General features: G+C 36.1%; 6 protein-coding genes across 17 annotated transcripts in view; 4 read left to right on the top strand and 2 right to left on the bottom strand.

The window, feature by feature from the left end:
• Positions 1 to 6189: 6189 nt before the first annotated feature.
• On the top strand, positions 6190 to 17440 carry LOC124403245 (guanylate-binding protein 1-like). Its single transcript, XM_046876900.1, is given in 13 exon segments — positions 6190 to 6334; positions 8076 to 8285; positions 8688 to 8815; positions 10048 to 10157; positions 10259 to 10464; positions 11446 to 11688; positions 11807 to 11955; positions 12055 to 12186; positions 12868 to 13000; positions 13003 to 13079; positions 13972 to 14074; positions 16505 to 16801; positions 16804 to 17440. Coding segments are annotated over 12 exon segments (1863 nt in total). The 5' UTR covers positions 6190 to 6334; positions 8076 to 8101; the 3' UTR covers positions 16905 to 17440.
• A 6253-nt stretch (positions 17441 to 23693) lies between these two features.
• Positions 23694 to 75976, top strand: per2 (period circadian clock 2). 6 transcript variants are annotated; one of them, XM_046876569.1, is made up of 24 exons: positions 23694 to 23840; positions 41416 to 41900; positions 47885 to 47983; positions 49642 to 49799; positions 51074 to 51195; positions 51724 to 51925; positions 54494 to 54545; positions 54866 to 55008; positions 56674 to 56752; positions 56997 to 57103; positions 58643 to 58796; positions 59141 to 59249; positions 59969 to 60106; positions 60878 to 60953; positions 61113 to 61278; positions 62246 to 62373; positions 64573 to 64773; positions 65627 to 65881; positions 68924 to 69390; positions 69514 to 69900; positions 70458 to 70644; positions 70943 to 71171; positions 73651 to 73801; positions 74659 to 75976. In XM_046876569.1, exons 2-24 carry the CDS (start codon positions 41494 to 41496, stop codon positions 74773 to 74775), a joined length of 4134 nt encoding a protein of 1377 aa, XP_046732525.1. In that variant the 5' UTR covers positions 23694 to 23840; positions 41416 to 41493; the 3' UTR covers positions 74776 to 75976. The 6 variants fall into 6 exon arrangements, with proteins under 6 accessions (XP_046732525.1, XP_046732528.1, XP_046732526.1 ...); XM_046876572.1 differs by lacking the exons at positions 23694 to 23840; positions 41416 to 41900; positions 47885 to 47983 and adding an exon at positions 48316 to 48504; XM_046876570.1 differs by lacking the exons at positions 23694 to 23840; positions 41416 to 41900; positions 47885 to 47983 and adding an exon at positions 48371 to 48688 and having other exon boundaries at positions 48778 to 49799.
• Positions 75977 to 79199: 3223 nt separating this feature from the next.
• On the bottom strand, positions 79200 to 80829 carry hes6 (hes family bHLH transcription factor 6). Its single transcript, XM_046876758.1, has 4 exons — positions 80468 to 80829; positions 80295 to 80381; positions 80102 to 80183; positions 79200 to 80012 (listed from the first exon to the last, which is right to left on the bottom strand). Exons 1-4 carry the CDS (start codon positions 80531 to 80533, stop codon positions 79573 to 79575), a joined length of 675 nt encoding a protein of 224 aa, XP_046732714.1. The 5' UTR covers positions 80534 to 80829; the 3' UTR covers positions 79200 to 79572.
• Positions 80830 to 86885: 6056 nt separating this feature from the next.
• On the top strand, positions 86886 to 92408 carry itm2cb (integral membrane protein 2Cb). Its single transcript, XM_046875800.1, has 6 exons — positions 86886 to 87062; positions 88708 to 88848; positions 89137 to 89325; positions 89582 to 89692; positions 90061 to 90211; positions 91152 to 92408. The coding sequence occupies exons 1-6, from the start codon at positions 86970 to 86972 to the stop codon at positions 91241 to 91243; spliced, it is 777 nt and encodes a 258-aa protein (XP_046731756.1). The 5' UTR covers positions 86886 to 86969; the 3' UTR covers positions 91244 to 92408.
• Positions 92409 to 103518: 11110 nt separating this feature from the next.
• LOC124402748 (G-protein coupled receptor 55) lies at positions 103519 to 108227 on the bottom strand. 5 transcript variants are annotated; one of them, XM_046875949.1, is made up of 3 exons: positions 106920 to 107258; positions 106425 to 106475; positions 103519 to 105492 (listed from the first exon to the last, which is right to left on the bottom strand). In XM_046875949.1, the coding sequence occupies exon 3, from the start codon at positions 105483 to 105485 to the stop codon at positions 104550 to 104552; it is 936 nt and encodes a 311-aa protein (XP_046731905.1). In that variant the 5' UTR covers positions 105486 to 105492; positions 106425 to 106475; positions 106920 to 107258; the 3' UTR covers positions 103519 to 104549. The 5 variants fall into 5 exon arrangements, with proteins under 5 accessions (XP_046731905.1, XP_046731902.1, XP_046731903.1 ...); XM_046875946.1 differs by lacking the exons at positions 106425 to 106475; positions 106920 to 107258 and adding an exon at positions 108202 to 108227; XM_046875947.1 differs by lacking the exons at positions 106425 to 106475; positions 106920 to 107258 and adding an exon at positions 107273 to 107513.
• A 1247-nt stretch (positions 108228 to 109474) lies between these two features.
• The window catches only part of gigyf2 (GRB10 interacting GYF protein 2), a 29578-nt gene continuing 24799 nt past the window's right edge, over positions 109475 to 114253 (top strand). For all 3 annotated transcript variants that reach the window (XM_046876540.1, XM_046876539.1, XM_046876538.1), the window contains exon 1: positions 109475 to 109628. The gene's annotated coding sequence lies outside the window, so the exon portion shown is untranslated. The remainder of the gene's footprint in view (positions 109629 to 114253) is intronic.

The following is a 114253-nucleotide window of genomic DNA, read 5'->3' as shown; positions in this document are numbered from 1 at the left end:
ACGTGCAGGTCTTTACTCAAAAAGATCCATGGTGTGAGTGAGTAGTTTCCTACACTATTAAAACGCACTTGGAAATGGGAAAAAAACTCTGGCAGGTACGGGTGTGGCAAAAGCCACTTTAAGCCACAAGACAATTTTCTGATAGTCAAGAAATCTTACCTATCCCCCCACACCCTGCTTAACTTCTACCGATGCACAAATGAAATCATCTTAACTAACTGCATCACAGTGTGGTATATCGGTTTTACTGTCTGAGATCAGAATGGGTGGTGAAATCTGCCCAGCACAACACTGGTGTTCAGCTAACCTCGATCAAAGACATATACCCCAAACGCTGCCCACAAAAAGTACAAAAAATGATCAAAGACACCTCTCACCCCAGCCATGGACTGTTTTCCCTTCTCACAGCTGGGAGATGGTATAGTAGCCTTCACTGTCACACCAGCAGACTCAGGAACAGATTCTTTCCCTCAGCTGTCAGACTGCTGAACTCTAAATAAACAATGATCTCTAAATCCTTCTCAGTAAACTTAACACTACTTAAAAATACTGCACTGTACATTATCATGTCTCCATACTGTACACTTACATTGTTTAAGATAGAGCTAAAGCACACTAGAAGTTTACTAAAAATATTTGATTTCTGTAGACAAAATGCCAAAAGTGTGTTTAGCTGTTATATTTACAACAGATGCCTGTGTTATTAGTCAAAAAATTTGAAAAGTTAGATTTGATTTTGTCAAACTAAATTTGTTCTATGCTTTAATTACATTTACACAGTCAACTTAACACTACTCAAAACCCACTCAAAAAATTAAAATTAATAAAAAAAGCTGAAAAACTAGAGTAAAATGGTTGGGAAAGTAATAACTCCCATGATTTAATACTCTGTAGAGCAACCCTTTGCTATGTTTACAGCCATTATTCTTATTAAACATGTCTATCTAGCTTTGCACACCTAAATTAGGAATTGCAGAATTGTTCAAGTGCTGTCAAATTACACGGTGACTGGCATTAGACTGCTGTCGTTGTAGATTTTTAATGAAACTTCAACATGAGACCCGCTGATGTCATGACATGTGGGTAACAGTGACCTAAAGAGAAACATCACAACACTATATTTTATTTTCACACACAACACAATGGCACAGTTTTACTCAACTTCCTTTTGTTTGCTTTTATAAACCTTCTGACAACTTTATGTACAGGCCAAAGAGACACAAGGTGTTTTAGGCTAGTGACAAATTTACCCATACTTCTAGATCTGTTGTTCCAGGTTCTTTACATGTTAATCCTTATCTTTTTGTTGTCCTGCTCAACAGTTTATAATGTAAGACAGATGCAGCAATAACTGGGGGAGTGGTCGTATTCAGTATCAATTCAGCTTCTTTTACCAGACATAGCCAATTATCATAATATACAATAAAATACTCTTTAACAACACAAAAGTAAATACAACACATTTTACATTTAATTTCTGGAATAATTTGTGTTAGAAAACAATATAGCTTTAGCGTGATTTGTTAAGTAATCCTAATATAGCAATGTATGGGTGCATGGTCAAGCTCTGGTTTGTAAATGAAAGGCCAGAGTAAGTGAATTGTAGGGATCAAACATCTGTGTAAAATTTCCATTAATGAGTGTTCTCTGAGCAGCAAAGAGTAAAAAAGACAAAAGAGACAAAAGTATTGAGAAATAGAAAGAGAGAAAGAGAAAGAGAGCAACTGCAGAGATGTGTGTGTGTGTGTGTGTGTGTGTGTGTGTGTGTGTGTGTGTGTGTGTGTGTGTGTGTGTACTGTACTAAAAAGTGAAATAGAAAGTAAAAGTAGCAAATAAGGCCAGGTTTTTTATGTCAACCTGTCTCCTGTTTCAACATCTCTGGGGCATTTTAAATTCCCTCTGATATTTAATTAAACTGGTCAGCTTTACCCTGGTTAATGTCATAAGATTGTTTACTTTATCTGTATCATTGTTGTGTTTAAATAAAATAATGGATTTGCTTCTCAAACTTTACAGGAATTTTCAACATGTTTCAACAAATTCTGCTTAACTTAAACACCTAAATATGATGCAGAAATTCATTGCAGTCGTTAAGAATAATGCTGCATTCGTACAACTATATGTTTGTAATGACCTTTTCTAATAATATAAGTTGAATCGATTTACATGCAGGACAAGTGTGGGCACTTCCAAGATGGCGCCAAGATGGCGCCGCGGATGGCAGCTTTGGCACGACTCTCTCTAGTACTCTCTTTCTTTTTGTTTATTGTCTGTGTGTTTAGTTACCCTACCCTAATAACTTACACTAAAGAAGAATTGCTTAACATCGGGGAGTTCACTCCAGACACTTTTTCAACAATTTTTACAAACCCGGAAAGTTATTTGGAGATCTTAGTTGGAGCTGCAGCCACTCTCTATGGCACATGGAGGAGACACCGGCGGGGGAAGCGCGCCGGCGCGCTAGTGAAGCTGCGACAGAGGGGATTTAGAACTGCGCTCCCGTCGATTCACCTGGCGAACCTCCGCTCACTGCCGAACAAAATGGACGAACTAACTCTTCTTAACGGAACAAACAAAGATTTTGCATGCTCCGCTGCTCTCTGTTTTACTGAAACTTGGCTCAGTCGCTCAATCCCGGACAGCGGATTACTTCTCTCGGGCTTTCACTTACACCGAGCGGATCGCGTAACGGAGCTATCGGGCAAAACGAAAGGCGGCGGAATCTGCTTCTACATTAACGAACGTTGGTGTACAGATGTCACAGTGCTGGATAAATACTGCAGCGAAAACTTGGAATCACTGGTAATAAACTGTAAACCGTTTTACTCACCGGAATTTTCCTCATTCATTCTGACCGAGTTTACATCCCACCTCAGGCCAACGTGAATGATGCACTGCAAAACCTGGCAAACCAAATATCCGGCTTGGAGCAAAAACATCCGGATTCTCTTTTTATTATCCTTGGAGACTTTAACAGAGCAAAACTAACAGTAGAACTTCCAAAATACAGGCAACATATTAACTGTCCGACAAGAGGAAAAACACACTGGATCATTGCTACACCGTTCTTAAGGACTCAGACGCTCTGTACCCGGGCAGCTTTAGGGAACTCTGATCACTGCTTGGTTCATCTTATTCCAACATACAGGCAGAAACTAAAATCTGTTAAGCCTGTAGTCAAAACAGTGAAGAGATGGACCAGTGAGGCAAAGCAGGAACTACAAGACTGCTTTGAGTGCACTGATTGGAGTGTCTTTGAGGCTGGAACTGACAGCCTGGATGAGCTGACTGACACTGTGACATCCTACATCAGTTTTGTGAAGACATGTGTGCCAACCAAAACCTTCTGCAAGTTCAGTAACAACAAGCCATGGTTCACAGCCAAACTGAAAAACTTCGACATGCCAAGGAAGATGCATACAGAGGGAGGACAAAGCTCTGTACAAGCAGGCCAGGAACCAACTGACAAAGGAGATCAGAATAGCCAAAAGAAGCTACTCTGAAAAGCTGAAAAGCAGGTTTTCAGCTAACGACCCTGCATCAGTGTGGAAAGGCCTGCAAAATATCACAAACTACAGGAGACCACCCCTCCCCACTGAAGCAAACAAAGACCTGGCTGACGACCTTAACACCTTCTACTGCAGGTTTGAGGACAATATCTTCACACCTCTCATCCAACCCAGCCCAATGTCTGCCCCCATCACACCTCTGGATTTCTCTTACAACTCCTTCCAGCACTCAAGTTGCGCTCACGATTTGTGAAAAGGATGTGTATCGGCTCTTTCAGAGACAGAAGACAAGGAAGGCTCCGGCCCAGACGGTGTCTCCCCTCCTGTCTCAAAGCATGTGCTGACCAACTGGCTCCCATTTTCACCTCTATCTTCAACAGATCACTGGAGTTGTGTGAGGTCCCTCCTGCTTTAAACTCTCCACAATCATCCCAGTCCCCAAGAAACCCTCCATTACTGGACTGAATGACTACAGGCCTGTCGCTCTGACATCTGTCGTCATGAAGACCTTTGAAAAGCTGGTATTGGCCCATCTAAAGAAGGTGACAGAACAGCTGCTGGATCCCCTACAGTTTGCATACCGAGCAAACAGATCGGTGGATGACGCAGTCAACATGGGGCTAAACTACATTCTGCAACACCTTGACTGCCCAGGAACATATGCCCGGATTTTGTTTGTTGACTTTAGTTCGGCTTTCAATACAATAATTCCGGGAATCCTCCACTCAAACTCCTAAACCTTACTATACCCCTGCCATCTGTCAATGGATCACCAGCTTCCTGACAGGCAGGAAACAACAGGTGAGACTGGGAGGTGTTACCTCCGGTATTCAGACAGTCAGCACTGGTGCTCCTCAGGGGTGTGTCCTTTCCCCACTGCTATTCTCCCTTTATACGAATGACTGCATATCAAGTGACCCAACTGTCAAACTCCTGAAATTTGCAGATGACACCACGCTCATTGGACTAATCCAAGATGGTGACGAGTCTGCATATAAGCAGGAGGTGAAGCAGCTGGTGCTATGGTGCAGTCAGAACAACCTTGAGCTAAACACACTCAAAACTGTGGAGATGATAGTGGACTTTAGGAAACATCCTTCAACACTACTCCCCCTCACAATATCCAACATTCCTGTGTCACCTGTGGAGAACTTCAAGTTTCTGGGCACTACCATTTCCCAAGACCTGAAATGGGAATCAAACATAAACTCAATTCTGAAAAAGGCCCAGCAGAGGATGTACTTTCTAAGGCAATTAAGGAAGTACAGTCTGCCACAGGAGCTGTTGATACAGTTCTACACTGCAGTCATTGAATCTGTCCTGTGCTCATCAATCACCATCTGGTTTGGAGCAGCAACAAAACAGGACAGAAACAGACTGCAGAAAACTGTTAAAACAGCTGAAAAATCATTGGTGCCCCCTGCCCACTCTCCAGGACTTGTACCATACAAGAACCAGAAACCGGGCAGGAAAAATCATTAATGACCCTTCACACCCTGGACACAACATCTTTCAGCTCCTCCCTTCTGGCAGGCGCTACAGAACTTTGTTCACTAAGACTGCCAGACACAGGAACAGTTTCTTTCCCCAAGCAATCACCCTCACTAACAACTGACCATAATTAAATTCCATGCTCATATCTATGAGTACTGCACAGAACTGTCACAGAACTGTCACTCATCACATTATCTGTATATGTTGCACACACTATTGCTTCTATATACTGTACAAAGTTTTATAGTAACCTCTCTCATCATACCTGGCACACAATACTGTCATTTGCACTACCATGCACTCCCACACTTTATGTACATTACTGGTCTGTATCCCTATTTATTACCCACACTGTCTATACTGTCTCATATTGTCTGTATTGTCTGTATTGTCTTGTATAGTCTGTTTTTGTCTTGTTGTGTCTGTTTTGTCATGTATAGGTTTTTATTTATGTCTGTACTTTTGAGAGTAACAAACAGCTGGAACCAAATTCCTTGTGTGTGTCAACACACTTGGCCAATAAACCTGATTCTGATTCTGATTCTGATTTATTTTAAAGGCACAATAATGAAGCCGATTTATGAATAAACAAAGATTTCTAATAAAATGTTTCATTTAAATAGTTCATGGCTGCAAACCACACTGGTGGCGAGACAGCCCCAATGATCAGCCCCAATCACGCGTGAGAGGATGTGCACAAGATCAGGAAACAGAAGCGTTTCAAAGAAATCATCGCTTGTTGTTCAAAACACGCCCAGGAGCACAACAGTCGCTGCGCCCCCTAGCGGTACAGCATCCTCCGTCCACACTCGCCTAATAAAAATGTTCGAATCAATTACATTTCTTGTTTTGTTGTGATTGCTAATGTTTGTTTTTTATATAACTTTTACCCAAGATTTTAGTCATTCTTTCTGAATTGTGAACATCACACGTGTATCAGTGTTACACATTAAATATAGAGCACAATGCATGTTTACTTTCACTTTCACTTAATTGTTGTTATTGTTATTTACACTGAACGTCTGCTGTGTGCTGCAGAGAATTAATGAGTAAATACATAGTGAAAATAAATTCATAAAGGCAAACATTAACGATCATAACACAAATCATAACACAAAAGAGAGTAGAGAATGCTGTCCCGTAGGGTGCCGCAGTGTTGTTTGGCACAGGCTTCACAGTGTTTGGCTGCACGCTATGATTTCTCGAAACCCCTCTTTCCTGATCCTGCACACACTCGTCACACTCCAGTCTGAGGTGGTCACATAAAAACTGCTGACTGCTTCTCGTTACCAGTTTCGTTTGCAGTTCGAGTGCAAGTTACGGGTTATAAGGTACGTTTTTTGTTTGGTGTTGCTTTCTAAATCAATAATTTGATTTTATTGCATTTATTGCAGCAGTGTTTTGTCTTGAAAATGCATCACGCATCCGATGTAATGGATATAATTACCAATTACAAACAATATAGTTGTGCAAAGGTAATCTTTATTAACTGAATATGTGCTTAATATTTTAATTAATTGATGTGTAATCTTTTCATTATGCCGGAAATGTACACATAATCTTGTAAAACACGTTGGAAACACATGCAAGGATTAGGAAACGAAACTGGGTTCAAGAGCAAATGTATTATTTGCATAAAGCAAAAACGATGCAGACAATGTGAATCTTAAACACCAGAACATGAACTTCGATCTCAAGAAAAAAAACTAAATAAACCAAAAGTGGAGGTACTTAAAAAATACAAGATTTGATCAATACAGGATTCAGGTGCAGTCAGGTCAAAAAAGACCTGCCATTATCTGGTTTGGTGCATTCGCTGAATTGTATGAATTAATATTACTATTATAATAATATTTATTTATTTATTTGCAAGACAATCTTTAGACACAGACAAACTAGGCTGTGTTCTAGGAAGTTACCAGTGAGGGCGCTAGTGATCCTCCTTACGCCTGAGCCCCTGCCTATAATAATAATAATAATAATAATAATAATAATAATAATAATAATAAATGTCATTAGTTAATTATATTTTCAAACTTAATCACATAACACTTTACAATGCTTGCTTGCAGCTGTCTGTTATGCTCACCTGGAGTAAGTGTTTCATCATGAAAAGGTCAGTGGCAGCAGGGAGTCAGTACTGTAAAAAAATAAATAATAAATAAATAAATAAATAAATAAATAAATATAAAAATAAATAAGAAAAAAATGAGGAAAAAGTTTTACTGTTAATTTACTTTTTAAAAAAGTTGAGTGGATTTGTTGCATTTAATGTACTTGCCTCCGTGCTTCAGTTTAATATGTTGACATGCAAATCAGGCAGGTGAATTATTCATTCTGTTCCATATAATACAAACCCCCAAAAGTTGGATGCTGTGTATGAAATTAACCATTTTAATGGGAAAATAAGGTCATTTTGAATTTGATGGCTACAACATGTCTCAAAAAGTTGGGACAGGTGATAAAAAGGCTGGTAAATAAAGGGTTATTTCAAAGAAACAGCTGGAGGAACATTTTGCAGCTAATTAGGTTAATTGTCAACTGGTCAGTAACATGGCTGGGTCTAAATAAACCGATTTGGAGTCTCTCAGAAGTAAAGCTGGGCAAAGATTCACCAATTTGTAGAACATTTCAGAATAATGTTCCTCGACATAAAATTGTAAATACCATGAATCTTCTTATTATATTTATATGTTTATATATATATATATATATATATATATATATATATATATATATATATATATATATATATATATATATATATATATATTTTTTTTTTTTTTTTATTATTATTTTTTTTATTAAAGTGTGTTTCCCACTTCCTATCGTTTTCCACAATAATGTTTGTATGGTGGGTTGGGTATTTAAAATCTTGCTTAGGGCACCAGAAAATTTATTAATATCACTGTAGAAGGTTGTGGTCAGCAGAACCAATTCAAAAATTACCACCATCATCATCTTTTCCTAAGCCAAGAAAGATATACTAGTTAATGCAAAAGGCATTACTGTTGTGAATTTCGTCTGTCCCATTGTAAATAGTCTGTCACATTGAATATGTTTTTTTTTTAGCATTCTAGATAGAGCCTGAAAGAATCATGTGCAGTCCAATGCAAGAACCTGTTTGTTTGGTGGAAAATTTGAATGGTTCACTGTGTGTTAATACGGAAGCTATTGAGTACCTGTCCAAGAATAACCAGCCGGTGGTGGTGGTGTCTGTGGTGGGACTCTATCGCACAGGAAAGTCTTACCTTTTGAATCGCCTCGCAGGAAAAAAAACAGGTAAGTTTGTTCTTTTTCTTTTAATCGAGAAGAACTCGTAACACTTTTGTTTTAACATGTTTGTTTTTGTTTTGTTTTTACTTTTGGAAATTGGGCAGATAATTGCACTATTAGACTAATAAAATTTGGATTTTTTTTCTTCATGAAAAAGCTTGTAAATGGCTTATAAACCTTTTATCTGTTCCAACCACTAGAGGTGTGTGAAACACCTCTACTTTATGAGAAACACTTCTGTCAGCAAAAACAAAAATTCTATAATAGAAAACAATTTTTGTATGTAATAACCATAATAGCAATGACAATTATTATTATTATTATTATTATTATTATTATTATTATTATTATTATTAATAATGGTAATTAAAATAAAAATAATAATTAAATACTACTGCTGAATTTCAGGTTTCGCTCTGGGTAGTACCATTGAGTCAAAGACTAAAGGTATTTGGATGTGGTGTGTGCAGCACCCCTATAATGCTAAACAAACTCTTGTGCTGTTGGACACTGAGGGACTGGGAGATGTTGACAAGGTGAGAACACCATCTCCATAGCAATACAGTACATGCAACATTGAATAATATAAATATGCAAGTTTTAAAAAATCGAACAAAGCAAGATATTAAAGACTGAAAAAGATCTCGACTTTAACATTTTCAACAGTTCAACCATTTTATAATTTATGTATGCATGTGTTCATACTCTTCCTATGTAGTTTAATTTCCAGGAAGTACATGCATCCAAAAATCATTTAATCATTTTAAGGTGCACAAGTATAAAACAAACACAATTAAACCAAACACAATATGAACAAAGAAACAAAAAGTGAACAAAATGTACACTCGTAAGCATAACCAAACATTAACCATAAAGAGACAAACAGGTGGTGCAGCAAACAGTATGTCTATAAACTAGGGACAATCAACAATGTTATTCTTGTGTAAAAAACAAACAATTGACTTGATGCAGTGGTAAATGGGACATGTAGTCTTATGGCATAACTGTTATTGAGCCCCCTAAAAAGTCCCTTCCAGAAGTTCTGGGCAGCCAGAGACATTATCCCCTGCTCCACGATGATTACTACATAGCTTAAAGAGGAATGCAGTGTAAGGCAGAACCAAAAGGAGCACCAAACGCTTTCTGCAATGCCAGAGAGGTGAACCTTTTTTTTTTTGTGAAGCCAGAGGAGTAGATATGTTTTCCATAAGGCAAAAGGAGGAAGCCTCACAGCAAGGAGGCTGAGCATTGTCCACTAGCTGAGAAAGATAGCAGAAATAATAAAGTGATATGCGAGATAATAAAGTATTGTGCTCAGCCAAGAAGGATGGCACAATGATGTCTGAGGTACACTTGGGAACCATAATGACTTCTAGTGATGTCTACAACAAGGCCTGGTCCAAAATGGGGGACAGTGGGTGGGATGTTATTCCAGCCACAGTGGAAGCCCCTCTTCTTATAAATACTGCCAAATCTGCTCTTCCTCCTCATGCATGGCCATAAAAAAGGGGGTTTTTTTGCAGCATCTATTTTTTTAAAGAGGCAATAAACAAAGAAAGATGAACATTTGACAAAAGGTATAATGTACACCAGAAAATTAACACACAATGTGAGGTACTGAAACAAACTTGCTGTGAAATGCAGTAGCTGATGAGAAGTATAACCTTATGGAATAAACATGAAAATATACTGTAAGCCCCAATTATGTATTTAAACATCTTTAGTATTATACAATCTGTTATAGAATTCTGAATTTTTGTTGTTTTAGGGAGACTCTAAAAACGATGCCTGGATCTTCTGTCTGGCTGTTCTTCTGAGCAGTACTCTGGTCTACAACAGCCGTGGAACCATCGACAACACAGCAGTGGAAAAACTACAGTATCCTTGATTGTACCACACCAATATGTATTGGCATAGTCTTTAACCCAGTACTAAAGAAAGATATTTCTCATTCAGTCATTTTCCTCAGCATACTGCAGCTATGTCACTGAGCTTGCAGAGCAGATTAAAATAAGATCACCTGCATCTGGAGAAGCTGAAGAGGAGGATGAAGAGTTTCAGTTTGTGCAGTTTTTTCCGAATTTTATTTGGGCGGTGCGTGATTTCTCACTGGAGCTATTTATTGAGAAAAAGGGTCAAGTGACTGAGGATGAGTATTTGGACTTTGCCCTGCAGCTGAAGAAAGGTATAAATAAATTTTTTTCAGGGATGAACTAGAAAGAATTTAGGCCCTGGGTCTCACATACACCCATATTACACCACAAATACACAACTTACTCCCTAGTGTAATATACTGTATACTCACTGAGTAGTTTATTGTGAACACCTGTACATGTGCCCAATCAGGCCAGGCAGCTGGGATTTCTGTCTAATATCTTTATAGGGCTTATACAGTGTATTCAGATAGTATTCAGGCCGCCTTCAGGTTTGTTATGCTTAAGACTGATAACACAATCATTTATATCCATTTTCTTTATTAATCTATACTCAGTAGCTGAAATATAAACTGAAATATAACATGTACATAAGTATTTAGACCATTTGCCACAACACTTAAAATTTAGCTCAGTTGCCTCTCATTTCTCTGGATCATTGCTGAGATGTTTCTACACCTTGACTAGAGTCCACCAGTGGTAAATTAGATTGATTAAACCTGATTTGGAAAGGTGCAGACGTTTCTATAGAAAGCCTCACAGCTGACATTGCATATCAGAGCAAAAACCAAGCATTGAGGTCAAAGCTGAAATCCATTTGTGAATCTGCTGATACAGATCGTCATTTACAATGCTGGAAATGTAGCATGCACAAGCCTTGTACCTTATTATCAGCTAATGAGTCGGCATGGTTGTAAATATTCTTCAGACATTTGTCACACTGGAGGTGTTCCCTATAGCTCCAGCTACTGGCCCATGTTGTAAATATGCTTCAAATACTTGTCACGCTGAAAGTGTTTCCCATAGCTTCAGCTACTGACACAGTGTGTTGTGGCTACTTAGGGAACCAGGGGTGCAGACATAGACCAGTCATTTTGTGTGTTCTTGCATCTGACAGCTTTTTATTTGGCTTCTTTACTTTGCTCTAAAATTATAAAAACATAATAATAGATGATAATGTGATTGTTTGTGACATGAGCTGCTGTAAATAATTATTTTTTTTTGTACTGCAGGTATTAGTTTGAAAAACAGCAACTACAATCTTCCAAGGCAGTGCATTCGAAACTATTTTCCAACACGGAAGTGCTTTGTGTTCCCATTTCCTGCATCACAGGAAAAAATGGTTTGCCTTGAAAGCCTGGATGAGAGTGAAATCTGGCCCAAATTTCTGAATGTTACACAACATTTCTGTGACTATGTCTTCACTTCCAGCAAAGTTAAAACTGTTAAAGGAGGGCACAGAGTCACAGGGAGGAGTAAGAACAATACTACCTTTTGTTTCAATTTAATTACCTACAGTATATAAATATTTCAACTAGTGTTACAATAAATAGATTTCTATATCTTACATATAACTGTGTGTGTTTTTGACAGGGTTTGGTCACCTTGTGCAGTCATATGTAAATACAATTTCTAGTGGGAAAGTCCCTTGTCTGGAGAATGCTGTGGTTGCAATGGCAATGATAGAAAACCAGGCAGCTTTAGAACAGGGGATTAAGCTGTACAAGTGTGAGATGGAACAGGTAAAACACACACACACACACACACACACACACACACACACACACACACACACATAATCTATGCCACAAAATATAATCCTAATTCAAATGTTAATGCAGGTCAAGAGTTTGTTTCCTATCAGTTTGAGTGAATTTTCTGCTAAACACCAAGAGATCAGCAACATGGCCACCACTGAGTTTATGAAGCACTCGTTTAAAGATGAAGAACAGGAATACTTTAAGAAACTGATGGTGAGTTTTGGATGTACACACATACGCACACTTTCCAGGATCAAACGTGAGTTTTAGTTTCTTCCCTTTCACCAAAACATGACACTATTTGCATAGGCTATACCTAATTCCCCTAGGTCTAAATAATTATTTTTGTATCTTTGTTTCGAATTAAAATCATAATTGCAATAAACTAAAGTTTTTTTAATGATATTTAAGTAAACGATTTGATGGGTTTTTCATTAAATCTCTGAGAATTAAAAGGTTTGATATTATACTGGAAAAAACTATAATTCGAACTGTCTGTTCTTCGTATTGTTATCATTTTAAAATACCTTCTTTTTTTACCAGTACACACGTAAATTTGGTTTCTGTAAATTTGGATTTAATGTGAACAATATTTTCAATAGTGATTTTCCAGCATGTTGTACTGTGTGTGTGTGTGTGTGTGTGTGTGTGTGTGTGTGTGTGTGTGTGTGTGTGTGTGTGTGTGTGTGTGTGTGTGAGATAGAGAGGGACAAATGCATATTTCCTAATATCCTTGTTAATTTACTTATTCAAAGATTAAAAGATTATTCAAAGAGCTGCCTTGAAGAATTTACTTTGTAAACAATCCTTCTCATCACAAAAAATTTACTTATATATTGTTTGGAGATTGATGAACTGTATAGCTGAATGTGTGTGCATCTACTGTATTTTCAGGAGGCAGTAGATAAGCACTATACTGATCTAATTGTTCAGAACATGGAGGCATCAGAACTGAAATGTGAGAAGATTCTATCTGATTTATATGAGCAGATGAATGTGCATATGCAAAATAAGGAGTATGCAAAGCCTGGGGATATAATATTTACTGCAAACACAGAGACATCATCATTAATCAATATCGACTGCATCCCAACAAAGGAATCCAGGTAATAAATAGAGACTCAAACATATACAAATCATCACAAAGTGCCATTGCTGTTCCTTGAACATTCCTGGTTAACATTTAAAACAAACAGTAATGAATAGGACCATAATGTTCAGTTGCTGGGTGTTTAGAAATTACAGAGCATTGATTTTCAAAATTAACTTAAATTAATTTTATAAGCCCACAAGCAGCTTTTTTTGCAAGTTAATGTAATGCATCTAACATGCATTCAAAACCAGTAGCCAATATGTGCTGCATGCCATACTATAAACAGGTTAAAAGTCAGCTGTATGATGTATTTATTTGCCCAATTAGAACCATAACCAGCTAGTTAGATAATTATCCCCATATGTATACTGTACACCTCTTCTCACCCCCTCTCACATAACTGCATTTTACACAATGCCTGACTGCACTAATTTCCTCATACACAATACAAATACACTATAAGAACATTAGGAACAACTGCAGCAAGCTTTCACTGTCTTTATCAACACAGTACTAACACCCACTGGGTTGTGTGAAATCCAGTCTTTTTCACAATCACATTTTTTTTAACGGTTTGTATAATTACAAGCACAATTTTGGATATATATTTTTACTGCATGATTTGTTTGTTTATACTTTGTTTAATAGCTTGACATTTAAAAGTGGTTTTATGTTACATGCACAGTCAGGAAAACTGAATTTTACCTTGTATTGTCAATATAGTCAAAATAGTCAAGTATATTCAAGTATAGTCAAGTTTACAGGTCTTCTCGAATACAAACCTGTGCCACTTGTCCTGTGTGTGTGTGTGTGTGTGTGTGTGTGTGTGTGTGTGTGTGTGTGTGTGTGTGTGTGTGTGTCTCTGTGTCTGTGTGTCTGTGTGTGTGTGTGTTTTCTGTGTAAAGGCTGAGGAAGTGCTGGAAAGGTTTCTGAATGGAAAAAGTGCAGAGGCTAAATTAATTTTGCAGACTGATGAACAGCTGACTGAAAATGAGAAAAAGATTCAAGGTAAGCTGGGTATAATCATATTATTATTAATGATGTATATTAAAATATAGTGTGAATATTATAGAAAGGACTTTAATATTTTGTCACTTGTTTTATGGAAAGGCCAATAAATATGGCATTATATGCCCTGCCTAACCTTCTAAGGGGGGTTTTCCACAAAAGGTGATAGCCTTACAATAAAATTTTAGCTCAAAAACATACAAACAATCATAAAACAAAACAAAAAAGTATTTCAAATTTTAAGTAAATAATTGATCCTGACAAGTTTACTTCATCTTTCGGCTGCTCCCACCAGGGGTCACCACAACGGATCATTTGTCACCATACTACTCTATCTTCATCTGCCTCTTTCACACCAACTACCTGCATGTCTTCCCTTAGCACATCCATAAACCTCCCCCTTGGCCTTCCTCTTTTTCTCCTTCGCGGTGGCTCTATCCTGTGCATTCTCCTACAGATAAACCCCATGTCCCTCCTCTTATTAATAAGGGACGCCTCCAAAACATCCCACATGTGCCTCTCTCTCTCTCTCTCTCTCTCTCTAATAAATTTCTAATCCTGTCAATCATCGTCACTCCCAATGAAAATCTCAGCACCTCCTGTCTTTTAGTCAATGCCACTGTCTCTAAACCATACAACATTGCAGGTCTCACCACAGTCCTATAATCTTTCTATTTTACACTTGCAGATACTCTTCTATTACAAATCACTCCTGCCACTCTTTTCCACCCACTCCACCCTGCCTGCACTCTTTTCTTCACTTTTCTAACACACTCACCATTACTTTCCACTGTTGATCCCAGGTAATTAAACTCCTCCACCTTCTCCCTGCAACCGCACCACTCCACTGCCCTCCCTCTCATTCACACACATGTACTCTGTCTTACTCCTACTGACTTTCATTCCCCTTCTCTCCAGTGCATACCTCCACCTCTCCAGGCTCTTCTCAACCTGCTCCCTACTCTCACCACAAATCACAATAGCATCCGCAAACATCAAAGTAGATGGAGACTCCTGTCTGACCTCTGCTGTCAACCTGTCCATCACCACTGCAAACAGTAAAGGGCTCAGAGCCAATCCTTGATGCAGTCCAACCTCCAACGTGAACCAGTCTGTCATTCCTACTGCACACTTTCCTGCTGTTACATTGTCCTCATACATGTCCTGCACCACTGTCACATACGTCTCTGCCACACCAGACTTCCTCATACAATACCACAACTCCTCTCTCAGCACCCTGTCATACGCTTTCTCTAAATCCATAAACACACAATGCAACTTTTTCTGACCTTATCTATACTTTTCCATCAACATTCTCAAAGCAAATATTGCTTCCTTGATGGTCTTCCTAGGCATGAAACCTCACTGTTGCTCACAGATGGTCACCTCTTCTCTCAGCCTGGCTTCCACTACTCTTTCCCATAATTTCATGGTGTGACTGATCAACTTAAGTCCCCTGTAGTTACTGCAGGTCTGCACATCTCCCTTATTCTTAAAGATTGGTACCAGCACACTTTTTCTTCATTCCTCAGGCATCCACTTACCTTCCAGAATCTTATTGAACAATCTTGTTAAAAACCTCACTGCCATCTCTCCTTCTACTGGTATGTCATCTGGTCCAATCGACGTTCCACTGTTCATCCTCTTAATAGCCAATCGGTATAAATCCTTTTCTCCTTCTTTAGTGTCCAACTTCACATACAGCTCCTCATATGCCTTTTCCTTGGCTTTCACCACATCCCTCTTTACCTGCTGCCACATCTCCTTGTACTCCTGCCAGCTTTTCTCATCTCTGCCAATCCCAATTCTGTTTTGCTAACCTCTTTCTCTTTATGCTTTCCTGTACTTCCTCATTCCACCACCACTTCTCTTTGTCCCACCAAGTATCTTTCTAGCTTTCACTATCTGTTATCACTTCTGCAGTAGTTGCCCAATCATCCAGCACCACTTCACCACCACTGAGCCCCTTTTAAGTCTACTACTCTGTTTAATATTTAATTGTACATATTATTATTCAATAATCCAATTTTCCTAATAATTTGAATGTGTTCAAAGTCTATTTAGGTTACATAAACTTAGAGAGAGATAAATAGGACAGTTGCCACAAAGGTTATGACCATCTAACTACAGTTGTTAGACTGGCTGCCTAAGACTGACAGGCTTTAACAAATACACCACACCAGGTCATTTTTTGCCAGTTTTGTCTCTGAGCACAATAGTAATGTAATTCCAGTTCATATAATACATTGCCCTTAAATCCATAGTTTTCCAAAATTTTATTCAAAATATTTAATCATAACATAGTGGTACATTGACACCTTAGGAGTACTAAATGAGAACACTTTATAAAGAAAATAACTTTGTTTTAATATTTTCCCTTTATTGCTCTGTCTTTCTTTTTCTTTTTGCCTTTTTCATGATGATGCACAGAGGAGCGAGAACAAGCAGTTCTGTTAGAGCAGAAATATATAGTAGAAAAGGAGAAAAAGTTGGAGATTGAAAACATGATGCAGGAGGAAAAAGTGCACAATGAGCAACGGCTACAGCAGCTGGAGAGGAAGTATGAGGAGGAGAAGATTCAGCAGCAGCAGGAGCTGGAGAGAGCACTCGAGAACAAACTAAAAGAACAGAAAGAACTTGTAGAGAAAGGGTTTGAAGAAAAAGCCCAGCTGATGGGGCTGGAAATTCAGCAACTTAAACAAGAAAAGGAAAAACAGTCTGGTGGGTTTTTAAGGATTATGTTATGCCTCTTGTAGACACTGCAAAAGATGTGTTTTCTACATTCCTCCAGTATAAATTAATGAAGAAAGGCCTGGGAATCCCATTCTGATTAATACAACAGTTAATTGAAAACTGTTAAAAACATTATCTGATAATGATCAGATTTGCCAAACTTCGTCAGGGAAAAACGCAATCTTATTATTTTAAAAAGAATATGAACTATTATACACAAATGATAGAAACTCTTTATATCAGTATAAACATTATGTTATAAACTTAGGACATAGTAACATTTGATTTCTTTCCCTGTTATCAGTAGGAATAAAGAAAGCATATGTTTTGTAAGAAACTTTTAAGTGTGTGTGTGTGGATGGTAATGCTTGAGTCTTGCCTGTAAGTATAGTTTATAGGGCTGTGCCAGTGACAAACTTTAGCTTCGCAATCATGAAAATGAAATGCAAAGAATTACAATATAACACTTTTTGTTAATCACTCTATTATAACTGCTGACATTGTTAAACAAATGAAGAAAAACTATTACAAAACAAACAAAGAAAAATTCTGACCATTTTTTTTTACTTTTAATGTAACTTGTCTTATTAGCAAACTACTGTGTAAAATAAAAGTGCTGTTATTGGAAAATAATTATCTTTGGGTTGGTAGGTGTCATTTATCTATTTTTTTTAACTCCAGTACTTCCTTTGTTGTTTTCTTGACTTATGGACTGGTAAAGTTTAAATGAAGTTGACATGCTGATCAAGTTACATTTTCAGCCTAAAGCTCAAAGATTAAAAAATATTTCAATTTCTTTCAGATGTCATAAATGATGTTTACATAGGTGCATTCAAGATGTGAAAATATTTTTACATGCACAAATACAATGTAGAATGTATACCACAACACAGAACAATAATTTATAGCAATAAACATCAACCACACGAAAAAAGTATCAAATGAAAGATTGACAATGATCACACTAAAGTCTTTCATATGATACTCATGGTTCACAGTAACTTATACCATCTCGGGTTTTTCAGTTACAAATTTAGGGATTGTAAAAATGGTCTTGTATGACAATCTTTTTTTCTTATCTTTTATTTAAATTGTTCATATATGAAGGGTTTGTTTGTTTTTGTTTTTGACTTGAAAAATGATATAAATTAAATAAATAAATAAAAATATTCAAAGACTTTCTGAGGAAGTAAAAAGGGAAAGCTGAAATTAAATGCGAACAAGAATCAAACAATGTTTGGTTGTTTTCAGATGTTTGGAAAAATATTTTGCATGTGTGCAGCCCTGCAATTCAACAGGACATGCCCAATTTCTGTTCATTTTTGTAGAGGATCTGCAACTAGACTACACAAGACATTTAGGCTTTTAGAAACAAGGACACTCCCTGTGACACACTAGTTTGTGTGGATTGAGGATTGTAAGCACTCAGGTTTGTAAAAAGAAATTATTATTATTTTTTTTTTGCCTTTTCTTGTGGGTTTTTAGCTTACGACCCCTAATGGGAGAATCCAGAAGAAGAAGAAGAAGAAGAAGAAGAGGAAGAAGAAGAAGAAGAAGACTGTCTTAATAGAAATAAATTAATATAAGCAAAAACATTTTTTAAAATGCACATGCACACACTCTACATTGTTTCTCATTGCAAGATGCATAGCATATAATAAGATTACTGTTAATCACATGCAGTTGTCTACTCTACTTTTCCCAATCCATCTGCAAGAAGGAACATTCCATTCTCAAGTAGTGCTCAGCCATGTCCTGCAACCCCACTCTGGTTAATGTGACTATTGTCTAATATATATTAATAAAACTAGTGATCTGATATTGTTTTTATTTTGTCTGTTTTATTTCATTTAATCAGATCTATAGATATCTTGTACCTGTAATTCTATTTTATAAGTAGGTCTGATTATCAAAGGTCCAAAGGTTCAGCACGAAAAAAATACATCTGAATATTTATAAATGGTAAGTTTTTTTTTCTCCTAAAATGTAATAGTTGTTTCCTGGAAGATGGCATCATGCACTGGGTAAAACTATTTAAAAGGGTTTAAACATAAACAAAAACAGTGCACTTTTAATGAAGCACCCAGTCAATTAAAACTGTCCTATACCCTACACTGGATCTGGCAGTTCACAACATAGTAAATTAAGTTATTATTTTTGGAGAAGGACAATGATGGTGATAGAGGTACTTGAACTAATACTAAATTAGCTCAAACTCATCAAGTTGATGTCATAAACTGCACCATACATTGAGTGCCATCGTGCTCATATTACCTCCAAACAAAGAGAGTGCATACACTCAGTGTTTTAATGCTTCATGTCCATTCATGCCCCCGAAATAGAACCTCTATTTAAAAGTAAAAGAGTATCTGTTTTCTGTTTCACCAAAATAACAAATAGTTTAGGTGCCAGTAATTTATTTTCAAAAGCAAACATTTTTGTAAAAAAAAAAAAAAATACAGTAACTGTTAACATGTGTTTGACATGAGTTTTTTTTAGAATGCTTCCACATTATGTTTACTTTGCTTCCTGATCCTTACAAAAAATATTTTAAAGTTATATGTTTGATGCTCTAAAATGGACTGGAATCCCACCCAGGGTATATTTTTTGCCTGTGCCCATTTTTTTAGGCCAGATCGACCTCAGACCTGACATAATTAAATGATTAGTGAATATGAATAATCAAACAATGAATGTATTGTTTTAGGATTTTTTAATATTTTGTAACAATGTTCCTATTACATGGTGTTTTGATGGTGGTTTATCCCAAATAGGTATTTTGTTGGACTGATACTTGGAGCTACAGTGCCCTCCACAATTATTGGCACCCCTGTTTAAGATGTGGTCGTGGACTTCTAAAAATTTTTTTTAAAACAACATAGAACCCAAATGCAAAAAAAGAGAAAAATCCAACCTTTCATTTAAGTACATAACTTTGGTGGTAAAAAAAATCATACATTTAGAAAAAAAAAAAAACTTGAAATCATGTGTCCCACAATTATTGGCACCCCTAACAATTCCTCTGAAAAATTTAATTGTTTTTTTTTTTAAAATATATTTTTCTGTAGTTGCTAAGGTTGGTCAGGGTATCTAGGGACTTTTAATTAGTAATTCATGATTTCCTGTTTCCCTGGGGTATAAATATGACGTGACACAGAGGCCTAATTCTCTTACCCATTTGTCAACATGGCAAAGACAAGAGAACACACCATTCAAGTAAGGCAGATGTGTGTCGACCTTCATAAGTCAGGCAATGGCTACAAGAAAATAGCCACTTGCCTTAACTTGCCGGTATCTACAGTCAGAGGAATCATTAAGAAGTTTAAAACAACTGGAACAGTGACAAACAAGGCTGGAAGAGGTCCCAAGTTTATCTTGCCACAACGCACAGTGAGGAGGATGGTAAGAGAAGTAAAAAAATTTCCCAAGCTCACCGTCACAGAATTGCATCAAAGAGTGGCATCTTGGGGTCACAGAGTCTCCAAAACAACCATCAGACGCTCTCTACATGCCAACAAGCTGTTTGGGAGGCATGCAAGGAAAAAGCCTTTTCTCACTAACACTCACAAACGTAAACGCCTGGAGTTTGCTAAGCGGTACTGGGACTTCAACTGGGATCGTGTGCTTTGGTCAGATGAGACTAAGATTGAGCTTTTTGGCAACAAACACTCTAAGTGGGTCTGGCGTAAAACAAAAGATGAGTATGCCGAAAAGCACCTCATGCCCACCGTGAAGTATGGTGGAGGATCTGTGATGCTGTGGGCCTGTTTCTCTTCCAAAGGCCCTGGGAACCTTGTTAGGGTGCATGGCATTATGAACGCTTTTAAGTACCAGGATATTTTAAATAAAAACCTGATGGCCTCTGCCAGAAAGCTGAAGATGGGTCGTCATTGGGTCTTTCAGCAGGATAATGATCCAAAACATGTGGCAAAATCTACACAAAAGTGGTTCAGCAGTGTCCTCCCATGGCCATCTCAGTCCCCAGACCTCAACCAAATCAAAAACCTGTGGGGCGAGCTAAAGAGAAGAGTGCATAAGAGAGGACCCAGGACACTGGATGATCTAGAAAGATTGTGCAAAGAAGAATGGTCAAAAGTCCCTCTCTCTGTGTTCTCCAATCTTGTGAAATGTTATAGGAGGAGTTAAGTGCTGTCTTGTTGGCAAAAGGAGGTTGTACAAAGTATTAACATCAGGGGTGCCAATAATTGTGGCACACATGATTTCAAGTTTTTTTTTTTTTTTCTAAATGTGTGATTTTTTTACCACCAAAGTAATGTACTTAAATAAAAGGTTGGATTTTTCTCTTTTTTTGCATTTGGGTTCTATGTTGTTTTAAAAAAAAGGAGAATTTTTAGAAGTCCACGACCACATCTTAAACAGGGGTGCCAATAATTGTGGAGGGCACTGTATTTATAGCTGTACCTGCTTTGGCATTATGATACAAAAAAATGCCAGTGTGTGGGTACAGTTCTGTGCAATACAAACAATTACTCTCCTGCCTACAGTTTTAAAATGAAGCAATACCTAAACCGATTAAATCAGTTCTATGTGTAACCTCAAACGTGGATCCTATGAGCCACATCTAAGTCAGTACTCATCACAGGTTCTTTATTTTTTCATCTATATGTTGTGTTTCGAGAATCAACTTCCATTGAATGGTATATATGATGGTAAATGGTGCTCAGTTGTATAAATGAATATAATTGTTGTGTCTGCCAAATGCCATAAATGTATCTGTATCCTCTTTTGCTAGCTTTATATGACAATTGTAGAACATAAACAGTCAAATTAATATGGGCCAAATATATTTTTTGGAGATCTAGAAATGTAGAGATCATGTGACTTCTGAGAGCAAACAATTACATTCACTAACAAACCCACACACGTGTAAGGATTTAAGATAAACTGTAATAACTTTATGTAATGTTTTTTAAGACTGTTGTAAAACACACCTCTGTGATATAACTATGCACAGTAGATGGCAGTGTTCTACAGAATAGAAATCATAAACAATAGTGAACGGTTTACAGTCACACCACTGAACTCAATAACCATAGCTTGTTAAATATTCATAGAGTCTCTCCTCATTTAAACATTTTCAAACAGCAAATGGCAAATTTATTTACAGACACAATTATCACTACAGCACAATTGGTGGCATTTATACATTTATACAGAAATTGATTTGCTGATGCCAATAGTCTTAATGAGTCATGTCTCGTTTAATTTAAATCATTGTAGTGTTTTGAAACAAATACAGGAGAAAAATATTAAGCATATATACAGTATTGGTTTTTTTTTTTTCATTTTTTAATATCGCTATTCATTCTGCGCCAAAGGAAGATACAATATTTTTCAGGAACCTTTTAAATATTCTAAATATTATATACAATGTATATTTGAACAGGATTAAACTAATTTGATTGTCACTTTTTGGTAACTTTTGTAATCATGTTAACTAAAATATGTGACAGACATCACAAAGAGCGTTAAAATATTTTGGAAAAACAAAGGTTATTTAACAGATATATGGTAAATGTAAAAACATGAAACCGTTCAGCAGTGCTCTCTTCTCTCAGTCCATCCCCTATGAGGAGAGGTAGAGCACAGTTTTGAGGAAGTTTATAGATACATCTGAGCTTCATATTTTAAGTCAAAAGTTATAGTCTTGAAAATTAGCCTTTGCCCTGATGACGTCACTAACACTATTGTAGTGATGGATTCTCACTACATGGACTTTTTGTGCCAAACACAGACAAGCAAAGTGATTTACACAGTGAAACATGCCAAAGGTAAACCACTTGAACCAGTCAAATTAGTGGACTTTAATTAACTGTTGTATTAATATTTATTAGTCTTATTTCCCTTTTTTACCCATTCCCTTTAACTACAGATCTAGCTATGATGCATCATATATAAATGTGTATCTTAAAAACTTTGTATCATACTAACAGCTAACAACATTATACTGACAAAAGTATGTGGAACATGTTCCAGCATGACAATGCCCCTGTGCACAAATTGAGGTCCATGTAGACATGATTTATCAAGTATTGTATATACACATTTGTGTGGCCTGCACAAAGTCATGACCTTCCCAACCCTAATGAAAAACTTTCAAATGCATTTTTAGATAGCAACTTCACAGTGGGCCTCCGTGTCCACCATTAGTGCCCTGTCTTTTGTTCTCTGGTAGCTGATTAATTCCAACAAATACATTTCAAAATGTACTTGAAAATGTCTTCCCACAAAATTGGAAGCTGAAAATGGCTATTTAAATAGTAATTAACAGAGATCACACATTAGGCAACTAAAATGCAAAACTAAAGTATTAAAATAAACCTAGTGGAATAAAATTATCATGCCGATCTTTATGTGAGGTATATTACTGGCACATATTTTGCAATAAATATTATATAAAAATCGAAATATTGACGTGATTACAATTAGTATAAGTCATTATCTAATTCAGGGGTTGTCCTTTCAACTGAAAACTATTTCGCAATGATCATATGACTGGTCACTATGAGGTTTCAGTGTAAGGAGACACATTGACTTTCCACACGTTAACGTACATTGTATAACCGTTTGTATAACACACGTTGTGTTGGTCTTCTCTCTCCCTCTTCCCACGCCGATGCTCCATTCACTCGCTGCTCCTCATTACTGATTTGCCCACACCCGCAGCACTCCGTCACTCTCCGTGGGTTTCCACGTGAGGCAAAGGCCTGCCTTATATAAAGAGACTGACGGCGCTTTTAGCCAATGGTCACCTTAGAAAAATTGTGCCCGCCTACTTTTATTGGAGACGCGATTGAATGAGCCAATCTGATTGGTCGAGGAGTGACATGGCTGGTGGAGTTTGAATTGAGGTCATCGCTGGCGCTGGAGATTCAGGGCAACAGTGTAAAGAAAGACTGAACGAAAGCAAGTGCAGTGTGTCAGGCGGAGGCAGAACCGTAAAGATGTTACAGTGAAGATGTTCGCATTGCAATTCTTCACAAAATAAGAAGAGAAAGAGCTTGGCTGACAGGTAGACTATGTTTTCTTTTCGCCTTTTGGGGTTGTTGAAAATTCATTGTTTGCAAAATGTGTGTCTGGAAAATTTCCTTTTAAGGGAAATTTTTTTAACATGTTTCTCTTTGCAATAAAAAAGCTTGTGCGTTTTTTAATTAGTGCCTACTTCACATCATACACTCAGATCGTACTAAGAAATGTGCGTAATCTCAGGAGCGCGTCTTTAACCCACATTGTTGAAACACGCGCGTTGCGTAACTGTGTCACTGAGCGGGTCAGTCCTGGTCACACTCTAATATTGTTATGAAATAAACATTAAAAGCTGCACAAGTGATCGCATCAAATGTATGACATGTTAACTATACATAACGGTAAAAATATACATAACAAACACTGCTCCATCCTTTAACGGGGCTTTTGTCGCATGCGGCAAATCCACTGAGCGTTATTAAGCGTTGTTAAGCGTTGTCTTTCAAAGTTAAGAAGAAAAAAATTTTAAAGATAAAAGCTTGGGTTTGTGTAAAGCAAACACACTTGAGTAAAGCATCTTTGTGCCAAAACGCGCTTTCCGTGACTTCACTGCTGAGCTCACTATCTGATGGGCTGGAAGATCAGAGATTGCAGCACCTGCGCATTCTCTCTACCCTCTTATCACAGAGATCTTAAAACATATGGAGTGTTCGTGTTTCAGTGCACGAAAACCTATTTCATATACTACTCTGTTGTGTTTCACATAACGCCCTGAAATGCTAATTATTTGGTTAGAAAACTTTATTTGCAGAGGCTTTGGAGTTGGTGTAATATAATATGGGTCTGATCTGTTAATTAGAATACACAAGTATTCGTTGAATTAATCATTGGATCTAATCCCCATCCAGGAAACACTCCCTGGTTGAGACACCAGTCCACCACTGGGTATCGCTTACATACAAATTTACCTAGAGGCAATATAGTGTAGTCAATCCACTTGCCAACATGTTTTTTATCACGAGGAGGAAACCCATGGGAAGAAGACGCAAAAGTCCACACAGACAGTATGGGATACGAATAAAATGATATCAATATATGACTTAAGCTTTGAACATTGAAACACATGAAAGACTGGGGTCTCTGCTCTCCACTCTGAGGAGGATTTTGAAGACCACAAGGGTTAGTTTAGGGTAATATTTATGCCAAATATTGTGACTGTTGGTGACTGAATGTGGACCTGTCCAGAGACACAACAAAAATTGGAAACTTTATGAAAATACAGAGCTATTTAGTGCAGTGGCTACCAATGGGAGAGAAAATAGAGCACACGCGAATACTCCCCAACAGATAGAACTTACTATGGCAAACAGTAGTAGGAACGCCTACTGGCAACTCATAGTACAGTGAATGGTGACTTATAGCAAAATAGTTGCGATCTCTGGGAGTTTTTCCTTGCTACAGTCGCCACCGGCTTGCTTATCAGGGACAAACTTAAACTTATAAAGAACATCTTATTCATTTATATCACCACATTATCTGTGTAAAGCTGCTTTCAGACAATGTTCATTGTTAAAAGCGCTATACAAATAAAAATGAATGGAATTGAATTGCAATAAAAATGAGTGAACACAGCATTAGAGTGAAGAGTTTACTGCAAAGCAATACAAAGTTATTCTTATACCTTAATCCTATGATGAAACCACTTGAAATAACCCACCCACATCCATAGGGCACAATGTATAGAAATTGTAAATCAAATTATTTGGCCTTCACAGTCACCACATTTATGGAATATTTTCTACTACCAACTTGAGCTTAAAAAAATTCCAATATTTATGTTATTTGAAGGTTTGAAACTGGATATACTCATTTGTTCCCTGTGACTGTCTCCAACTTTAATCAAATGTTCTCTTTCTGTGACCATATGTGTTTCTTGGATACTGACAAGCTGTGCCAGACCTAAAGTTTACTGGCAGTTAAGTGGATACCAGGCAGTCTGGCTTTTAAGACATTATTCCTGACTATTCCCTTGTGCAGTAATACTTGTGGCTGTATTAGGTAATGATGGTATTTGTTTTCAAATTTGGCAAACATGAAGTAGGTCTTTACTAATGCTATGATGGTATGTCATGATTCCTTGATGTCACTTTTTGAGGGTTTAGGGTTAGGGTTAGTGAGAACGGGTTAGGGTTAGTTGGGAGTGAGGAAGTGTTGCTAAACGCTATTTCACATACGGAACTTTGATATCAGACAGAGAGTAAAAAAAAAAAAATTTGGTGACCTAGATGAATATTACCTCGGGGCAGCCTGCTTAACTAACACATCAAGTTTCAATGCCCCAGGCTCCGGGCTATCCAGGCTATGGGAATCCCTGCACGTTAAAAAATGGTGCCAAAGTGGTCAAAGTCTGTGGGAATTCCCGCACATCAAAAAGTGATGCCAAGGGATCCTGACGAACGCATCCATATGTGACGAATTGGGAGTGGGAACGTGTTCACATAATTGGATATAGTGGCAATGTAATGTAGGAATGATAATCTCTCACACAAACCTACTTCGAATGTAATTAAATGTAACTTGTTGGCAGCTAAATGGCATCAAAATCCCATGATGACTTATAGACTTACTGCTTATAGAACATGACATTTGTCACTTGAGATCAGGGCAGAATAGTATTTGCTAACTAAAACAATGGCTGTGTGTATGCTTATAATGTGATGTTTGTGTTTGTGGGCTAATTGTTAAAACTGACCTACTACTTGATGAAGTGCTCCAAATACCTTAATCTGGCTTTAAACTGTGTATCTGTGTTTTTTACCTTATTCAGCATCAGTCCTTGCTTGCTCATATTATTCAGCAATTGTTTGTATAAAGCTAAATATTGTCAGATAACAGATTTATTACTGGCCAGTTAAGAAAAATAAAACCTGATTTGTTCATTTGCTTAAATTATTGTGCGGAAAGTGTAGCTGTAATTATAAAGCTTATAATTATAATTATAAGCTGTAATTTAAATGACCTACAGTGTTCTGTTTTGGTGGAAACAAGTAAAACCTTTCTTTAAAAGATGCTTATACAAGTTTAAGTTTTTAATTGTAAATTGGCAAGTTATGTTGATATTTTGCTCCTTTTTGCTAATGCTAATTTTATTTGTGGGCTGTTATTTTCTGAATGAGATATACTATATATTGTTTGGTTTACTTCACTCCTGCAGATTGCAGTGGATTTGCTTTTACTGGGGGCTAAAGGGATGGAAATGCACACTAGAGAATAGAGAGTAAAATTGGCAGGCAGTGCTGAAGTGGTTTCTGTGTTGCATACCACAGACGTGGAGGAAAGGCTGATGACGCACATGGAGAGGGAAATGCACTTTTTTTTCTGCTCTAAGAGAGGCGTTCTGGCCTGGCCATGAGTCACGCACACACATACAGTACATGCATAACTCTGTGTTGAAATTATTACTTAAACAATGCTTTAATGAAGATATATAATTTAAAATAATACACATAAGGTCTGTATACTGTCCTTACATGGCACTGTCCCGGTTCTTTGATGTTCTTCCTGCAATTATAATAGACCAGGGCTATATGACCAAAAGAAGACTGGGCAATACAACAGCATAGATTTGATACTGGGATGTGTCACAATATGTTTAAGATAACATGGTGTCTATTTAGCATGATTAATTTTTTTTTTTATTAATGCACTATTCAAATTGATTGCAAACAACTGATTGCTACTAAAATATAACAAAAAAATCATTAACAAGAACAACAACAACGACAAACATAATAATAATAATAATAATAATAATAATAATAATAATAAAAATATTGTAATAACATGAAATCTAGCCCAACAAACTGGCTTTTTAGTGTTGGATTGGTTAGAGATCAGTCAAGTAAAGAAATGAAAAGCCTATAAATTACTCTTTCCCCAGGTGATCTGGCGGTGATTCTGAAAAAAGGTTATTAGAGCTGTTTACAAAGTTATTTCCCTTTGTAAACTTCTATAATCTGTATAACCTTACAGATTTTTACACTATGGTTCTTTACTTCTGGGTATATGTGCAGAATGTATTTGAATTTAGGAAAGCCATTAGCTTTTAAAATTAAAGCAATTATGTGAAAATGTCATTGACCTTACCTTGTAAAAGAATATTGTATGTTTCAGATTGGTTTGGGAGCAACACTGAAAATAGCTGATGGTGTCAATTAAAGTTGAGGGCTTGCTTTAGTGTATCAACATGTATTTTGTCACATAAATTCATTAGTCTGGCCATTTAGAAAGAATTTGACAATTTAACATTGGTAATATGAGCTTTATAGAGCACCTCACAGGCTTTCTTTTTTCCTGGTCAGGGTTTCAGAGGTAATCTAGGATGCAGGGCTATGTGGATGATTCATTTATCAATTGTGAATAAGCAAGTTCCAAATACACTATATTGCCAAAAGTTTGCGGACACCTGGTCATAAGTATGGTATGTACTTTTTGACAGTTGCATCCCACATTTAGTCCCAATTTGCTCTTATAATTCGCTCCACTCTTCTGGGAGGATGTTCCACTAGATTTTGGCCTAGACATTTCATACCTAGGCCTTCAGTGGTATCCTATCTAAAACAAACCCATTATACTGCCTAATACTATCATTATGATGCCACAGCTATAGAAACCATTATTATTATAGATAAAAGCAGTATAACAGATCAGTATAACTCAATTCAACAAGTCTCCTTACACTGCAGAAACAGCTACACCACATGCATCATCTCGAGCAAAGGCATCAATATGAGTGTAAACCTCATAAAATGACCCTTGGTTTTTCAGGCATTTTTTCCATGCATTACAATTCGCCTGGGGATTTAAAAATGAGGCAAATTGTTTGTTTTCATGCATTCTTCGTAAAAGAAAATGTATTGATAGCTATTAAAAAAGCAAAAAAAAAGTTTTAAACCGTGTTGGCTGGCCTTTTTGCACGATGTCCAGTTTTTCCTGAAAAGTCTGTCTTAAAAATGGCCTTGTAATCTGTGTCTGTGTCCAAATCAAATTCCTGTCCTCTGTCAGCTATTTTTGAAAAAAAATGCAGCTATTAAACCAAATAAATATATAGTTGAGCTCAAGCAGTTTGGTACAGATGCAGTTTGGGAGCTCTTACTAGTGTCCTCTCAGACCATCCTATCAAAGGATGTAAAAATACTGACAATATTGTATGCCTGCTAGATGTCCCCAGTGTCACCAATTTGAAATCTGATTGGTTAAAACAACAGCGTTCAAGGAATATGTGAACCTGGCAACATGTGATGTGATGGTTAAAATATCATTGGTTATATAAAACTCTAGGTCCCTGTTTCAATTTTTAGCTTGAAGTTACTGATTCAAATTTTCTCCCATTGTCTGCATGGATTGCCTGATATTCCCGTGTGTGTGTGTTTGTGTGTGTGTGTGTGTGTGTGTGTGTGCGTGTGTGTTTGCGTGTGTGCGTGTGTGTGTGCGTGTGTGTGTGTGTGTGTGTGTGAGTGAGTGAGAGAAGAGAAAGAAAAAGAGAGAGAGTGAGAGACAGAGACAACGATTTCCTGTGCCTGGCCAGTGTCCAATCTAGGGTGGATCTAGGGAAATGCTTTTAAAATGAATGAAAAACGATAAGGTCTAAGTTAGTTCATCTGGACTTAAAAAAAAAATAAGTTAGAACATCAATGAAAAATAGTAACACCATAAGTAAAGCAGCTGCTGCATGAATGTTAGATTTCCTTTTTCCATTTTCTGCAAGCACCATTTATTTCATGGTCTATGGAAAAAGAACAAAAATGGAAATTCCAACCTGAAACGATGTAAGTGGGACAGAATGTCCTAGTCATAGTATGAGACTATTTTTCCAAATTTATTACAAAAATATGACTTGTTCATGTTCTACTGGTTACAACTTTACTGTCTTGTTCAGATCCCCTTATTCCTCTGCATTTAATCTTAAACTTTAAATTATATTAAGAAAGGTTAATAAATTAATTTAAGTTTATTTTAAAAAATAATAATTTTAAGTTTCTTTTTAAATGGCAAATCCAAAGTGAAGAATTTGTGTTGTGTTTGTTTTTTCTGTTCAATGAATAGCCTGTTGAGCCAAGTGACTGCCTACACATGCATTGACGTAAAACAAAATTGGTCAGCTGCTTCAGTCTCAGTGGAATCACAGCAACTGTGACCTCGTTTTCTAACCCAACCTATGTGAATGAACAGGATCATATAATCTGAAAGATTAAAATGTGGAAAAAGGCCAGTGGGGTTTAAACTGTTTAAATTAACTGCCCATTTTTTCAGCGTACCTACAGAAAATTCAGCTAGCCTTAAAGATGTCAAATATATTTTGATGCATTGGGGTCCAGTTGTTGGGTGTTAGTATGACTAATGTACAAATAGTTCTTGGGTTTCACCCTCAGCTGAGAGTGGGTGGAAAGTTTCAATTTTCTGTTCTTGGACATATGCAGGTCGCTTATTCTAGTACTATTCCATTTCACATCTTGCCAGATCTTGGTAATTAGCATTTTAGAAAAATCTGCACTGTATTGAGAACAAACTTCATAGCAGCCAAAGAAATGTACTTAGCTCAGTAAATTTGGAAAAAAAAATAATTTGGGGCTGGTTTCCAGTTTTTGGTTAACTGACCACTCTATATTTGTAGGGAAATACTAACTTGGTGAAGTGTGGTTGTTTTGTATTTGTCTACTAATGTATCAGATATGGGGATAAACCATGTCCTATAGGTCATGGTGGTGTTAATATTGATAAAACTGAACATATTTTCTTTGTTGATATCCTGAAACTTTCTAATGCTGTGATTTTTTATTTGCTGATTACATATTTCACTGCTTATCTTCCATGGCATGGATTTTGATCACCTTTTTCTTCCTGCTAAGAAAATTATCCATTAGACCATCATGCCATTATAAGACGTTCCAGAAACTCTTCTTACAAATCTTACGCTGCCATGATTTTCTTTTACATTTCCTTGACTTTTATTTTATTTTTTATATTACCAAATCTGCCACACAGTTAAAAATCTTTCTAACCTCCACTGGTGTTATTGGTTAACTTTCTGTTTATGCTTCTGCAGAAAAGTTAGGCTGCAGATTTGCAACTTCTTCCATTTTACAGATGATATGTACTGTATGTCTAGTCTTCTAATTAAAACATGTGTTCTTTCACCATGCCACTACTGCTACATGCTTCTTATTCAGTTCTGGCGCTGTTCCCACCAACTTGAAATTGGCAACAGTCCAATTCTAAAAAAGCCAGGGCTTGACCCAGAGGAGATCAGTAATTACAGGTCTATTTCCAACAATCCTTTTCTGGGCAAGCGGTTTAGCCTAAAGAACACTTTTTTAGCTGTCCAATTGGTTGTAGCTAATACAGTGGTACCTTGACCTACGAGTTTAATTTGTTCCGTGACCGAGCTTGTATCTTTATTTCCTCGCACATCAAATCAATTTGCCCCATTGAAAATACTTAAAATGCCCGTTCCAACCCTCAAAATGCCACCCAATTTTTAGGTTAATGTTATTAAATTAGTAAAATACATTTCTAAATAATAAATTTTGTATAAAAACATAATAGAAAGAGTTTGATATAGTATGGTTTTATACAGTGTACTGACCTTGGAGATGAGAAGACTTGAGCTAAAGAAGACACTGGCGGGGGGGTAGATGCGATAAGCGGAGGAGGAGGAAAAACTAGTTTTTTGCTATCACTACTGTACACTACGTATAACTTTTAATTTTTTACTTTTTCTTCTTTGCTTATCTTAATTTTCGTCACAATCTTCGCTTTCTTGCTTCCCTTTGCCATCTAGCAGCGGTGTCTTGAGCTCATACCTAAATTATTTGCTCGCGTAACAAAGCAAAAAATTTACAGAGTGACGACTTGTACTTCGGAAAACTCGTACATTAATTCACTCGTAGGTCAAGGTACCACTGTACTTGGTTGCTGAACTGCTTACTTTGACATAGTTTGACAAGACAGTTTTCACCAACTCATAAAAAAAGACTTACAGTATGAGTTCTGTATGCTTTTTGATCTAATATTTTCTCTCCGACAGATAATAATTTGTTTTTAGTTCACACTTGCTTTGACCCTCTGTTACATTGCTTTCCATGTATCAGTTCACTAAAAACATACTGTACCTTGTCAATATCCTCAGCATACAAGTTCTGCAAATATATTGTTATTCTAATGATGTGTAAAATTACCAACACACACTTTCTCTTGACATAGACTGCCTCTTCACATATTGGCTGACTGCCTAACACAACTTTCATCATTATCAAATCTGAGGCCATACTGATTGCAGCCAACCTTTTGAAAGTAAAGCACCTGTCACCGATTGCCACAAACTTTAAACCTACCTAAACGTACACCAGAAACCTTATGAAAACACCACTTATACACTACCTCTCATTAAAACATTACTTATGTATCCTTTGTTTCAAGTGCAGACTTCATTCATCCCTTTCCTAGACTGCAGCAGAAATCCTTGTATATGTGTTTGTTACATCTAGGCTTCATTATTACAACACTATTCAAACTCCAGTACTAAATCTAAATATGTTGTATAATGTGCCGTAATAGTCTGCTTGGTTTGCAGACCTTGGTAAAGCATCCTCCCCACCTGGTTTAAATGGTTTGTTGTTTGTTACATTATTGTGGGAGGTGGTAGCTCAGTGGTTAAGGCATTGGATTTGGCCCTTGAGCAAGGCCCTTAACCCTCCTCTGCTCAGTTGTAAGTTGCTCTGGATAAGGGCATCTGCCAAATGCCATGTCTGTAAACTGTACATATGCTATGTTTTTGTGCACCTCTGAGAGAGAACTTTAGAAAACTAGAATGTATCGTTTTAGGATTCTTATGTTCATTGTCTTAGATGTGTAACTACAGTTTAGCCGTAGCAATTTTTAAGTCCTATAACTCTAAAACATGGTTTTTGGCTTTTTCAGCAAAAGGAACAGTCATGACCAAATGTACAATACATTTCTCCTGTCAGTAAAGTCAAATCACTGAATGGGAAAATATGCAGAGTGTGTAAGATATGCATTACTTCTAGTAGGTAATTAGTAACTAATTAGTTATCACACAGGACTGGACTTTTGCCATGCTTCTGAAACTTGGCATGCATCTGTAAAATAAAAAGAACACAGCTTTATATTACGCAACAACCTGTTGGCAAGCAGAGAGCACACTTTGACAAGGTGACATGAATGTTCCCAAAATGATTGAACACTTGAAAATGGCACAGTTAAACATTCTTATCTAGAAATTTGATTTCCATGACCTTAGTTACCATGTGAGTACAGGTCTCTTCATAATACAATTTCATAATCCTGCTGCATTACACAGCAGAGAAAAAAGGCTCTTGCTATATGTCAGAACTTATTATAAACATACATCTTACTTTATTATCGTGTATATATAGCTTGCTTATTAATATTAAATAATTGCATAATTTGGAAATAATAGTCTACTTCTTACTTTATATTGTATAAAAATAATACTATGGATATTATCTAGAGCTGCACAATAAGTCAAATTTGAATCCCAATCATGACTTTTCATGCTGCATTACTCATAAGTGACTGTCATTATGGTGAGCTTTGCTGGTTTTTAATGGGTTTTAGTTCATTACAAGCTCCACATTCATGCAGACTTATATTGAAATGAATATATGCTTTTAAGGTACATTTAAAACTGTAAAGTGTATTAATTTTGCTGATCAGTTCTTTGCAAAGTGGTCATGATTATCAATTAAACAACTATGGAGCAGCACAATTATTATTATCACCATTATCAAGTGTGCATATGATGGTGGATGTGTGAATTTCAGTTAATGTAAAATCAAGTATTTGTAAACATGAAAGTCACTTTGCATTCAGACTCTTATTGGCGTGATAATTAATATGCTAGCCAGTGTGATGAGAGAACAAAACTCCCTGAGAAGATTTTACCAAACACATTGGTGCAAATAAGTGCACAAACACCTTATCACTAGAGGCACTATAAGGAAAGGTTAAAGACATACATATATATTTTTAATTAGTCCTTACAGACATTTGCAGTTATTGAATTTGTGTCACACCACAGAAAATGTTTTGAAGGATTCACTTGAGACCTGAAAAGTACAACCATATTTCGAACCATCAAAGTGTATCAAAAAATCATTGTTTCATTGGTGGGGATTTAACTGAGCAAAAACTAACTTGGAAACTAAGTCCACACTGCTGGCAGCACATCCTTTATACGAAACCTCTTGAATGAATGTAGTTTAGACGAAGAGCTGATTACAGCATGAGGCTAAAAATACTATGCGCCTTGGAAAATAGCATACGCTTAGACCCAAATCTTATGTGCAGCTGCTGGAAGAGCAGGGTTGCTAGTGGATGAGAGAGGCTGTAAAATAGTAGACAGAATGATAACTCAGGGGTTTTACTACTTACTACTGCAGTAGTAAAAGATCCACACTGAAAAATATTGAAGTCTGTGTATTTTACTAAGAGGTATATCCAAAAAGTCAGTGTTTACAAATACTTGTATATTCCTGGTTTGTTAGGGTTTGTTAGTCATTAATGCAAGCAAAATCAATTATAGTTAACAGGAAAACAGATGAGTCTTGTAGATGGAAATCTTCAGCTTTCTTTGCCAAGAAATTACAAATATTTGTTTAAAAAGGCAGAGGCCTAACGAATAAAGAAGCAAAGTTAACCTTTTTTTGCCTATTATTTTTATGCCTATTATGCTGTGTGGCCTGCGATCCTTTCACTGAATTTAACCTCCTTCACTGAATTTTTACTCAATGGAATAAGAAGAGCTCTTTATTTGTGGTATAAAACTACATAAACCCTTTATTTGTAAAATACTGAGTACAGCTAAGGGCCAAAACATACATAAAGATATTAAATTTTAATTTTTCTTGACACATTTTATGTCACCATACATGTAAGTTGAGACTATTGTATTGTTCACAAAGCATTTGCATGGAGACAGATTTGTTTCAGCTTTAATTCACTACATGAGAATATATTCTATTTGGTCAAAAGTTTGATGATGATGTTTAGAAACTTCGCCAATTGCCATAATTAGGAATTAACTCATCTGAACTGATTACAGCTGTATTTAAGGGCCAGTGTCTTTTTGTCCTTAATACCATGGGAAAAAATCTAAGCATCTCAGTTGAGTCTTTAGAAAGAACATTTTTGCATAGGTTTGGTTTCTCCTATTATGAAACAACTAAAGGTACAAACGTATTTGCATAAATTTAGTGCAAATATTAAACTTTTGACCCATTGAAAAAACAAACAAAAAAAAACAGTAGCTTTGCTTTAGCTTGAAATAACTTTTTCTAAACATGAAATGTGGAGTGAAAATTGACTTGAATATTTGTATGTAAACGTTTGTGTATGTAACCTTTTTTTTTTTTTTTTTGGCTGCCCATCTTGGCCAATACTCTTCAGAGAACATGTGGGGGAGTTAAAAATAGTGCTATTGATAGGCCAAGCACGTCACTACAAAATTGTGGCCTCTGCTACAGAAATACTAAACAATTGTGCTTCATTAGAAGTCTACATTCATCTGATTGTGACACTGTGAATCTAATATATTAAATAAAAAAAAAATCTGGAATATCGCAAACAGTAATGTAGAAAAAAAAAATACTAAAATGTTATCTGTAAGCCAATGCAGGAGGAGAGAAATAGAGGCAGTTTCAACTAGCAGGTAACATGTCATGTATCTCAGCTCTCTTATTACCAACAGTCAATTGTGTGTTTATTTGTGCTTTTAGTATCTGCTGTAAACAGAATGGAAGAGTGGCAAAGCTGGTGGTGCTACATATGTACAAACACATATCATCAACTTTGAACTTGATTGGGACAAAAGTGTGTACTAGTGATGAGCCATACCAATGTTCTACATAATAACCTCATATTAACTTTATAATCTGTTATACTAACATGTTTAAATAGTCTGAATAAATATTTGTATGTTCAACAGTCCAGTCCATTGCAGTTCTTAAGGTAGCCCAATTTCCCTCCCACTCTAACAACAATTCAGGACATTGCTAAATCATTAACTTTCAGTTAACGAACTGGACTTGACCTAAACATACCTTCTATTTCAGTGTGATTGACTGCTGATATCAAAGGATAGTGATTGATTAAAACAGGCACATCTAACAGTATTTGGAAATATACACGTTACTTGCCAGTCTGTTAGAAATTACCTATTCTTTATTCGCTTATTATATGCTACTATTATATATATATATATATATATATATATATATATATATATATATATATATATATATATATATATATATATATATATTCACTGAAATATTCAGAATACCGAATATACACCTGATTAAAAATCAGTTAAAGTAGCATTGTACAGATACTTATCCTGTCATTGTTATTTTTTAAGCTTTCCATAGCATATTTGTGCCGTATTTGTAGCTGTTGCTTGTTGCTTGTTGTGTAACACTACATATTTTACTTACACTAAACATTTTATGGCAATGATGGGGCACTTTATAACCGAAAAAATTATGAATTCTTGTAAGTATGGGAGCTTTTTACATTAATATTGTGAAAACTGTTTTCACATGATTATTTTCTAAATCTGAATATTTTGATTTGTAATCATTTGCACCTTTTTTCCTACCGGATAAGAAAACATGATCCTGTGCTACTTTGTCCAGATAGTCATTAATTTTGTATGATAGCTCAGTGGGCTGAAAACAAACATGGTTTCAAATAAATAATCAGATTAACATTGTTTAATTTTAAATACAGCTCTGCAGGATGGATGCACATTAATTACAGTTTTGGCTAGCAAAGATGCTATTTTAGTCAGCTAGCTTCTAATTGGTTGAACTATTTTTGCAACTAATGATAAACAGAAATTGAGGTTTTCAGGTCAATCAGTTGTGAGCATTCAACTGAACTGTGGTATTAAACAAAACTGTTCGTTAGGGTTCATGTAGCGATTGTGCATGTCAAGGGAAATATTTATTAGTAATTATGTATGTATAATAAAAAATTTAAGTAATCTTACATTTTCTGAGATTACTGATTCCAGGCAGCAAAACCTTATACTTCCTATACTATAATTTCCACACACTGAAAATTAATCCTTAAACATACAAACAGCAAGGGAAATTAAGGTGTCAAAGAAATCTTGTCAGTTAGAGGGATAACCAAACTAATGCAAGTGTTAAAAGCAGAATGGTCACTTGACCTGACACACAAACTATATAAAGAATTATATTGAATGAACATATATTTTATCATGTAAAAATAATAAATATTTCCCTTGACAAGCGCAATTGCTACATGAACCCTAACAAACAGTTTTGTTTAATACCACAGTTCAGTTGAACGCTCTCAACTGATTGACCTGAAGTTGTCTGTTATGCATTCCTTTAAAAAAAATTACTATTGCAAAAACCTATTCACATAGACCTGGATGTTGGATGCTTCACATTATCTTAGGCTAATAATACAGGGATTTAAAATTTCATTCTTAAAAAGGGTAAACATTTATTTATTGATTTCTGAAGAGAATTAAAGGAAAAAGAGTGAGACTGGCAAACAAATGACAGTTTAGAACTGCAGTAACATAAATAAGAACAGGAACTAACTTGTCTCTTTGAAAATGTTATGTCTCGCTATCACACAAACACACATACACCCCAGCATGCATTTTTATAAAGCATCATAGTCTGTTTTGTGTTGTTTTTATGCATAACACACTTTTGTGGTTGGTTAGGTAAACAAACAAATTACAAGTTGATAATTATTAATAATAAACATAATCAATTTAAATTGAGTATTAAAAACGTTAAAGCACTTTTGTACATAATTGTCATTGCATAATGGTGCAATGACAACTTGTTCAATAAAATATTTGTTGACCTCCAAATTAAGGTCAATTACCCATTTTTGTTTTGCATGGCAGCTTCTGAGTTAGGAATAATTTTGGGTTGCATTTGCACAATTTTTATGTCTTTACATCTGCTTCCTGTCCAAATTTGAGGCTACATTTTGTAAATATTTTTCTCGTTCTGGCTCATACATCGGAAACCAAGTAAAGGTATCACTGTTTAAAGGTTTAAAGATCGTTTGTCACTTGAACTTTTCAACTGTTCTTCAAAGTGAAAGTCACGTAGTGAGAACACAGTTCAGCTGCTTCATAATTTACTTAGCATATAAGTTGTAAACTATATCTAAATCACTCTAGCTTTTACAACCTCCGTATTTGAGAAAATTGTTGTAGACTTTGCTTCAGTCCTGTCTTTGTCCTCTAGGTTATTAGGTTACACTGGCTTTTTGGCACACAATATCATTTCTCTGCCATTCTCACAATCATTGGGTGCATTATCTGAAATGCAACAGCACGAACCTTACTATAAAAGATATGATGTTAAGCTGATTTATTGTTGCGATGTAAATGGTATATATAGCTATATATCTCTAAGGGTGAGCTACCAGTGTAATTGACTGGACAGCAGCCAGTCAGTTATCAAGGTCTGACAGTGGTTTTATGTTTTATATTGCATTATGGTGTTTATTTTATGGCTTGTTAAGTCAGTATAAAAACCCTTTATTACTATTACATAACTGTACATATAATAATATTATGTAACAGACCACGTTTCAGAAAAATATAATAACGAAGGCTATTCTCACCATTCTGTACATCTGCTCACATAGCATGCTTAACTTCATCATGTGGTAGCAGCACATGCATAAAATCATGTAGATACAGGTTCTGTTAAGATTCACATTAAACCTCAGAATAGGGAAAATGGTGTAATCTCTATGATCAATGTAGTATGGTTGTTGGTGCCAAATGGCTGGTTAGAATATTTCATAAACTGCTGAACTGGGATTTCTTCACACATCAGTCAACAGATGTTACACTTGCCTAATATTAATGGACAAACTCTGAACAAGACCAAAGTGGAGGGTTTGTGTTTGTTTGTGTGTGTGTGTTTGTGTATGTGTCAGAGGTGGGAAGTAACGGAGTACAAATACTTCGTTACTGTACTTAAGTAGATTTTTCTGGTATCAGTACTTTACTCCACTATTTATTTTTCAGACAACTTTTTACTTTTACTCATTACATTTTTACACAAATATCTGTACTTTTTACTTCTTACATTTTCAAAACAGACTCGTTACTTTAGTTTTAATCCATTGATTTGGTGAAATATAAAATTTTTCTCTTACTGCGCGTCTTTTTCAATCCGCTGGTGTATAAAGTCCTGACTCTCACTCTTTACGAAGATAAGAATCAGCAGGCAGAAGGCAGTAAGAAGTTTGGGGTTAATGTGGATGAGACAGAGGGAGTCAGTGATGAGAACATGACTGAGATCAGACACATTCATGATCATCATCATCTTTTCTCTGCTTGTGTTTTATATGTGGATCTTCAGCCTGGATACATTCATTAGGTAACATTTTTATTAGTTTTGTATTAATATATATATATTTGGCTGTCAAAATTCAAATTATTTTAAACGGCACTAAATGTTATTAACGCTATCAATTCAGCGCGCATTTCTGTTTTTACCATTTTACAATACATCATTTAAATCTGTAAAATGTCTATGATTATATATAAAGGCTTTTTGACTTGAAGAGGTGCAGTTTCTCCGGTATCACCTCATTAACTCTCCGTGGGGAAGCATAGCAAAGGCTCTTAATGATGTCCACACATCTCTGCACTGTTATTGCCTTTATATTTAATCACTGTACATATGCTTACATATATAAATATCACATGCAGTAAATATGATACATATTTATCTGCACTATTTGCACGATTGCTACTTTTTACACTTCTGGTAGATGCCAAACTGCATTTTGTTGCTGTGTACCTGTACTATGCAATGACAATAAAGTTCTATCTATCTATCTATCTATCTATCTATCTATCTATCTATCTATCTATCTATCTATCTATCTATCTATCTATCTATCTATCTATCTATAAATCAAATCAAATCAAATCAAATCAAATATTAAAATGATGTGAGGTCCAGTTAACAGCTAAAACAGGTAGAAGTAATAATTACTTTTTACTTAAGTACATGTCAGAGCCAAGACTTCTTTACTTTCACTTAAGTAAAAAGGTATAGTAAAAGGTATCAGTACTTCAACTTTTACCCGAGTATTTTAAAACATGAGTATCTATACTTCTACTTAAGTAATGGATGTGTGTACTTTTGCCACCTCTGGTGTGTGTGTGTGTGTGTGTGTGTGTGTGTGTGTGTGTGTGTGTGTGTGTGTGTGTGTGTGTGAAACCAAAGGAGCATGAAGGAGGATAGAATATAGAATATAGCAGACCCTGGGAAATAAAACACCAGATTTGTCTTGTCTAATAACCTAGAAACCTGTGAAAGCCTAGAGCAATGCTAAAGGGCAAAACATTCAGCTACAGAGGCTAGACCACATGGCTAGACACCTTTGAGGGTGCTAGTGGAACGACTAGACTCTTGACCATACCTAAGCCAAACTTAGCTTTGATGTTCTGGCTAGCTCTGTGAGCTTCTCTTTTAAGAAGGGCACCAGACAGACACATGCCCTTTAAAATCAAGCCTTGTTTGGATTTTTCTTTTTTTCTACTACTGTTATGTGCAGTTCAGATATATGAGAAAAGCAATTCATACACACTGTATCCATAAAAATGTTTTAACCAGTTTTAGTATCGGCTAACTGTCTTTTCCAGCATTCTTTATATGTGTACTGTATATTTAATTTTAATCAATAATGCATCAGTAATGATCATCAGTAACTCTAATAATGATTGTAGGTTGAAGTTTGCCTTCATATTTTGCTTTAGCTATGGATTCAGAAGATAAAATGAAGGAGAACAGTGCTCGTGTGACTTCAATAAGCAATCACAATCACAAGATGCTCTAGTGAATGTCTAAGAAATAGCCAAGTAGTTATCTTATCTTGCATTTGCAACTATTTAATAATGGCAATTAAATATTTTGCAGTATGTCAGATGTTTTATAGTTACATGCTAATAAAAAAAAATTATAATCTTTTCAAATTTCTTAATTAGCCAGGAGGTAAAGTCATTAGTAAAGTTTGCTTGAATTATAGAACTTTTGTAAGCCCACTGTTCACATCCTGCCCACCTTGTGGAGAAAAATGCCTTGAACGATCATTGTTCCTACAAACCAGGTTTTAAACCAGGTTTTATCTCTTGGTGATAACACTAATCTCATTTGTTTTCGTTGCCACAGTCTGCATAGGTATTTCATTGCATGTTTAATTTTTTTTGTTGTTTACCAGTGGGCAAAAAAATAATCCTACTTATTTATTATACAGGCACAAGCAGTGGGGTTGTGTCCTAATTTGAAAGAACATATGGTTGACATATTTTGATAAATTCAATAGATGCTCCGATTACTTTTTAAATACATTTAATTAATTAAAGGTTAGGATGTAGCAGTTTGCAAATTATCTCAGTGGGATCTTTGTAAAGGTTTTTGTATAGTGAAAAGTTCTCTGTGGTTCTAATTTTCTGTCACTAATTTTTCATTCATGCTTCTTTGTATTTTCTCTTATAGGATACCAAGGCTAAATTTAATTCTATTGTACCCCAACTCCAATGAGACAATGGGGTAATTGACTTAATCACAGCAAGAATGCAGAAGCCTATCTCCATATCTAAAAACTCAAAGTCAAAACCATACCCATTTTCCTCTCTGAAAGACCAAGACCAGGCCACTGGTTACAGTTCCATGGCAAACCTTCATCGAATTGGCAGTTTTGCAGAAGCAGGAAAACTTGGACTGGCCTCAGAGGGCAGTGACAGCAGCAGTCAGGACCATTCTGCTTCACCCCACAGTGACCGCAAGATGGCACATTCCTTGCATGAAGATGTAGAGATGAAGAGCAGTGGGTCCAGTGGAAGTGGAACTGAATCTCAAGGAAATGAGTCACATGGCAACGAGTCACATGGAAACTCATCAAATGGGAATGAATCAACTGGAAGTTCCAATAGCAACAGCAAGGATTCAGCCCTTTTGGAATCATCAGGGAGCAACAAGAGGTAACACCATCAAAAGTTTCTAGGTTTCCACTTTATCCAATGGTTATTAGATTCAATATAAAAATTTAGTAAAGTTTGTGGATTTACAAACATCACCACACATGTTTATGTAACATTTTATAACAAAATTAGTGGACTCTACATTAACTGGCACAGTTTGGTTCATATTGTTAATTAAAAAATGATGACTTTTCTGCCTACAAAAGTCTATGGAGATCACATAGTGGTGGATTTAGCTTAAATGATGAAACATTCATTAAAAGGTTGTTCACAAAGTGGTGGCTATTAAGTGTAGGACACCTCATTCATCATATTTCACATCATTACTCTCTTGTCTTTTAAAATTTTCCCACTTGAAAGTGAAAATCCACCAGTGAATGTATGGCTTATGTGCATTCATACAGACACATATGCAGGTTATTGTTTAGAAAGAGGCAGATGTAGAGGACACCGTAATATGGAGACAGATGATCCACTGTTGCGACCCCTATTGGGAGCAGCTGATAGAAAAAGAAGACTTAAAAAAACCCTGAAAGCCTTTGTGATAATATATAATATATAATAGAAAGAAGGAAAGCATGCATGTAAATTATAAGTGTCTCTCTATTTCAGCTAAAACATACTGTATAAGCTCACTGTTCTGAACTTCCTCAGCCGTTCTAAACTGCACTACACACTGTACACTATGCACATAACTCTCCAAAACGCTTTGAGTCACACAGGACCCGATTAAACAGTCTTTTTCGCAGTCTTTTTCGCAGACACAACTTGCACAGACTCAACAAAAAGGTTTTTTTTTCTTCTATCTATCATATATAATTGTGCAATGAAAAAGCTAGATTGCGCATTATTCCTCTTTGCTATTGGCAGTTCTTAATCTTTTCAAAATATTTATAGTTTTCCTAAAATAGGAATTTTTTACTGGATGCATTTGTTTAGGATGTACTGTAAATATTTTAGAACAGAGCAGGTTAGGGGCTATGCAAATGTGCCCATGCAGTGGGAGCTTAATTGGTTTTAGGATTTACTCTCAACCACCCAGGTTGACCATAACCCACTCACTTAACAATCTCAAACAGATCATTGTAGACATTGAGATTTCCGCTTGTGCTGCTGTGTATGTCAGCTTCAATGAGACCAGTTTAATCAAATGTATCTAGATGTTGTTGTTAAATTGGGTTCAGTTAGCTGAGCCATACAGCATGCTGCTATAAACATTGATTCTTTCACTGAAGATCAGGCCAAAGACACATACAGGGTCATGATGCCATTTATAGCTTTTGCCCACAAGCTATAGACATTTAACTGAATAAGAAACATATTTGCTTCACTGAGGAGATCTAGTTTGCTCCTACTGTTTTAGCAGCAGAACTCTGCATTTAAGTAAGACAGACAAGCTAATGGTTTTTAAATAAATCTGATATGTTGTACCTTGAGATACCATGGTACAAAGAAAATGCAGTAAAGATATTTCTGTTTCTCTAAACACCCTGGTAGCCAACCAACAAATGCATCCTGAATCGCAGTTCAGTCATTGTCATGTGCATTATTTAAGAATTTACACAGAAAAGGCCTGCAGGCCATCTGGCCAAATTATAAACTGTTCATGTCAACATGTTTTTCAAGAGTTGAGAACCAAATTTTATGCAGTAGCCACTGAAGGGTTGCTGAGAAACAGAATGGAAGAACGTGTGTTGGGCTCTCCACATAAAAATCATTTACAAAATTTCACAAAAAGTGTGGTTATTTAGCAAAAGATGCTGAAATTAAACTAATTAGCACACAAATTCTATGGTCATCAAGTTCAAAAGGCTTCATTGTCATTTAAACCATAAACAGTGCAGTATACAATGAAGCGAAACAAACATTCCACCAGGACCTAGGTGCTACATAAGACAACATAAATTAACAAAAAGAACACAGAACTACACACAAAATACAAAAACCATAAACACAGGGACACTGTAGGTTGCCAGGTTGAAAAGGCTGGTCAGTAAAGCTTGCCTTCGCTAAAGAATCTTTAAAGTTGGGCTGTCTGCTACGAAAAAGCTTCAGTAGCAGACTGTTAAACTCCGTTACAGTGCTTATGTTGGGCAATAAGGAGTTCAACCTACTGGCAAGCTGGGCCAGCAAGCTGGAAACAAAGGGGTATATATCCACACATATGTTAAACAAGGAAGTGGAGACAGCTGTGGATTAGACAACATATGAACACAAGGACCAATGATGAGTCAGGAGTGGAGACATTACATTACAATTAACACATGAGGATTTTACTAGGCATATGTAGACTTTTAATATCCACCTTAGCAAGTACATCTAGCAAGGAAGATAAAGATGGCAAACAATTTTTAATTGATAACTCAGTACTTGAGTGGGCATTTATTGCAGTTTGCGATGGAAAGTAAAGAGTTTCTAGTCATAAAACACAATTTGAAGATAACTTCAGAAAAAAATGACTTGATTTCATAGAGAGATAAAGCTCTTTTAGTGCATTGTTGTGAAGCACCAATAAATAATTTATCATCGAGTCTTAACATCTATGAAGCCTGCAAGATGCAACTTCATTCTCAGCTGACCAGTGACATTTATCTTTTGATCTTTTGTATATATTTATGGATAAAATACATAAACCATTTACGTACACTATTACAATTGACATAATAATGATGAAAAGAACCAGTATTATCTTTGTCCAAGCTGTATTGATAAAAACATTATAAAAACCAGGTCTATCTCTTTTCAATCTATCTAATTATATATTTTAAGCAATAAGCCACAAGAAGGCTTAAGTTAACAGTGACTGAGAAAAAGGAATTTGTTGGATGGTTATACATCTTTCAAAGAGGATCTACATGTCTATGGTAAAATCTGTTAATGGTTTTTGCATGAGTTCTAAATTTAACTTTGTAAAACCGCTGTGTAAAACCACCTCTGACTTTCTCTGGTGAGTTTATTTTTCTTGTCAGTATATTTAACTCATCTGCTTAGATATCCTATTTGTGAAAATGCTTTCTATTACAAGCTCCTTTAGTAGCTATTTATATAGTCACTGCTTAATCTTTGCAGAGCCTTAATGTTGACTGCACCTGGACAGGTGCTCTATTTACAACACTACTACAACACTAAGCACAGAGGACCAAGCGGTGGCCTGGATATATGCATATTTATACATTGCTTAATCCCTATTGATTTGTCTTTGAGGAGCCGAAATGTCACCCGTATCTTATGGTTACTTTTGAAACTTAATAAAAAAAAGGCAGTGGCCAACACACACAGCTTCAAAAATGCAGTCCTGTATTTAAGTTCTGTAAAAGAAATTGCATTTTTATAAAAAAAAAAAAAATTGTGCTATTAATAGAATACATTTGGTTGGAGATAAAACAAGAATAGCAGACATAGATCAGAATGTCAGCTTTCATTTTCTAATATTTACTTCTAGATGAGTTAAACAAAAATGTATCTTTTATTTGAACCCTTTCATTTTTAAAACAAATTTTTAGACTGAGTAAAAAGGTGAACATCAATCATAGACATTGCACAAGCTTTGGCTATAACCGATACAAAACAAGTGAAGTTGATGAAAAGCAATTATTTTGAAGACAGCTAGAAAGGAAAAAACAGATAGTGTCTGCATCAGCAACAACCTCCAGGGCAAGACTGATGGCAGTGGCAATGGCTTTATTAATTATGTAATTCAAGATTGTATCAACAGAATTCATTTAAGATTCTATAATGCATAAATCTGCCAATGTACAGATAAATGCATACAATCTAATTGGATGAAACTTCATGCAGCAAGAACATAACCCAAAACAACAAACCCATAAGTGTAAAAAAGAGTGAAAAATTTTAGACTAGCCAAGACCTTAAACACATTAGGCAGTGCATTTCACCTCCTTAAGAGGAGACTAGAGCAGTGGTTCTCAAAGTGTGGAGTGTGCCCCTCTAGTGGGGAATAAAAACATGACAGGTGGGGCACAATGTGCCGCAGGATTAATAATAAAAAATTTTGTGTTCTACATTAATCTTCACTTATATTTCCCCTGGTGGTCTAGTGGTTAGGATGCGGCGCTCTCACCGCTGCGGCCCGGGTTTGTTTCCCGGTCAGGGAACCAACCCCAGTCACTCTTAGTGCCGGTCCCAAATGGGAAGGGCATCCAGCGTAAAAACTTGTGCCAAATCAAGCATGCGGATGGTCCGCTGTGGCGACCCCTAATGGAAGAAGCCAAAAGAAAGTTTACGTTAATCTTCACTTATGATTAAAAATAATAGTCACATATAGTCAGAAAATTCACCCCTCTCTAATGTGGGGAATGAAAAAAAGTTTGAGAACCATTGGACTAGAGGGAGAAGCCAAACAACAACAACTGAAGGAAGCTGCCGTACAAGCCTCAAGCCACAAAAGCATCAGAAAAATTGCAGCAGTTTGGTGTGTTATTTACTTGCACGCTAAGAATATCTATTCGTAGTTTTTTTATTTTATTTTTTCCGAAAAGGTGCCATGTTAAAAGTTGTTTAACACAAAAGCAAATATGAGGAAAGAGAGCTGAAATTCCAGTCTCATATGCTACCATTAATCTCAAACTCAAAGGTAAAAATTAACCTTGCTGTTCCAATACAGTATATAAATGAATCATGCCAGATTGTATGAGCCCAGAGTTCTGTATATACAGTATGTATGCTTATAACATTTTTCTGACTTAAATAATAGAGAATGAATAAGCGACTCTTACATAATTTGTAATTAAGGAGTGAAAAGAACAGATTACTAGGTTCAGGCTTTGTGCTTTTAGGGGGCCTTAAAGACTTCATAAAACCACAGGGTAACCATTATTCTGAAGAAGGAGGATAAGGAGGAAAAACAGGGCATGCTGAGGGTGCTGATTGGATGCTTGAGAAAGGCACAAATGCAGCAGTTAGCATGACCTCTATTACACCAATGAAGTGGGTTGTTTACTTGTTACTACCTTATTATCGTGGCACTGAAAAATAGAACAAAAAATTTGTCTTCATAATTGTCATCAAGGATTATTGTAATGCACCACCAACCATTCTCATTTACTTATCTTACATGAGATGAACTGCAGAAAACCATCAGTGCTAGCACTCTCTATGCTCTATCATGTCAACAACAAAACCATTACCATGAAAGAACCCAGACAGAGTTAATTTAATGCCATTATGACATTTTGATAGCCTGTAGTTGTAGGACAGGTGCATCATTTAGGCAAAGTAAACTGAAAAAATACCTAGAGATGGGAGTCCTGAGAACATCTTGATTAACGTTTCAAAACATCTGGAATTTTTTAAAACTGCTGTCAGAATACAGTTGCATCTGTTTAAACCAAGTAGCAAAATGAGACTAAAATTAGTTTCTTACAGGGTACAGGGAACACAATAATTTTTATTATTCTTCTTTTATGTGAGGAGTTTGGTCCTTATAATTCAGCTGTGCCTTACAGGATTGACAGAGATCTATTTTACAGGTATTTATTTTTGCTATGCAAAATCAGCTTTTTGGGAGTGTCACTGTTCACATTAACTAAGTTGGTAAACTAGTAGCTGATAAAGCACACCTTATACAGAATCCTTGTGATGTTACTGGGATGCTGTATACCTTTTAGCACGTTCCTGGTAGCACTCTTCTGTTCAGAGCTGGGGGACTAAAATCTAATTTTTTTATATCTTTGCATCATGCAATCTGCCAACTTATGACCTCTTGTTCCCCTGTAACCTCAAAAGCACTGTCAGTGATTCTGGTGCTCTCCATGGTGCTGCATGTTTCTGCACATTTGGTGGATGAATATCAGAGCACCCCACATATTTTTTATAAAAAACAATTGCACAACTTTTGCATCTAATGACCTGTGTTTATAATAAGTAGGAATTTAATTGTCATATATTTTTTAAATAACATATTTAATAATGAATGCTTCTATTTGTGTTGTTTAACATTTTTATGTATTTTATTTTGCTTGCAGCTCCAACTCCCATAGTCCCTCACCTCCAAGCAGTTCCAATGCCTTCAGTTTGCTGAGTGCAAGTTCTGAACAGGACAATCCTTCTACTAGTGGATGCAGGTTTGTAAACACTTTCATTGTAATTTCAGTACATAACAGTACTTGCAGTCTACATATACAGCCATGGCCAAAAGTTTAAAAAATGACAAAAAATAATTTTTACAGTCTGTTGTTTATGATCGCAATTTCAATAAAACCAGAATATTATAAAGAGTGATCAGATTAATTGTTTTGTAAATAAATTGTAAATTTCCTCTTTACCATGGAAATAAACTTAATCCCAAAAACAAAACAAACAAAAAAAACATTTCCAATGCATTTTAGCCCTGACACAAAACCACTGACCATCTGGCCTCATTATCTGGTCTGTAATTCTCTCATTAACACAGGTGAGAGTGTTGACAAGGACAAGGCTGTAGATCACTTCATCATGCTGATTGAGTTAGAATAACAAACTGGATAAAGGAGGGACAGCTTTAAAAGGATGGTGGTGCTTGAAATCATTGTTCTTTCTCTGTTAACATGGGTTACATGCAAGGAAACATGTGCAGTCATCATTGCTTTGCACAAAGAATTCAAAGGTAAGGATATTGCTGCTAGTAAGATTGCACCTAATTCAAACATGTATTGGATCACATTGTATAGAAGGCTTCAGGGTGCCCAAGAAAGTCTAGCAAATGCCAGGACCGTCTCCTATAGATGAATCAGCTGCAGGATCGGGGCACCACCAGTGCAGAGCTTACTCAGGAATGGCAACAGGCAAATGTAAGTGCATCTGCATGCACAGTGAAGCGAAGACATTTGTAAGATGGCCTGGTGTCAAGAAGGGCAACAAAGAATCTACTTCTCTCCAGGAAAAACATCAGGGGCATACTGATATTCTGCAAAGGGTACAGGTATTGGACTACTGAGGACTGGAGTAAAGTTATTTTTTACTGATGAATCCCCTTTCCAATTGTTCCTGGCATCCAGAAAAAACCTTGTCCAGAGAAGAAAAGGTAAACACTACCATCAGTCCTCTGTCATGCCACTAGTAAAGCATTCTGAGACCATTTATGTATGGGGTTGCTTTTCAGCCAAGGGAGTGGGCTCGCTCACAACTTTGCCTAAGAACACAGCCACGAATAAAGAATGGTACAAAAACATCCTCCGAGAGCAACTTCTCCCAACCATCCAAGAACAGTTTGTTAACAAACAATTCATTTTCCAGCATGATGGAGCACCTTACCATAAGGGAAAAGTGATAACAAAAAAACTTGGGGAGCAAAATATCGAAATTTTGGGTCCATGGCCAGGAAACTTCCCAAATCTTAATCCCATTGAGAACTTGTGATCAATTCTCAAGAGGTTGGTGGACAAACAAAAACCCACAGAAATTCCAAGAATTAATTATGCAAAAATGGGCTGCACTCAATCAGGATGTGGCCCAGATTTTGATTGACAACATGCCAGGGTTAATCGCAGAGGTCTTGAAAAGGAAGGGTCAACAGTGCAAATATTGACTCTTTGCATAAACTTAATATAATTGACATTTATACAATTTTTATACTTATACTTCAGTATTCCATAGTAAGATCTGACAAAAATATTTAAAAACACTGAAGCAGCAGACTTTTTAGAAAATTAATATATGTGTCCTTCTCAAAACTTTTGTGCATGGCTGTTCATATATGTACACTACTGCAGAAGCTTAAAACTTGTGTTCTGTACATTTGCAGTAGTGAAGAGTCTGCCAAGGCAAAAACACAGAAGGAGCTAATTAAAACCCTGAAAGAGCTGAAGCTTCATTTGCCAGCAGATAAAAGGAACAAGGGCAGCAAGTCCACCACTCTGAACACGCTGAAGTATGCCCTTCGCTGTGTCAAACAAGTTGAAGGTGTGTGAAACTTTTAAATCTTAGGCCTTTGCTGGGCCTATATTACATCTATGATCTCAATGTTAGAAAATATTTTTAGGTTTTCTTTATATTCTCATTTGGATAGTGACTTTTAAATGTATGCTTATTTAGACATTGGATATACAACTGCTTAATATAGTTTCTGAAATTCCGCATATTCAGCAAGTCACCTACATTTATTTCAGAGGTTCACACAGCATATTGTGTAACTTTCACTATTCTAAAAAAAAAAGCTTTTCAAGGTCTCTTGCACAGTGGCAGATCAAATGCTGGAACAGGTATTGAAGGGAAAGTGTAAAGCTTCAGCATTCAATGACATAATGTGTGCTTATTTTAGTAGTTGTTTATTTGAGTAATCGGATAAGAAGTACATTTTCTGTATTAAAGATCAATACTAAATATACAAGAGTAAATAACACAGGTCTCTAAATATAAACAAGTAATGTTTTTTACCTTTTTAGAACAATTTACAGAAATTGCTGAAATTGCATAAAAGAATATCTGTGAAAACTAAATCTATTTAGTGTAATTAATTGCCATATTAGATTAAAATGCAAATACTTGAAAATCTAAAATTTTCAAGTAAATCTTCAATTTCAAATTACTCTAAAAAAGGCAAACGTACTGTGGCGTGTTTTCTTTAAGTTTTAGTTTGAACTGATCCCAAACTTTGGAATCTTTGGAGCCTCTCACTGTTTTCTCCTCGTTCCTCCATTGTTGATTCTGCAGCATCTTTTGTTTTTACCTGTTCAGAGCGGTCCAGAGTTTAGCGGGTGATGCGTCAGTAATAATTGTTCGTGGGAAAACACAATGCTGTGGGGAAACACAATGCTCTGTGTGTAGTTAAATGGATTAAATGATGTAAATAATTTACCGCAATTATTTTTTGTAATTTTTTTTATAATGTTTTCAACATTCTCCACCTAATTAAGCTGTCTGAATGGTTTGCTTACATCTGAGAAGCTCAGTTTTAGGATTACATACTCACTAAATGTGATGTTTAACTTGATATAGTTATGAGCATTGTGTGATGTTATATATTAATTGTATATTTAATTTAATGGTATAATGATAATATTATATATTAAATGGTATATTAGTCTGTAATGAGTTTGCATATAACATAACAGACACATTAATCAAATCTATAACTCGATTTTATAAGCAACTCATGTAATGTGTTATGATTTTATCAAGCAGCTATGTAAAAACACTGATCTAAAATCTCATTGTTGCTGTTACTTTTGTTTCAGCTAATGAGGAGTACTACCAGATGCTTATGAGCAATGACAGCCAGCCATCTGGCCTGGATGTGTCCTCATATACAATAGAAGAGATTGATAGCATCACGTCAGAATACACGCTGAAAAACACGGTATGTTTTACTTTTTTTTTTTTTTTTAAGCTTGTTTTCAGACTGTATTCTTTTTTTCAGTGAAACATATTTTGGGGCCTTTTGTATTAACAGAGACCCTGTGATGCTTAGCTATTGTACTGCAGAAAATAAAACAATGCCTCTGACGCTATTCACTCTAAACTGTGTGGGATCCAACCTCTGGGCCACCCGTGATTAGTCATCAGACAGCGTAGTTATTTTATGGAAGACTTAGTTTATGTGCAAAAGAGCTTAGAATAGAACTAAATGTATAACTTTGACTTATAACTACACTTATACTAAGAGCTGGTAAATCATTTGGCCTCGATTCAGGGAAACAAAAACTCTCTATTTCACTCAGTGACATTACAACAGTTTATTCCCTGCTGTGTTTCTAAAGGCACCCATTAAACTTTTTTTTACCTTTTTAAATCTTTTTTAACCACAGTAAAACATGATTTTTGTGCCATTTAATTTTCAGGTGTTTGAATGTACTGGCTAATTCTAATAACACTTGTTTGTGTGTAGGACATCTTTGCAGTAGCAGTGTCTCTGATCACAGGCAAGATTGTATACATCTCAGATCAAGCAGCAACCATTCTCAACTGTAAGCAGCACGTGTTCAAGAACGCCAAGTTTGTGGAGTTTTTAACACCACAGGACGTCAGCGTGTTTTACAGCTTCACCACACCATATAGACTGCCATCTTGGAGCATGTGTACAGGAGCTGGTAAGACACACATACTTTATCCACAGTGTACAATGCTGCTGCCAGTGTCTCCAGCACAACTCACGAAACACATTAACGTAATCACTGAGGTTTTCACAGTGAGTGCGTCATTCTCTCCTTATTCAGTTCACAGCGAACTCTTCCTGTGCCACAGAGTAATTTTTAGAACATGGGGAGGTGGAGAACACAAGATTAAAACTCTGTTTTAAGTCTGCTACAGGATTCTCTATTTTGGTGTAGAGTGGCACTTGTTTGTGCAATTTGATTCAGTTACTGAAAATAGGAAGGTAATTTTTACAACAAAATTTGATTACTACTGTGTTCCAGCTAACAGTGTGAAGAGTCTAAAAGAAGCAATTTGCTATATATTTTAATAGATAGAGGTCACATGGAGGACAGATGGTGGCTGATCTTCTTCTTCTTCTTCTTCTTCTTTGTCTTTTGACTGCTCCCATTAGGGGTCGCCACAGCGGATCATCCTTTGCATCTGCCTCTTTCAAACCAACTACCTGCATGTCTTCCCCTAACCACATCCATTGACCTCCTCTTTGGCCTTCCGATTTTCCTCTTTCCTGGCGGCTTCATCCTCAGCATTAGTCTACCAATATAACTCATGTCCCTCCTCTGCACAAGTCCAAACCATTTTAATCGGGTCTCTCACACTTTGTCCACAAAAAAAATTCTACATGTGCTGTCCTTCTGAAAAACTCATTTCTAATTCTGTCCATCCTTGTTACTCACAACGAAAACTCAACATCTTCAGCTCTGCTACCTCCAGCTCCACCTCCTATCTTCTACTCAATGCCACTGTCTCTAAACCATACAACATTGCAGGTCTCACCACAGTCCTATAAACCGTCCCTTTCACTCTTGCAGATACTCTTCTATCACAAATCACTACTACCACTCTTCTCCACCCACTCCACTCTGCCTGCACTCTTTTCTTCACTTCTCTAACACACTCTCCATTACATTGCACTGTGGACCCCAGGTACCTGAACTCCTTCACCTTCACCACCTCTTCTTCCTGCAACCGCACCACTCCACTGCCCTCCCTCTCATTCACACACATGTACTCTGTCTTACTCTTTCTGACTTTCATTCCCCTTCTCTCCATCACATACCTCCAGCTCTCCAGGCTCTTCTCAACCTGCTCCCTACTCTCACCACAAATAACAATATCATCCACAAACATTATAGTCCATGAAGACTCCTGTCTGACCCTGTCCGTCAACGATGGTGGCTGATGTGACCCTTAAAATAGATTTTCCATTTCAGTTGCCAGCTTAATTTTATAACAGCTTTAAACACTCTTTGCATTAGGACAGTACATTTCTGCAAACATTCAGCTGAAATATTATGCGATGCCTCTTGTAAAACTTTGCCAAAGTTGTACTTCTCCATTTGAATTTCTTTCTGACCTTGTGATCCAGTTTATCTAAGAGCAATTCAATAGGATTTAGACTAGGCAGGCCATTCCATAATATATAACACTCCTGACGACTCTCTAAATAATGCTGACAGTGCTTGGGAATATGCTTTGGGTCAATGTCTTATTGTATAGTGAAGTTGGTTTCAGTTAGTGTGGAATGTCTGTGTTATTATTCATAGACAGAATTAAAAGGCACTGAAGTAAAAATGTTAGCCATGTTGGTTCAGTATTCCTTTTCACCTTGAATAAGTCAACCTTCCCTGCTTTAAAACAACTTTAAACTATTAAACTTCCACCTACATGTTTCACTGTGGGATTGAGGCAGTCTGCTAACATCCTCTCTCCAGTACATCATCTTACATAAGTTCTCCTGGTAGAGCAAATAATATTACATTTGGACTCATCTGTCCACAAACCTTTCTTCCAGTCTTTTACTGTCCAATCCTGTATGTTTTTGACTTTTAACTAGTTTGCTGCAGGAACAGGTTTTTTTCTTAAATATGATGAAAGACTAAGTGTTTCAAAGCTTTTGACAGGCATAGTCTTTTACCAAATATATCTATGAAGCCAAATATATATTTTTTCATTTGTTGCTTTAGATTGTAGCATTATTGAAGCTATACAAAGAACAAAAGAAAGAAACAATGTCATCCCCCCTCCAGCCTTGTTTTCTTACATTTTTTTTATGTTAATAAGCCAAAAAAGCAGCTTGTCATGCTCTTGAGAAACCAGAAAGCACAAAATAATTCCTTTTAGATGGAGACACTCCTGTGGCAGAATATGTACTGATTGGTGTAAAGGTGCTGAGACTAGAGACTTCCCTCAACATATCCTTACTTAAAGCTACACCATGTCAACAATAATCTGATATTCTTTGTTAAATAATTTTACTTTTTGAATCTGATTATTATAAACCTAAAATGATGTAGTGTAATGTGAATAATTATTGATAGTTACTTTAGTTTAACATCAATTTGAAGAAATTCCTGAGCTGTGCTTTTATAGTAAGTTAATCAGCACATTCTTTTTAACAAGACTAATAATCTCACTGTTATAAATGGGTTTAAAATAGCACTGGTCAGAAATACCTCTCTGTAGTAACAAACATCTTTTATATATTTTGTTTACCCTCAAAGAATCTTCACCTTCTGACTGCATGCAGGAAAAGTCATTCTTCTGCCGCATCAGGTGAGTGTTGCATTAGGATACACTGTGGCTGGTGGTTTTCAAAACTTGCTGCCTATCTACAGTGAGCACAACTTGATAACCTAGAATATCATAGTGAGCGAAGAACTTGTAATACAAATCCATGTTTTTTTAAGAGTGAAGTGCTAAATATGTATCATTTAGACACAGTCATTAAGATACTAAAGTCTGAGTGTACTTATAAAGATGTAAATATTCAGGTCATACTTTTAGGGTAGGATCACAGAGTAAAAGGGTATACCACAGTTAAGCATACACTCATTTGTGTCTTTATTGTTTAAATGTATTGTCTTGTGTTGTAGTGGCGGTAAGGAGTGTGAGGGAGACATGCAGTACTACCCATTCCGTATGACTCCTTACCTAATGAAGGTGCAGGACACAGAGCACACTGAAGATCAGTTCTGCTGCCTTCTGCTGGCTGAAAGAGTGCATTCAGGCTATGAAGGTCACTAGTCATACACATTTTTTCTAAAACACATCTCCTCAAATATCCAGGTTTTAATGATGCCGTATAGCGAAACATGTTTTGGGATAGTTTTAGGATTTTTTAAGGTTTATTAGCAATATAAGTAATAATGCAGTTATTAATTATATTGCTTATTACTCGTTTATTGCTTATTACTTGTTTATCAATCGTTTAGTTAAAGTGCGACTAAATAATGCAAAACAAAAAGATTTCTGCTGAATTTGCACATGAGAAATGCAGATTTCCATCAAACTCAGTTGTGTATAAATTAACAGGCAGATACTTTGCAAAGCTTCCTTTTGGTCAAATTTTATTTGTCACATACACATACATACAGTGTACAACATGCAGTGAAATGCTTTTTACCACAGTTCAGCATGAGGGAATAGGATGAGGAGAAAAATTAAAAAAAAGAAGGCAAAAAAAGGTGATACCAACAATATTACATGAAAGGGAAAGCTTACAAGGTTTAAAATGCTGTTTACATAACAAAAAAAAGCTTTCTCATAGGTAGAGGTGAAAGTAATTCTGACTCACATCTATACCAATAACAATGTTATGTAATACTGTTTTAAGATCTGAAAAGGTCAGAATCAAGTTTTATATTACAGATATGAAATAGACAGATGTACAGATGTGTGGAAGAAGCAGGCAGGGGGGCATGTGTCATAAGGATGTTGGTTGGTCACGACTCTAAAGAACAGATTGTGGCACACAGAACTAACATGTGTTTTGCACCATTACAGTAAATGCATCTTTTTTTAAATCATATTTGTTTTCCTTCTTGATTTTTTCATATATGATATTTGGTCAAAAAATATAAAAATGAAAATTGTCACAAAATGTGATTTAATTTGTGGGTTTAAATTGCGCATAAGATATTTAAACCTATAGACAGAAAATAATTTTTCTTTCAGTAAAAAACTCCTGTACTGTATAAATTATAATTTATACATTTTAAAGCCAAAAAGTATTCTAACGTGTGAATTTGCACACTCTCTGGAGCGCAAGTAGGATCCAACCGGATACTGTTTTTTCCAGATTTTATTTATAAATGGTCAGTTTTTTGTGAAAATGCATGTATAGATGAATTAAAAGTAATTTTTTGCAGGATGATTCATGACCCACTAAATCAGCATAACACAAATTCTACACAAAATGTATTGAGTTTGCAAAAACGATGTGGACAAAAAAAGAGCAAACATTAATTCTCCTAAATTCTTACAGCAATTTTTTTCGTCTGCAATTTTATTAAGCTCAGGCAATTTTTCCCCTTTTAGTCAATTTAATTAATTCACGTAGTGTATGACAAACTGTGATTTCCTGTTTTCTTCCTCATTTTTTTTTTTATTTCACCAACAGAAAAAGACTTTTATTGTAATAGAAAAATAAAATAATTGCTTTACCCATTACACACTGATTCATAATGTTGCAACGCTGCCACATAGTGTTCCATAGTGCAGAAAATGCAGGATAAACGTGACTGAGTAAGAAAACTTCTTTGACTTAAAAGACAGAGCCATTAGGTGTTTTGCACATGACATATAATAGTAAGTCTAGTGTCTACACCAAATGGCTTTGAATAATGGAAATGCGTCACTGCGCATTATTGCTAGTATTAACTTCTAGATATTTACTTCACAGCACCAAGGATCCCCACAGACAAACGCATCTTCACCACCACACACACACCAAGCTGTGTGTTTCAGGATGTCGATGAAAGGTCAGGATGTTATTTTGTATTTCTTTCCAAACTCAAAATACAGAAGCATAGAAGTTTCTTAAACAGATTATTTACCTCCATTTGAACATAAAAAGTCTAAAAGACTATTTAGACTGTTTTTTTTAAGCCAAAGGGCCACAAATTTATTTTTTTATTTATAAAAAAAAAGTAATGTAATGACATAACTTTCATTACAGCACAGACTTCACTTAATGAGTGAATGAGATTTTTGTTTGCATCTCAGAGCTGTCCCGTTGCTTGGATATTTACCACAAGACCTGATTGGTACACCAGTACTTCTACACCTGCACCCACATGATAGGCCATTGATGCTAAGCATTCACAGGAAAAGTAAGTATACTCAGTAAACTTCTTAAATGAAACCCTATTTTAACTGGAATAGTTTTATATGAGGAAACATATCTCTGGAATTTTTCATGTCAGTTATTTTTGGTGGTTTCAGATTATTGTGGCTAATTGCACATACCTAACTGTTATTACAATTCGAGGTAAATATATGATATACAGTGTATATTGCAGTGGCGGGCTGTGCATTTGGTACCTGGGCCTTCAGTGGGGACTTACCCGACTTAATCCACCTCTTAATACCCCACTATCAAGTCTCAATTATTAAAACCATCAATACTATACAAAAATGCAATTTAACAACTTGTAGCATTATAGGGAGAGTGAATTTCAGTGAAGGTGAATACCATTTTTACTAAAGCAAGAAACCCAGTTAAGTCAACTCCAAACCTCTACACTACAACCACAACTGTGCCACCTACATCATCTGGAGCAGTTCAGAAACAATATTTGTCTAAGAACATGACAAAAACATAAAATTGTAAATAAAATACAACCTATTTACCAGAGATGCAGACTCATAATTTGCACCGCTCCTCAGAGGCTTTATTCCAGTGGTACGGCTCGTATTTACTGGTCTGGAAGTGGCAAACAAACCCTTTCCTGGGCCGAGACAAGCTAGCTAGCTTTGGGGTTAGCTGAGCTCTCCTCACGATGTCTAGCTTTTCTTGAAAATGTATTTTTAAGTATGTCCAAAACCAAACCAATTTCTCTTCCTCCGAGGTCATTAAAAAAGTCTAACCCTGATGTATTAATGTGTGCAGATGTGTTACAGGCGTGTTTTGCCAGTCGAACTTGGCTGTAACAGTTTCCCTCTGACCAACCAACCAGAGGATGGAAAAATGCTGACGCTTTTCTGGGCCAGCTAGCTGGCCCTGTGAGGCGAATTTGAAATCTGATTGGTTAAAGAAACAGATCCATTGCTTATATTCTCTAAGGTAAAAAGGCCAGCCGTACTGACTTTGAAGGCTTTAGGCAGACTAGATTGAAATGGCAGCACATAGAGGCTGAAATCTGATTAGACAAATAATCTAGCATCCACATACACATCATGGAAGCAGTGCAGCCAAGAGAAACGCTATAAAGAGAAGAGAATAAATTGTTGGGAATAAATTAATACAATTTCATGAAACAAATATTAGAATTTAGGTTGTAAATGTAGGTCAGTGATTCTGATAGTGTTTAGGCCAGCAGAAAAGGCCATGCTGGACCTGACAGCCCACCACTGGTTTATTGTATACATGCAAACATTATAAAAACAATTTCCATTTGTGTATATATATATATATATATATATATATATATATATATATATATATATATTCATTCTATCCTGTCAAGATATTTACCTGTGCTTTTAAAAGTTCCCATTATATTCTTATTATCATCAGCATCAGCAAATTATATATAAATATGTTAAGACCTCATGATGTATTTTAATAATACTTACAGTATGACTATGCAGTAAAATATATGCATTACATAAGCAATTTTCATCATGGTAAACCAGTCATTTTCCTGTAGTCTTGCAGTATGCTGGTCAGCCGTTTGACCACTCGTCCATCCGTTTCTGTGCTCGAAATGGAGAGTATATCACCATGGACACCAGCTGGTCCAGCTTTGTTAACCCCTGGAGCCGCAAAGTGTCCTTTGTAATTGCACGACACAAAGTCCGCATGTGAGTAACAAATGTTTTATTTGAATCTTTGCCACAGTTTGATATATTTGCTATTTTATTGGTTTACTGATAGAGCTGGAGTAAAAGAGGAAAAGGACATAGTTCCATTTGCCTTTTAATAGCAGCAATAAATGCAATGCTTTGATCAGGATTTCTGGCCTACATTAGTAAACGGTTGACGTTATTGGTATAATATTATGTTTAACCTTCTCAAATCAGTGTGTCTTTTTTTACAGAGCTATATCCCTGAGTTGAATTTAGTACATTTTCATTAAATTGATTTTCTTAGTCAAGTGCAGTATTGTAAAAGTAATAATGGGTCTGACTGATTTAAAAAATTTCAGGGGTCCGGTAAATGAAGACGTCTTTGCAGCTCCCCCAACAACTGAGGGTAAATTAAATGACTCGGATATCCAGGATGTTACTGAACAGATTCATCGGCTCCTGCTTCAGGTCAGTGCAGAATGAAAAAGAAAAAGAGAGAAAAGATTTTGTGCCAGGTTAAACAGGTAGATATGTTTTCTTGAACTTAATGAATTGTTTTTTACGAAAAAATTCATTGTTCCTTTTGTTTTTGAATTGGACTGTAAGTGACTTTTTGCTCTAACAGAAAAAAATAATTTGTAAGATGGGGAACAGGAGAGAGGATGTTAGCAGACGGCCTCACACCCACAGTCAAACATGGAGGTGGACGCCTAATAGTTTGGGGTTGTTTTGGAGCAGGGGTGGTTGAAGAGTTATTCCAGTTAAAAGGATTATTTAACCAATGTAGCCACAATTTCGTACTCAACATGCAGTTCCATCTGGACTGCAAATAATTGTGACCAGCTTCAACATACAACAAGATAATGACCCGAAGCATACTGTAGGTCCAAGCTCTGTAAACATTATTTATAGAGCAAATAGTCGGCTGGAGTGAATTACCTATTGAAAGTAAATTATTTTTATTTTTGCATTTAAACAAAAAGAACATACATGTGTCTCTCAAAAATGATAAAAGACTAGATCAGTGGTGAGCCCTCTTACAGTGGTGATCCAGTGGTGATGGATTGTTTTGTTTATGGCTTTGATTATGTACCTATTTAATGAATTTGATGTGACATTTGAAAGCGCTCTAAACTCTCTCTCTCTCTCTCTCACCCTCCTTTCTCTGTGTATTTATGTATCTGTAGCCAGTACATAATAATGGTGCTAATGGCTATGGAAACCTAGGCAGTAATGATCATTTGGTGGGTCTGGCCTCATCCAGCGATAGCAGTGGAAATGGAGCCTGTAATCGCACAGGTGATGAAGAGGGCCAAGCCAAACCTGTAAGTTTTAATAACTGATATACTATTTGGCCAAACTTTTGTGGACAGCTGACTATGTGGGCCCTACCCAACTGTTGTCACAAAGTAAAAAAAAAAAAACAATTGTTTAGGATGTGTGTCTTTGTATGATGTGGCATCCAGGTTTCCTATCCTGTAAAGTAAGGTGCCCCAATATGTTCCACCATTTTATTGTCCCTGTGCACAAAACAAGGTCCATAATTATTTGCGAAGGCTGGTATGTAAGAATTTGACAGATTTGCACAAAGTACTAACCTCATCTATGGGGATAAACTGAATAACTAACGACATACTAACACCAAACATCAGTGCATTTTGTAGCCGAATGGGCACAAACTGCCTTGCTACAAGAGTGGAGGCTGTTATAGTTATTTCCATGGTACTAATAGGGTAATGGGGGTTTGTACCAAGCATATTTGGTGTAACGGTTAGGTGTCCAAAAATATTTTGTCATATAATGTACAACAGACATGTACACAAAAAATATTTTAAACACTTCACTGTCAAAACCACTGATACACCCCATATATAAGATGTTAAATGCATTTATCATAATGAAAGAGTTACTACACAAATTAAACATTTATGACACAATTAACAATTAAGTGCTTTGCCATTGTACCTCAGACAGCCACTAGAGGACATCATAGACAGTCTGGCTTAACCTTTCTGCTGTCATGTTTGCTCACTATGATTTTTATACAGTCTGTGGTGCAGCTTTGCTTACTGTCATGTGCATTGTTTTTTCCATAGAGAACATTTCATGAGATTTGTAAAGGTGTTCATATGCAGAAGAACCAGGGACAACAGTTCAAAAAGATTCCAGGCAGTAAGTCCACATATATATATATATATATATATATATATATATATATATATATATATATATACATATATACACATATATGCCTTCTGTGCTTATATTTGTATTCATATATAGTTGTTTCTGTGAGAAGAGTGATTGCAGTTTTTTTTTTTTTTTTTGCAGAACTGTTACAAAAGGGTTCAGTCGTTCGACCCAAAGACTCAGCATACTCAGTAAACTGGAGAAAGAGTGTGGAGGTGCAGCAGGCCACCATTCAAGAAGAGCTGCCATTAAAAGACCAGACTGTCTACTCATATCAGCAGATCAGCTGCCTCGACAGTGTAATTAGGTACAGTGTGATAATAAGCATTACAATGCAAAGAATATACTGAGACTAAGACTATGGTCATTAACAAAGTTGATTTATTGTTGATTATGCTCTATAATGATTCTTTAATAGACAATCTTTTCCATCTTATGGGTACCCAAAAATATTTTTGCAAACAGGGACCCCTTTTAATATTTATTTTACTATTAGAATTCTAGAAACATTCTTATTCTCAAGCTTGTTATTTAAGTTTACAGTAAAACATTTGCTGGTCACTCGATCTAAATACAGTATGTGTATTTTATACTTCATCCACTAGGTGGTGGCGTCATTATGTTTTCATCCATCTGAGATTCTTGTTATGTCAAGAACAAGTGATTAAATGTTTAGATTATTCATATAGAATTATCACTGTACAAGCAGACAGACTGGTTAGAGTTTAAAATTGATTCAGGCAAGAGCAAAGCCACAACCAGATTAGTTGTCTGAAAAAATATAGTATTCTTTATATATTGAATAAATCATATTTTACTTCATGTATGAAGTGTATTTTAACAGTATTTAAGCCATAAATATTTGTAACAACATGGACCGGTTTGTTGCATAGGCATCTTTTTCGATGACACTTGTGATTTGTCGTACTTGTGTAATTGTATTTTTTATTAAAATTGATACTAGTTTAGATAGATAGATACATAGATAGATAGATAGATAGATAGATAGATAGATAGATAGATAGATAGATAGACAGACAGACAGACAGACAGACAGACAGACAGACAGATAATTATGGACCTACTTACTCAAATTATTTAAGCAACTAGTTAGCCATGCTAATAACTGTAGAAACTCATTAATGTCATTAATGTCATCTATCAGTATACTCTATCATCTATCTTTGGACCACACATTGAGATTTATGGGTCTGTTCATCTTATCTTGACCTGCCTCTCACATTTCCATTCTTCCTGTTTGTCTTTTGCTGTAGGTATCTAGAAAGTTGCAATGTGCCTATTACAGTGAAACGTAAATGCCAGTCATCCTCCAATACCACTTCCTCTAACTCAGATGAGGACAAACAAAAGGCTGTTGAAAGCTCTATGCAGGTGTCTGAAGGTAGAAAGAACATTTGTCTTTTAACCACTAAACCACATGTGCTGCAGTAGTAGAATTGATTGTTCTGCGCTTTCATTTGATGCGAATGGAAAGTTTATACATTCTGTTGCTTGGAAAAAACAGCTACTGTACAAAAACTTATGCATCTCTAAACCAATTTATTTTATGAATACTTATGACTGTGATTCCTAAATAAATAGCACACAGGAATAAAAAGAGCTAGCCATAAGTAAAAGCATTAATCTTGAAAATAATTAATATGACATAAAAAAATAATAAGCCCACTACATACTACAGTGTTGTATTTACACTTTAAGGTGTGAAATGACTGAAATGAAGAACTGAAAAGACTGATGAATTTGCATTAAGATACACTGAAATCTCTCCTACATTATTCATTAAACATCAACTTTTAGCAACACACGGAAAATGTCTATTAACCGATTGTTTATTTTTCTATAAATATAATTAGTCAAATATTATATATATTGTGTAATGCTGTAATATTCATTGTAATACTTGTTCTAACTCTCAATTAATATCTTAATTAATTTAATATCTTAATTAATAATCTATGCCTTAATTAAATAGGCTCATAAGCTAAGCTGAAAAATAGATTTTACATTTGATACTTTATTTTTTATTTATGTTTTAACAAACATGATCATTTACTTATTATTTGAAGCCATTGAAATCCAGTGGTGGATAAAGTACACAAGCCATGTACTTAAGTTAAAGCAGGGATACACTACTTTAAATATGACTCCAGTAAAAGTGCTTCATTTAAACTTTCACCTGAGTAAATGTACAAAAGTATTTGCCTTTAAATGTACTCAAGTGTCCAATATACAATATATATATATATATATATATATATATATATATATATATATATATATATATATATATATATATATATATATATATACAGTACAGACCAAAAGTTTGGACACACCTGCTCATTCAAAGAGTTTTCTTTATTTTCATGACTATGAAAATTGTAGAGTCACACTGAAGGCATCAAAACTATGAATTAACACGTGTGGAATTATATACATAACAAAAAAGTGAACTGAAAATATGTCATATTGTAGGTTCTTCAAAGTAGGCATCAAGAGAATGCCAAGAGTGCAAAGCAGTAATCTAAGCAAAAGCTGGCTACTTTGAAGAACCTACAATATGACATATTTTCAGTTGTTTCACACTTTTTTGTTATGTATATAATTCCACGTGTTAATTCATAGTTTTGATGCCTTCAGTGTGAATCTACAATTTTCATAGTCATGAAAATAAAGAGAACTCTTTGAATGAGAAGATGTGTCCAAACTTTTGGTCTGTAATATATATATATATATATATATATATATATATATATATATATATATATATATATATATATAAAATATAAAATCTTTTTTGTCATGACTCTTTAGAATAATATTAATGAGTCAAACACTGATTGATATCAAATATCATCATGAGCCAAAACCTTCTTTTGAACGACTTAAAAAAAAAAAATGCACAAATACGGCTACAGGGTTGTGGCAAGTTTCTTCCATCATTTATTTCTATCAAAATGTTATTGTTGCTGTTGAACTGACACTGAACTGTATGTGTAGATGCCATTAATCAGCAATTAAAACAAGTTCAAAACAGACTATCCTTATTGGTGGCTTGCTGCCTGCTTGACTTGTTAAGTTTTTATCTATTTAAAAATAAAAACGCAACGATTGGTTTTGCTAAATTGTAGTTGAGTAAAAAGTAAGATATTTGACTTAAAGTAAAATTAGTAAAGTAAAGTAAAAGTCTTCCTAAATGGAAATACTTCAGTAAAGTACAGATAAACAAAAAATCGAGGAATTACATTTACTTTGTTACTGTCCAGCACTGTTCTAATCCTGTGATGTTTTTACTATAACGTATTTTACTATTAATATGTATTATTAATTATAACAACAAACAGTGTTTTTTTGGGTGTTATGTAGTTCCTCCAGTGTAATTTTGTTCCATTAAATCTGAAATGTCTAAGTAGATAAAGTTTTAAATGACAATAAATTAGTTTAAAAACAGAATGTCAAAATGACTAAAATCAAGTCATGAAATTAATCATTTTCAAACCCCTGTGTACTGAATTGCATTTAAGTGCGTAAATACACATAATGTTATAAAATATTGTTCTCCTCTCTTTGTATAATTTAGCGCCCGGGCACCTGCAGTCCCAAGCTGGTCTTTCCCCCTTGGATGTGTCGAAGAAGCCAAGTAACTCGAGCGTGGTAGGCACATCGCTCGCTCCTCTGGCACTACCCAGCAAAGCTGAGAGTGTGGTGTCCATAACCAGCCAGTGCAGCTACAGCAGCACCATCGTACACGTGGGGGACAAAAAAACCCAGCCAGAGTCAGGTAGATAAGACACAAGAGTTAATCAGCAGTGAGAAAGTCAATAGACAGAAACATGATTAATCAGAGGTTAATATATTCAAGGGTATATATCTTACATTTTTTAAGGTTTGGTGTCACTAGGCATGAGACAGAATATAATTTTCTCAAATACTGACACATGTGCCATAACCTTTTTTTAGACTCAGTTTTATTATTTGTTTCACATGAACTTGGAAATGATCCATAAAGCTCTACTACACAACATTTTAGACTGTCCAGAATTCAGATGTGTAGCATAGCCATCTTAAGAGTAGTTAACCTAACCATCATGTAAACATTCACTTCAGTTTCTATAGAGACTGGCTTTACCACACTCTGAATCCTGTTTAAAATCAATGTCCCTGATGCAAAATTAAGATGATTTAAATATAAAATATACAAAATATTTTACAAAATATACAAAACAAAAGTAGATATTTTTTTCAACAAAGACAATTAAATTGGTATGTATGACATTTGAAGTGGATGTCAGGCAGTAGTAGAAGCTGTGAGGGCACTGCAGCAAATAATGAATTATTTCAGGCACTATATTAATCTATATCTATATTAATAGCCATGAAATAATTTACATGATTTATATTAAACTTTTTTTGGACACTTAAACATTGTATAATAATTCTATAAAAGTTAACTGCCACTAGGGGTGAAATTCAACCATTATGACCATGTTTGCATGATCATGGACATACTAACTCAATGATGGAAATATGAAAACGAACTAAGGAAATAGAATTTGTGTATTGTTGAACTGTTTAAACTAAATGTTTGCAATGTACGGTGTATGAAGATGAATTTATTCTTGTGTTTCTCACAGAAATTATCGAGGATGGCCCCAGTGTTGGAGACACTGCGGATGGCCCTACTCCAGCCACTCCTCCTGCCACAGCTATACCTTCCACCCAAGAAAGAAACCAAGCATATAAGAAACTAGATCTGACCAAGCAGGTGCTGGCAGCACACACACAAAAGGAAGAACAAGCTTTTCTCAATCGCTTCAAGGAGCTAAGAGGGGTTCACACATTCAAAGCAGACTACCTGGAGAAGCAGAAAGGACAAGCCATCTCTCATGGTGAGGAAATCATCTTCCGAGTTTGCGATTTGGTCCTTTTTAATTAAATTAATTTAACTTTATTTCTAATGCACTTTTAACAATGGACATTGTCCCAAATCAGCTTTACAGAAATAAATAGATTACGAATATATGTGATGTGAAGTTTATCCCTATACATTTCTCCATACAAGGCAAGCTATAGGTGGCTGTTGGGGTGTTCAGTGAACTGTTCAAGGATGGGCCCTTGAATGCAAAACAGTTCAGGCTAATTATAGTCCAAAGCCATTGTACCAGACTCTTTATATTAATTACAATTTAAATTCATCCTCATAGTAACACATCTTCATAATTGACCTTTTCATAATAATTTCCATCTTCTGTACATGTATTAAACATAACCTGTGGTTACTGTTATTACTTCCTATTAACATCTAAACTGTTTGTGACCAAATATGTTGTAATGCACACTCCAGTCTTGACAGCCATTTCTTACAGAATGCCTCCATAAAATAATAACTTTGAATAAGAAATTTTAAAGATGCTATTGCCCAAGGATTAATACAAGTTCACTTCCATTGGTTTTTCATAAAGAACACAGAGTATAAAAGGATATAATATATATAATGTTATGTAACATTGTTAAGAAGGAGCAAATAAATCATATGTATATAATGATAAACCAACCATTTCAGCTGGCATCACTGAAACATTAAGTTCATATTAGGAAAAGCAAAACTTCAGCTAGTTCACTTTAAAATCTGTGTCAGCTGAGCTGAAAATAACCAGAAGTGAGGAGGCACAGTTCACACCCTGTCAAACACTGTATACAACGTCACTGTGAATTTCAGTCAGCAAAGCAGATTTTAACAGAGCTCATTAATTTATTGGATGAGAGAGTCCCTCTATGACTGAAGCCCAAATAAGTACATTCCAAGCCAATGTACCAGTGAAAGAGTGGGAGTAGGTGAAGTACCACCCTGTCATCGTAAGCCCTGACTCAACATGTTGCCTGCTAGTTTGGCAACACTGTTTCTTCCAAATATAGCTTAAGGAAAGAAATGAAAGCTTCAATAGTGGGCTAAGATCCTACTATTGGAAGTAAACTTATAATACAAGAAGACAGGATTTTTAGCACCATAGTAGGTTATAAATGGCCAAACCAATATCCAAATATCAAATTAGAACATTTTCTTACAGACAGCTTTAACATAACAATTACGTATCTTATGGTAAATAACGTTTTAAACCTTAAACTATTAAAATTATATGTATTATTAGATAAATTGGCTTTTCTGACATACAAGTCTCTTTACATTCGTTGTTTTTTCAGGTTTTTTAATATTAATATAAATCTGTATGGTTTATTAAAATACAGTATCTCATAAAAGTGAGTACACTCCACACATTCTTCAATCTTCTCAAGGGACAATACTAAAGTATTTAAACCTAGTTGTATTTTAAAGTATATCAGTCAATTTGTGATAACAGCTCTACCTTGTTTAACCATGGCACCTCATGGCAAGGAACTCTCTGAGGATTTAAGAATTAGAATTGTTGTCCTCCACAAAGATGGCCTAAGCCATAAAAAGATCGGTAACAACCCGAAACTGAGTTACAGTACAGTGGCCAGAGTCATACAGAGGTTTTCCAAGACAGTTTCCACTCGGAACAGGCCTGGCAAGGGTCAATCAATGAAGTTTAATGCAAGTTGAAAAATGAATTGAAGTTTAATTTAATTTAATTTAATTAAAGTTGAGTCTTTATGCTGTTCGTCAGATGACGAAATGGGTTCAAAAACAGACGCTGTGCTGCCAGCTTTGCTTTAGAGGTTTGAATAAAATGTAATGAAATGTAATTCAGTAATGAAGAAGCTGAAGGTCCGCGTGTCAGTGCTCAGACCAAAAGCCTCGCAATGCAGCAAATTGGTTTGCATGACCGCCATCCCAGAAGGAAGCCTTTTCTGAAGCTAGCTCACAAGAAAGCAAAACATTTGCGGAAGACAACCCGTCCAAGAGCATAAATTAATGGAACCTGTGGTCTGATGAGAAAAAGATGAACTTGTTTGGCTCAGATGGTGTCCAGCAAGTGTGGTAACGCCCTGGTGAGAAGTATTGACAACAGTAAAGCATGGTGGTAGTAGCATCATGGTCTGGGGCTGCATGAGTGCTGTTGGTACTCGGGAGCTGCGGTTCATTGAGCAAAACATGGATTCCAACATGTACTGTGACATTCTGAAGCAGAACATGACCTCAGAACATGATTGGGACAAACAGCAGTTTTCTAACAAAAAACAACCCCAAACACACCGCAAAGATGACAACTGCCATGCTAAAGGTGAATGTGATGTAGTGGCTAAATATGTCTCCAGACCTGAACCCTATTTAGAACCTGTGGGGAATCTTCCAGTGGAAGGTGGAAAAATGCCATGTGTCTACCAACCAGCAGCTCTTTGGTGTCATTATGGATTCCAGCAACAACCTGTGCAGCTCTAGTGATTTACATGCCCAGGAGGATTAAGGCAGTGCTAGATAACAATGGTGCTCACACATAATATTGACACTTTGAAAACTGTTTTGACATGTTCTCTTACGGTGTACTCACAATGGTTGCCAGTTAATAGCTGTGTGCTGAGTTATTTTCAGTGGACAGTAAATCTGTACTGCTACATGAGCTGCACATTGACTACTCTAAAATATATCCAAGTTTCATTTCTATAGTATTGATCATTTAGAAGATATACTAAAATGTTTGCTGAATGTGAGGGTGTACTTACTTTTGTGAGATACTGTAAAGTTATAATTAGAATCACAGTCAGCACTTCTGCCATAGTTGCGGTTAAAGAAAATTAATCAACACCATTCGACAAAGCTGATTTTATAATTCAGTATATGATATTAGTGTATATCAGATATCAGTGTCTATACTTTCTTTAAAAAAATTTGTTAAGGGACCATAATTTGTCTCATGAAAAATGTTGAATGTTAATATCACAAAAAGCACTGTTCATATTTTATTTGATCTTTTATACATTTTTTTCTTTTTCTATCTCTTTTTGCATAGCCGGGCCTTCTCGAGTCTGTAAGCAGGGGGGCAGAACAGAACCTGCGACCGGTCGCGGGGGCCGCAACAGAAAGCATAAATCTAAGCGCATCAAACAGAATGAATCTTCCGACAGCACCATTTCACACAGGAGGCAGGTGTTCAGGCAAGAACTGCAAGGACTGAACCAGACTTCATGGTCTCTTTCAGACACCTCACAGTCTGCTTTTCCCATTGCATATCCAGCCGTTGTGCCGGCATACCCCCTTCAGCTGTACCCAGGGACCAATGCCATTCCACCCAGGGTGGATGCACCGCTCTCAGGATTTGTTGACAGCCAGAGTACCCAGAATCCACGCTTCCCCATGCAACCCATGCAGCCCCAATTCCCTGCCCCTCTTGTCACTCCCATGGTGGCACTTGTGCTGCCCAACTACATGTTTCCACAAGTAGGAAGTGCCCCTCGCCAGCCTTTCTACCCTGAGCAGGTGACTTTCAGCTGTTCTCTTTTCTTTTTGGTCTGTAATATACAGACCAAATTCAAATTGGGTTTTGAAAAGTCAGTATATGGTGAGACATATGATTGTTAATTATTTTTTATTCTCCCACAGGCTATGTTCCCACCCAGTCAGGTTCCATTCCAACCTCAGACAGCGTTTCCTTTACAGACCCAATTCACCCCACAAACCCCTTTTCCAGCTCAGCCATTCCCTTTCACACCACTGGACAAACATCCCAAACCTGCAGAACCAGAAACGAGGGAGGAGCCTTCACGAAGCTCCACCCCTCAATCACTGGGTGGACGCGACCAATCATCTCCACCCTTGTTCCAGTCACGGTGCAGTTCACCACTGCAGCTTAACCTTTTGCAGTTGGAAGAGAGCCAACGCTCCAATGAGAAACAGGAAACCACAACAACCAATGCTGGTAATCAGGGGAGTGTTGCAGTGGAGAAAGGACCTAACACCGGAACACAGACCAAAACGGACAAACAACCAGTATGGGCTTTTTTTTATTATTTTAATTACTTGCTCTGACTATCTCTCCCCACTAGATGGCAATATTATATAGCTCATTGGCATTTGTCCTATTATTTTTTTTTATTTTTTTTTATTGATAAAAAACACTTATCCATACAAAGTATTTTCCCCCACAACATTAATATTTGGTGCGATATTCTTATTGTAGAATCCTACTTTTTTTTTTTGTATACAATACTTTTTAACTGTTTAAAAATCCTATTAACTAACTGGACAATACAAAATAAAAAAATCACCTTGGTATTTAAAAAACGCAATTTTTTTCAGCCTCTTACCTCTTTAGCTGCGGAAAGAGAGATATTTATCTCGTACTATATTATGGTTCTTTGTAACTCTTTCCACACCCTTTTAATGGGTGTCAATAAATGCCAGGGGCAGGAATGGGGTTTAATAATCTTTTATAATTTTTAAATTGCTTAGAATTTACTAGCAGTTGAGTAACACTGTGAATGGGAACTATAAGAGCAGCACTGACAGTTAGCTCATGGTGTGCGTGTGTGTGTGTTGTTTTGCAGGAAGATGCAGGTGATGCAGGCCTGCACCACTGTGATGCTTTCTCTTCATCCAGTGATCTGTTGGATATCCTCATGCTGGAGGACTCTCGTTCTGGCACAGGGTCAGCCACATCCGGGTCCATGGGTTCTGCTTTTAATGGATGTGGGACTTCAGCTTGTGGAAGTGGTGGATCTGCTAGTGGAACTGGTATTTATTCATTTCCATGCTCTGTTCTGAAGTAGGCTAGCATGGCCCATAACTCTGATATTTCTAATAGTCATCATTTGTATATCAGCAGTAGTCATATCCCATACACTGTTTTGACAGTTTTGTTAAATATTCAATGGTATTGTGACTATAAGAAGGTACATTTTGTGAAAGTCTAGCATTTACATCTATAATAATTTTCATATAGTTGGAAAATTAGTGTCTGCTTATTCACTATTACATTCTGACTTCCTTTTCTCTATTTTTTTTTTCCTCTTTCCTACACTTTTTCTCTCAGTATCTTATACAGGAAGCAGTAACACCAGCAATAACAGCAGTAACTATTTTGGCAGTGTGGACTCTTCACAGAAGTCCCTTGAGGCCTTGAGACAACGACGTAGGATTGCAGGGTCCTTGGAGTTAGAGGAGAGTGAAAGTTTGATCAAATATGTCCTGCAGGATCCTCTTTGGCGCCTCACTGCCAATGTGGACAAGGAGGTTATGATGACATACCAGTTGCCCTCCCTGTGAGTAAGCTTAAACAGAACCTGTGCCATGTGCCCCCTTGATTGACATTAATAATCCTTGTACAGAGAAAAGGACATGCACTAGGCAAAGGGAATTGAATTTAATGCTACTACATAATTATATAACTATTTATAGAAGAGAGTTAAGAAATAAACAACATAACCTTCGTTGTTATAAAAAGGTGAAGCCCTTTTGGAAAATAGATTTTAACACTCACTGCAAATACCAATCCTAAATCAGTGAGAGTTTGTTAAATCACTGTCTGAGTCACTGTAATTGCATCTTTAATTTGATGTATTTTAACGTATGAAAATCATACAAAGAATGTTCTCAAGCCTTACGTTTTACAGTTTATTAATTGCATTGAATTCTGCTGTGTGATTGTGTGCACTTGGGAGCAGCTGCATGTACTTGATAATGTTTGCATTTGACACATCAACTGCATGTGAACATGCATGTGCACTGTGTATGCATAAGCCAGTGGTGGACAGTAATTAAGTAATTAACTGTAAATGGATACTGTACTTAAGTAGATATTTTGAATATCTTTACTATACTGAAGTATTTTCTTTTAGAAACATTTACTTTAACTTCACTACATTTCAAAGTCAAATATCTTATTTTACTGAACTACATTTTGAAAATTAGTCGTTCCTCTTTTATTTATCAGTTGATAAAAACTGATACTGCACGAACACACAGTTCAGCATCAGTTCAACCTCAAGTTTTCCATTTTGAGAGGAATAAATGATGGAAGAAACTCCTGGCTGTATCTTGCCACAAGACCCATGGCGTTATTTGTTTTTGACTCGTTAATATCATTATTTTTAATAGATTTAATAGATTGGTGTGCTATGAGTAACATTAAAGTCTTTTCAAATAAACATGTTGATTAAACAAGAGTTTTGTGATGATATATCAAAAATTATCATAAGACATTATAGCCATAAGTGTGTTATTCTGCTATGATTCAGTAACACAGGCAAATGGTATTTTTTTAATTTCAGTAATATCTGAATATATACAGGCTATGATGTCTGGGCCATGTTAAATTTAACAACCAACAAAAATCTAAAAGAAAATGGAATAACCTATCCCAAGTCTCATCAATATGAGATCAGTATTCTGTACAGGCAGTTTTTGTTCATCCTGAACCGTGTAACATAACATTAGATTTCAATATCTTTATCTAAAACTACTATAATACTCTGTGTTGTTTATGAAAAAACTTCAAAGTGAACTTGTATCAGTCCTGGCAATAAAGTTTTTAACGATTATTATCTTAATTTTTTTTTTATAGGCATTCTGTATCTGCTGTATGTTATGTAGGGTAAATCACAACAAATTTGGTCCCAAACAGTTTAGATGAAAATAGGAATAAATAACAATAACCCCAGGTTATGTTTAATACGTGACCAGGAGGTGTAATTTATTATGGAGAAGGTCAGCCATGAGGATGTCACTATGATGGTGCATTTTTACTGTAATTAATATAAACATTCTGCTACAATGGCTTAGGGCTGCAATTGGCATGAACAGTTCTGCATTTTAGCACCCTTTCAGTGAACAGTTCACTGAAAAGTACACCTTAACAATGGTAAAACTATAAAAAATTGACATTATAAAAAATGGACATTAAATGGGTCTGAGTCTGAGTCTGCTTCCTCTCAAGGTTTCTTCCTCATACCATCTCAAAAGGTTTTTAAATGGCACTGTCACCACTGACCTTCTCATTAGGGACTTAGGGAACTTATAGGGACTTACTTATTAATTAAAGATATAAAGTATATTCCTAACCTTTTTATCTCTGTAAAGCTGCTTTGCATCAGTGTCCATTGTTAAAAGAGCTATAAAAATAATATTGAATGAAATCAATTGTATGAAATAATGATATGTATGGCGTCTGTTAACTTTACATTAAAATATGCTTATATAATGCAAATATATGCTTGTGGAATGCGTACATTTTTGAATTGTGTGTGTTTGAACAGAACAATTGGGGTCACAGAAACAATCTGCATACCTTGATAGTAGATTGTAGATTAGCAGGTCCTTTTTACACATTTATAAACTTTACATGGTGTATAGGCAATTGATTAAAAGTAGAGACACTTTTGCACGATTTGAAAATATTTATAATGATGTGAGGAAGCGGGAGCATAACACTGCTGTGAAAGTTCATATGGATTCACACTGTTAATAAGATATATAAGACAGATATGATTTGAATTCAGTTCCTTGTCATCTCCTTGGAGTTCCCTTTTGATTAGCTTAAAACACAGTTAAACAGCTCTGATAGTGAATGTGAGACTTATAGTACACAAACAAATAACAAGCTTTCCAACATGAATGAACAATTACATGATGCAGCACAACATACTGTCAATCCTTAAATTTAATATTATGATTATCTGATGTTCAGTTGTTATCAAATGTTTTCATGTGTGTTCTTTTTTGTGCCTGTGTTTGTTTGTTTAGGGATATACAGCAAGTGTTGCGGGATGACCGAGAGAAACTGAGACAGATGCAAAAGAATCAACCACGATTTTCTGAAGAGCAGAGAAGAGAGCTGGCCGAGGTTCACCCCTGGGTGAGAGGAGGAGGTCTACCCAAAGCCATTAACGTTGAGGTGAACACAAAGAAAAAGCACTCACATAGAACCAGAGAGGCATTTTACGTCTAGTTGAAAAAACATCAGCTAGCAAATTTAAAGCTAATACATTCCAACACTTTTTATAATTATGCAAGTTGACAAGTAGCTTTGCATGAAGATATTGGTCAAAAGGTTCATTTAGTGTTCACATCAAACATCAGAAAAGCATCAGTATAATGGGCTACCTATTTCAGACAGTGCTGATCTATTTGGATTCTTACACAAATCTGCCACTGGAGTTTAAGAAGAATGGTGTAAAAAACTAGAAACATTGAGTGAGCAACAGTTGCTGTAGGTATGAATGTTTTGTTGATAAGAGAGGTAAGAGGAAAATTATAATAAGATTATAGTAACTTAAATAAGCACCTGTTACAATCGTCGTGAGAAAAAAACATCTTAGAAGACACCAAACCGTGAGGTAGACAGGCCACATCAGGTTCTACTCCTGTATGCTAAGATTCTGCAACCAGCATGGACACAAACTCACTAAAACAAGACAAAAGACTGCAAAAAGCCTGAATATTGTCTGGTTTGGGTGAGACTGGTGCCATGAATTCCTCAGAGATTAAAGTTTTAATTATAGTCTCAGAGATTTCACATTTCCTCATTCTGATGCTAGATGTAAAGCCTAACTGAAGCCTTTGACCTGTATCTGCACAAGATATCTGCAGCTGTTTTTTTTTGCATTGATCTGCAGCCATGAGTGGCCATTTAAATGCTTTAATGTGTAGGTGTTTCTAAAAAAAATGGACACATGTTCTGTAATTGCTGTATGGGTCCTTGTGTAGGATGCAGCAAAGCTAAGTGTGTGTTATCTGTTGCATGCTGTGAAGGCGTGTATTGGCTGTAAAGGAGTCACGGAGATGCTGGTTGAGGAGGAGCTCCCAGACTTGCATATGGGGGAATCTGAAGTCAGTGATGTCACAGCCCCTCCACATGACCAGACGTAATGAAGAGCTTGTGTACACACATACACCACAGAGTGCTGATCTAATGTTTATATATATATTTAAATATATAAACAACATTAAAAACATTCCCATAGTTTATATATTTGGATGTTAGGAGCATTGCTATTGATGAGCTCTTTAAAGTGTGTGTGTGTGTGTGTGTGTGTGTGTGTGTGTGTGTGTGTGTGTGTGTGTGTGTGTGTGTGTGTGTGTGTGTGTGTGTATGCATCTTTGTGTGTATTTGTGTGTGAAATTGTCTGTCAGTAAAATTCCTGGACACCATTGTATTTTAAGACAATGTCCTTGTGACTGATTATTATTATTATTATTATTATTATTATTATTATTATTATTTTTATTATTTCAACTATAAATTGGTATTTTGTGGATCTTAAAATCCACTTATGTTGTATGTCCTATTTTGTGTTATATAATTTTGCCCTACAAATGTATTTGAATACCTCAACAACTACTGTAGTAACTCATATATGAAAAGAAGGTCAAAAAGCATAGTTAAGGTTAAAAAATATAGTTTAACTCTAACATTTAGCAGCAAATGTATATCACATCCTCAGCTTACACGTTATATAATTATATGAGACCAAATAAAATTACTGAACCCAAAAATCCTTGAACTAAGGATTTTCAAAAACTGTTTAATGGAAATAGTTTAAGATATTTATAGCATTCTTGTATAAACTTGTTAAAGAATATTTTAAAGAGATCTGTTCACAGACAATCATGGTACAGGGACACAAAAAGGTTTAATCCATTTTTTCCCCAGAAAGAGACTATATACAACTTTGCAAGAAAAGAAAATATTTTTGACATTGGATATGTTGAAAACAACTTTGTACTGTACTACATAGCAATTGAATATATTTATAATAAATTCATATCGAGTAATTATTTTTATACTGAACCCATCCTCATTATATGCTCTTACCTTTAATAACCACAGCTCGTTTTACGACATGAGCAAGCCAGGATCCCAGAAGACCTTTTTTTTGTTTAGGGTTAAGGGCCAACTGGAAGATTTGCTAATTAGAGTCTTTAATTAAACCATTTTTTTTCTTCTTTAAGTTTGTACAGTCCACAATATAGCTTATTGCAGGCTACAGTAAAGGTATTTTATGTGTCAAATGTTATATAGAATTTCTCTGTTAACAAATAAAATGTACTTTTTTTTTTTAGCAAACAATGTTTCAGAGTTCTGATTGGAGTTTTGAATGTATTTAACACCTTGCCAGAGCCAGTGTACAATAAACAATCGAGAATGGCAGTACAATGATACTAAGACACATACAGGACAGCAAAAAAAAACAATCACATGAAAAAGAGGGAACATGTGAGTTATAAGAGAAAGAGAATAAGTAAATAAATAAATAGATAAATCAAATGTAATATAATTATTTAACTTTCTTAAGGAAGTGTTGGTGTTTCCTTTGAAAAAAAGCTGTGAGTCAGATTAAATCAAATAAAGTGTAATGTTTTGGCTGTGGCTGTTGGCAGCATCTGTGTAACTGGAGCCATTTCAGTGCCATATGCTCCAAATGAAACACGCTGCTTTTTTTCTACCTTGAATGGCATTTCCTGAATTTTTTTTTTATTATTAACAGTGTTCCGGCGTACAGCCTCTCTTGTCTTTAAGTAGCCCCTTAAAGCGTCGCTGAGGGCGCAGAGAAGCTGAACGCGACGTGAAGAGGATGCGAGCGCCTTTGATGAAAGCGCAGTTGAGTGCCGTTCACACCTCCGCCAATTTCAGCACGAGGTGTTAAAGTCCGGACGGCACTAAAGTCGCCACCTCACAGACGCCACTATAATCCGTCTGATCAGAGGAACCAGCTTTACCTTACAAGCTGACAACAGTGCGCGAAGTTTCCAATGTGGATTTGGAAAAAAGGTTAATACGTTTTTAATTCTAAAATGACCAAATCACCAAGTAACTACAAACGATCATCCAATGAATATGCGAGGAGACCATGATATTAGTTCTACAGAGTCATCGACTACTCGTTAGCCTCTATCTATCTATCTATCTATCTATCTATCTATCTATCTATCTATCTATCTATCTATACATTTGTTTGTCTGTCTATCTATCTATCTATCTATCTATCTATCTATCTATCTATCTATCTATCTATCTACCAGTTTGTTTGTTTGTCTGTCTGTCTGTCTATCTATCTATCTATCTATCTATCTATCTATCTATCTATCTACCAGTTTGTTTGTTTGTCTGTCTGTCTGTCTGTCTATCTATCTATCTATCTATCTATCTATCTATCTATCTATCTATCTATCTGTCTGTCTATCTACCAGTTTGTTTGTTTGTTTGTCTATCTATCTATCTATCTATCTATCTATCTATCTATCTATCTATCTATCTATCTATCATCCATCCATCCATCTATCTATCTATCTATCTATCATCTATCTATCTATCTATCTATCTATCTATCTATCTATCTATCTATCTATCTATCTATCTATCTATCAGTTTGTTTGTTTGTTTGTCTGGAATACTCCAATATGTAGCTTTATTACCGTATGCTCCCAGTAACTGCCACATCAGTGATGCCATAAAATGATCTTTTTTTGTCTGTCTGAAAAAAAAACACACACCCGGACATCAGGTCTGTGACACATTTGGGTTATTTGTACCTTGGTGTACATTCAGGTTCACCGTGGCTCGTTTCACTGATTTACTCGTCTCAAAAACACCAACGGCACAGATGTTCATGTCTTGTTACAGTTTTTCTCAGTTGTTTTGCAGCATTTCTCAGATGAGAAAAAAATTCTCTAAACTCCTTGTTTAATCTTCATGTCATTTAGTCACTGGTGCACATCATAAGAACAATTCTTGTTGCTTCGATCAAATTGCGAATGCTTTAATACATTCATTTAATTGATTGTGTACAAGCGTCTGCTGTTTCCATTATCAGTTGTTTATGTCATGCTGATCAAAATATATTATTTGAGTTTTACCTAAATAGTCTTAACCCCAAAACATCTCGGCATCAGTTCACTGCATAAGTCATTGAATGCAAAAATAGTTAAACCAGTTGTCATCATCTGTCAAGCCTAAATTTCTAGTAAACAATTTTTTGTAAATGTGACTTGAATTGATGAATTGTGCAGATGAATCTTGAATGTCACTAATGAAGGCGGGTGAACGGCATCAGATCAACCAATGATTAACTAGTTCTCTAAAATAGGTCAAAGGTGAATCTTGTGAACCTTCATTTAGCAACAGAGCAAAACACAGAATTACAATTTCTGAAAATGGATTAAACAACTAAGAAATGAACAGACACAATTACAGTACAGCAAAAGTGTAAATTCTGTCTGGTCTCTTGCAATCAATATAAATCAAATATGCAATCAAATAAATACATTTGTGCTTCTGATATTCATATGTACCATACAGAAGAAATTCAACTTTGTGCATTTGCAATCAGTGCAATCCGTCATACAGACAACATGACTAACCATTTTGATGATCTGATTGTGAACAATGACAAAGACACTTTTCATTCAGGTGGGAATGAGATACTTTGAGAGATGTACTAAGGATTTAGAAAAAAGTACAGGCTTTTGCAAGAAATCCAATGTTTTGTGCTGTTTGTACACATTGTTTTGAGAATGCACTTACTGGTTTGCAAATCTTAAGGATGATTTGATAAATGCTCCAAAGCAACAGAGAAAAAACTGTCCCTTGTTATATAGGCTTACCCAATTTACGGGCCTAAATTCAGCCAACGTGAATAAATTGAGCAAACTGGTTGCAAGGAAAAACCTATTGTGCTGAGGATAATGCAGAAAATGTTGTGTAATGTGATACTTTAGAAAGGAGTTGGGTAAAAAAAAAAAAAAGTAGTTTTAAATAAAGCGTTTATCCTAATTCATCTCAAGAATGAGACTAAGAGTTTTGGTAGCTTATGTGACAAGAGAACAGTCTACTAAATACCTTATCATTCAGGGTTTTTTTGTTAACTTCTATTGCATATAAGCCTGTACCTTTTTAATAACCACAGCACTTTATGGTGTGTGAGCAGGCTAAGCTTCAAAAGGCTCAGAAAGAATGACAGCTGGGTTTGTCAGCTCCAGATCACTGACCATCAGAGGTGTGGGGTTTCCTCCAAACTCCAAAGGGTACTTTCTCACCTTCAGTCTGCATAAGCAAAGCGCGGGAACGATACCCCCCTGTGCTCTTGACCTCTGCTGATTTCAATTGTTAATTTGTTTTTTCTCTTTCGAAGAAGATTATTCATTAAACTCAACAGTGGCCAGCCAGAGTGTGAAGTTTGACGTTTAACACGGGACCCAAGTTGTGTTCTGAGACGTCTCTGCCTAGACAGTTTACCGCATTATCCCAAGACAAAAAATATACAATGAATAATAATAAAAAAATAGAACAGAGATATGTGTTTATGTTTTTAATGAAGAAAACGCACACGTAATCAATATATCTACAGCAACAATGAAATATTTACACATCTGTCTACAATAATAAGATACTTCCTAGAAATACTCATCAGAACAGTGTCGTCTTAATTTAGCTTATACAAAAAATATATTTAAATACGCTACAAAGATGCTGATGTTGCAGTGTTGTTAGGTTGACACCAAGGCTGTTTCACCAATGAAGAGCTTTTCAGATCTGTTACAGACACTTCTTATTCCCAGCTAAAATCTCACATACATGACCAGTCTTTCTACATAATCCGCACTAACAGCTACACAGGGTTCTGCTGCATTACATCTTACTGCTATGGTTCAGGGATCTGTCAGAGTCTACCAGGGTCTCCATACTGATTTGGAATAGAAAGCAGTGGGCAGATTATTGTGGGCGTCCCGACTGTCTACGTGACTGTGCTCAGTGTCGGTCTCGTCGAGGTCCGAGCACAGATCATCGCTCGACATGCTGGATGGGGAGGGGGAAAGATCTGAAGGTCTGCTGGTGGCACTTCCTTCACGTGGGGACATCACAGCGTGCATGCCCTCGCTTGCCCAAGCGCCACCGTTCACACAGTCTCCCATCAAATCGGAGAGCAGATCATGGACGCGATCTTCGTCATTCAGAGGCATACACTCCAGCAGATGGTTGAGCAGGTCGGCCGCGATGGTGGCGTCGATGCCTGGACAGCTGGATACGAACGTATGCACTTCATGCATACACTGGATATAACCGGCAGCGAAGCGTTCACTCGCCTCACGGTTCATGCTGTCAGCCGCTGGAGAAACAAACAAACACATGAGGGTCGTGATCCCATGGTTGACCAACCGTTTGGCTTAGATGTATGAGCTAAAATCCACGACTCACCTTTCGCTCTGTTTTGAAGAATACTTTCCACGTGCTTCACAGTCATTTCCAGCACTTCGGCGTTCTCCATCTTTGTCTGCGCCTGAGGATGACACAAAGCGTTATAGCAGTTATGTGCCCGTTGCATGCCGAGAAACAGCTGTCATCTTATGTGTAGGCGTCAAAGTTGGAAAAAGTAACTGAGGCAACTTACGTCTGAGTCGCTCAGGAGCAGCCGCAGCTCCTGCAAACTTTCATTAATCCGGGCGCGTCTCTTCTTCTCCACCAAGGGCTTTCTCGTCTGCACAGATGTAACATTACAAACCATAAGCAATGCTGTACAGACCAACGAAGATAGTGATGACCATCACACAGAAATGCTCGTACCTTTCTGTCTCCTTTAATCCCGAAATAGTCATCTTCAGACTTGCTGTTGCGGGAAACAGGGGCCATATTGCTGCTGGGTTTCCGAGAGAGAGAGAGAGAGAGAGAGAGAGAGAGAGAGAGAGAATGAGAGAGAGAGTGAGAGAGAGAGCGCTCCGAGCAAGCACGCAGTGCCGTTACGACTCCTGAATGGAGGGCAGATGGCTGGCGAGCGCAGTCTGAAACAAAGGTCTACACACGGTGCTAACAAGCGAGGCGGGTATTGTGCAAAAAGTGAGCGACCAACGGGTGCATTTATGGGGCCTAATTTACATGTGAATGGAGAGCGGAGTGCGCGAGAGAGCTGACGGAGAGCTCGCGCAGAAAAAGAGCCAATCAACTGCGGCGCCTTTGTCTCGCCTTCGGGAAGCAGCCCGCCCTGAACAGTGTGCAGTGGAGGAGAACCAACCATTCCGTTTACTGTCCCACATCAGCACTCTGTTCCCTCATACAGAACTACGTTTTATTCAAACAAACAAACAAACAAACAAAAAAAGAAGAATATATTGCTACTACTACTACTGATAATAATAATAACAATACTATCACTACTACTATATATAATTCACTAATGGTAATACTAAAACTATTAATACTATTACAACTACTGTTACTACTACTACTACTACTACTACTACTACTAATAATAATAATAATAATAATAATAATAATAATAATTGATGTTATCCAGTAATGGCATATACAAATGACATACATACATATGACATTACTGGATAACATCAATTATTATTATTATGTGTGTGTGTGTGTGTGTGTGTTATAATATAGGATGTTTTATATATATATATATATATATATATATATATATATATATATATATATATATATATATATATATGGCCTGGTAATTATTTGAGAAAGGCAAACATCTGTACTGAAAGACTTTGTAAATGATAAATCAGATCATCAGAACATAAATAAACCCCAGTGAAAATGAATGATGATATTTCCTTTTAATACCCTTTAATGAGCCATCCACATGTTTATCTGCTATAAATGTCTTTTTCAGTTAAATTCAAATATTCAATGCATTTTTAATGATTTTATATCGAACAGTTATATCCATCCCGCTGTTAAACTACCCACCCATCCATGCTGTGAAAAAGTATTTGCCCTACTTATTTATTTATGCCCTGTATTTTGCATATTTGTCGCACTTTAATGGTTCAGTTCATTAAACTAATTTTAATATTACACAAAAATAAAATACATACAAAATAATTTTTTTGGAAAGCTGAGTTAAATTTCATCGGCCACACCCAGGCCTGATTGCTGCATTACTGCCACACCTGCTGAATCATAAAATCACTTAAATATAACCTGTCTAACAAAGTTAGGTGTGCTTAAAGGTCTCAAAAAGCAACAAAAGAAATTCAAGAACAGATGAGGAAAAAAAAAATTCACACGTATCTGTCTGCAAAGTTATTTCTAAGCCTTTGGGATGCCAGAAAACCATGATGAGAGCCATTATCCACAAATGGAGAAAACATGGAAAAGTGGTGAACCTTGCAAGGAGTGCTGGCTTACCAGAATTACTACAAGAGCACAACAACAACTCAAACAGGAGCTCATTAAAGAAGAAACCAAGAACAACATCTAAAGAGCTGGAGGCTTTATTTGCCTCAGTTAAGATCAGTGTTCATAATTTAACAATAAGAAAGAGATTGGGCTAAAATAGCATCCATGGAAGAGTTCAAAGGCAAAAGCCACTGCTGACCAAAAAGAAAAAAAAAAAAAGGCTTGTTTCACATTTGCCAAATAATATCTTGATTTTGACTTGGACAAATATTCTGTGGACCAATGAAACAAAGTTTAATTTTTTGGAGGGTATGCATACCGTGACATTTGGCATAAAGTAACACAGCATTTCATATAAACAAAATGTATATTTATCATATTAACAGTCAAACATGGTGGTAGAAGTGTGATGGTTTAAGGAAGCTTTGCAGCTTCAGGACCTGGATGACTTGTCATAATTGATGGAAACATGAATTCTGCACTGTACCAGAAAATCCTAAAGGACAATGTCTGGCCATTAATTCATGACCATAAGCTCAAGTGTACTTGGGTTATGCAGCCGGACAATGATCCAAAACACACCAGCAAATTAACCTCTGAATGCCTAAAAAATAAATAAAATAAAAAATTAACAAGTGGCCTAATCCAAATCCAAATGTAAATCCGATTGGGATGCTGGCTTTTCATGATCAAAAACCCTCCAACGTGGATAAATTAAAACAAGTGGGAAATTTCTCCACAGGATGTCCACATTGCCAGTTATCATAAATGCTTTATTGCAGTTGTTGTCACCAAGTGTGGCACAACCAGTTATCAGGTTTAAGGGGCAATTACTTTTTCACATAGGCCCAGCAGGTCTGGACAGATTTTTTCCCCCTTAATAAATACAATTATTAAAAAACTGCATTTTGTATTTAGTCGGGTTATCTTTGTGTAATATTAGTTTGCTTGTTGATCTGAATCATTAAAAGGTCACAAGTGTCTATCTAGCTGTGATATATGATCTATCCATGAATTAATAAATCTATCTATCTATCTATCTATCTATCTATCTATCTATCTATCTATCTATCTATCTATCTATCTATCTATCTATCTATCTGTCTGTCTGTCTGTCTGTCTGCTTGTTTATTTTTATTTGAAGTATGAAACTCGCGCCCTCTGCTGGACATTCCGTGTAAGTCTTCATGTCAGGAGACGCAGTTAAGCAGCTTTCGAGGACAGCCTATTTATACACAGGCTGTGATGTAAAAAGCCTGATTATTATGCTGACGTAATCAAATAAACGGGGTGGCTTGAAGATTAGCAAGTGTTATCAAGATGCTAATTTGTGATGAATCCACTTCCATGTTGCTCACGTCGAAGACTACAGGACATTACTGAGTATAGAAGTGTGTACTACCGTCATGAACAGTTCTCCTCTCAGTATCAGAGCAGTCTATGTGGTTTGGGACGTGACGTGTTTCTGGCAGGATGTTTATCAGACATTCACAAAGCAAATTTGTATAGAAACCAGGATTGTAGACGAAAATATTAATGTATGTGTGTTTGTGTGTTTTTTTTTGGGGGGGGGGGGTGCATATGATATTCTAATAGCAATATCAAATCTAGACATGTTCATTTTCTGTGTTCAGGGGTTTTCAGTTTCATCCCAAAGGACAGGATTAGAGCCAAATAAAGGCATTTGAGAGGGAAGGGAAGAAATGAATCAGGTTGCATCAGCTGAGTTTTGTACTGTGTTTTGTATTTGTCACAACACCCAGGTTTGGTTTATTATTCCACCAGACATCATATTCATCATGTAAAGTAACCGACTGATTCTTTTCCGACCACATCACAGAGATGGATCATTATATTGCATTTAAGCGGCCTGTTCAATAAAAATGCAACGTGTTTTAAACTCTAGTTTTCTGATCAGATGAATGATGAAGGATCATGGATCCCCACACATCGTCAAAGCGGTCATACATTACAATAAATCCATATAAGTAGAATGCCATGTCAGGTTATTTTTTGACTTCCGGAAGACTGATGCAAATCTGAGTGCGTCGTTCATCGTAAAAGCCCAAAATAAGTATCGGAAGGCGCAGCCATTTCAGGAGCATTTCAAATTAAAAGCCTTTGAGCTTCAAGTCCAACACCAACACATTCATTATGCTGCTAAAGGCTTTAAAGAGAGTTATATGTGGAAGAGTTAAATTGTAGAATAATTTACAATAAAAAAAATATAATAATCGTATCTATCTATCTATCTATCTATCTATCTATCTATCTATCTATCTATCTATCTATCTATCTATCTATCTGATCTATATAGATTTACAGTATAGAATTATATATAAAAAAAGTAGTTTTCCTTCTCCTTTTCATTTTTCTTCTTTCTTCTCCTCTTATATTATTATTATTATTATTATTATTATTATTATTATTATTATTGTTGTTGTTGTTGTTGTTGTTGTTTGTTGTATATTATACTGTAAAATTCATAATCTTAACAATGGACATTGTCCCAAAGCAGCTTTGCAGAAATAAATAGATTACAAATCTACATTTTAAATGTATACATTATTCTCCAAGTTTATACCTAATGAGAAAACCAGTGGTGACTGTGGCAAGGAAAAACTTCATGAGAAGGCATGAGGGAGAAACCTTGGGAGGATCCCCATCCTTATCTGGGTGACACAGATTACATGATAACAGGAACGTGCGACTTTAAATGCTTAAAATGTACGATGTGTTGGTCTTTAGTTTATTAAGATCTCTAGAACATTCTTGTTGAAAAATGGACTCAAATAAACGTTTGGGAGAAATTCGTATTACATGTCAATGACTGTGTTTATATAGCATAACACTGTTTTTCCTTGTTTCTTTTCATAAAAATGTGTAATCTTGGAAACTTTTGTAAAGTTGTAATATAATTAATCATGTTAATGATTCTTCCAACATAAAATATAATTGGAATGAAAATAGTCCACCAACCAAAATATCCACAGCTGTAGCAATTACTGTATTTAATGTCCGGTACTGTATATTGTATAAGACATTACTTTTTTATAAGATAACTCAATTCAGATAACTCATTCAATTTAGATTTATATAGCACTTTTTGTCTTAAAGCATCTTCACAAGACAATATGAACAAGAAGACTTGAAAGAATCCAAACTCAAATGGGAACTCATTCTCTTTTCCATGGCATTATATAGGGGAAATATAATTCCCTACACCTTACCAATTGTATACTATATTGTTAAAGAGTACTGAGAGGATGTTGAAAGAACTTCAAGACTTCACGATCTTTTATGGTTAAAACAAAAGTTATTGGGTGAAAGTTTACAGTATTAGTATATTAATGATCAAATGATGAACATGTGAGCTTTGGTCATAAAGTGTTTTTGGTAAATGTGATCTTTAGATTATCCATATGGGACCATTTCTAGCAGGAGAGAATGAGTTTCAGAAAGTACAGATAGCTCTGAGTACATGTAGAGCTTCAGTATGGATCAGACAGGTTCAGTGGGCTGAAGGTGTCAAGATCAGTCTCGTGGTAACATGTGCAGCGTGACAGAGTACATTTTAACATTTTAAGAAACATAACATTTTGTTAATCTGTGAGAGAATATTTTCAGCTGTTTAACTTGCAATTCAGTCACAGAATGTGCTCAGTTAATGTCACAAGCTATTAGCGCCTGTCCTTTTCTTACTGCACATGCTTATGTTGGGAAACGTTTTTAAACACAATATTTTTTAGCACTAAGTTCTTCAATTAACTGATAACAAATCAAATGTAATGTTTTAAACCTATCCAAATTAATATATGACTGTTAAATGGAATGCTTTATTAAATAACTCTGGGGTTTGGAAAAAAAAGTTTGCACGGATGCTGAAGAATATTGAATATTGGTGTATGATTAAAATGGAACCTCAGATGTGAGCAGAAAATCAACTGTGTGGTAAAGCACATCATCAAATTTAAGTGATTTCTAGTTTTCCGTGCTTTTGTTTATAACATTTCACTATGTTGTGATTTGTTGTATTTTGGCATCAACTCTTAACCATGGAAATGATATCATTTCAGGATGAATTACGAGTTACAGAATACGAGTTTAAGTTTGAATGTTTATTTTAAAATTCCAGAGTTTAGCATCTCCATCTTTGCATTTCTGATGATTCTGCTCATAACCCTGAAGACTATGGTTGACTGACCCTTGGAATGAAATTCAAATGGAACCAAGATTACAAACTTTTCCATTTTAATCTATTAAACTTGTGTTGTAGATGATTTATTTCCTCTTTTTTGAAATATTGAAACTCAAATATATTTTCATATATATCAACTGTTTAACTATTCGCATAGACAACAGTTCAACTATTCGAATAGACTTCTATTCAACTATGCAAATAGACAACCGTTTAGCTATTCGAATGAGTACCAAATGCTGTAACAAGCTACTTTTCTGCACATCCTGCACAATAAATTTTACCAACAATTCCCCCCCAAAAAACAAAAAACTGTACAATAGATAACTGTGTACTGAACACTGTAGCAGGCTATATAAATGATTCAACTATTCGAATAGACAGCTGTTCAACCATACCAATAGGCAACTATTCAACTATTCGAATAGGCAACTATTTAACTATTCGAATATGTACTAAACTCTGTAACTCTGAAGCAGGCTACATTCCAGCACATCTGGAACTGACTCTTTCCCACTCTTGCAGTGAACCGGTATTTATAGGCGCTGTTTATTTATAGACGGAGCGCGTTGATTGGACGACTCTTAGTCTGAAGCAGACCGGAAGTCGGGAATTCCCTTTAAAGTGCGCGCGCTGTTGAAGCAGGCTCACATCAAGCGCATCGCAGCCTGGTGGTGTATCAGCAAACAGACCGAAACCTGCGAGACAGAGAAGGAGAACAAGGAGAAGATGGTGAAGATCTCCTTTCAGCCCGTATCGGTGCAGAAGCCTGAAAAGCAGCGAGATGAAGGAAAAGAGGAAATTCTCATGTCTTACTCTCAAGTGAGTTTCTTCTTCTTCTTTAATTATTCCCTTATATATAATATTTTATTTTGTATAATTAAATTACATTTTATTAGTAAATATATTATTGTAAAAAAGTGTTTTTTTGTTTACATGAAATTGAAGAATACATCTTAAACAATTAATAGGGAATATTAATAGTATATTATGTAGGCTCCAGTGAAACCATATATATATATATATATATATATATATATATATATATATATATATATATATATATATGATTTATAGAACACAAAGGAATGTAGTGACAGAATGATCCAATGGTTGGTGTTTAAAGTGATGAATATTGCTTACACTTGCAGTAATGGTGCAAATGTTAAAAGTATGGACAATAAAATAAAAAAGTCAGGACACACTGTAATTTTGCATTTCTGCAGGGAGGGTGGAGGTGACCGATCCTTCAGAGCACTTTGCTGAGTCTGCCCTTACACCATTGTTAGTTTGTAGAAAGCAGTTACAGTATAATATGGTTATGAGCAAAGAAAACCAGTATTAAAATGGAGAGTGTTATTCTGACATCATAATTTAATATGTGAATTTGGGTGCCGAAGTAACCGAATTAAATGTGAGTAGAACTCGCAACTTTTTTTGTTTGTTTGTTTGATCAATTAGTTATGGGTTATACAGCAGAAATTACGATGTGAATGATAAGTGCTCCTGTAATGGTTTTCTCAAAGCTCAATTGGATGCTTATCATCTGATATTCTTCTGAAACAGGTTTTTTTTAAACACTGGGTCTATTGACAGTACATGACATGAATCAATGGGTATAAAAGACCGTCTTTATTTAGTCTGCATTTGGGATAATATTATATGTTCACTATTCTCCTCAGGATGTCAAGATACTAAGGTAAAAAATTGGATGGCAATAAATCTAGAGCCAATATTATGTTTATAGTCTGTTCTCAAATTTGGTCGAATAAAGAGAGCATGAATGACTTTAGCACAACATTAATAAAATGCTTGTAAAAAAACAGAAGCGAGATCCCACTCATGCCCGTGCAGAATGTCCTCCATCCAAGATCATCTTTAATGACTAAAAAAAAGTCGATACCGATATAAAATACAGTATATGGCTAAAAAAAACGCAGCTGCGTCACACGTTTGCTCTGTCAGCAGGTCCGTTGGACTTTCTATACCATTGCCATGGTGAGTACAGTCAGCGTGGGCTGAAGCCAGAACGGCATCCTTGGCAGGCTTGCCTGAGAGACTGGAGGCGTTCACACCTCCTGACTCCTTGAGATGTAGCATGACTAATTCCTTGGCATTCATGAAGAGAAATTGCTGAGAGAAACCAAGAATATGTGCTACTAGAGCCTATCTGATTGGCTGCTAGAGAGGTGTCATCATGGTCTAAAGATGGTCTTGTGATCGCAGAGTCGTAATCATGAGCCACGATGTGCATAAATATATGAATGACTAAGATTAGGACGAGAAAACGGTTTGTTAGTGACACTAATTAGAAAGGCCCTGAATTCTGCATGAGATCGAGTTGCCCAAACGTGTTCCAGTGGGGGTATAGGATACTTGTGTTGCATCTGTTCATTCAAATTTCACTTGGAAAAAAATACTTGAACTCAGCAGGCAAAATGGCTAAATCGATTCTTCTTTCTTCCAGCCGGATGAACTGGTCCTCCCTCTCAGGCCTAAGAAGTCTTCAATAAGTGGCCTCTGGTGTCTGATCCCTGGCTTGGTGATTTTCATGTCTGGCCTGATCATGGTGTCGGTCTATGTGTATCGCTACTATTTCACTCCTCAGGTGAGACATTAATAAAGATAGTGTCATGTTATATAATATTAACACTGCTCTTAAACTATTAAGTGAAATGGAACTGATGAGTAGTATGACTGTATGAGAGAGCTTTCTTTGTGCACAGAACACAAAGATGCAAAATCTAGGCCACATTCAGTGTCTGATGAGTCACATGCCCTGTCAATCATTATCCTTAATTCTTTACTGCCTTTTATTATTTATTAGCAATATCTTTCTATCCTGTTCTTTATGCATTCTTTTTTGAGACATGTTCCAAATTCGATCTTCACACAGATCCCTGAGGACAGTCTGTTCCACTGTCGGGTGATGTATGATGACTCCCTTTACGCACCGTTGCTAGGGAGACAGGAGCTGCAAGAGAATGTCGGCATCTACTTGGAGGAAAATTATGAGCAGATCAATGTTCCTGTGCCCAACTTTGGAGGAAGCGATCCAGCTGACATCATCCACGACTTCCACCGGGTATGCAGGGAATATCCTAGCCTTTTGCACTCCATCTCAATGTCTATATAATAATGGCAGTGAAATTTGCTCTGATTGTCTGAAATGAAGTAACAGTCTGTTTCTAAAAAGTTGTAAAGTGCTGTCACTTTATTGTCAGTATACTCTGAACTCTCTGAATAACACGGGCATTGATGAGACTTAAGAACCGGGGGAATGCATTAGATACTTTCATTTAGTTGTTGCTTATTGTGTCTTTTTTTTCTCATCTACACAGGGCCTCACAGCATATTACGACATTGCGTTGGATAAGTGCTATGTTGTCGAGCTCAACACCACCATTGTCATGCCGCCCAGAAACCTGTGGGAGCTACTTATTAATATCAAGGTAAAATGATCTCTCATTCTATGAGTCACATCTTCTGTCATACTCTATATATTTACTTTTATATAGGCATTTTATGATAAATGTGTCAGAGCCTAGAGGAAATGATCAAGGAAAGAAAAATGCACACGGCTCTCATTGTGCATGGAATGTGATCTAGTACAAACAACGAAAAAAAGAGGGCAAATTCTAGGTCTTACAATCTGGGTCAGTCTTTTAGGCTGTTGTAGTTGAACATTGATTGAAAAAATATGAACAGGAAGCTCATTGAGCATTTTATTGGTAAAGCAGGTAACAATCTTAAAGCTAAAATCCCAACAGTTCATCTTTTTTTGTAATTAGTAATATCAGAATGTGTATGTGTTGTGCAGAGGGACATGTACTTGCCACAGACCTACATGATTCAGGAAGAGATGATGGTGACAGGCCGGGTGAAGAACATGCGTCAGCTCGGCCCCTTTATCCACCGCCTGTGTTATGGCAAAGAGACTTACCGGCTGAAACGCCGCAACTCTCGCAGACGTGAGTCCGCCTACTTAGACTTTCTTACACTTTTTTTTTGATTGCCTATTGGACTTTAGTACTCTCTCCTTCCTTTGCCCTTTCCACTCATTTATTCATTACCAGTTTTTTAACATCCACTAGCCATTATCTAGGTGCATAGTTTAAGGGGGAATATCAGCATTACCAGAATTCCAGAATATTTTACAAATATTAACATAAGAAACTGTTATTTAATAACTAGTATTATGTAATATGTAGAAGATGACCACTTAGGACTATTGAACTCAGGCCCACACAACAACCCTTCCTGTTTGACATTTCTTTTATTTCTGAACTGTGATCACCATGAAAACCTTTAGAGAAACTCCAGAAGATTATTCATTGTACCGTTAAACTTTATCATTTTATAAGCCTGCAAACCCTTGTACGTCACAAAGAGTCTGCCTCCGCTGTAGTGGCAGTGGAGGAAACCTGGAGCTGATATTCGTGTAGGCTGGTGCTACGTAGTTCTCGCGTGCGTGTGTAGGATGCACTAATACTGTGATCCACTGTGTGATTAATCCATGTGTGGATGATTCACCAGCCGAGAGTACGCCAACCAGCTCCAAGTAGGGTAGGTGCACGGGAGGAGGAAGTGATGCAGTCGATGAAGTGTAGGCGTTGGTTTATAGGGAATTCTCCTTCTTTTCAGAAATTATATCGTATTGACAGAATGACGCCTTTGGCTAGACAGCATTTGTACTGAATGTGTAGGCCTGAAATACCTTGTCTAAAATGAGCACAAGTGTTGAATAACGCTGGAGGTTTAAATGAGTTGTTACCAATTAGGCCTTAATACTAATCTACTGTTCATTACAACAGTAGATATTTTTTCCCCCACACCTAAACATAATGTTTGTTTATTGTAGATCATATTTTTTGCAAACATTTAACTTTTGACTTTGTGTATCCTGTTTAGGTATTGACAAACGACATACCAGGAAGTGTCACAGCATCCGTCATTTTGAGAACACATTTGTGATAGAGACGCTGATCTGTGACCGGGCCTGAAATGTCAGCCACAGCATCTTCCCAACTTAACTGAGCAGATCCCAAAACCTGTTCCTCTGCGTTTAGCTTTTATTGCACTTTATAGCACATCTACTCTGTACATACTGTGTTAGGCATCATGATTTTTTTTGTTTTGTTTGTTTGTTTTTTTTGTTTCAAAATTAGTTTGTGATCAATCAGAACTATGTTTTATTTATATATAAATAAAATATTATATAATTATATTATAAATTATATATATAATATAATAATTGCCTTAGAGTTGGTGGCTGTTCTTGTTGTCTTGGTTAAACATTTTGAACTGTATATATTGGTATTTACATTAAATAAATGTGTAGGATTTTACATTGAATAACTGATCGTTCTGAGAAATGCAAGCACATTTGAAAATTTTTCTGACAGTATTGACATAATTTTTGTGTGAGACTATGGCATGCACTATGCACTGACTTTATTTTCTTTGGTTGTTTGTCAGTTGGTGAAGGTTATTTTGCCGATAAGCCTGATAACCCGTTCACTACTGTTTCCTTATGTGAAATAAGAAATCCAGATTTAGAAAATTGTCTTAATGCCAAAAAGTATACCTCATGTTTTAGAAATATATGAGTTAATTACTTTTAATTTAATTAAGACACTGTTTTCATTTTTCCCAAAGTAACTTAAGCAATAGAGTTTTCTTATCTTGGATTTCATATTTTAACATCAGACATTTTCGTATTCAGTTAATGAACTTTGTATGTTTTTGTCTCTTTGTGACATATTTGTGAATAAAGTTTATAAAAAAAAAAAAAACGACTTCCACATCTGAGTTAAACTGATGCCTGCTTTTTTCTCTTTTTGACTTTTCATTAGAAGTGTGTATTCATTATACAAGTGCTGCTCTATTACCATTATATAATGGATTTTTGTCTGACTTTTCTTTTAACATACCCACTTCAAGGATGCTTTAAGGTAATGTGATGAAGGCTGTTATTTAGCAAAATTTCATGTCAAAGCCTTAGTACATCTTTCTTTGCATGCTCTTTTTTCATAAACATTTTATTCAGTAAAAGCCTTTTTTTCTATGACAAAATAATGCACTGTTTAAGGAGTTAATGCCCTATCACCTCCTTCCTCAATGTACATTATTGCTTGTAATATAACTAAATAAACTACTGAAAATAAATGGGGCCACTGTTTCTTACATAATTATGGATTATACATGTGTATTTCCTTATGTTTGGTATGCAGCGATTTGATAATTATTTGTCACATAAGCAATGATTTCACATTAACAACCTTACTATTAAGCCACATTATTCATTTCCAGGGGCAGTAACCACCTGGATACTTTCTTTCATGCATTGCAGCGCATGTTGAGACACTTATTAAACACCCTAACACCTATAAAATAAAAACTATTGCAGTATTTGCGATAAATAATGTTATTATTGTCACAGTTAGTTCCTGTAGTAACCCTAAGAGACCCTCAAGATAATTCATGGTTCATATAGAAGTACTGATACCCATGTTATTAACATTCTATTTTATCTTTTTAACTGCCAGGAGTGGTGAATATCACAACAGTAACATTTGTTATAATTTCATGAAAAAACAGCTCACCTTCAGGTTTTCCTGGAATGTGCTGAAAGTTTAAAAGGCCACACAAACCCTGATCTGGCCTTTTCCTGTCCACACACATGGCCACTCAGGTGTTTGTTCATTTATTCATTATTTATCCCGAAATGAGATGGCTGCTACTAATGTTTGGTAGATCTTCTGCTGTGTGACATCTATCTCTTGCTAATGATTCAGAATGCAGCTGCAAAATTTAGTTTTCAACCTCCCCAAGCTCTTCCACATTACCCCATTGCTGTGTTTCCTCCGCCAGCTCTTTTAGCTGCTCACTACAAATTCAAATCATTAATCCATGCCTACAACGCCAGCCATAGACCATTAGCCCCCGTGAGTCACATATCACATCTTGTTTTGCACTACACTTCTTTTAAGCTTCTAGCACAGCTTGGCTGAAGCCTCCAACCCTCAAAGACATGCATCAAGACTCTTCACGAGATATACACTACTCAACCAAACAAAAATGATTATCCTCACACCTCATTATCATTATTATCCTCATGCCTCATTTCAAGTCATTTCAGCATGCAGACCCTATAAACAAATAATGTTTTTTCATTTTGCACCATTCTGTATGTGAACACACTGTTGTGTGAACATTTCAAGAGATCAGCAGTTTCTGAAATTCTTAAACCAGCCCATCATATATCAACATCTAGTCCCATTTCACATGAATCTCAGAGATCACACATTTTCTTCATGATGTGTAAACTTTAACTGAAGTTTTTGACCTGCATCTACATGACGTTTTTTAAAAGAAATATTAACAGTGCATTTTGTTATTTCCACAGAGGGCAAACATAGAAGGGAGTATAAGGACAAAAGACATTAAGAGGTAGCCTATGACTGATTATAATATATAATAATATAATATAAATGTCTCTAGAGTTTACATAGAATGGTGTGAAGTACAGGAAACATCGAGCAAGCAGCGGTTCAGTGGGCGGAAAATTTTTTTTGTTAAAAGAGGTCAGAAAAGCTAGATTGGTTTAAAGCATAAACAGATATCACACAGGCCTATGTTTCCGAGTCTGTGGCTGCAGAACAAAATTAACAACTGGAAGCATACATATAATATGTTGCTAAACTATGCAGACACCTGATTTTTACACCTGTATGTGAGCCCTTCTCACTTGGCTGAAGTCACACTATCTACAATTCTGGAGTGTTATGGTAGCCTTCCGCAGGATCCAAGGTGTACAAATTTCTTTCAACATGACAATACATTAATGTCCACAAAACAGCATGGTCTGCTAAGGCTGGCATGGAAGAACTCCAGTGATCTTCACACAGCCCTAATCTCAGCTCTACTGAACACCCCTGGGATAAATAAATTCCATTTGCATAATTTAATGCAGACCCTGTCTAGAAAAGTAGAGGCTTTAATAGCACCAGAAGGTATGGATATATGCCTGTTTTATAGAGTGTCCAGATGTTTTGGACACATAGTGTACATCATAAGAGAACTTCAAACAAACATGGGACAACCATCCCTCTTTGAACTAAGACATACATAATTCCTAACCTATTATTCTGATCATAGTGTTTACCCATTGAACAAATTCTTTGAACAGAGCAGCTACTTCATAGGGTTAAAGATTTGCCAGTGCCCAAGGTTAGGTCAAATGGTAGACTTTCAATTCATGCCTATGATACCTTTTTTTTCCATTTTTTTTTTAAAGCAAATTGCCTTTATTGCACCATGCATAGAGCAATGTCATAAGACTTTACCTTAACATCACCAATGTGCTTGAAATTGAGTGTAAACATAATACTTTGGAGGAGGGCTGGCCCAGTGTGTTTTTGGCCTGCAGCAAGGCATGCAATCTGGAAAAGTCTAAAAAATCTCAGTAGTCAGAGCCAAACTCAGTGGTAAACAGTAGTAAAGAGCATTATTCTGGAGAAAAAACCCACGCTGCTAGGATAGAGTCACAGTCCTACTACTCAACCGACAGCAGGGAATGAATCTTGTTAAAATGCTCAGCTGATAAATTTGGGTCCTATTTATTTATTTAAACATATTTCTAGATTAAACATGTTGGAGGCAAATCCACTCTAACACATGAACGCATATTAGCAGAATTCAGGTGACCTTGCATGCTCGATAAAGTAGAACACAGCATGAATAGGGAAAAAAACTCAACATAGCTAGTGAAATTTATTCACAGGGCCACTAGTCAGGGTACTGTAGAACTGTTCCAACATGCTTCGGAAGTCCAATTCTGAACAGATGGAGTACAATATGGTGAGGGAAAACCACACACCCATGCTTGCACAACTCATCTACAGGCCCAAGGTTGGTCAGATGGCAGTCAGTGTGACAAAACTCAGCAAACTAAGAGAAACTGCACTGGTGATGAACTGATGGGTGAGTGAAATACTGTGAAAAACAGTTATACTGTTGTTATTATTATACAATAATTTCTAGATAACTGTGGGTACAGGGCTTTTTGGGTGACAAAATGCATTGCTTTTGCAGCAAACACATCTTTTATAGCTATGCCCCAAATGATTTACCTTGGTCCCATCAGCCCATAACCCACATGGTTTGGGCAGGCATGGATTCTTCTATCTAGCCACTCTACCCAATAGCCCAAGCATGTAAATAATACAAGAGGTTGTTGCAGGGGTGCAACTGCACATTTGCTAAGGGGTATGCAAACCTATGGTTGGTGTCCCCCTCACTCTCCCAAAAAACAGGGGTAAATCAAAAAATAAATATACTATATACAATGGTGCCCCCTATGTGTTCACCATTGCATTGCATATACAATATGCACCATTGCTTTGCATATACAATATGCATTGCATATACAGTGGAACCTCAATACTCGACAGTTCGCGACTTTTCATTTGGAACCGAACTAATAGTAATTCGCAAGAAGCTGCGAGTGGCCTCGAAAGTTTGGAGTAGCATTTCAAAACAGAGTTTGTACTAATAAATTACATTATAATGTTTGAAAAACTTTTTTATTATTGCATTATTAATTTAAAGTAGTAAATAAAACATTTATGACATGTACAATTTTGTTAAGTTTACAGTACAGTACATGTACAATTCCCCTTAAAAAGGAACTATCAAATAGAAGTCAAAACCTTTATTGTGATTTATTGTTACTCGTGAGGGGTCATAGAACGTAACCCCTGCGAGTATCGAGGTTGCACTGTACTGAATACCCCATTTTTGCACCTGTGAGTTGTTGTAAAATGCAGAATCTGAATAGTATTTGTCAAATACTCCTGTAGTTCCAGTTGCTTTCTTGTTGCTGGAGGTCTAATGGCAGCTTACCTGGTCATTTCTTTCTTGACCTTTTGTCAATTTTGGTGGGATATCCTGTTCTTGGTAATGCCACTGTAGTGCCCAATTTTCTCCAGTTATGGATGAAGCCTTCCTGCTACAAAAATATTTTAAAGATTTCTCTTGTTGCTTTCAACAGTGAGATCCTGTATATCAAAATCAACAGCTTGTGTACTGGAACGTTTAACTACATGTTTTTTCAAGCAGATAAATTCAGAAACAATCAAGCCTCCTCTGCTAACAATAAAATCTTCCATTAGCACTGTATATGTACCTAAAATGTTTTAAACTATGAGTTATTAAACCCCTGTTTGCTGTCCAGTTGTATCCTAATATTAAAACTTTATTTTTTTATTTTTATAAAGTTAATAGTAAAGGTTAAAATGCAGAAGTTGTACTTTAAACACAATGCATTGAATGCATTAGTCAGGATTTAGGCCTTATAACAAAACAGAGACGGCACTGGTTGAAGTGGTAAATTACCAATTACTGCCGTCTGATCAGGATTGTTTTGATTGACCTTAGTGCAACTTTTGCCCTCTTCTGGCTTGGGTCTTATTGGACTGAGTTTTATACAGTGGTGGGCCGTCCGGGCCAGCAAAGCCTTCTCTGAAATTTTATTAATTTATTCCCAACAGTTTATTCTCTTTATTTCGTAGTGTTTCTCTTGGCTGCACTGCTTCCAGTATGTGAATGTAGATGTTAGATTTTTTGTCCAATCAGATTTCAGCCTCTATGTGCTGCTTTGTCAATCTAATCTGACCAGGGCCTTCAAAGTCAGTACTGCTGGCCTTTTTACCTTAGTCTCTATAATAAATAAATCGGTTTCTTTAACCAATCAGATTTCATATTCGCCTCACAGGGCCAGGTAGCTGGCCCAGAATAGCATCAGCATTTTTCAGTCCTCTGATTGGTTGGTCAGAGAGAAACTGTTACAGCCAAGTTCGACTGGCAAAACACATCTGTACTGTGCTGCACACATTAATATATCAGAGTTAGACTTTTTTTTGCCTATGGAGGAAGAGAAATGTATTTGGTCTGGGACATACTTAAAATTCCGTTTTCAAGAAACGCTAGACATCGATAGGAGAGGTCGGCCAACCCCGAAGCTAGCTAGCTTGTCTCAGCCCAGGATAGGGTTTGTTCACCACTTCCAGACCAGTGAATACAAGCGGTACCACTGGCTTACAGCTTCTGAGAAGCGGTGCAAATTATGAGTATGCATCTCTGGTGAGTAAGTTGTATTTTATATACATTTTAAATGTTTTTGTCATTTTATTAGACAAATATTGATTCCGAACTGCTCCAGATGATTTAGGTGGCACAGTTGTGGTTGGAGTGTAGAGGTTTGGAGCCTGCATTAATAAAATGGAATTATATTCATTTCAATTTAATTCATTTTTATTTGTATAGCGCTTTTAACAATGAACATTGTCTCAAAGCAGCTTTACACAGATAATGTGGTGATTAAAAGTAAATATGTTCTTTGTAAGTAAGTTTGTCCCTGATGAGCAACTGGGGCAAGGAAAAACTCCCCGAGATGGCATAAGGAAGAAACCTTGAGAGGAACCAGACTCAGGAGGGAACCCATCCTCATCTGGGTTGCACCGAATGTCCATTTGAAGCAGATATACAATGTTGCGGGGTACAGTGATGATGATCAGAAGCGAACTGTATCCTGAATCAGTGTAGCAGACTGTTGACATTAACTACAGTCCAGTCCATCCTCAAAGCGCCCGTTCTTACTCCGGAATTTCATGGAACCACCCAAGGCGTTGATGAGAAACCGTCCCAAGCTGCACAGAGTGGCCTCCAGTCGAAGAGAACACTATCCAGAGGCAGGCATGGACGAAGTGGGAAGATCCACGGAGGGCACCTATATGTGAAATGCCCCTCTCTCTGTAATGCCATGCTTTGTTAAATTGCGTTTTTGTTTAGTATTAATGTTTTCTATAATTGCCACATCATAGTGGTGGTATTAAGAGGTGGATTAAGTCGGGTACGTTCCCACTGAAGGGGTACCAAATGCATGGCCCACCACTGGTTTTATTAGTTGGTAGATGTACACGGTGACTTATATACACTTACTACTGCTGGGTAAATTTATTCAGACACGACCTTGAATGACAGATTCTGGTGATATACTGGCTATACACAGTTGTACATTTCATGTCTAAAGTTCAGCAGTAAGTGCATGCTTATTAACTTCCTTTTACTTAACTGCAACAAGACAAAAAACCATAGGTAGCTAGAAATAAGCTTTCTGATTACATAGCATCTCTGAGCATATTTTTTGTTCATTATGTGTAGCAGTACATTATTGTGATTATTCATTAATTTTTTATTCAATTATGACCCGCCATGCCTATGTTGATCAGAGGGTGCAGGCAATTTATTTGCACTCTGAATAATTAAGGCTACAGCAGGAAGCAAACTTTCTCTTAAAGCTTGAAGTATGCTTTAATTATGCATTTAATTGTTTAATTATGCTGAAAGCATATTTATTTAGTCAAATTGTCTTTCTTAGGTAAAGAAGCAGATCTTTGGAGTTAGCAGAAATAGATCGTTTTGGGGAACTGGGCTGCCTGGATGCCTTCTAATTCTCATGTGTTCACTCAGGTTTGTAGACAATGGAGAGTATGGCTGCCTTATTTTACAGGGTGCTCTCATTTCTGTGTTACCTTTTGGCTCTCCTTTTTAATTATGACCATATTTTGTTTTGCCAGAGTTCCCATTCACAATGTTTATGCACTTTGTTTACAATGTTGATGTTTCTATCACATGCCAATTGGTATCACTATTAATCCATGTTTCTTTTTCTCTGTTGAGCTGAACATGTTTATAATACCAGTGATAATGTTACCTTCAGCTCTCTGGAACTGCCTGATGCCCTACTTCTGTATGGAGTTCTCATAAGTATTAAATCACTCTGGTCGTTGAGGATGACAATTAATATAACACTTTGTAGTTGCTACAAAGGTTTAGACTAAAAGTGCCACAAAACAACTATGTAGTCAAGTCTCCATCACTGAACAGATGATAACCTCAATAATTATGAAAATAAAATTAATAAATATCTTCTGTCACCCCGATGAGGTTGGGTTCCCTTTGGAATTTGGTTCCTCTCAAGGTTTCTTTTTCATATCGTCTCAGGGAGTTGTTGCATGCCATATAGGGACACATTTAACATTAAAATATTTATGTTCTTATAATCTATTTTCTTTCCTAAAAGCTGCTTTGTGATAATGTACTTAAATAAGGTAAAAGCGCTATACAAATAAAACAATATGTAATTAATTGTATGTTGACACTATTTATTGCATATACACTATCATCTGTGAATTTGTGACTGTTGAAATTTTTTTAGTATTTGTGAACATGCCCATGAGGAGTGTGTCAGAGAACCACCAGCCACACCTCCCTCCTGCACTCGGCACACTCCCTCAGCCTCTCCCTCCAACTTATCACCCACACCTGTCTCCAATCTACACTCCCCTTTTTAAGGCCCCCATTCCCACTCGCTCACTATCCGATCTTCAGGTTACACTACAGATCATCTCTGGACTACCTATTCTCTGCATTCCACCCGTTCTCAGTTGTTCGAATTTGCACCGTGTGCTAAGGCTGATAAAGCTTATTGACTTGACTATGTGGCACATCCTTTGGCACATCCTTTTACAGTGATCATGGACCACAAGAACCTCCAATACCTGCGGGAAGCAAAGCGCCTAACCCCACCGCCAGGCCAGATAGACCCTATTTCTCACACGCTTCCATTTTACAAACACGTATCTTCCTGGCTCCAAGAATGCATGAATTTGCTTCAGGGGCTTGCCGTCGAACCCTGCTGAGGTCGATCCACGAGGCCCCAGGTTCCGGCCACCCGGGTAGGAGACAGTCCCTTCTCCTGGTTCAAGCACGCTACTTGTGGCCAGGTATGAGCGGGGACGTAGCAAGAGACGTCCAAAACTGCTCTGTCTGCGCTATGTCAAAGACCCCACATCACTTACCAGCAGAAAAACTGGTCCCCCTGCCTAGTGGCTGTGGGCCGTTTCTCCAAGGCTTATTGTGTTGTAAACTATAAACTTGATTTCTTGAATAAACTTGAAAAAAAATATTCAGTCGCAGATTTTCACAACCAATTTTATATAACCATATATCTCCTATGGCAAATCAATTAGGCTACTAATCCCTGCTTCGAGACCAGCATGTAAAAGACAAAACAAAAATCTAGTTCGTTTATAATGATCATGACTATGCATGGAGGAAAATTGTGAGTTTAAATACACTGAAGTGAAAGCTTTGCAGTGGCCTCCACAAAGCGAGCTGAATCCAATAGAGATTTTGTGGAATCAAATGAAAAAGCATGTTCAATGCCCAGAAACTTTAAAAAAAGTTACCCAGTTTTTCAGAAGAAAAGATCAAGAATTCTGGCATTCTGGCAGTATTGTGAGCACCTTGTTAAAGTCTACCCCTAGAGTCTAATTCAAGCAATTTAAAGGTGATGTCCCCAAATGGTAACAATGGCTATAAGCTAGTTTGAAACATTTGGGTTTCAGGTGTAATCCTTTTTAAATTACTTAATTAAAATAATGTGTATTAGACCAGGCAAGATACATGAACAAGAATAAAAAGATCTGACTAACAGTTGGCAGATGCACTGTTAACGGGTGTCAGTTATCTATGGTTGTATTTCTCTCAATTTGTACTTGCAGATCACAGACACAGGAAGCGGTGGGAGGTTTTGTTCATTATGTGAAGATTTGCTGAAAACAGCATGTGTAGATGCTAGACATGACCAACTGCAGATCGCATGTGAGATAATATGAGAGTGCTCATTACTCGTCAGTGTTACCAGAAAGTGTTCTGTCAGGTTAAAATTAGATGAAGATCTATTGTGTTATATAGACAATAAAAACAAAGGCAACACCAATTTAATAGGTTTAACTGATAGATTTAATTCATAAGGGTGATTTTTCAACTAGGTGCTCTGCAACACTAAATATAAAGAGTTACCTATTCATAGCTTCAGCAAAGGTCACAAATAATACATCATAAAGATACAAATATCTTATAAGGTTTCAAGAAAATTCAGTTTTTATTTTATCTCCACTAATAAACATGGAAATGGCGACATAGTATTGTTGAAGTGTAAAACATGAGCAGTGTACTGTATGTAACTATGTTGAGTTAGCGCCATCTTTTGGCGAAAAAGTTATGAATATTTAGTCACTGCTCAGTAACTGCTTAATAATGGTCAGGTGCTTAATGTTGGTTAGGTTAACGTTTGATATTTTTAAATTTTTTTTAATTTTTAATTTTATTTTTGCAAAACCATTTAATTTTGTTTACAAATCACATGTTTTCCCTTAGAAATGAACAGATAAACAGGCCATACATTTTACAAGCTACTACTAGCATAAAGAAAACAGAGAGCCCAAAAGAAAGCATGGACAAAGAACAACAGAGAAACAAGTAACAGTCTACAAAGAACAGCAACAAACTCGGGATCAAAGAGAAGACCCCTGAACTATGAAGGAATACAGCTGCGAGAGCTGTAAAGGAAAAAAAACCAAAACATAAACAGTCAGTGACATCAAATAAAGGCTTTGAGAGGCCATACCACAAAATAAATTATTTATCAGAAATAAGAATCAGGAAGCTAATTCACAAAGAAGTACAGAGATCAACCTCTAGCAAATTAATGGAAAGACTAAACTGTGGAGAAAAAAAGGGATGTATTCACGTGAAGCATAGTGGAGGATAGTGGAGGTAGTATTGTTGCTTGAGCTTCCATGGTTGCTTATGGAAAAGGAAACGGATCACTAATCTTAATTTATGATGTAACTCATGAGGGCAGCGGTAAAGAAATAAATTCAGAATTAAAAAGAAACATTCTATCTATTAGTTTTGTAAGAGATATTCCTTACTTTCACTTTTTTAAATGATTTGGTCATCTAAAAATCAATGGTGCCATTTTTTTCTGTGTTTGTGTATAATCCTTCTATAACCTATTTAATCCTTTATCGAGCACAGGTGTCCGAAAATAACAAATAGAATATTGGACCATACATTTTTAATTATAGTAGTTTCTTAAACCCCAACTTTATATGTTAAACTAAAGCATAAAATAAAATATGTAATTTTATTTATGAAGATACCATTTATTTATAAGGATACTATATATTACAGAACTGTTTTTCCAGGATATAATTTCTGGTTTCTTAAAGGCTTAAAAAGACAAGCGCATCAGCCATTATGGTAACTAATAGTGGAATATTTGCTATTAGTAGCAATGAAGAAACAATGAAATTACAAACCTGTGATAAGCCACTGAGACTAACAGTGAAACACACATTCAAATTCAGTTATTAGACCAGTCGTAGCTCAAGTGTGTATAAAAGCAGGTATATGTTATATATTATCTCTGCCATTTTATTTCTTTAGCCAAGTCATGATTTGCTGTTTGAGTTTGTAACAAAACATTTGGCCATCACAGTTTCCATGATGTGTCATGGCATGCAACAGAACTGGAATGGTTGCATAAAGCTGATGTTCCCATGCTGTCATATTGAAATTCATTACATATGTAAACGTCTGTGAAGCAAAATGTATGGGTTTAGAGAAGATTTGTCGGTCCAGAGATGGCTTTTAATGGCTTCAAGTTTTTTAAGGGGTCACACCAATTTAACAGCTGTACAACAAAATTTACAAAAACATTATCATTAAATAGAATATTTTTTAAATATCTTGCTTAGTGTTAATTGTTTCTTTAAATAATCCTATCATACATGAACTTCAGTGACTTTGGTCATCGTGTTTATTGTTTCTGCTTTAAAAAAAAAATGCTTTGTGTCTATTGTATACAGTATCACAATAAAATATTAATAAAAATCTTTTAAATGATTAAAGACAGGATAAAAAAGAAAACTAACTAATTTATATTTGCTACTATGTGTGACTATTATGTGTGAAAAATATTTATGGTTTAAAAATGTTTAATTGTGTCAGATATATATTTTTTAATCTATATTTCTTTATCTGGTTTTAGTGCAAATGAAGTGCATTCACACTAATTATTATGAAATGATGATCACGTATTCGCAGATTGAATTACATTGGTTTCTCTGTTTAAATTGTCATTTTAAGTTACGGCAAAACAGTCCCTTTCTTTCTTAATTGCTCAGTAGCTTCACATGGTCTGTGAACTAACAGTGAGTGATATTATTTTGTATAAAACACATCACACCATGCATTGCAAACAGATTCCAATACAACTTTTCTTTTTATAATTAAATAACTCACAAACAGGCACAGTTTCTCTTTCACCAGGCATTCTCTTTTCACCAAACATATTTACATATTTTTCATATGGTCTTTATTCTGTTCAAATCAAACTTTTTACAGACAAACAGTAACTCTGTGTGGAATAGACTTTATATTAAATCTCTGTTTGGAAAATTAAAAGATTGATACATTGCTATATTTTTATGCAGTGTCACACCATCACAACAAATGGCAAAAGAAAACCTAAATGCCAATATACTTTTAAGGTTTTACTTCCCTAAATGTTTGATCAGTGGGTTTTTAAAAAAACATGTTGCCACCTTTGCTGAGAGCTAAAAAACCCTTACAATTTGTTACCATAATGTAGATATTATTATCCAGCAAACAAAAGTAATTAAAAAATATTGTGAAGGTAGTAAAAAAGTTATAGCAGGTTCTTTAGAAAACCAAAAATAACTTAGGTATTGACTTTACTTAATACTGTATTTTAAAGACATTTTGCACTCCACAAAATGATCATGAATAAAAAAGATACAATGCAATCACAGTTAAAAAAAATAATTATTAGAAATCATTTAAAAAAATAACAATAATTACCTTTAAATAATGCTTTTTCAATAGGATACTATGTACAGAAAACATGTGAATAGAAGCAACAAAGAGAAGCATGTCTGAGGCAGAATGAAACTGGCAGGCATGCTGCCTGTGCCCACTTCTTTCCCCAACTGTAGAAGGCTGGAGGTGCTGTCCTCTTTCACTATCAGCCTTTTCTCCAATTAAATATTTATTGCTAAATACATATTATACTTTACATAAACAGAACTCAGGTCCCTATGACACACAATATTTAAAAAGTTAAATTTGTTTAACATAATGGTTCTATAAGTACTTGGTCTAGATAAACCTCCTAAACGTGGCAAAATTTCATTTCTGAAATCTCTGTGTAGCTCGGCACGCTCCCTTCGCGTGAGAACGACCTTTGACAGCCTACTAAAGTGACTCAGAACAGAAACTCTTTTCTATCTTACAAATCTGAGGCATACAGTAAATAAAACAGAGAAGTTAAGAATGAGTAAATGTGTTTTGAATAAATGGTAAATTTCTTCCTTATGCATCTGAGGTACTCATACTTTTAATCCTAGTGAGGGACATTCTGATTGTGTCCTTACCCGCCCGTACTTCTTTGGCTACAAAGTAATAGAATATAGCATCCAGAAAGCATGTTATGTTGGCCAGGCTCATAGACAACTGTAAAAACAGGGAGATCCTTTGCTGGGCGTCACACTCAGTGATGGTAGAGCTGCGCACCAGGTATTGGAAAAAGATCGCAATATGGCATGGTGTGAAGGGCACCAAGAAGGCACACAGGCTGCTGTGAATTATCCGGACACCAGCTTGTCTTCCCGGAGTGAATGTGAACTTTGGATTACGCAAGGTACGGATACTTTTCACTGAGCAACATATGAGCACAAAAGCAGGCAGCAAGAAGCCAAACACCTCCAAACAAACAATAAGCCATAAGTTCCATCCCTTATTTGAAAAGCCATGGAAGCAGTGAAAAGTTTCCTGTATATCCTCATGGAATGTATAAACTGGAGTAGTCACTACTATCACTAACACCCAAATTACCAAACATACAATTCGGGCACTTTTCTTGGAACGTAGGCTCTTGGCGTAAAAGGGGTGGCATATGCCAAGGTACCGATCCACAGATATGCACATGATGATGTAGATGCTCCCATACATAGCCATGAAGTACAGGCTTTCAAGGAAAGAGCAAAGATGTTTCTTGTTTGCTAACCATTTGTTGTTTGTGGCATGCATCTTGAAGGGCAGTTGAAGTAGCAAGAGCACATCCATTATAGCCAAGTTAATCATGTAAATAGTGGATTCAGTCCATTTTTTAAAGACAAAGCAGAAGACCCAAAGTGCACTGACATTTAAGACGATGCCAAGCAAGAAGATGGGCACATAGATGACTAACTCCAATGGCCGCATGAGCGCATCCACGTCCTCAAAACTGCAGTTGCTCTCGTTGATCATGGTGATTCTGGGGAGAAACAACATTTGCGTTGTTGTTGCTGATGTTTATCTCTCATACACATATTAGGTATAAAGTAATACAAGCAATAATGATGACCTGAGCTTTGCTTTTGTATTTTTGTAGCTGATTTCGCAGCATAGTAATTTCCAAACCTAATATAAATTTTAAATTGTTTGTTTATATTTAATCACATTCATTCAAAGAATTTAGATTGTGGTTTCTCTCAAAAAAGATTTTATTGTTTTTATAATATTACTGACTAAATATAATTGAATAATTTAATTAATTCCCAAATCATACCATACATAATAGAGCCTTAATTCCCTTCAGTCAGCTTCATCACATTGTATTCTGTCTGCTGTTTACTATTTTCTAAAAACATTTTGTAATAATTTATTTGGATTATTCATTCATTATTACATTTTTCATGCCCAAAAACTTTAGTTAAGTTTGTTCAAATATCATGTGAAAATCACTCAAAATAGCAGGAAATTGATTACCTAACATTTGCCACATTCTGTGTTGTCACTAAATTACACTGATTTAACTGACACAGTCGATTTTATTTAAACACACAACCTAAAACTTTCTGCTAGAAAATATACAGATTGCGCTCAGGTAACATTAACTATTTCTTAAATATGTAAGTCAAATAAGTGTAATAATATATAATATATAATAATAATATAAGTGTAAGCTTTTTTTATGGCTCACTTACAGAGTCATGCGATATAACCTCAGTCTTCCTCTTCTTGCATCACACATCTTACTACTAGCTAAAACAAGTGCTTAACTGTAAAAACATTATGTTCTGAAATTGCACTATGCTTTCGCACATTATGGCTTTTTTTCCACTGAATGTTTATGCATTTATAAAGAGAGGAACTAAACAGAATTATGGAAATGTCATTAAATAATGTTAATGTAATGTCTCTTACCTGCCTTATGCTCACTTGATGCCTGTTGATAGGTATCTATGCTTATGCCACCTGAGTCAGACAATTGCTTTTGCGTATTACTACGCTGCAAACACATTTTCCTCAAGGTGCTTGAGGCATTCTACTCTGTTTATATGTTATATATAATATACATATAAAAATGTATTTACATTTGCTTGCATTATGAGACATTGTAGGTATTAATGAAGTATGTTTCTACTGTCAGGTGCAACTGTTAAAAATCTTTACAACGTGAACATTGCTCAAATTACTTTCAATTTCAGCCAACTGACACGTTAGTGGTGAGAAATATAAATCAGACATCTGTCCATGTTTTTGTGACATTACTTTCAGTATAAAAACAGGAACAAGTAAATCATTCAAATAATCCTAAACGCACGCAAAATGATTTTATCCGCTTTTACCTGTCAGATGGATCAAATTTTAACTTCAGCTGGTGAAACATATTCTAAAAATGTTAAAAGTAAGTCTTACCACTGTGAATGTGCTCTGTTGTGAGTGTCAGACACTTTCCTGAAAGCAGGCTGACTGTGGTGTTAGAGAAAAAACTTCTTCTTTTAAACTAACCACATCCTTGGTATGACAAGTGGTGCCCTTGCCTACATAAACTACTAGAACATGTTTATTAAAGCAAACTGTTATTCTGAATCACGTATATATGCATACATTTAGATTTAGTGACCAAATCAGATTGAAGAATCTGATATAGCCATTTAAAAATAAACCATTAACACTAGATTGCTGAATTTCTATTGCGATTGACATTTAACAGTGGAAAAACTGTAAGGTTTAGAAACAAACTACTGCCATTTTGTTGTAATACTTACCATGTTAACATGTAAATGTTGAGATAAGTTGATTTTTGCTGCTACATAGGATCAGTCTTTTGCGTATTTGTGTAAATAGCAAGTAAAAATGGAACAGTTGTGCAACCGCTGTGACTAATTGTGTTGCGAAGGTTGCACCCAACCAACCTGAAAAAGCACTTTATTAATTGTAAACACTTGCGTATATATTAAAAGCAGAGTTTCCAGTTTTACTAATAACCACACAATCTTTGCCAATCAGAAAAGCATTTGTCTGTGCATGTATTTCACATGGTGCTTGATGTACTAGTGTTTATTATTTGAATTTGGGATTCATATCAACAGCATGATTTTTTTTTTAAACCACATACCTTCACTGTGACAAACACCTAACCTGGTTAGGTTTAGGCCATTTCTCCACTAATAGTTATTTGTGAAACATAACACTAACATTTTTTTTTTCTTTACACTCAAACCATCTTCTTTACTTCTTTACATTCAAACCATTTTGCATGCATCTGTACAGTACTGTAAGAGAATATCTCTAACACCTCTATCAAATGTCTTGCCTACTTTCCAACACTGGCCACAAATACCATCTATTAGCATATAATCTTTATTTACAGACAGGTTGTTATTTGGAAAGAGAAGCTGCAACTGACCACTGGACAGCAAGAGGACACAGAGAAAGAGGAAATATATTCCCTTCCTGTTTACTTTCTCAATGGAAAATATTTACTGTTGTCTGTTATAGCAGACTGCGCTGGTAAAAACATTTAATGAACACGATGTACTGTAAATTTGATATAGATATTATAATAATACAAATTATAAAAAAGGCCTATTTGTTCATCAGTGTTAAACATAACTTTAAATATAAAGCCTGGTGGCCTAAAGGCTTCTTTACCATAGTTTATCTAATTGATGAGAATGTGCCATAATGCACTTACCTCATTTCCATCTTCTGATTTGACTCATGTCTACTTTATGTGATTTCCCTTTAATTTATGTGTGTGTGTGTGTGTGTGTGTGTGTGTGTGTGTGTGTGTGTGTGTGTGTGTGTGATATTACTCTGGGAAATCTAGGTTTTTCACATCGGTTTCTAAGATTTGGATATATGTAATACTGTAACCAATAATATTTAATTTTATAAAAAAATATTTAAAGACTATTTTTATCCCTATTAAGTTCAAAGAAATAGTAACAAGAATTTACATTTGATAAATACTACTTATGTTATACTTCTATACTACATTCAAGTAAATTTCTAAAGTGAGCTAATATGGACATTGTTTTTATTTACTTTTGTGAGCTTTTAAGCTCCATATTTTTGCTCTTTAACAGTTCCAGTATTCCAGGGTGAATCCTGTACTCAGGAGGAACGGCAACCTACTGAGAGTGTATAATTTTGTGCCCAGTGTTCAAAGGATGAGCTCCAGCCTGACCAGGGAAAGATATTCTACAATTTTGATTCTTTATAAATGTGTTAATAGTTTTATGTTTTTAATTAATAATTTTTATATTTAGTGTACATACATTTTATATATATATATATATATATATATATATATATATATATATATAAATTAACATTAACACAAATTAAATTTAGCAGCACAAATTTTATAAATGTGCAATTAATAAATATAAAAGATCCGAAATTAAAACCTTCAGTGCAACACACATTTATTCATGACGTGCTTTATTTACTCAAATATTTAACAAAAAGATCCACTGAATTTTTTTTCAAATCTGTAAACATTTGTTTTGCTGATGCACCAAGTCTCAAAACAAGCACAAAAATGCGCCATGATGTCCACACCCGGCAATTAAAACCGTCCGTGTGAAAACATAGCAAAAGTTCCATTTGGTGTCCTGACGATTTAAGTAATTCAAGACACCTTGATTACTTTAAATCATTTACAAGAATATTTTGTTATGTTGAGTTTGATTTCACTTATAAAAAACTACATTTGCATAAAGAAGCCATATTTTTTCATGCCCATGTTGATTAGAGTATTAAAAACTCGAAAGGTATTCATTTAAGGTACATTTAGAACCGATAAAAAGTTAATTTGTGACAATCATGCGATAATCGCGATTAAATATTGCAATCGATTAACAGCCATATATATATATTATATATAGTTATTATAGTTTTTATATTACATTTTTAGGTAAGACCCAACCCTGAAGATAATCCCCCGCGAATGCTCGCTTGTGTGGACAGGTGCTGTGAAATGCAGTGACCGGTGCTTTCCACATCCGGGCATTTTTCAGGAAACGAATGGTCATGTGACACGTTCTCAGCCATCTTGTGGATACGCAAAGAGCGACAACTCGCACCCAAACTCATCGCTGTCAGTTAAAAGCAGAGGTAAGACAGCGAGGCTGGTGTACACATGTTTGCTGTAAAATAAAGCGTAACTGAGTATTAGGTTAATTCCAGAGGTGTATGGCCTTTCCCCCAAAATGTAGACCTGAAATCGTATAGCTGAGATGTTTCCCCGCATGGCTGCTTCATGGCCCTGAAACCTCGGGCTCAATTGTGGTCGGCTCCCGTGCAGCAGTAAAACGCCGCTGGTGTAGCTGTAATCAGGAAACTTAGAGCTAATGTTTCTAGCCATAAAAAAACCAACCCAATGTAGGCGGCATGTAAGATTATAGGGTTAAAAAAAATCTACTTTGACTGCGTTAACGCCTGTTTTGCTTAGCACGACTATTTAATATGCGCTCTACTGTGACGTTAAGAGTGGCTAATGCTGACAGACATGTGTTAGCTAGCTAGCTAGCTGAGGGCTTGTGTACAGCTGGCACAAGTCATTATAGCACTGAATTAACTTCAAGCTAATGTACTATAGCCATGACACGCAAACCACATTATGACCACAAACTCCTTAGAAAATGTTCATAAAATGTGCTAGGACTTTATATCTCTTTTTTTTAATCCATTTTGAATGTTGGTGATTTAGAAACCGACTTATTAACGCTAGTCTTGAACTAGCACTGCTAGTTATCTAGCTATGTATAGCACATGCCTGCAATGCTAGTTATTTGATACCATGGTGTCAGAGTACAGACTTTATATTGTATTTTATATATATATATATATATATATATATATATATATATATATATATATATATATATTAATTTCGTTTTGCATGACGGTTCATTGATTTTATGGCTCTGAGCTAAACAAAAGGGGGGACAAAAATCGACATTCATTGTAGAGGTTAGACATCGATGATTTTAGCCAGCCGGGTTAGTCATTCGGCTAAACGTTACGATTGGCATCTGCCTGCTTTACACGTCTGAATGTAGGCGATCTCGGCACTATGCAGGGCAATGTAGGCCTGAGTACACGTCATGTCCGTGTGTGGGTTTTAAACCGGCCAAGTCAACTCCATGCGCTTTGCTGACATGGTCTGTTGGCTAAGGTGGAATCCCAAACGGCCAAACACGAAGTACACTAGATAACGTGTCGAGGTGAAGTGCACTTCCACATGCTGTAGGTAGGACTGTGTTTAGTTCCCTCAGGAGCTCAACTTGCTGCACACTTGTTGACCTTAGACTTTTAAAAGTGGACAGTTTTTTAAGCAGTCTGATCAGAAAATTTTGACCCTAACACATTATAGCTTTTACTGCGATCAGCAATTGTTAAGGCACACCGAGAATACGTGGACATTTGCCTTTCTTCAAATCAGGCTAGTTTCAGCTATTTTATTCGATTTATATCCGCTCTAATGCAAGTGCTTGATTTTATACCACCTTTCGACATACTTGAAAGTTTGAATGATCCTGTGATTAATCATGTTAGATGATTTACACCGTCTCATGTCATGTTAATTTAATGAAACGTTACATTTTTAAAGGCAATAGGCCATCTGGTTACCGGGAGCGCTTTTGTGCTCAGCTGGGATCTGAGGTGATTTCAGATCTCTCAAGGTTTCAGTATTTAAGACCGTCAGCAAACATTAAGCATTCTTAATAGCCATGTTACCTGGACCGTACATTTGAATATTTTTTATTTTAATGTATTTTTTAATTACATAAAATACATTCATTTGCATTATAGGATCCATAACGGAATTAATATTATCAGTAACAAAAAAAGATTTATGTGAAAACATCTGTCATCATTGAGCAATCAGCTAGAACATGAAACCACTGACGATTAACTAGTGAATAGCATTGATTATTTTGTTACCTGTTGAGGGGTGGGTTATATGAGACTGCAAAGAACAGTCAGTTCTCAAAGTGTTGGAGAATGGAAAGTGAAGGATTCTGCAACTTTGACAAGGGACAATTTAAAGTGGCTGGGTGACTGGTTTTTAGCATTTAAAAAAGTGTAAGATGCTCCTGGTATGCAATGTTTAAATCTTACTAAAATTGGTCTAAGGAAGGACAAACAGAATGTATGGACAATCTCGTCACTGCGGAAGGTCAGAGTGCCCATGCTGACCCCTGTTCAAAAAGTGTTACTTTGGCATATACCGCCTTCATAAACATTGTTGCAGACTGTCATATACACCTTTATTGCAACTGTATAAAACATAATGATACTGTCATCTGTGCAGTCAGTGGTATAATCTTTGTAATTCAACATGGAAGTACTTTTCTGTCCAGCAGCTGAGAAAGCACATTGTTCCATACGCCATTACACGCAATAGAGCAGATGAGTGTGAGTCAGTATACTGAATATGCTATACGTTGAATGTTTATGACAAGTCATCAAAAAATAATGCTGTTTTCAGATGTGCTTTTTTTTTTTAACTGTATGATTTTTTAGCTTGGGCATGTCTGTGAATAATAAAAATTCAGGTTAAATACATTAATTTGAAAGACATACATTTACACAAAAGGTCAAATAATTGATAAAAATAATTTATTTTAATGACTGTATTCAACTTACATTTTTATTGTAAATTATGAATTATATGAATTAGTTATTTTTGACTCGGATAACATTCAAGTTTACGGTCATTGTGTAGAGTACAAGTGTAAAAAAAAAATTAAAAGGGGAATCCAGAAGTGCAAGTAGCATAGTAGCATATTCTAATGTGCCAAATAAGGTAGGATGATGGTAAAGTTCAAAGTGAGACAGTGAGGGCATGTATTAATGTAAATCAACACTGTACAGTATAATTGAACCCACTTGCAAATGGAATTTCGTACGAGTGGTCATTGATCCTGTATCTTTGATCCATTCAATATCACGACAGTACAGTACAACTGAACATAAGGTGCAAGTAGGAGAATGTGCACAACTCTGAAATGTTTGTACTTATTTCCTATACCAGGGGTCTTGAACTAAAATTGATTGAGGTCCAGTAAATGAACCCTTTTTGCCAGCTTAGGCACAGTTATATACCTAAAAACATGAATTGATGCTTTTTTCACAGAGTAAAGAAAGAAATGTAGACAACATTTTTATTGGACACATTATAAACGAATAAGTTTAAGTATATTAAATAATATAAGTGAGGTTTTATTAGAAAATAGTGTTAGGCATATTTATTTAATTATGTGAAAAGGCTTTGCAGTCCAGGTTCGGACCCGAGTCCGCCAGTTGGCAACCCATTCCATATACAAAGAGCAATAGCAGAGCTTGGGGCAGGAGAATTGAGAAGAGCTCAGCAGATGGACAGCTTAGGGAAAAGGCTCATGTGGCACTTTCCAGGTGGAAGAGGATTGAAGTTCATTGTTAGGTTTAGGTTTGTCCTTGATGCCAAAGATAGCTTTTGTGTGGAATGTCATCATAGAGAGTAGCTGGGCACCAGTCAAGTGCCGCGTGTTTTTTCCTTTCCTTTGGTTATGCGCACAGATGACTTGATTAAATGCAGTCTTTTTTCCAGTACCATTTTACCCTGTTTGTAACCAACAACACAATCACACACCCCAAAAACTTCGTGGAGTTGTTGCATTAAACAGCTCAGAAGAATAAAGACTCAGAGGTTACTGCATTGTGACTATACACCACCAGATCATGCAGCTCATAACTGAAAGTGAAGGCAGGTGCTCTGAAAACAAGACAAGCCAGTGAAGGGTTTAATGCTCTGGGCAATGTATCGCATGGAAACCTTGGGTCCAGGTATTCACATGGAAGTTAATTTGATATTGCATACCTTAACATGCCTACCTGTGAGGACCAGGTACACACATTCATGACACTTGCAATCCTGATCACATTGGCCTCTTTCAAAAGTAATTTGCTTTGCCATGCTACAAACGTTATTGCTAAAAATGATTTGAGGAACATGCCGAAGAGTTTGAATGAACTCCTGGTAATTTCTTAGCACCAGATACCACAGGGGCAACTTAAGAGGTCTAGTTGAGCCCATGCTTTGGCTGGTCCGAGCTGTTTTGGTGGAAAGTGCGTGACAGCATTTTTTTAGAGTTGGCCTTAATGTTTTGACTATCTTATAAACATAAAGACAGAAATCATCCCTGCTTATGCTTGTTTGTGTGCTGGCATTTGACTTATTTAAGCTAGACACAAGTATAAAGTAATGTTAAATGAATGGTAATAAAGCAGACCATATAGGTCTTGTTATAGTTATTTTTTGCCATCTGACTGCTGTCTAATTGTGCTACAGCCAACACGCATGTCCTGCCCTTCTGGTTTTAACTGGGCCAGAAATAAGGGAACAGCATAGCACCATCTTTGCTACGACCACCTTTTTTTCTTCTCCAACAACCGAAAAAACAAAACGTCCTCTCTGCAGATTATTGGTATTTTTTGTTGTAAAGTTAATCTGTTTTACAGTCATGTAACCTCCATGCTGTATAGCACACACTATTATCCATATATTTACATTTGTAAAAAAAAAAAAGATTTTCAAAGGCAAAGCTTCAAAAACCACCGTGTGATAAAACTGATTAAAAATGTTTTGTGCAGCCCTAATAATAATAAAAAATAATAAAATGACAGCTTGGATATATTAGTCAATGTGCAGCAGATTTACTGTCCTCTAAAAATAACTCAACATACAGCCATTA

Source organism: Silurus meridionalis, chromosome 20 (assembly GCF_014805685.1).
Source record: "Silurus meridionalis isolate SWU-2019-XX chromosome 20, ASM1480568v1, whole genome shotgun sequence".
Lineage (NCBI taxonomy): Eukaryota > Metazoa > Chordata > Actinopteri > Siluriformes > Siluridae > Silurus > Silurus meridionalis.
This window is presented reverse-complemented; position numbering and strand designations above follow the sequence as displayed.

Bases quoted from the DNA above. Each gene is read 5' to 3' on its own strand.
- per2 (XM_046876569.1), top strand. From the start codon at position 41,494: ATGCAGAAGCCTATCTCCATATCTAAAAACTCAAAGTCAAAACCATAC. The intron at 60,954-61,112 runs GTAAGTCCACAT...TTTTTTTTGCAG, and splicing joins GTTCAAAAAGATTCCAGGCA to AACTGTTACAAAAGGGTTCA. The intron at 71,172-73,650 runs GTGAGTAAGCTT...TTGTTTGTTTAG, and splicing joins ACATACCAGTTGCCCTCCCT to GGATATACAGCAAGTGTTGC.
- hes6 (XM_046876758.1), bottom strand. From the start codon at position 80,533: ATGGCCCCTGTTTCCCGCAACAGCAAGTCTGAAGATGACTATTTCGGG. The intron at 80,382-80,467 runs GTACGAGCATTT...ACATCTGTGCAG, and splicing joins GGATTAAAGGAGACAGAAAG to ACGAGAAAGCCCTTGGTGGA. The intron at 80,013-80,101 runs GTGAGTCGTGGA...TTGTTTCTCCAG, and splicing joins TCTTCAAAACAGAGCGAAAG to CGGCTGACAGCATGAACCGT.
- itm2cb (XM_046875800.1), top strand. From the start codon at position 86,970: ATGGTGAAGATCTCCTTTCAGCCCGTATCGGTGCAGAAGCCTGAAAAG. The intron at 87,063-88,707 runs GTGAGTTTCTTC...TCTTTCTTCCAG, and splicing joins TTCTCATGTCTTACTCTCAA to CCGGATGAACTGGTCCTCCC. The intron at 89,326-89,581 runs GTATGCAGGGAA...TCATCTACACAG, and splicing joins TCATCCACGACTTCCACCGG to GGCCTCACAGCATATTACGA.
- LOC124402748 (XM_046875945.1), bottom strand. From the start codon at position 106,251: ATGTGTGATGCAAGAAGAGGAAGACTGAGGTTATATCGCATGACTCT. The intron at 105,493-106,204 runs GTAAGTGAGCCA...GTTTCTCCCCAG, and splicing joins AGGTTATATCGCATGACTCT to AATCACCATGATCAACGAGA.